Below are 105,327 nucleotides of genomic sequence, written 5' to 3'. Positions count from 1 at the left end.
AAAGGGTGCGAGGGGAGATACTGTTGCGGGTTCATTTGCAGTCTAAAGAGATAAAATTCATGTTTAAAATATACATTACACTCAAATTGCCGTAAAGGCTGAGAGGTGCCGATTGCCTTTATCGCGGCGACATCTGACAGCGGCACGTATCGGCGGAGGAGCTTTTTGATTTGGTTCATGCTAATTCGACGGCAGGGCGTCGAGCGCTATCGAAGCCGCCCTGATCCCGTGCCAACGTGTCACCTTGCCGCAGCTGTGCTCCCTCCGCCGCGCTGACAGGAGCTTCAACAATTAAAGCTGAACAAATAAATGGCTATCGCATCACGCGCGGAGGTGAAATTGGCCCACTTCGAGCATATCAATCAGAGCAGATGTGTGTTTAGATAACAGAAAGGACCGCGGCAGGGGCGCGTTTCTATCGAGTGTTTCGGAGCCGGAGCGTTCGACAGAGCGCTTTCTGGAACCGGCTGCCTCGGCGAAGTTTGAAGGTGCATTCTCAAAGAACACTTGGTCAGACTTTCCAGATGCAATACAGCAAACACTGCCAAGTCAACAATATCGGGCATGTTTTATAAATACGGGAACATCAAATGTAACACAGAAGACTGTCAGGATCTTTCTGCATCACTGGCTTAAAAACCTGGGATGGGAAAATGACTTTATACCCTTATATCTGTGATCAATATCTGTGGCTGTCTTACGCCATTTGAGGCAATATCTCAAATCCATCAGCAGGATTTCCAGATGGTGATTTATTTTATGTTCTCTTCATTTCTGCAACAAAGCACCTTGGTTTGTGGAGACCTGTGGTTATTCATACAGACACTACTGACTTGTTGTTCTATATCAAAATATATATTGGTGTTTTAAAGGGGCACTGTGGAGTTTTGGCGATGAATTTCAGACTCAGACTTTAATAGTTTATGATATATATTCCCACAAGCTGTTCTCAGAGGAAACAAGGTCCCTGAACACTTTTTGAAGCTGGAAAGGTGGCAGGGTCTGCCACATATAAACAAAGTAAAACATGAAATTGTGTTTTAAGGTCAGTTTGTTTATTCAGTTTTTTAAGCATGAACATCTTTCTCTTCTGATTAAAATGTCTTCACCAAAACTACTCTTTAAATTAGATTGAAAGGATTTTTATCCATATTTCCTACTCCTCCAATAAAAAACAGTAGTTTACTGCATAAGTTTAAAGGTCCCATGTTATAAAAATTAGATTTCCTTGTCTTATGTATTATAAAGCAGATCTGAGTGCTATTTAAATGTTGTGATTATATTAAGTCACTTAATCAAACTTAAGTTGTGATGTCACAACTATCAGCATGAGCCATGAGCCGTTAAAGAGGGTGAATAGAGGTGCTGCAGAAATTAACATTATGAGAAACATTATGTGTTTTCTGAACATAGTGAGTATAATATGGGACCTTTAAAGCGTAAAATAACCGATTTTTGGCTGGCGCAACAATTTATAACTATATACTGACATGTCATCATCTTATAAAGGAGAATGTGTTAGCAAACACATGGAAGAGACACTAAACACTCATTTGAGATCATGTTTCTGGCAATTTGATGGAACTGGATCCAATGTTCACTCCTCTTTTTGCCCCTTTTTGTTTTGCAACAACTCCTGAAGGAAATACCAGGCACTTTGCTGCTCACAGCTCCAGTGTGTTCACCAGCTTGTTGCTAATGTTATCTACTGTTTGGCATTGGGCAGGGAGGTGTACAGTGGATTGTTTTTTTGTTGACAATGGCTGCCTGCTACAGCAGGAAACAATGCCGACAAGACTGAAACAAAACAGCAAAGGAGCGGACCGTGAAAAAAAATGAAACAATGAGCTTAAAACCGCTAAAAACTGTGCTGAGTCAGCTGATATCGGTTTGCACCTCAAGTGGCGCTGGATTCAAGAGCTGCGATCGATCAGCCGACGCAATGTAGGACATGTTTTATTGATAATACCTTACCAAATGACGAAGGAGAAAAAATTCCACTGAATAATCAACATCGCTCCAGAGGAGCCGAGGTCTTGTGAGGGCAGTCTCCCATCTCTTTTATCCAGGCGTCTTGATCGTACATGCAGTTCTTACACTTTGAGCCCGAGCGCCTGCCGATTGGTGTATGCGCTGCTCTCCGCCGTGGCCGCAAAAGTCTGTTTGCCATCCAGCTTAGATAGTAAGTAGAAACAGTTTAGGCCTAAGCAGCAGCAGAAGCAGCATCTTCGAGTGCTTTGCTTTCCTGCCACAACTGCACATTCCAAATGGAGTCTCGGCTGGGTAAGAATGTGCGTGATGCTGGCCAGAAAACGAGGCGAATTAGCATAAGTGCCATGTTCGATCCATCACAGGGGGACTCAAATGGCTGCTGGTCCTCATCCCATCCCCACTTTTGGCCTTGTTTGCGGAGGAAGTCGTGAACTCGGAGAGAGGGGGGAAAGGCAGAGGCGGCCTGTTTAAGTCGATATTTGCTCTCAAAGTAATTTGGAGCAGATTTTTTGGAATCAGTGAAAGGGCTCCGCTGTAATTCCCTTTCATGCTCATCTTCTATCTCTGAAGTCACCACACGGCCTAAACAGCAGCATAAGGATGCCAGATGGATTAGAGGGATTCTGTCCTCCTCTCCCTCTCTCCATCTCTTTCAATCGCAACATGCTTTGTGTACAGGGATCCAGAAGGCAGATGACAGAAGACCAAATCACACTGGCTCTTTCTCACTGTCACTATTTTCCTTCCTCAAAGTAATTTACTCTGACGTGTCTTTTTTTCCTCCTCGAGCTCGCCGAACTGACTTCCTCCTCCACATAGTGACTTGCTTGAGCAGTCGTTGGAAAAGAATGACAAAAGACTCGGGGCTCGGGCGCTTCCATTCATTCCTATTAGATTGTTTTTTTTTCTTTTTTGTTCAATTCATGAAAAACAGAAAGTGTCTCATGCTTTTTTGTCAGAGTCACATAAGTGCTCATATGAGAATAGAAGCACAGTCAAGTCGATATCTGTGTTTGTCTCGTAAAAATGCTTCCAGTTGAGTTTTTAATTTAAAGCTTCAAGTTAAGCTCTCCTTCAGAAACAACATTGGCGTATTACTGATGAGCTGTGTCCTGCAATGGACTGCTCCACATGGTAAAACATCCTCCCCGAATGACAGCTGGAGGTAACATGTTAAGTGCTATCGTGGAAAAAAGCGGAGCGCCCCGGGTCTAGAGTCATCTGCCTGGGATCTGTTGGGCTGGTTACGAGGATCCTCATAAATATCTCTCACCAGCTCATCAGCCGCGTTGCGCACCATTTTCCGACCTGAGCCTGAGCTGTGGGCTGGCGGAGACGAGGCGTGATGGATGCGGTGTGGCGTGGTCACTCGCAGCGCCGAGGGCCACACTGATAACGCCACAGAGTGAGTGTGTGTCTGCGCATTTCTGCAGTGGTTTTGTTATATTTGGAGGAGTAGTTTGACATTACTGGCTCTTTTCAATTTCCTGCCAAGAGTTAGATGTGAAGATTGATAACACTCTCATGTTTGTATGCTAAATATAAAGCTAGAAATGGGAGAAATTCACCTTAGTTAGCATAAAGACAGAAAGGAAAAATAGAGCTATCAACCCCCTTACATTTTTAATAGTTAAAGGTGCAGTATGTAAGAATTGGCTACCTGTTGAATTCATACTCAAAACAAACATATGACCCAGAGTAACCGCTAGTTACAGCTACCATTAGCTAGTTAGCTTGATTAGCCGTGCAAGTTCAGGAGATACCTCTGCAACATAGACGACATAACATCAAAACTTTTATTTCTTCACATTGAATTTTCGTAATTCTTTTTAATGTTTCAACCAAAATTCTTAAATATTGCACCTTTCTATCCAACTTTTTATCTTCTGTGTTTAAGTCTGGCTAAATGAATAAATGTGTCTGCTATGTAACGATAGCTACAATGGAAAAACTATTACTGTACTTTCACAGTTTCATAGTAGCATGGACACAATTTCACATTGAAAATACAGTATTTTAATGTTAAATGTTGATATGTAATAAGCACACGTATTTATTGTGAATATACAGTCAGAGCAATATTACAGTGATATTACAGCAGTGTATAAGGTTGTAACATTATGCAAACATTTTGCTTGTTAGCATGTTAGCATGTTAGCTTGTGCAACTTTTAGATCGTGGTTAGCCTGTTAGCATGTCATTAGCCTTTTAGCATGCATAGCTTGTTGTAAAACTACCATATTATATTGCTGAATTGCTGTATAGTGCTGTCCCCTGATTACAGAATTTTCTTGTGGTGTATTTTTTTTACTTTAATATTCCAAAGCTTACCCATCATGCATTGCAGTTACAGTGGTTCACTGTTAGAATTGAATGTTTGTTAGCAATGTAGATTACATTAACATTTTGACACAACCACAAACAACTTCTAAGCGTACTTCAAACAACAACAACTACATCTTAATAGCCAAAGCGTTTATGCCAATAGCGCCGTGAATTCACGATCAAGTGAACTCACGCTTCATGATCACGTTTGTGTGAGAGCGAGTTAGCAGACGTGATTTTTACCTGCATACAGAGCCAGGCTTCCCCCTTCTTCCAGTCTTTAAGCTAAGCTAACCTGTTGCTGGCTCTCGCTTCATATTTAGCATACAAACATGAGCTCGGTATCCACCTTCACATCTAACTCTCCATTCAAGTGAATGAATGTTGAACTATTGTTTCTCCACGACTAAATATATTCAGGCTTTGTGTGTGCATGACACTGTTAGCAGATGGTTGAAAACAATGTCTCCAAACAAATAACAAACATCCTTGCTTGACCAAGAAGTTGATAGAAGATTGATATCGTGTGGAATTAATTAAAAAAGGATCAACATATAAAATATGCAAATTTTCAAGTCAGTGTGTCTGGCAGCAGTCACATAACGGACTGGAGGGTTGCCAGTTTGAATGTGTGCTTGGGCACTCAGGGCAGGGGTAACGAATGAGACATGCTAGTCACTCCTTGTAATGAATCACCAACATAGAGCCCTTGAGCAAGACAAGGACCCAGAAGAAGTCTCAGATTCCTGAGTGTGAGGGCGACGCAGGTATTTCCTCAAGGCTCTGAAAATTAATATCTCCTAAGCTGACTTTCCTGTTCAAATTGCGGGCTTAAAAAGACGGAGAATCTTAATGTGACAACCACTACATGCTCGTGCCAAAATGTATTTGCTGCAGAGACGTCTCCGCGGACAAACGTGAAATCCAAGAGCTGGTTGCCATCTCTCCTGTCATGCCGCTTGTAAAAGAATTATTCGCTCTCGTGTAGCTACACTCGTGACAAGGTGGCAGTATCAGGCCAATGAAATTTCCGCTGTTGTTGGGTGCAGCGGTCACACTCGGACCGAGAGGCTTTTTTGTAAGGCTTTGTGTCGAAATGGACCAAGGTCAAATGGTGGAGCATTGAAAATGTTTCTGATTAAGCCTGTAAAACAGCTTGTAAGACCAAATTGTGAATGTGAATTGCCAAAAGCTGACAGGTTGTGCCAAAGCAGCACCTGCAGCCAGCTAAGCAGCATGTTTATCAGTAAGCTGCTAGGCTTATTTTTTAGGTTTACCATGTTCATGCCAGGGGAAATAAACATCAAATCATGGAGTGACAGTAGCTTCAACTGAAAGAAAAATTGGTTAAGAGGGTTGTTGTGTTCTGCCAAGGCCTCCTCCATCATCTTAAGTCGAGCTTTTCCATGCTTCGCCTCGTCCACCACCACCTCACACCTCCCCGACTGCTCGGCCCCACCAGGTGGTTTGACTTTGCAGCCACTTTTCCACTTGAGGACTTAATGCAGACACACAGGCCCAGCTGAAACCCATTAGGCCTGTGATCCAGCCACCTAGGCTTAAAACATAACACCAGCTCAATCAGCTGGTGCAGGAGGCCTCCAACGGACAGGAAGCTAACTGGAAACCTATCGAATGTGCTTCTGGAAAGACATCCACCTTTTTAATCAAAAATGGGCCTCAGCGGGATTTAAAAATGCTTTTCATTGCTTTGTTATGAGGCTGATGCAGCAAGATTATCACCAGCAGTTAAATCAGAAAGATTAAGTAAAAGAATGTGGGTTGCTTCCCGAGAATAATTTTGCTGCTTCACCATACTCAACAGCTAGTTGCTTACAAAGTCTGTATGCAGTTGGGTTGGTGAACATATGCTGCTGCTATAAATGACCCTAATCAGAGAACAAAAACAATAAGCTTAAAGACACTAAAATGCTCCGTAAATGTTATCAAAACTTTAGGGTTGGGGGATTTTTCTAAGTGGGTTTGTCAACATGAGCGACCGCTTTCATATACAAGGAGATATTTGGTCTGTTGCAGATCTAAAAATATTGACTATAGCAGCTTTAAGTTTGCCTGGACAGCCTGTATGTGTTTCCGCTCATCGTACTCATCTGCAGAATGGTACTGGCTGGTGTTATTGTGTAAGATTGCATTATTTTAGTGTTAAATTCAACTCTTGTACCTTCTGAACCGTGCTGCCATCAATATGTGTGTTTCTAGGCAGTTATTAGAGGGTTTATTAAAGACTTTAGTTGGAATGAATAAAAAATATACTAAAAGTATCAACAGATATTTATTGTGTTGCAGCTAGCTACTGATATTAGCATGCTAACCAGCTACCCTTTCCACCGCTGGTCAAAAGTTCATGGGCTATCCGTATAAACACCAATACCCAATCCAATCCCCTAGGCGACCAGTTGCCAGTCTGAACCGCTAGCTGCACAGCTAACTGAGCAAATGAGCTAACTATCTTGGGCAGCTAGAGTTAACAGCATATGTTTTAAGTAGGTATTTGACCAATTCTCACATATTTCACCTTTAACAAGCAGCAAGCAGCTGAACAACGCTGACCGGTCACTTCAAATGTCACTGATGTAACCACATCTATTTTGGTGAAATGTTAGAGGCACCTCATGTCCCATTTCAGGACATTCATACAAACAAGTAATCTGATATTGAGTCAAAAGTCTGTCATGATGGGTCTGCTCAACTTCTGATGTGTGAAAGATCAAAGTTTGTGCAGATGGTCTGCAGGTCGCAGAGGGCAGCACTCTGTCTTTCACTCTCTCATTGCCTTTCTGCTGCGTCACACCTACAAATACAGGCTGGTCTAGCCTCTAGCTGACCTGGTCTTGGCATGTTGTCAGGTCAGATAGCATGTGGCACATACACATACTGTGAATAATTTAGATATTTTGTCATAACTTGGTGTTCGAATGCATAAAAAGTTTCAATGTCGGTCCAGTTTGGAGTTGGCTTCTTTTCGGGTGGTGTGAAGTCATACAGTCTGGTCTACGTTTTGGGATCCAGAGTCTACTCCAAGGGTCTTTAAAGGTCTGTGAGGTTGCTGAAGGCTGAGTCGGGCTGAACAGAGAGACATCTGTCCAGGCCTGGAAGGATTTCACGCTTCTGGCCGTCCAGATGATTTAGGCCCTCTAGGACTACCTGCTGGGAGAGGCTCCCGGCGGGTTAACCTGACACAGATGGATCCCCACGCCAGCTCTGAACACACACATGGCGAGACACACATACACATGCGCACGCACATATGTGAAGACAGATGCAAGTGTGGACATATAGGAGCGAAAACACACTTAGATACAGGGGAGAACAAGCGCACACACACTACAGGCCTTTAGACCAGAGGGACAACACAGATGCACAGACAGACAGACTGATGTATGTCATACCACACAGGCATTACTGAGCTAACACAAGTGGACAAGGAGGAGACCAAAACTTTGATCCGGGCCTCAAATTTGAATACAGTTATTTAATTAGGTCTGAATGCAATTAAAATTCCTGATTTGCCCTATTTGTCGGATAGTCAATTGCAGTTAAAGAATCGACCAAATCTGATAACATCCAATCAGCGATTCAATCATCGTCATTCAATCTCAATACAGTTTCAATTAGCCGCTTTCTGACAGCCCTTTCTTTTAATTTATCCTAACAGGAATGATTAACGGTGTAATGGCCACTTTTGTTTTGAAAAAGAGTGCGTTTTCTGATGAGATGATCCATACCACTCACATATGTCAGGTGAAATATAAAGTTAAAGCCAACGGAGGGTTAGCTTAGCATTAAGACTGGAAAAAAGCTAGCCTGGCTCTGTCCAATGGTAAAAATATGCTAAATAAAAATCTGCCTAATTAAGAGACCTATCTACTGTTAACAGTAGCTGTCTTAGCTAGTTAGCTCAGTTTGCCGTGCAGCTGGCAGTTTGAACTGGGACACTAGCACAAGAGCTTTGGACTGGAATGGGCCAGAGCTAGCTGGTTAGCATGCTAACCTCAGAAGGTACCCCTGCAACAGAAGACATCATGTCAAAACAGCTATTTACTCACATTCTGTTGATCATTTAAGCTGATTTTAACATTGTATGCTAAAATCCTTACACATTGCCCCTTCAACCATGTTGAAAAAATAGAAATTATTTCTTGATAAAAAATCATTTCTTTTAAAGGCCAACCATATTTGCCCGGTGGGATTGGTGCTCTTGTCCCAGTCGGCTCTCTTTATTCTGTAAAGCTGGGTATAAACTTCCCTCCGTTGAGTGGCAGGGATCAGCAACATCTGGCCAGGACATCAGGAAACGCCTCTTTCTCTCTCTAAAACTCACACACACACACACACACACACACACACACAGTCACACACACACACAGTCACACACATACACACACATTAAGGCACACTGGTACTCAGACGTGCACTCCAGTGAGCGTGAGGCTCATGAACATCTGGCTTCCCAGACTCCCCCTTCAGGGAATCAACTTTTTGTTGTTTTTAACCAACTGCCTCTCATTTCATCTCTGGTTCTTCTCCACTCAGAGTCCATATAAATTATAGACAAACTTCGAGTTGTCTTATTTAAGGGGCCTTTCTCCCACACTGCAACAGAGAATTTAACAAAAGATTTAAATGGCATCACAGGTTGTTTTGTAAATGTGTGGAAGCTTATTAATGGATGGATTATTTAAGTTATCCCACTTATATTTCATTGATTGTGGCCTGTACACTAGGACCAATTACTCGTAATCATATCTGTGTCTTTATGTATTATTATATTTAAATTATAGATAATTTGATTGCAGGTTATGTAACAATATATTCATATTTCTAACTTCAGACTTTATTACATATTAGAAAAGGAGTCTTGACCCTTGATTAATTATGCAATAATCACTCTGTCAAACAGTCACAAATTTAAATATATTAAGCATTAGTTTAATACTAGTAAAGATGTTAATTACAAAATATAAATGCTTGTTTAATGGTGGTGGTGGTGAGTAAATGACTACAACCAAAATTGTAATTATAAATTCTCACTTTCCGTACCAATCAACCAGCTGTTGTGAGGTTTTCAGTCGAGTGTGCAGAAGGTAACTCTCAGAGCGCCACCAACACATTTACCTCAAACTGCTCCCCTGCTTAATTCGTCTGCTTAATCCCATTTGGAGTCTGTCGGGGTCTATTTTGGTTTCTTTGTGAGGAAAGCGAGCCAAATAAGCAGTGGGAGCGGAGGCTGCAGCGTTGGTTTCCTGGGGGAGCGGCCCCCGCTTTACCATGGGCCCATCAGGGGCCTGTTTCTACACACATTAGTGGTTAATTATTATCAGCCCGCGGCCATAATGAGCACTGCATCGACCTGTGGCTGTATGTGTAGCAGTAATATTACTTAATGGAAAAACAATCAGCTGGCTTTTTCCCATTGAGCAGTTTAAGGAGCTTGCATAGATAATGGACGATTGATTCCAGAGAAAATAGGAGCGAGAATTTTTTGCTGTATTTGTGTGTGTGTGTGTGTGTGTGTGTTTGTGTGTGTGTGTGTGTGTGTGTGTGTGTGTGTGTGTGTGTGTGTGTGTGAGTGTGAGTGTAACACTGGAACTGGTGGGTATTTGTTCCATCCCTTTGTGGAATTAAACCCTGTTTTAATCGTTATAGTCATTTTAATAAATGTTTTAAATCTGACAATTGCAGAAGTGGATAAATAAAACATACACATTTGCAAAAATACTTAAAAATGAACTTGAAATAAAAATAAAAAAATGTTTTATCACTGTGCATATAACAAAAAATGATTATTTATTAATATTCTACATTTACCTCCTGGAAAGCATAACTGTACATCATGTGTGCTTTGCGTGAGTAGTTTGACCTCCCACTGAGTTAAATAGCTGTCAGCTCTTGTGTAATTCATGAGATTATTGAGTGAAAATTCACTTTTCACCCACTGACACTTTTATTATTCGTCACCAGTTGACGTGAGTGAAGAAAGATAATGAAATATAAGAAAAGAAATGTAAAAATGGCAATTGAAAACCCAGAAATTGCATGAAATCAACATAAGCTGAAGCTGAATATGAAAGTTGAAGTACAGCTTAAGTTAGCGATTTAAATGTAGTGTTTTTCGTCTAAATCCACGTTTCCCTGCCTGCCTCCCTGCACAGATCTGTGTCTCAGTGAGACTCCAAAGAAGGCGAAATGTGGCCTGACTTAACACTGTAATGAAAAACTGCGGCTTTTCACATCTGTCTTCAGATACAGCGCTAACCGAGAAAAGGTCTTCGCAGGAAAAGAAAACAAATGCAAATATGGCTTCAAATGTAGCCTCGCATGCTATTACTTTTTTTTTTTTTTTCTCGGTCATTTCTGAAATAAGGACAAAGTTTCCATGAGACGTTTGGCCGGCTGACTATGAACGTGACAGGGCTGCTCTCCACATGTGATGCATTACGGCTCGTCCAGTCATCAACACCTGCTGAAAAGTGCTACACAACATTATGGCTGATATCACCCTGAACGCTATTATCATGTTAAAGCACGTTCAGAGTAAATAAATAAAATTACTACAAAATTATATGATAACAATTGTTCATATTATGTTTGCTCAACCACATATATTCACTTTGAACTTTCCATTCTTATGGGCTTCCATTAATTAGAGGCACTTTAACATGAAAAGCCAACATTTGATAATGATAATTTGAAGGAGATGAGAGGGATCAGTTTTGGGATCAATGTTACATGTTTATTTATTTATTTATTTTTGCATAGTTTAAGGGACCATATGAACGAATTGTAGCTGAAAATAAAATCTATTTATTGTGTTGCAGCTTTGTATGTACTGAAGTTAGCAAGCTAACCGTTTAGCCTTGTCCCGTCCCAGTCCAACGCACTTGTGCTCGTACGTAAACAATAACACTACTCTAGTTCAAAAGCTACCAGTCCAAACCACTAGCTGCACAGCTACACACGACTACGACTCTGGTGATATGCTGCCCAGTATTTATTTTGACTATGAATTTTATAGAGGGGCCAATTCTTACATATTGCACACTTACATATCATATGTAACATCTTCACATGAAAATGTATAAAAAATACTATAAATTAAATATTTTCCTAAATTGTGTAATGACATTAACACTGAATGTGTTCCAGAAATGTTCATTTGTAAAAAGTACATTCAGGTAAAATAAGATATTAAGAATAAAGACAAATAATATGGTTTGCGCTTCATTACATTTATCAACATAGTGTTTATCTGACACTATAGTTGATAAAATAAAATAGAACTATAGAATAAAATATTACATTATAAAAACAGCGGATAAACTTAAAGAAATAGAAAACAGTACATTGTTAAACATTTAACAACACAACTTTTTGGGGGGCTTCATAAGAAAAGCAGTGTAGTTTGGCTCTTTACTACATGTTCCTGATGTCTGGAGGTTTGCAAGTAGTTCCGCTAAATAGACATTTCCCCTTCAAAATTGTCCAGTAAAATGATTAGATATTTTTTCATGAGAGAAAAAAAAAGAAAATGAGCCACATGAAACTTTTCCTGTCTCCTACCATTTAGAAGAAGGCCTAAAGGAGACACACATATCTTACTTATGTTACTTATGTGTTGATGCATCAGTATTTACAATCGAATAAACCCATACACTTATATACATATACATATATGTATATTTGTATGTATATGTGTGTGTGAATATATATATATATGTATACGTGTGAGTATATATATATATATATATATATATATATATATATATATATATATGTGTGTGTGTGTATATATCTATACATGTACACACACGTATGGATGTCTGTGTGTGTATGTATGTATTTGGTATAAAACTACATATCTATATCTATATATATATCTATATCTATATATATATATCTATATATATATATATATATATATATATATATATATATATATATATATATATATATATATATATATATATATATATATATATATATATATATGTATATAGTTTTGCTGACAATTCTTTTACTTGATAATAATCAAAATGTACTTTTAACTTAACATTTACTTTGACTTTTTTTTTTCTATTTATCAAGCATTCAGAATGGATTATGAACTAACTTGGCCATCAAAATAATGTTTATTGATGAACTACATAGTTTTTATTAACCAAAGTATTTTAAACATCAGCGGCTACCTCACAATAAACAATAAATAACAAATGAATAACAAAAACAATTTTTGACTGATTGACTTGACTGAACCTGACTAAGCTCGACTGGAACTACGAGCCTCTCGTACCCACACAGACACACTTCCTGGTATCATATGTCCTCCTCTGGCAGACTTTTCCTTTTTCCCCCCCGTTCAAGTGAAACAGGGAGTGTAAGCAGGATGCTATTCTTACACGCGGCCCGAACGAGCAGCGTAACTGCGCTCAGAAGTCTGTGTTTGTGAATTCCTGCGGAGACGTGAGAAAAATGCACACATATACATGTACACAACCTCTGACTTCCTGTCCGCCAACCGAAAAAAGAAAAAAGGCTGCCGTTTTTTGAAACGCTGACATTCGCCACACACTTGTCATAACACTTGGGTGCAGTTCCTCTGCTGGCACTGCAGTCAGCCAATAGAAAAAGCCTCTGAGTATTGTTGTCATTCTTTACTGAGACCTGTGGCTAATGCTAGCTGCGGGCCAGGCTTGTCCTTAGCGAGTGTCTGCGACGAGCAATTTAGCAATCAAATTCCAAATATAAACTACGGTCATGGCTTTTATTTTCGTGACATTTGATGTGATTTTTATAACTTGTAACAACCACAAAGAAAGAGTTTTTGTGTTGCTCAAGGGAACATCAGTAAATGTTTTGGGTTACAGTTTGGACCTAAAAAAAAAATATTTTTCCTCCTTCTGAGATGTAATTTTTTTTTCAGTGCCTCTGGTTTCTAGCATATTTCAGCATTGCAGGAGGTCATCCACGCAGTCGACTCAAATCTGATCCCTGACCAGCTGTTGGAGACGGCTGATCTCCTGTCGGTGAACATCTGCGGTTCATCGCCACAGTTTGACGGGAGAAACGCAGGACTCGAGCTCCCTCCCGCTCCTCTCTTTTTCTCCCATTCGCTCGGTCCCGCTCTCTTTCTGATGTTTGTTTTTGCTTCGCCACCATCTGCTCCCGATGATTTCTGGAATACTGAGTTCAGTAGACAGAAGCGGACGGAGGTGAGACAGAAACAAAATTCGACGTTTAAAGCAGAGCTGCGTCTTCTACTTAATGTTAAGGATAGGATTATAAGAAGTGTGTGAGCATTCTTATCCGTTGTACAACTTCTTGGATGGCACATTTGCGGCGACATATTTCACATAAACATGTCTTCCGCATCGCATGTCTGACCTTTCACCCCTTCCATTCGTCACAGCCGACACGCAGGTGTTCGGCCTCACACCTGTTGGCAAGAGGCCGAAAAGCAAAAGACAGACAGCTAACAGCACTTGCAGAAAAATCTAAATGAGCGATCCTGAGACCAAAACACTGACCGTCGGATCATTACATCTGTCTGAAAGTACCAAACCAGAGATGATTCACTACCACAGCAAAGACACTGTATAATTTGGAGTATTCGAGCCGCGGTTGTGGCGAGCATTCCGACATTACATCACAACATTATCAACATTTTAGAGTAGCCATCTGAGATCAACAGGTCCATATACTGGATAATGTCTCTTTCTGTCTATGGCATATTCTAACTTTCCACTGATACTTAATTTTGCAACAGAGACCTGTAGTGAAATTTGAAAATGTTAAAGAATTCTTCTGATACATTGCCAGAATAGATTTTTTTTTTAAATGCGTTTCTCTCGTTTGACTATGTAAAGTTATAAAGATATCTGCTGAAATTTCTACAGTTGAAATACTGACGTAATTAATTAATTCCTTGTTCATTTTAACTTCAATACACGCAAATTCTGTGAGTTTCATCATCCATATGATTTCATCAGTTATCACAGAATTTGTTGGACAATAGAAAATAAAGTGGACTGATGTTCCACGGTGGTATTTATGTCACACGACGTGATACTGAAGCCCGGCTCTGTGACTTGACAGGACACAGGAAACTGACAAGCTGAAGTTGGGGACCATGTCGACAGCTTTCTCTTTATTTCCAGAAAAGTTTTAAGTAATCTATATTTTGATATTTACCTCCTCTCTCTGAATAGTAACTTTGTTTTTCAAAGTCATGGAACATGTGGTTGAAGTTTGGGACTATCTGGAAAGTCTTCTCAAAGTGGACGAAAAAGGCTTTTTAGATTTTTTCGCCACAACATTCTCCTAAAACAATCTTTATTTTCATGTGGACTTCCTTCCTATGAAAGTGCAACTACCTAATTTTTGTACTTAAATGTGCAATATGTAGCTGAAGTTAGGGACTGTCCAAAAACATATGTGCTTATATGACAAGGAAGCTTTTCCGGTTTATTGTTAGCAACTTTCTTTTTTATTATAAACAATTCAGACTCGCTTGTCGCTTGTCATTGTACTCTCAACCTCAAGCTTGTGAAACTTAAATCATGGGATGTTCCTCCTTTTCTTTGATTTTATATGAAAAAAAAAAAAGTTACCAACAGAATGTGAGTAAATAGCAGCCGTGATAACTTTGATAACTGTAAAGCGGCCTCTTGGTTTAAATGGTGAGCGCACGCACATGACGGCAACACAGAATGACGAAGTTGAAACACATGCGCACTGAGAGGCTGACGTCAAATGCACCCACACACACACACACACACACACACACACACACACACATCCAGACAGACGGACAGACACAGAGAGTTATGCTTTGGATGGTATGTCACAGACCACACATTGTGCCGGCTGTGTGTTAAAACAGTTATTCACGGTCTCGCATTCTGCTGCCCAGATCCAGAGATGAGTTGCCCTGGTAACCTGAACTTCTGGCCTTCTTGTGTGTGTATGTTTGTGTGTGTGTGTGTGCGTGTGTGTGCGTGTGCGTGTGCGTGTGTGCATATGGAAATGTGTGAATACGTGCATATAAATGTTTTTGAGAGTACATATTTGAAAACAAGATGGTCAGACGAGCTTAAAGTCATATCATGTCATAATTGTCCACAAACTTAATCGCTCTTGACGGCAGCAAATTGGATTCACTGTCATAGGTGGAGCCGCCAGACTCACTAAATATGGGAAGCTTTACTGTCTTTTGTCAAGCGAGGCTTCATAAATAACTTAGACTTCCTCCTCTGGATGGCTGCCAGTGCCTCTTCACTATAAAACACACAAGCTCCCCGGCTCTCTGCGAGCAGCAGACTGCAAAATGGACTACCGGCTCTTGACCCCTTGAGGAGTTCAGAGCCATATTTGAGCTAATATTTCTGTAAGAAAGAGCTAAAGCAGTCGACCACCCTCCCTCCCACTTCCCTGTGTGTGTGTGTGTGTGTGTGCGTGTGTGTGCATGTGTATAAGAAGGAAGTGAAGACAAAACCTATTCATTGTTTGATAAAAAAACATATTGAATAATAATTATTTATGTACATTTGAGGCCTTCCATGCCTTTTTACTATGTTCATGCCTTTATGGTGGAGGAAGGTAATGTTGAATTTAAATTTGTGTATTGAAGTATACATTATATTGATACTGCAGCAATTTTTCTTAAATAACTGATGGAACTTAATGTCATTACCCTGTAGGTTTATGAATCTTTTGATAAGCCAACATTGTGTTTTGTACGTAGAGTTAGCTTTTTAAAGAGGTCTGCCCCTTTTATAACTAACAACATTTATGAGGACCCATCGTGCTGTTAAGTTGGTATACCACTTGAAAATAGCAGCTGACAAGCTAGGCTAAGTAGGTAGCTAGCACACCTAGGCTACTTTGAAAAAACGTGCAGTGTAGCTTTCAATGTGCTCTTAGCTGTTTATTTAGAAGGTTGCAACTCTAATGTTTAAGAGGTTAAGTTCCTATTGACTTGCACTTTGAAAGTGACACTTTGTTAAACTAGCTTCCTCCTGTAAAATGTAAGCGGTGGGCTGTTGTGGGCAGCCTAGCCTACTAACATGGCTTTTTGCTACTGTTATTTTACCACTTCATGAGTCATTGTCAGTGCTGAAGAGCATTGCGTTCAGCCTACATTATCGAGAGGAGGGTTGTCAGCTAATTATACTGTAGCACTATCTCTCTTTTATGGACGCTGCTGTCAGGATGACAAAATATCAGACTGTTGAAACTCCTTCACACAGACTAAATAGGTTAACTGCTAGTAACTCCTGTAACGTCATATATGACCCTTGCGTACCAGCGACAGCAGTACTGGACCTTCAGCATATGCTTGCAGTTTGGTTGGGTTAAAGCAAGAAAATGACTTGGGTCAGGTTCAGGAAAACATGGTTTAGGTTAGAAAAAAAATAATGTATGTGACGTAACTTATAACTGGCTGTTGGACAGAGGTGAAGGTCTTGCAACTATCCATTCCCGACCTCCAGCCTATGCAGACTTGTTGCTTTTTATACATCTTTGCTTGACTTCCTCCTTTGCTGCCGTAGCAATTACAACAACCACTAGAGGTCACAGCCTCACAAGAAATGTAAATATGAGTCGTAGCAATCCGATTAACAGTTGACCTATGTGGTTTTTCTGACGAGGGGCAATTGTTTGCTAACATGTAAAGTGTTAAAATCAGCAAGGGGACTAATATAGATATTCTATGAGTGAGCAGCGTTACCCCCCTCCTCCACATCAACTATACTAACATAATCAATGTAAATAAAACATTTTCACCAAATAATTACACTTGCTGCAGTGAAAATAAACACTAAGAATGGTTTCTTAAATAAAAATGGTTTTAATTCCAGTTCAGATGTCTGCTGTCATTTAACCCCATGCCAGTATCATTGCACTACATACAAACACAGTGAGTGCAGGTTTTTTACAGCTTATCCAAACACACACATGCACACAAACGTGCCGCCCCACATTCATCAAAGCACTTCAGCAGTGATAGAGCTCCCATCAGGGGGGAAAAGGATTCCCCCCCACCCCCCCGCGCCCGACAGCGAGAAGTCTTCCCATACGCCGGGTGGCCACAGAGGGCCCCACGCACGGATGACATCAGCGCTCAGCCCGGAGGAGCCCGTGACAGCCATATGTAAATTGAATATGACGAATCGCTTCCCCGCATCACCTCCGGGCCGCCGCGATGAGAGATGGAGAGCGAGGGGGGGGATCTCGGCAAGTGCGTAGACCTGCGTTTGAAGTGTGAGAGGAAGGTGAGGGGGTGTTCAACCAGACGAGATCAAATAAGTCAGGTATTGTTCAAGAAATTAAAACTCAGATTTTTAATATTTACGACAATAATGATGTAATAATACAAACTCAGAAATTATTTTTCTGAGTTTATATTATTTTTTTTTCCATAAGTGAATAAACAAGCTGTTCTCAGAGGAAAATAAGGTTCCCAGAACACTGTTTGAAGCTGGAAAGCTGGCAGGGTCCGCCACATCTAGACAAAGGAAAACAGTATGATGTTGTGTCGTCCTTTAAGGTCAGTTTATTTAGTTTATTCAGTCATGAAAACAGTGTTTATTTAGTCTGTTTATGCATAAAAAAATCAGTCAACGACAATCTTTCTCTTCTGATTAAAACTACATAATGCACCTTTACATTTTTAGTCTCCTATAATCATGAAAACAACAGCATTAACGCAGCAAACACTCAAGACAACTAAACACTCCACGCTAACGGGGTAGCAGTGATCGGGGCACATGGATCGTTGTGGTGTCCACGCTCTCATCACTTAACGCTTGATCCAACCAACATGACAATCTCTCAAAAACTGCGGTGTATCGCTTGAAACATAAAAATCCCTTTTTTTGAAGTGTAATACCTCTGGTTGGCGGGGGGGGGGGGGGGGGGGAATTGGAGCGGGTTAAATCACTATTCTCAGCAAGGACCATCTTCTTCTCACAGCTTTGGTTTCCTCAAGTGGAGTGGTTCACACAGACACACACACACACACACACACACACACAGCAGAAGAGGGACAGAGAGGCAGACTGAGAAAGGCAGTGGGATGATGAAGTGCTTCCACATGTGGAAGGCATGAAGAAGAGGCAGAGGTACATGTGACCACCCATACAACGGGGGAATCCCAGGTGTCCTCGCCTTTTGTTCTTGCTGTGTTTTCTCGTGTGTGTGTGTGTGTGTGTGTGTGTGTACACGCCTCCATCAGAAACTCATGAGAATTAGAGGGAGGTGTGTTTCAGTCCACAGAAAGAGGTCAGTTTCAAATTGAATCAAGGACAACACAGTTTCACAATGATTTACTTTGCTTGAATGTGGTGGACCCTGCCACCTTTCTAGCTTCAAACTGTGTTCTGGGAACATTATTTTCCTCTGAGAACAGCTTGTTTATTCACTTATGGGAAAAATAGATATTCCAGAGTTTGTATTATTACCTCATGAATATTGTAAATATTCAAATTCTGAGTTTGAATTTCTTTTCCAAAACTACAAAATGCCCCTTTAAAAAAAAGTTATGTTGTCTTTATGATTTTTTGCTTCTGCATAGATGGAATTTTGGAATAAAACCTGCTAAATGCCCCATATTTTCCTCTTTTTTATGGAAAAAGCTGCACAATTGTTATGATTTCTTTAGTATTTCTTTCCGATTAATGTGCCGCATGTGATGACTTCTTTTGACACAGATGAAGTGGATTTAAAAAACGCTCGCCGGCAGCCTGAGTCGAAGTGTTGTCTGCCACATAGCTGTGGCTGCAGACGCACTGTCATTTCCTTACGCTTCCTTTTTAATTAGAGCGGAATAACTGTCCTCAACTGTGCCGCCTTCGCAGCAGGACAGATCCTATTGGAAAATTACATCCTCACATTTTGGATCCTTTTTCTTTTTTGGAGTTCACAGCGACCAAAAAGAATCTAATTTTCGTCTTTGTGTGACATATATTTGAACATTTGATTTGTGCGATTCCAGCCTTATTTGATGTTATTATAAAACAGACCATAAACAGTCACTTCATACCAGACTCCCTAGAGAAAACCGCAGTTTTTACAGAGATGGAAAGCAGCCTTTGGATGGATTTTTGTATCCCTGACAGTGAAGCTGACGCAAAGAAGAATCCTCATATTCATACATTGTGTGTTTTTTTTTTTAATGTCATTTGTTTCGTCACACTAAAACAAACCAATGTGTTGAGAAAGTTCCCCGTTCACTTTTCACTTTTCATTATATACAGTGTGTTAGTGATGCCCCCCTCCACCCTCTCCTCAACCCACCCCCCCCCCTCAAATCACCCCCTGACGGGCAGAGTAAACAAGTGGCGCTGTGTGTATCCTCCATGTAATCTGGATTTAGCTCGGTGAGATCACGGCTGTTGGAGCAGAGAGCCCCCTGGACGCTCAGCTGCATTGTGGGAGGTTCCCTCTCAATGCCACCTTTGTCTGTTTGTGTGTGTGTGTGTGTGTGTGTGTGTGTGTGTGTGTGTGTGTATATGAGACAGTCCAGTTGACAGCTCCCAATAAGTCATGAGTAAAGTTGCCCCTGGTGAGAACCGATCTTGGCGTATGTGTACCCCTGGAACAAAAACACTCGGGGGTTAAATGGTTTGAGAATCATTCTTAGGGCTTCTTTGAAAGCTGATTGGTCTGACATGCATGTGTGCTCACACACACTCTGCTGAAAGTTGTTCCAAGACGAGTGCAAAGACGACCTGACCCCTAATTGGTTCACAGACAAACCAATAACATCAAAGTCAAATGATGAGAAAAAGTCAGCTGTTTTAATGTGTTTCATTCTGCCCAGTGTCAAAATGCAGAACTTTAACTATTAAATACTTGGTTAAAATTGAGTTAAGAGTGGAATCTGGCCTTTTGTTGACTGTTTTACAATATAAAGAAGCAAATCTTGTTTGGTAACCTGTGGTCTCTTGTAGCCGTCACACTTAACTGCACTCGTTCATACTGAGCTACCTGGTGAATCAACATGAGGAACCCTAAACTGTTCAATACTTAGGAAAACAATAAGACATTTAATTGTCACATGAGTAGATTGTGTCAAATACAATCAGTGAAATAATGACGGAAATTATAAACATAATTTTTTTATCAATGTCTAATTTCGAACATGTGTTTTTGTTTCATCCAGGCATTCCCCCAACAAAAAACAAACAAAAACAACCCTTTACATGTTTTATTTTTATAATGTCACTTTCCATTATAGTGCCGTGGTCATCACCCTCTCACCTTCCAGCCAGTCACACGCCTCCTGCCTCTTAAGCTAGCAAGCTCAAATTCTACGATTTAGCCAGTTAGCTCCTAGAGCAAAAACATTATCAAAGTCATTTACAGTCAATTATCTAGCTGCTGCTGCAAATAAACACTGTATAGAGACACGTCACTGGACCTCTTTAGCTTAAAGCCTGTATGGTTGCGTTTTAGCTGGCTCGTGATAGGTACAATATCACGTTGTCCTTCATAAGCTGAATGAATATTATAAGGTAATTTTAGCTACTGCATCTGTATACTGCGTATATGTGCAGCAGAAGTTAGCTGATTCAGAATTACACTGGCTTTGATGCTCAAGCTAACAGGTGCTAACTGGCTAAATTTGGTAACAGCTGTTAACCTGGCTGCTGCTCCACATGCAGGAGGCATGTAACAGGGAAAAGGTGGCGACAACATTGCAATCATAAAAGGTGACACGAAATAAAATGTGCCACTAATGAAAATACCAAAGCGGCATGAAATAATAGTGTTAATGGGGAAAACACTACGTATGGTTAATTTGAAAATATATATAAAAACATTCTGTTAATATAAAAAGAAAATTCATGTTTTTTATTTAAAGCTGAATTTGAATTATATTATTCATTATAATTATACAATTATATCTTTATATCAACCACTTTGGTGCTCCATAAAGGCTTAAATAAAATGATGTCATTGATTTTTGCCCATTATGATGAAGTGACATGTTGCTAACTCCTGCTAAGATAACACTTTGCACGATAGCTTAGATAGCAACAACTGTCATCTCAGCTTCCAACTCCAGTGTCAAGAGCTCGCACTAGCTTCCATTAGCTAGCCCAAGATGTTAACTGTCACCACAGGAAATGATGTGATCTGGTGTGGTTCGCTTAGCTTTAATCTTCAAATGTCAAAATTGATTTATCACCTTTTCATCATGAATACTAATAATAAATACACAGACACCTATAGCAAACTGATATAACATTTAATTCCTGTAAGCTATGAAACGTAAATAGTTAACATAAATCTTATTTTCCTAACTAACTAGTTACATTGTGTCCTTTAAGTTACCTTAACATTATCCAACGGCAGAATGAATCATCTACATGTGTACGTATTATGGAGATTCTATTACAATGTTTTCTCTTTCTCCCTTTCTTTGGTGAAATAATTTTAATAATTATTTGCTCCATAATTATTTACAGTAGTTTTCTTTGTTTGTTTTAAAATGTAAATCGTCAGATTTGGCCCAGCTGACCAATCTGTAACACAGCTCCCTTTGTCTTCCGTACACCCTGTGTGTTTGCGCTTGTCTTTCTGGTGTTTAATCAGATGGAACAATGGAAATGGAAAATGTATCAAAACAATAAAGACAAAAAAATAAAACTCGAAATGCAGGATTGATTAGCTGTTTGATCCGCTGACACGTTTGATTTATATGTGTCTTTATTCAAACTAATGAATACAGTGGTTGTGTCGTACAGCTGGATGAAGTCACTCTCATCATTTTCTAGATGTTGCTCCAAGAGGGAAGTGAATAATAACAGCTAATGTCCTTGCAGTGTGCATTACTTTGCACACGGTTTTGTGTGCAGTCTGAGTCCAAAGGTCAGACTGATGTGGGGCCGAACGGACATCTACAGCAATTTAGCAAAACAGCAGAAGAAGACTAGGAGGCATGAAGGTCCTCTCTCTTTGTCTCCCTCCCCTCCTCTCTCCTCCCATCACGGAGGCAGCAGCTGGGGAGGAATTACTCTAAACTTCTCTACTTAGCACCGCCGCCGTCACAGTGTAGTGATCTAAGAAGGCTCTCCTTTTAAATGGGCCTGTGTGTAAGCCCGGGGTCTCTTCTCCTGCCTTTTTGCACATGCTTGTATGTCTCCGCATGGGTGCGTTTCATTGTGCGTGTAGTGTGTGTGTGTGGGTGTGTGTGTGTGTGTGTGTGTGTGTGTGTGGCTTTAATTGTTTATTCCCCAGAAAAAGAAAAAAAAAAGCCTTCCTACGTCCATGTCGACACGTATTTTTCCAGCAGCGCGCATCACAAAAAATAAACATCGCTCTCAACACTTAATTTGCATGGACTGCTGAGGTCACCCCCCCCCCCCCCTGTGTGTTTGAATGACAGGTGGTTAGCCGGCGTGTTTCTGAAGGGGGGAACCCCGGTTTGTATACTGCTTACTCACAAATAACCATAACTCATAAATGACGCTGCAGCTGGGGACACAATCGTGCAACGTAGGAGGTTGTTGCAGACTTTTTCAGTGACGGTTCAATAGAAAGACAAAATTAGTTTAGCTGCAAATCACCTTATTTATAAAAAAGTGCAAATACATTTACATTATATGCATGTAATTTGTATTTCAATATCAATACAGTAGCTGCACTGCATGGATTTGAAATTGGTGGAATTATAATTGTGATAATTAAAGGGGCACTGTGTAGTTTTGGAGAGGATATTCCAACTCAGAGTTTTATATTTACAATATCAATGAGGTGATAATACAAACATAGAAATATTTATTTTTCTCCGTAAGTGAATAGACAAGCTGTTCTCAGAGGGGAAGAAATGCGTCAATGACTGCTTTAACATAAATGCTGGCGTTTTGTAGGATTTTCATTTACTGCTGATATATCTCAAGGTCAACTCTGTCATTAGATTGATTTAATTAAGAAGGCAGGTTTATCACTGTAGTAGAAGTAGAAATACAGTAATGTAGGCCAAGCTACAGACCTGCATTCAGAGTTTTACACAAGTATAAGTTGTTAAAGTGTCTCATTACGCAGACTGACCCTTTTAAAAGTGTTAATTTGTCATCATTATTGTGTTATTATATATCTGTTACTGACGTCTCGACGCATTTGAATGTTGTAGCTGGCTCATGCTGCTGAGCAGTTAGATCCACTGCATCTTATTGTGAGCTTTATAAGTGTGTGTGTGCAGTGTGTGTGTGTGTTTGCAGCCTCGTGAATGTTACTTTCCCAATAATCAAAATCATATTTAATCCCGGCTAACTTTAGGGGGGGGGTTTGCAGCGGTGGCAGTCTTTTTGCTGCAGCTCCTGGATGTTATATAACGTTTGTTCTCGCTCGATGCTGATGATGAACTCTCTGGGTTTTTTTTTTGTGTGTGAGTGTGTGTGTGCTACCTGCTCCGAATCCCACTCTCTCCCCTTTTTTTTTTAAACGGCCTGAGATTTCCAGTGTGTATTCTCCTTTTATTGCTTTCATTTGCATATAAATTAAATCCATATTGTGCCTGGGAGGCAGACTATGCTAACTATGCAAACGATCCCTGGCTTTTCTTTGTTTTACAGATAAACCCTCGGCTTCCTAAATGACAAGGTGGGAGGGGGGGGAGAGAGAGAGAGGAATCCTCTCGCTGTTTCATAATTGTATGAATTTTAAATACATTGTCACAGGATCCTCTTCCGCATTCACAGCGGGGAACAGAACTATCATTATAATATTAGAGCTGTGGGGTTAGCTGACCGTGAAGAGCCGAGGCAGCCTCTTCACCTCTGCTAACACATGCAGGCCAGATGGCAAAGATGGCTGGATTTAGGAAAAAACATTAGTGTGTTTTGTTTGAATGTTGTAGCTGTTTTTTGACTCCCGAAGACAGGAAAACACATTAAAATTAGCTGACGCAGGGAGAATCTCAAAAATGAATGCTCTCTGTGGCATCGCCACACACAAAACACCCATCTGATCAGGTTTAGATTAAAGGGGCACTGCTTAGTTTTGGAGGAAACTTGGAGGAAGAATTACAATATTTACAATATTTATAAGGTAATAACACAAACTCAGAAATAAGAATTATTACAAGCTGCTCTCAGAGGAAAAATAAGGTATCTAGAACACTGTTTGAAGCTAGAAAGGTGGCAGGGTCCGCCACATAAAAAAAAAAAAAAAAAGTAAAACAGTGAGAAGATGTGTTGTCGTCATAAAAAATGCTGCTCCTTTAAATTAGATTTTGTGCCAAACTGCAATCAAGCCCTATGAATATTCATTCATGGAATATTAAAATTAAATTATTCCTAATATTACTGTGCAGCCCCAGGAAAAAAAAACAAAAAAAAAACCCTTCAATGACCCCTGGAGGTTTCCTGCTGCAGGGAGGCCTGGCAGCCTGTGTGGGACAGTTCACCTGCACCTGCAAATTCAAAACGGAGGAAGAAGAATCCACATATGAGCTGTAAACTACTTTTTAAACAATAACTGGGTAAAATAGTGTCGTTTGACTCTACTCTTGTGCCAATTTTCGTGGTATAATGTTTATTTTTTTACCATTTCCATTTGGACCAGGCGCGGTGTTGTCCGGACGCACACTCTGAAGCGCACGACTCTTCATAAACCGGCTAAATAAATAGATACGGTGCTTTTTCTTTTTTTTTTTTTTTTTTTTAAGATGAAACGTTAATGGAATCTATAAAACTAAAGCAGCCAGTCCCCTGCCCGTCATTATTAAAATCAATTATTAACACGCTTATGCCGCGCGCTTATTAAATCTCGCCTCTATAGGCAGAGACGAGCACGAACGCGGCGGCTCTTGAAATAATTAAAAAGGCTGAAACGCGTGAGGCCGTGAACTCCTCCGCCGCAGACCTCTGCAGGCTTGTTAGCTCTTAATTAAATAATCCGATGGCGATCAGTTGTGTGTAAGCGACGTTAACAAATAAGATATGACGCAGATGACGGCCGTGCGTGTGCCGCAGAGGCGCGCATGTCGAGATGGTCCGCGCGACACGCTGCCACGTTCATCGTCCACCAAAGCTCACTCACTTTTTCCCTAAAATTACAAAAAATTCAACGTCACATCTCTCCTCCTGCGTATTGAAGTGTGTTATGAAAATATATTGTATTGTGATATCACGGCAAACACTTCGGCACACATAGAACCAGCGTTGGAATTAAATCTTGACCTCACGGGGTTGGTTTTTTTTTGGAAAGTTTCAGTCTCGTTTTACGCGCAGTGGGCCTGTTAGGAGGGATAATTTGGGTTTGGACCTTCACTCCCACTAAATACTGGTCACGATCAACGTTAAGAAGGAGCTGAGCGAGATCATGTCAGTGAACCTAAAGGTTAAAACTGTGAAAACTGTCAATGCATCTGCAGTAAGTAATTAAAACAAGCTGTTCAAAAAGACAAAAAAGAATATGGAAGAAAAAAATTGCCAAATTAGCCAAAACTTTGTTTTGTTTTTCCTGACATGAACATGTTGATTATATTTTTCTTATGAGCTCATAGAAAGTTTGAATTTGAAAAAGTTTGATAATAAGAAAAAAACCTCATCCTGCTGCATCCTGCACATCAGTTTGAGACTGAGGATATACAATATAAATATGTATCTGCTTTACCACATCACTCAGGATTACAGGGTTTCAAAGAGGCCATTTTTCACAGCTGTAAATTTAAGATAATGGACATGTTTGTCTCTTAACTGCTTTTCCGCTCAAGAGTCCCCTTTTTAAAAAAAAGTCCAAACAACAACAACAACAACAACAAATTCCTGTCCCTTTTTGAAATAATAAATAATGTGCCAAACGTTGCAAACAGCTTTTCACAAAATTCTGACAAATTTATGCGGACACCCTTCACTCTGTCTGCTCTCCCTGACCTTGACTCAAACACACACACGTCATGTCACAGAGTTCACAGCCCCGGCTCTATCAAACCTGAACCTGAGGTCAAGTCAGGCCAGAAAAGGCCTAATGTATCCCGTGTCCGGGAGAAAGTGGGGTTTCTCCCTAAAGCAGAAAACTGAGAGGACGCTGCACTCTGACTTCTCCCACCAATGTATTCATTTCATTAAAGCTCCTTGAAGAGTGAAAGTGTAGCAGAGATGTTAAAATCTCATAAATGCTCAGAATAGTTTAATAGGTGAAATGTGATCCATTAAGGAGAAACAAGCAGTGTCTGATTATACTGAAATATGAGCTGTGCAACAGCAACTGTGTGTGTGTGTGTGTGTGTGTGTGTGTGTGTGTGTGCACTTTATATTTTTCTATTTAAGTCCCTGCCCCACCAAAAATGTAAAAAAGATCCATACGGGTACAGCCACATGGAGGGAATTGAAAAGCCTGTTAATAATTTACGGGTTGCTCCTTTAAATTAGTTAATGTTAATTTTATGTCCCCATTTTTTTTTATATCCTTATTTTAATGTTCATGTGGGAATTTTAATAGGATGTTAAGAGGTCGGGTTAAAGCCCTACTCTTTGTGTGGTTTAAGTGACGAAATAGCCTAATAATAATAACAATAATAATAATAATAATAATAATAATAATAATAATAATAATAATAATTTAACAGCCTTCCTTCAAAATGTTCTTATACATTTCTATTTATTTTTTTTAAATCTCTAAAAACGTAATATTATATTTGAAGACATTACAACATATTATTTAGTGTACACTTCGTTATTTCCATGGTTCAACGCTTTTTTTTTTTTACTGCATAATCTGTGGCACCAAATGACAGAGGGAAATAAATGTAGTCCATCCATCTACCGTTCTCTTCCTTTATTTCAGACTACATGTGAACATATTAAAATCTTTGGCTTGTTTTGAGTCTGCGGACTGACGTGTTGGAGGGAAATGTGGCGCATCTATGGGGGACAAGAGGGAGGAGGGGAGGAGGGAGGGGGGGACCACAAAAACCTACCGAGCCTATTAGACATCCTAAAAACAATGAGAACGGCCTGGAAAAAGACCCGGATGAAGAGATGAGCCTGAAATTAAATATACTGTATACAACATGATAACTGTGTGGCTATATAAACTTTAATAACGATCGTTCATTTATATAATTATGTCCATATACTGTTACCATAAACAGAAATCTGTGTTTTTAAATAGCGTTTCCTCCACTTCCTGTTCAGTTTTTGTTCATTAGCTCCAAAAAGAGTCCGGCGGCCCCCCTCAGCAGGAGGCTCAGCTCATTCGCTCTCCTCCTTGTCCTCCTGCACGGTGGTCGTGGAGTGGTTGTACAGTCCTTGAGCCATGAGCTGCAGGGCCAGGCCGTTCTTGTAGCCGGTGGCCTTTTTAATCTTGGCCCTCTTATTCTGGAACCAGATTTTAATCTGGGACTCGTTCAGGTTCAGTTCCTGGGCCAGAGACTGTCTCCGCTGCTCCGTTATGTACCGGTTGGCCTGGAACTCGTTTTTCAGTCTCTGCAGCTGCTCGGCCGTGAACGCTGTCCTGGGCCGCTTGTCCTCCTTGCTGTTCTTCTTCTTTTTCAGTTTCCGTGTCCTTGGGCCTGCAGTGGAGACAACAGTGGAAATAAGAGGGTTATTCTACGATGTTACATTAGCAGCACGGCTCCTGCTCATATCGACTAAGCGTCTGGCTGATGAGCGATGATTGCGCCTTATTATCTGCTCAGTGTGATCACATGTAGGTCACCAGAGTCAGAGCCTCAGCAGCCACACTCCTCTGATGCTCCTCAGAAGACTTTAACGTGCTTTCACCGCCATGCGCTTCACTCTGCACTATAATCTGTGCGCTCAAGTCTGACTCGCACCAGAGCCACAGTGGTCCCAACACCAGGATTTAATAACAGTCACCACTCAAAGCTTCTCAGTGTAATCTTTACAATACAGCTAAACACCCCAGTATGATAATAACACACTCAGAGAAACGGAAACGGATGAATAAACCGACGGTAATTGCATTCTTTCTGTTTGGTAATATATCCCTTTGTTTTTTTCCCCTCCGCCACGGAATATAGGCCGTGGTTCAAGTCTCACCGAGGCTGCAAAGCTGCACATTAACGCGTTATTATTCATTAATATTTAATTCATATTAATTGGCTTCTTCGGGTCTCACGTGTGCGCTCATGACTTCTCTTAGTACATCCAAGAAGAAGAAACAAAGCGTCCACCAAGACATTAACATTAACTTTTTTAAATGCAGGATCTGTTGTGGGGAACTGAATGAATGTGTGTATACATTCAGTCTCACAGTTCCGCTGTGTGAATCCGGCACATTAGATCCAGACAGGCCCCTTTGTGTTAAATCTAACACAGGCCCGGGACTGACCGGTTACCTCGCCAAACCAAGCAGAGACCCGCTGACACGGCTCATCTGAAATCAGTTGCTTTTGACTGCACGCTCCGAGTCCCGCTGCAGACCTCACAGGTCCACATCAGTGCGCATTTTATCTTTTTTATTTTATTTGCAAAAACTTACAAACTCCGTTCCACAATTAATGGAATTCATCCCGGGTCGTGATTTCTTCATCATATAAACATGGCTGTGTGAGGAACACATCTGGATCAAGTAGCACAAATGCACTGGTCCCACAGCTAAACGTAGGATATGCATATATTGTACTTAGGCTGACTGGTATTGTGCAGTCAGACACTGCTGACGTTCATGACTGTTTATTTTATATGATATTATTATATTAACAGCCACCACACAATTAAAGGGAGACTGTGAAAGAAAAATACACGTCATTTTGACACCATATAGGCCAAGACAGGCAAATAAACTATGAAATAAAATACAGTATTAAAATAAATAGTAACGGGCGGGCCTTTGACTTTCATCTCTCATTACTTTAATACTATCATTACCATACAAATTAAAACCATCAGGGATATAGTGATTAACACAAAAAAGTCCTATAGCCTATTTAAAACAACCCATATGTAGCCTATATATATTATTCTTCATAATTCGGTTTAAATAGTCTCCTAAATAAAACGTAAAATCACACTCAGAGTAAGGCGCTCATCCTGTGCTCTGTGGGCCTGGTTAATATGAATCAAGCCTGTTATGATTATCATTTCAGAACACAAGCTTGTGCAATCCTTTAAAGCAATTCTAATTGTGTCACCAAACACTGAATGAATCACACTAAACTAAGTCAACAGACAGCAGGATTTGGGGTGAATAACGCGAGAACTCCTCTGATATAATTTCACTCCCACGTCTCTTTTGTTTTTTCCAATGGATCACACCAGTGGATGGAGTTCTGACCATCTCCACCAGCGCATCACTTTGTTTTTTTGTCCTTTTGAAAATCGAGGGAACATACTGAACACTGCATTTTAAGATAAAATGACGCCTAGAATAATTTATTGGGGTCGAAGAGGAGGGGGAATAAAAAAAAATCTCTGAAATAATATTCTAGTTATGTCTTTTATTTTGAAATGGCTGATGGGTGTGAGGATATGATTTTGTTTTATATCCCCTTTAATAGCCAAATCACTATAATAGCTACGTACTAGAATTACTGTATAATAACACGTGAATGGCTGATGGCCTCTTATTGTTGCAATCCTTCTACTTAGTAAAATATTAGCCCACCAAGCTGTTTTATTTGAGCCGTGCAATGTTTTTGCATCATACTTTTTTTTTTCTTCAATAATCACCTTTCATTTATAGTTCTGTGAACAAATGCTGTGACCTATTTATCGATGGAGAAAGGTCAAAACAAGTCTTTTGTTCTCACCAAACGGAAACAAACTTAGTTTGCACAAGAAATGGAGGCCGGATTGTACATTTAACAGGGAAACTTTTTCGCATAAAGTGACAAAATTGCACACTGATCTGCATTGAAAATGATGCCGATTTTTCAGAAATTAAACATAATAGCCTACAATGTGCTTTTGTATCTCAGTCTGACTGTAAATGTGCCTGTGTGAGAGAGGGAGGATTAATTTGAATTAATTATAGGTCTCCTTTCGTTTTGTGACCTCACCCTGTGCACTCGGTTTTATTTTGGAAATTCAAACTCTCTCTTTTTTAAATAAAAGTCTGTTTTTTATTGACCACAGGATTATTAAATGTTATAATTACAACGTTAAGTCCCTCTCACACCGATAAATTCGAGGCTAAAGGAGATTTTTTTTTAAGAGGTGCGACACTGTGGAGGAAGACACAGAGAATTCAACCCAACAAAGTTCCCCCGCACTCAAACACCCCAGGCGGCTTAATACGGGGACTACTAGCGCCTTACCAGATGACGGCCGGTCCGAGTACCGTGTACAGTAAACCCAAGCGGGCCACAACATCGGCTGGCTTTCTTTCGTGATGGGCGGAGAGCCTCCATTGCTGCCACTCATAACCATAATTGACGAGGGGCTGTCTGCGTATCTGCCAGTCCCGTTGCTCGCCGCTTCGCCCTGTTTCGACGAGTTCTGCTTGGACGAAGGCGACGAGGACGTGGACGACGACGACGAGGAGGAAGAGGAGGAGGGCGACGACGAGGTGCTGTCGCTGCTGCAGTTGGAGTCCAGGCAGAGGCTGCCGGCGTGCGGCGGCCTCGCTCCCAGCGGGTTCACGTTCTCCCTGCCCAGCGTCTGGCTCCGGTCGCGGTAGCTCGGCTCCTTCCTGCAGCCGAAGTCCGGCCGGAGGATGTTGTCTATGAAAAAGTTCGTGGTTCTGTGGGCCTGCTGCGCGGCCTGGTGGGGTAAAATCATGGGAGGGGATGGGAGGTTCGGCGACAGGGACATGCTCTCCTCCTCGGTCGAGTCCCGGCCGCTGTTGGGCTCCTTTTGCTCTTCCATAGCTGGGAAATGTCGGCCCTCTCCGCGCCAAACTCCACTTGTTGCTCGCTCTCCCGCCCCCCTTCGGTATCCAATTTAGACGGACGGCATGTAAAAACAAGCTTTTCGCTGGAGTAAAAACGAATAAATTACCTGTGTTGATTTTAAATAGCACCTACAGCGGCGACATGTCGTCACCTAAAAGCCTTCCGAGACCTGGCATAGCGACCAGCTCCACGTTAGAACCAGTGTCCCTGCCTCTCCCCGGTGCAGCATAATATCTGTGTATCCGCTCCTCCTAAACTCTCCTAAAAGCCGTTATCTCCCCCCGTCTGTTTTCTCTTTCTCTCTTACACCCAGCCGGAAGCACGTGTGCGCGTACACACGTGCGGCGGGCCAATAGGGAGTGGGGATCGTCCCTGTCACAATTGACGACGTCCAATTAGCGAGCGGGGATGCTCCGCGAGCGAGCGCGCGCGCGCACGGGCAGCTCCCACCGCGCGTAGTTCGATCGAAATTTTTTTGCTGGCGAGGCGCACGTGCGCACACATGTACACGGCAAAACAAAAACAACAGCGGGACGACCGCCATTGAGTAGGTTCGGCTGAGGCTGTTCATTTGATTTCATACACCTTTTTAAAGCCCATGTAGGACTTTATGAAACGTTTTTATCTTAAATTTTAAATGGAGATTAATTCATGAGTAACTTGCTAATTAAAATTAACCTTCTTAATAAGAAAATCCGGTGTTGTTCTAAGGTAACTCACAACCCACAGGCTCGTTCACGGGCAGGTGTTTTCCTCTTTTGTCGTTCACAGGCGTTGACGTATATCCTTTTATATATTTTTGACTGCCAACACAAAGAGTCAGTTAAGATAAGTAGCCTAAATACGTCTAAAATTAAGGTCGTATGTGAGGGAGGCGTTACTATTTTTGAAAAAAAGAACAACCGGAAATGGTGCGTTCAAACTCACAATTCGAATAATTTCTCGAACCCGAACGTCTCTTAAAAGCTCCGTTTGCTAATATTCATCGTTATTCATATTTTTCTGGTGTTTGTTTTTCACTCTCGTTGGCGTTTCGTTGTCTTACTGCGACACATTTAAGCCACCTTAATGGTTAATGGTGGATAAAACATTCAGTGTAAAATGAAGGGTTTTTTTTAGCTGCACAATGAGAACTAGAAAAGGAACAATGTGTCTCCATCCACATGGTGCTTTTGTAGAAAAAAAATCTCCAGAATGAGAATAAAAAATGGCCATCATCGGGCTCTAATTGGCGATATGAAATAATAATAATATTAGTGTTCATAATAGCAACAGCGTGAGATTTTAGGGGGACGTGTTGATGTTAAACATGGTGAAATCTTTATCCCACAGGCGGAGTGGGGAAGCCATGGCTACTTAATTAAATTCCAATTAGGACAGTATCAATATGCTGTTTAGCCGCAGCGCCATTGTGGGTAAATGAGCACTCAGTCTGCTCCTTATCTGGCGCCCTGCAAAGAGAGGCTCCTTGAGAGAGAGAGAGGGGGGGGGGCTGCAAAAGATAATTTATAGCTTTTAATTAGTCTTCATTCTGCCCGATCAGCCCTGCGTTCATCACGGGGGGAAAGCGGGGGCCTGAATAAAAAAAATAGAAAAAAACCCGAGTCAAAAGCGCTGTCACTGGTCCCTGGCAGGGCCCTTAATCACAGTGAGGCAGGGGCCCGCGCTACAAGCCGCGTAATTTTCCAAGGTGCTGATAAAGCTTGTTGAATAATAGCGGGGGCCCTCGGAGACACCATTTACAGAAATGGCTTTATTGACGGCTTAACGTTGGTAATTCATTTTACCTTTCACGTGGTTGGGAGCCGGATTTGTCGCCGTAATAGGATGATGAATGCACTGACGGATCGCAGCCCCGGTTTTTATTGAGTAGCCTATATACAGGAGGTGCTTCAGAGGCGGGGGCGCGCGCGCGCGCACACACACACACACACACACACACACACACACACACACACACACACACGTGTGTGTGGACCACAGCAAATAAAATCATGTCTCCACAGCTTTTAGGCTGCTCACTTACTTGATTATCTCCTTCCGGTGTGTGGAGGATTGGACGGAACAACCCCGCCGCCAAACGAAGGGAAACTATCTTCGCAAACAGCCGCACTATATTCCGCCATTGCGTTTGATTTATCAGCTCGGCTCCACCTCAGATCTGCTTGCTTGTGATTTTTTTTTTTTTTTTTGGCCCCCATTCTAGGCACAATTAGAGGCCAAAGAACAGCCTGATATGTATCTTAAATGTTCACTTGTAACACAGTGCTTCCAATTATTTTAAATTAATCGAATTACCTACTACTATAGGTGCCCCAAGAGTATTTTTATGACGCATAATAATTTGAGATTTATTTTGAAGGAGCACTGTGTAGTTTTGGAGAAGAAATTCAAACTCAGAATTGTAACATTTTCAATATTAATGAGGTAATAATACAAACTCAGAAATGTTTATTTCCCGCCATAACTGAGTAAACAAGCTGCTCTGGAAAGGTGGCGGGGTCCGCCAAACGTAAACAAAGTAAAACAGTATCAACTTGTGTTGTCCTTCAAGGTCAGTTTGTATACTTAGTTTTTTTAGTTATAGAAAGGCATCTTTCTCTTCTAAATTCTGATGATAATTTCTTTCCTGAATAAGATACTGCATCTTTAAAGTTAGGTTTTTTTGTTTTTTTTTATGAAGAAAAAAAAACCCATATAGTTTGATATGATTAAGCTGATACAAAAGCCAACACAAGTGGTAGAAATGCAAATGCATAGTGACATATAGAGGTCTGTTCCTGTGAAAAATGAGTCCACCTCTCCTTAAAATAAAAAAAAAATCCAACCAGTCTAAAAAATTACCAAAGAGTATTGTTTACTTAATGAATCAGATTTACCAATAATTTAATTTGTGTTTACCCCAGAAAGTCTATTTTAGTCACAGCCGTGTTAAACATGTTGAAACTGAATCAGCGATTTAATCATTACAGTGTAATAGAAAAATATTAAATCCCGTCTTTGGAAATATTGGATTATATTTTCTTCCCTCACCCAAATCGTTGCATTCATGGTCATCTTAGAGTCGAAATTAAGCCTTGCACCTTATTTGTGGCCACAAAACCTGACTTACATTTCCACTACTGTCCATTTCAAGAATGCTCATCTGTATAAATGTTTTTTTGTTTTTTCTTCAAATGTGTATTGATTGTTATTTACAAAAAATAAATAAATAAATAAAATCCCCCTTCACATTGTCAGACAGATTTTAAAAAAAGTTTCAGGGTTCATATGACATTTAAAAAAAAAAAAAAGGTGTAATACTCAGCAGAGTTGTATAGTTTTTGGATGGAGCTGCATGCTGGTGCTGTCACCTGGTGGAGGGAGACGGGAAATAGTGGTGCATTCACTCATGTTCATTCAGTTCAGATAGCAAAACACGGGCAGTCTCATCAGATTTCACATCAGTTTTTGTTGGCTGAACAGTCATTTGGTGTGACAGCAAACAGTGTCTGCATCCGAGGAGGCAGATTTTAATATGTATGAAGTCAGTTTACCAAATGGAGGCTTGATTCTCATCTGTCCCCAGTAAAAACAACAAGAACCTTCTTAAATTAGACAATACTTCAATGAAATCTGGTGCTGAAGGTAGATAAAGTATATCTGTTTGAAGCTGTTGTAATGAAACACAGTGTGCACCTCTGGGTTTAGATCTCCACATCTGGAGCCACAGGGAGTCAAAAGCAAGTGTAGGACTTTGGCGACATCTAGTGACTTAGATGTGTAAATGACACATTTTGTAAATGCATATTTGAACCATGTTTCACTTTGGGCATGATTTGAAGTCTATATGACAAACACAAAACACCATGAAGAGGAATAAACCAGCCAGTCTTCATGTTAGATTAATTTAAGGTCTGTTTATCCACAAAGATTCCCCTCTTACCTTGTATTTTTGATTCTTGTATAAAGAGAGATACTTTAAATAGGAATAAAAAAGGATATTGGGTAACTGCTTGTACCAGAAACGATAACAAATAATATGCAATACAAAATTCTATTCAATAAGATACAAACAACCAAAGAACAGTTTTAAGGTGCCCTGCAAATTCAACTATTAATCAAGCAAAGGCACAAGAGAACAGCAGGTTTTGATTAAGATTTCAAGTTAAAGATGCAACATTTCACATTTTTATTTAAAAACGTCCAAAAAAAAGTGCTGAACGGAGTGCAAAGAAATCAGCGTTTTTGTGTCACATCAAGTTAGCATGCTACCCAGCTAGCCCCAGCCTGTGCTTTATCAAATACCACCCAGCTGTTCACTGTATCTGGTTCTTCTAAATATCTAAGGGACCTAAGAGGGTTTATATTGTCCAAGCAGATTAGAAATGTACTGAGGCCTTTATTTTCACTTTCGCACATGAGAAATGCATTTCTTTGACATCAACATACATAATGTTAATGTTTAATTTGTGACAATGACACTCACGTCTTTAAAACAATGTAAACAGTATTTTTGTATAACTCCACTTGTTAAGTTCCTTCATTGTTTATTCTAAAAAAAAAGTCAGTGTTGGTGAAAAAGGACCATTTCCAACTGCATAGACGTAACACTTTTCAAGTACTTCAACAAATGATGCCTTGCTATACTCTGCTTGTACACTAGATGTCAGCGTAAAGCAGCTGAAAGACACTAAAGTAACATAACGAACATTCAGACTGTAACTGAGAGACACGAGCAGTTTAAGGGGGCACCATAAAAATAATTATTTAGAGGAATGAAGCGGGATGAATGGGCATCCTCAAAAGTAAATCTCTCCCTCTCTAAAAGCCAAATCGAACAACTAGGTCATTTTTCATGTAAAGCAGCCTTTCATTAAGGAAACCATGCCATAGTTTAGCATTAACGTCATTTATTTAAATTGGTAGAAGATTTGGGAAGGATAGGAAAAGTACGTATCTCCACTTGTGTAAGATTTCTAAACTGCAGCAGTGAGGCTGTGAAACCAGCCATAAACAGCAGCTTAAAGGGGCACTATGTTGTCCTCAAGACAAAATCCAAACCCTGAATTTTGATATCTACAATATTAATGAGGTAATAATACAAACTCAGTTATAATAATTTTTTCTATAGGTGAATCTCAGAGGAAAATAAGGTCCCAGAACACTGTTTGAAGCTAAAAAAGATGGCAGGGTCCGCCACATACAAGCAAAGTAGTCAGTAGGTTAGTTTGTTTATTTGCCACAGGTGTGAGATTTAAGCAGATTCGTGACCTAGGATGAATCTTCAATCTTTACACTCTCAACCCGACCACTTAACGCCATCAACGCCCTGTCAAATATTGAAACGCCAGCGATGCACAGAGACGTGTTTGCATACTAAGCGGTGATTATCATTCACTGACTTTCCGTACTCTCTTCCCTCCCATCCTTCTTTCCTTCCTTCCGTCCGTCTGTCTGTCTCTCTCTCTCTCTCTCTCTCTCCAAGGTCCAGGCTCTCTGCAGTAATAATACATGAAGGGCTCCTCTCCCTCATCCATTAATCAGGAGGGAGGCTGAGGTAAAGGAGGGCTGATCTTTGGCCTTCTCACACATACACACCCACTCACCTATCATCTATAATTGACGGGATATTAATGCAGATAAATAATTAAGCTTCGGGGGGATCTTTTTAGAGTCCTAATGAGAAGAGGGCGACAGATTGCTCCTCGGTCCTATTACGCCTCGCTGAGAAGTTTGTGAAAGCTTAAGGTGATGATAAATGGGCCCCGTTTAGTAATTGGCAAATTAAATCGATGCAGACACTTTGCTGGGCTTGTGTTAACAGAATTACCCGACTTGCTTCGCGCCGCCGCTGTGAAGAAGAAATGTAGATGTGTCTAGTGCCTTGTGCCACCGTTAGGTTGACGTTTTTTTTTCCCTTCTTTTTTTTTCAAATAACTTAAAAACATCCAGATAGATAGCCATGAAAAATTGTACGGTAACATTTTTTTGTTTAAAACATTTATAAAAATGACTGATATTATCATCAGTATTTGAAGAACTAACAGCTGTGGCGATGTGCTGTGTTGACGTTAGCACGCTATCAAGCTGGCTCCGGCCCCTCCTGTCTCACAATACTACGTTGTACCTCAAGTGTCGACAGTCTGATTGTATGATTAAGGTCTCTGGAGGTGGCTGATGACTGCCCGACCTCCTTCTCCATCCTTCTCCCTCCTCTCCTGCTCCACACCTCTCCCTGTCCCCAGCTGAACCCACCCCATCTTCGTTGTCCCCACAGTTAGATTCCTGATCGGAGCCTCAGTAAATCAGCTCACTCCAGTATTCACAGTTGTCAGACTAACTCTCGTCTGTCTGGAAGCCTGTGTTTCGATCTGTCCCGGTCTGGGCCGTGTCCACTGGGAGGCTTCTGAGCCCACTGCTTGCCCAGCTCGGTGCCCTATTCTGGCGCTGCTCCCTGACAGCATTCCTCCCTTGGGAGCATGTTAGCACTCCACAGTTATTATATAGCTCAAAGTGCCACTGTTCTCAAGTGCCATCTTAACGGAGGACAAAGTCCACTGTTTTCAGGGATTCCCTGGCATTACCAAAGGCACCGTCCCGAGCCTGACATTTTTGTTTTTATTTAAAGATATAGTATGTAAGATTTCAGCTTTACATCTCTAAAAACATTTAGACTTAACTACCTATATATATTACGTTCATGAAGTTAAGTATATTAACCCTTCAGTTCCAGTCAGCAGTTAACGTTACAATACACTTCTGCAGAGACAGCTACAGTCAGGTTAATAAACAGAAGTGAAGATAAATCAACTTTTTAATCCCAGTTTAAGGGAGTTTAAAAGTCGTCTCGGAGCTCTCCTCCTGTCTGTAAATGTCTCTGGATCAGAGCAGAAGCTGATGTGGCTGCGGGTGTTTATTCCTCCAGAAGGTCTGGATCTGCACTCGACTCTCGTGTCTAGAGCTGGCTGCAGATAGGATTGTTTTGTATTAATTACTGGCCTCACTGATGTCATTAAACTTATCATGAGTATATCTTTGATACATGATTTCCCACCCTTTTCAGATCTGTGTCGAAATACAGATAATGCAGGTTTGTATGGTCTATTTAATGGGAAACAGCAGCACCATTTGTAAGCATGACTGACGGAGTTTCAGTGTGTGTGTGTGTGTGTGTGTGTGTGTGTGTGTGTGTGTGTGTCTCCTCATCAGCCATGCTGCTTAGAGCCACTCTAACCTTTCAGTCGACTCTCGGAGGATCGTCTCTCTCATCTGGCATCCTCGGCCTGTCACTGTCATCAGCCAGAGAGGAGATGAAAGATATAGTCCTCATTGGCCTTGTTACAATAAAAATCCGCCTGCTCCGATGACTTATTTCCTTAACCTTTACTCCCCTATATTCAGAAATGACAGATTGCATGACACAGGATTACAAAAACCTCCTCGGGAGACATAGTGATAAATTAATGATATCTCGGATAAGTCATTATCAGATTTGAAAGCGGACAGATGACAGCCGTTTTACACCGTTTGAGTAATCTAAGGGAAATGATAATGAAGCTGTAGTAAATGTGAATGAATTGGCTGTTAAAGGAGACAACATTTTAAGTTAGGGCCCCAATCCCCCACTTTTCGGCTATTGCTTGGAAGTAAAGTAAAGCTCATGTAAAAAAAATAAAATAAAAAAAGGTTATGGTAAATGGATTTATATAGCACTTTTTTAATCTATATTTTGTCTTATTGACCACTCAAATAACTCAAAAACCCAAGTCGGCATTCAGCTATTCACACAGAGGCAGGACCATTAATGCTAACAGGTTAGTCTACAGCTATGCTAATGGCTCTATGAGGCTTTGCTGAGGCGCATACATCTGAGCTAAATGCTAAACTGGATGCTAACAAGCTCATAATGTCAGTGCTGGCCTTTAGCCTAGATGTATAGGGATAAATAATATTTATTATGTTTACCATCTTAGTTTAACATGTAAGCATGCTAACATTTGCTAATTAGCGCCAAACACAAAGTGCAACTGAGGCTGATGGAAATATAATACATTTTCTACATATTTCATATTTATAATATTTATATAATATAATTTAATATTATGATATTTTTGAATAAGCCACCAGTATGAGTACGTATGAGTTGGATGGTGGACCCATTTAAAAGGCTCTTAAAGTCCTGTCTGTCATGACCAGCCGAGGGAGGAGGCAGGACATAAATAATGATGATATAAATGTGTGGGAGAAAGAGGTGATGAGGAGAAGGGGGGGGGGGGCAAGAACAGGTGGGTGATCGTTGACAGGATAAGGGAGGCAGTGTCTGGGTGTATATGTGTGTGTGATTGATCTCTGCCTATTCTCTTTTAGCCTCTCATTATCACCCGGCCCCCAGAACAAGACAGAGATTGTGTTTCTGACAGTTTTGCCATTTTGCTAACTGACTGTAAACCATTTGTGTGCAAGGATGTTAGCTCTCATATATCAAAGTATTACAAGATCAAGTGTCCTCAGAAAAATAGAAATATATTTGCCCAAGTCAAAATGAAAGATTGTAATTTGAAGAAAGAATTATTTGGGATTTCGGGAAATTGTTTCATTGTCGAGTGTTAGATGAGAGGATTGATCCCACTCTCATGTTATGAAGGTTGTGGTAGCAGAGATCATTAACTTTGCTTACCATAAAGACATAGCTAGGCTAGCTGTGCCCATCTGCTTCTGATTTTTATACTAAGCTAATTATATCCTGGCTGTATGTATCCCTTTAAAATTCAGGCCATCCTCATTAGAAAAGGTCAAAGCAGAAAGGTCCTCTATGCTCCTCCGTATTTTCCATTATTCTTATTGGCTGCGACCTCTAGTGGCCTCGTACTTACACAGCAGCAAAGGAGGAAGTCAAGCAAAGTAGTATGAAGTAGGGCTGGGTATCACCAGGTACCTCGCGATACGATACTATCACGATATTTTGCCCACGATAACGATAATATCACGATACAGCGATTCTGCGATAATCGATATATTGCAAAAAAATTCATCCACGATACATCACGATATCTGTGTCACTGAAGAAATTCAGAATTTATTGACTGCACTGAATCCATTTCACAGGAATTACAAAACATTGTCAATCAATTTCACATGAATGACAGCCAAGTAAACAAAGAGTATATTGCACAGTGACTGTTGTTAACACACATACTGACTACTATCATTATCTATCATTGAATATCTATATGTGTGGGTTTCAGAGCTACTTAAACCATTTTTTAAATTTTATTTGGTTGTATACCTATGTTTGAGTAAAGATAAAGCTGTCCTCCGAAGAGGGGTTGCGGTGGTGGGCCGAAAAAAAAAAAAAATGTAAAAAATATAAAGTATATATATATATATATATATATATATATATATATATATATATATATATATTTTTTTTTTTTTTTTAACATTTTTAAATATCGATATTTGGCACCAGTGTATCGATAACGTACCTCAAGACGAAATATCGCGATATATCGTAGAATCGATATTTTGGCACACCCCTAGTATGAAGAGCAACAAAGTCTGCATAGGGATGGTCAGGTCAGTCATATAAGACTGTGTGAAAGGAAAAATCAAAGCGTAGTTATTTTAACTTTTTGACATTGCTAAGTTACATCACATACATCAACCTATACAGCTGTGCGAATGTATTGTAAAAATGCATCGGGTATTATTAACGTACAGTTGATAGAACACTAAAATAATATATTCTCATAGAACTGTAATGCAAATATTAATTTTGCATTCACACGCTCCTTGGATTGTCTAGGACAGCAAGTTACAGTTAAAAACTAAAACCATGTTGCAAATCACATGTGAGCAAAAGATTGATAGGCAGCATGTAAATTAACAAAAAGCTTACCATCAGTCAAAGATTTATTCCATCTGCTATGTTATTGCTTTTATGAAGTCTTCGCTGACTTTCCGAGTTGTTGTTCCGACTTGAAGGGGTGTTCATGTAGAATAATACAGTCTTGTTTAGAGAGGTTTAACAGGTGCAGCTAATGATTATTTTCATTATCAAATAATCTGATCATTTTCTTTAGTAGTTTCCGTGAAAAATATCTTTCACAGTCTCTCACAGCTCAAGATGACTTATTCTAATGCCTTCTAATATCATATATTCTATAGTTTATTATCATAGATAACAAATATTAGAACACATAAACCAGCATGGATTTCTTTCCGCATAGGAAATAACTTGAACCATCTGTCGGTCATTAAAACGGTTGCATTCCTCGCGTAGCTCTCACAATGATGAAACGATACAAAGGGCAGCTTTAACACTGTGTGCGGCACTGCAGATATTTAAGAGTGACAGCTCAGTGCATTTTAATGACTCTGAAGACAGTGATAGAATCTCTGCCTCTGTCATACTGTACAATGAGCTGCTCACAAGGCCAGATAGATACACATGTGCATGTATTCACAATGTCATATGCAGCTTCTGACAAAAGATGGGTCCATGAACCGTATTTTCTTTGCAAATGCAGCCACATGAAATGATTTGCCGAATGAGTTTAACCCTGAGTAGAAACCCTCCAAGGAGCGCATTAATTAGTTTTTTCTCTTCATATTCTTTTGTTTACTTCTTTGTAAAAAAATCTTTGTAATCCCCTCATGGTTTCCTCCTTCCCTCTCCCCTCTGATTCCCCTCTCCTTCCCTCGTTTTGCCGATTAAACCGCAAAAGATATGCAATTTTCAGAGTGCAGACTGACAGATGGAGTGAGTCAGTGTTTGGCCGAGTCATTATCCAGCATCTGAATCGTGATACTGAGAGGAAATTCCACTGGACCAAAAGTTCTATCAGTGTCTCGGCGTCGGTTTTGGTTTGGGTTGTTGTTTGTTTGTGTTAGTTTAGGTTGTGTTGAGATCAGGTGACTGTGCATGCTATAGCATATGATTCAAACTCATCACACTTTCTGTTTGTGGTTTGCGTTGCTGCAATTCACTAAAGTGCATATTTAACAATGCGTTACGTACACACATATTTATCTATGCGTGTATGTAATATTTGGGTAGTACACTGCAAAACATATTGTTAGCATTTCAATATGCATTAAACATATATTTTACCCTAAATGTATATAAAGTAGATGATTTTGAAACAATAAATAAATGATGTGTGGCTGCTGCTGAACAGTCGAGGAGGAAGTGTTGAGATTCTTCACTGCTGAATGCCAAAAGACTGTCACCTAACAGATAGATGAAGCCAGGACGTTTAGTACTCCATGTCTGAAAAGGGCTTTAGTTCGAATGGAATGATGAATGAGAAATAATCTAATGCTAGGATACGGTAGCACTACAATTTATTGTGTCTATTGTGGACAATATTTACGAATTTGTGTCAGAAATATTCAAAAATAAACAGAATGTGTATGAATAGCAGTTTTGACTTTATGGTGTCTATATATTGCGTCGCAGAGAACTCTGCGGGAGTCAGCATGCTAACCAGCTAGCCTTGTCCCGTCCCGTCCCAATCCAAGGCTTCTGTGCTAGCGGTATAAACACTGACACTCCCCTGGTTGCTCGAGCTTCAAACTTTCTTATCAGAATAAAGACGGGATGGTGTAATAGCGAAGTTACAAGTCTGCCAAGCAAAGTACCACCGCTCAAGACCGAAAAGCCATCTTTTCTCTGTCACTTTATGTGATGATACCAAATGTATCGCATGGGGAAGGCTGACATGAAAAACAGGGTAACTAAAACTAAGGGTAAGAAAAAATAAAAGCTCCTTTCTCCTGCTCTCCCAAAAAGTAAGACTCCCCTCTTATCAGCAAAATGAAACAATACATACATTGACCCTATGCGGACCCTGCCACTCAATCCCTACAAGCTCAATGTATTTGATATACAAATGATCGCATACAAGTGAATGTAGCAGACATTCCGACTGTCTTTGTTCCACCGTACACAGTTGCATCTTTAATGCTGCGGCTCCTCAGTTTAACCTCCTTTCTTTAGTTTTCCTGTGATGACATCCTCCCCTCCCAGCTGCGTTTTGTGTCAGGACACCAGCTTGAGACTCAGACAACAGACAAAAGAAGAAGAAGATAAGCAGAAGGTGTCAATTATAGAGTGAAAGTTCTCAGATCAGGCACCCAGCCTCTCTGCGGGTCCCTGCAGAAGTCCCTTTTTTGTATTTCGCTCATGCCGGGCTGGCATTTGCATCTGAGGCATGAACATGGATCAATCATCGCGGGGAGAAAATCAGCGGAGAGAAAGAATGAGGAGAGGTTTTTAAAAATGTCCCAATGATTGGCTGCCTGCGCGGAGAGCGTGTCGGCTGCAATTTCTCACGTCGATTCGACAATCAGGCAGGAATCATGCGAGGCGGACTGCTCTTTGCTGCCGGAGACGCACATTTTGGGAAGCAAGCTGGTATGTTTTGGCACCGCGAGCCCTATTATTACATTAGACCGGGAGTTTAATCAGAAGATCTGAGTTTACTGCCGTGTAGAACAAACAGACACGCACATAAAACCTGGCAGAGCAAACCTGGCAACACGCGCCGTCGCCACTCCAATGCGATGCCTGTTGCTCGGCTGCCTGTCAAGCCGAATTGCCCTAAACACAATATGTGTGTGTTTTTTGTTTGAGTGTGTGTGTGTGTGTGTGTGTGAGAGGGAGAGAGAGAGAGAGAGAGAGAGAGAGGCCTCGTCCCACTTATCTCATCCATCAGAGAATTTCACTACTCCGTCTGTCACTCAGCAATCCCTCACTGTCACCCAGACTAGGGGGACGGAGCAGCCTGATCATCTGTCGTGCTGTTGTGTGTGTGTGTGTGTGTGTGTGTGGATGTGTGTGAGAGAGCATCCGTCTGGCAGCCCGTGACACGTACTGCTGTTGATGTCTCAGTCGGTGTCAGCAGCTCCACTTTTCATCCTAAATGTGTCTGCGGTGGGGGCCGAGAACCTTTACAAGGCCATCAAGCTCTGATCATTAAACAGTTTGAAAGCCCGTCGCTGGTGACATCATCCCTTCACATTTTCGAAAAAAACCTCGACCGGTAACCAACCTTAGTCATCTCAGAACATTCACCGCTCCATTTGTTCTCTTGTCATGTGTTCCCAGCGATGAAACCTTTCGTCTCGTCTGCTTTGAACAAATATGATTAATTTTCTTGCTTCAGTTTTCACTGTTTCTTTCTCAGACGTGGAACGGCTGTTAGCATTTTGATGAAGGTCGGTGGACTGTGACATCACCTGAGACATTGATGGAGATGAATACAAGGTCTGTTTTGGTTATGACTCGGTATCAGTAAAAGAAGTGATGGAAAAGTATGTTTCTGAGAAACCATATATAAGTTACAACCTAACGTTTCTTTAGCTTCAGTTTTTAAATGTTTCTCTTCTCTTGTCTCTGACAATGCCGTGTTCACCCTCTGGTTAGATTAGGACACGAAAAACACTTGTTTAGAGTTGGGAAAACTGTTGATGAAGGTTCTCAGTCATCCAGCTCATTGTCAATCCAGGTTCTCAGTTCTCTTCTCCAGTTATTCAGAACTGAAGAAGCCTCTTGGATGAGAAATGAAACGTCTTCAAGAAACTCAAACAAGTCCAGCTGCCGACGATACATGTTAAACTGTTTTGGGTAAAAAGATCTGAATTGGTTGCCACAAAAACAGCTGGACACTACCCTGAGATCTGGTCAAAGATACCCAGCGGTTTGACACTTACAAATGGTGAAAAGCAGACGTTTTGTGGAGTGGTGTCTCCGGTGTTCCTCATGCTCCTGTTGTTCCTAGTGTTCCATTTGGTTCTCGTGCTCCTGGTGTTCCTGCCTGCTATCCGACGCTTCCATGATTGGTACTTTTAAGTTTTTTCTTTTTGTTCTTTGTTCTAGGGTTTACCCCTGCCTGCTCCCATCATACTATCTAAGAACAATCTAAGAATCCATCAGCTAACGACGATGATGACGATGATGAATCAACCTCTTGGGGCAACGGCCAACATTTCGGGGCTTCCGATGTAGCCAGCAGTTATCTGGATGATGGTTAACTGGCCCAATACCTCGGTTCAGTAAGTAGCTTGAGGCACGAGAATGGGTACAAGACAACATTTGGGCCAAACTCTATGAACAGATACTTGCGTGCAGCTGCGGATAAAGAGATGATTAAAAGCTAAATCATCATCAGAAGATAGTCGGTATGGGTTTTTGAGATTACTCAGCCAATAAAATGAACCTCTTTTGCTCTCTTTGGATGGTTTATGCAACCAAGGCCCACTCAAACATTACCGGACAATACCTGGACTACAAATAGAAACTACAAGGCTCTCATATTCCGGCATCTGTTATGAGATGTTGCTCTAAGAGAAATCGTGAACGTGTTCTCGAGCTTTCTCCATTTATGCACATAAACTGTACTGTTTTGATCAGGAAAATGGGGACAACTGTCTCCCTGTTCTGTTGTTCGGTTTGGTTTTTTTTCATTGAGCAGCTCTAGAATGACGCAGCCCCATCTGAGCAGGATAGAGTCAGTTTGTCGAGCGCAGCAAAATGGAGCCAGCACCTTAATGGAGGTTTATCTATCCAGACATGCTAATATTTGTTTTCCCATGATTTCCATTTAAATTGACAGGAGTGGTGTGTAAACAGCTGTTTTGTGTGTGTGTGTGTGTGTGTGTGTTCCTGAGGGGATCAGAAAAAAAAAAACACACACACAAAAAAAACAACAAATCAAAACACACACAAAAACAGCCATCATCTTAATGAAGGCTTACAGCAATATTTGAGTCTGGTACAGCGTTCGCAAATCTCAATACAAGTTAATTAAAAGTGAAACACGGAAGCTGGCAGCCACCACCTTCGGCCCGGTTTTATATGTGAGATTATCAGAAGAGACGTGTGTGGCATGTTGTTCACGTGTCCTCAACACATCTCATACATGCTAACAGTCTGTGCTCTGTCGCTATTTCGCTGTCCTTCAAAAATAAAAGCATTTAAAGGGGCACTCTGTAGTTTTGGAGAAGAAATTAAAGCTTAGAATATTAATGAGGTAATAATACAAACTCAGAAATATTTTTTTCTTTCCCTAACTGAATAAACAAGCTGTCCTCGGAAGTAATTAAGGTCCCAGAACACTGTCTGACGCTAGAGAGGTGGCAGGGTCCGCCACGTATAAACAAAGTAAAACGGTATGAAATGTAATTGTCCTGATTAAAAACTAAACAGTACACCTTTAAGTTGCAGACGTGTTGCTGAAACAATGAATGAATTAACCTATTAATTATTTCCTCGATTAACGGCTCTACTCCAGAATAAACAACATCTGATGTACTTAACACAATAAAAATGTGAGGATTTCAGTGTAACCTTTTGGAACGGGAACACAAAATGAGCAAAATGGTGTCTAGACGGAGTAAAATGTCTGCGAGCTACGGTGGAGCGAGGACATTCAGAGAGGCACCTGGAACCTGTGAGCTCTGACCGCAGTCTGTGGGCTACAGGGCAATGCAACACGTTCGGACAAGGCAGCACACGGAACCAAATGTGAACGGACAAATTGCTCGCAGAAACGCATCGCTCTGACATTAGGGTTAAACACGAAACGGAAAACAACTGACCCACCAGTTGTTCCCCGGTGAGAACTTGCTTACAGCAGCGCTTCGTCGGAATGAATCTCCTCCTGCCCTGAGGAAGGGGCAAGTGTAATGTATGTGCTAAGTTGTCGTTGCTTGGTCAGAGATTTTCCCACAAAAACAAACATTTTGTCAAACAACATTTATTCGCATATATGAGAACAAAATATAACTCAATGCAATATTGATGCAAGACATCCATTTCTATCGTTCATGTGAGGTTATTGGGCTGTGCTTGTGAAACATTGAACACTACTCAAAGCACCGCCAACTGGCTTGCCATAGCGATCAAGATGGCCCGTATCAGGTAAGATATTTAGCATCTTATCTAGACTGCGAAGTCCGTCATCTTTGGCACTTCCTACTGTCGTCGTCATTTCGGCGATTCATATCCTCTAAAGCAGGCCCAGCTCATCCAGTTAAGGTGCATGACGGCTGAATCATGGGGGAAAGATGTCCTGTATGTCTTATTGAGATGCTCCCATAATGCCGTGAATGCTGACGATGTACTTGCTTTTGGTTTAAAAAAAGAAAGAAAGACAAAACTGGGCTTTAAAGAGAGAACAAGTTATATAATGCTACAAGTGGCGGTATTTTAGATACCTCGGTAAAGGCCTGGTCGCACCAGGAAGTGGCACGTCTGCGCATATTGGCAAAACATTTGGTCATGGAAGCTTAACGATGTAGTGACTAATCTGTGAGCAGCTGTAGCTGGCGGCAAACCGCTAACCTGCTAGCCAGCCAGCAACATTCCAGCACTAGTTAGTCACATTCTTGGTTGTATTAAGGAGAAACTGGGTATAGTGTCAGAGGGTGGGCCCCCGATGAAAATAGTTGGGGTGCCAGGGTATACATTTCACCAGATCTTCTACGTAGCTTCTGCATACGAGGCCCATAGAGCATGTGCACTTCAAACCTCCGCCACCAGAGGGCTAATTTCCAGTTTAGTACTTTGCTACTTGAATGGGAATACAATTATTTAATTGTGTAGCTCGTCTAGACATTCTAAAACTTATTTGATAGAATTGATCTGATAGTGAAACTTGTCATTTTGCAAGGTTGCAACCACTTTTCCAATTAGCCTATGGGAAAATACATCAATTTGATGTTGCGCTAACAACAAGAGTCATTTCTGTGTGGACAACTGGCTGTCGAATAACAAAGCATATATGTGAAACCAGCCCACTAGTTTATTTCGGTTATCATTTTTTAAAGATATTTGTTAGACAATGACGTTTCAGCTGTGCTTATTTCAAGAACTGTGTAGCTTAGCTAGCGTCTTTGTCTACCCTACAGCAACACATTTCAAACTAAAATTAGTGTAAGTTTAGTTTTTAAAGAGATACTAAATAATCAAACATGCATTTTAGATTAATGAGATGTATTCACTTATAACATCATAAAAAAAAAAGACAACTATATTGTATGTAAGCTAGCGCGTGACGCATGGGTTTTCTACTAGGAACTTACTGTAAACAAACACTGCGATTGGTTCTATCATTCTCTAACCTCCTCTGTACTGCATATTGCTCTGGGGACTGCACATCATTTAATTCAGTTAAGAAATGCATTAAAGAGAGATGCAAGCTAGCAAGCTTACTAATGGCCAGGTACAAGCTTATTAGCTTGGTCGCTAACGTAACAATAAGGTCAAAGTTACTCAGAAGACATTCGAACAATTGGCTTCTTTCTCATAAATTTCTGCAAACCATATAATTTTTGTGGAGCAATTTATACTCAAACAGAGGAGGTTTAAGTCGACATTATAATGTTGCATGTAAACTCCCCACAAAATTGAAAATGGAATGAATTGATTTGGTCCTTTTTAAAGGGGCAGTATGTAGTTGTGGAGAAGAAATTCAAACACAGAATTTCAATATTTACAAGATTAATGAGGTAATAATACAAACTCTTTTCCATAACTGAATAAACAAGCTGTTCTCAGAGGAAAATAAGGTCCCCAGAACACTGTTTGAAGCTAGAAAGGTGGCAGGGTCCGCCACATATAAACAAAGTAAAACTGTATGAAGTTGTGTTTGTTTATTCAGTCATGAAAACAAAGATAGTGTGTTTATCTGGTTTGTTTAGGTATAAATGAGTCAATGAAGAAGATTCTGTTCTGAAAATCCCAAACTACATAGTGCACCTTTAAAATACTGCCGTGACCAGGCCTCAAGACCACACACTGCTGGCTAAGGTTTACTCTCAAACATTCATTTGACACCACCATTAAATTATTTTGCCATTTCAGCCGAATATATGAAACATCAATAACACACACAGTGCTTTGTAAGAACCTCTAAGCATGTAAAAACAGCCAGTTCCATTTCCCCAAAACATTGCTCACCTTCATCAAAGAAACATAAGAAACATCACACTTTCCCAGCTCGGTACGTTTATGGGGTGTTGTGTCTGTAATCTCTGGCATGCTCTCACCACCGGGACCATCAGCCTTCCCATCGTATTATAGTCTGATGACAGTGCTGCAGCTGAACTTAACGTAAATCAAATACATATACAAAAAGGTCTTTCACTAAACAAACACACAGTGGCGGGTAAGCCTGTGCGTCGTAGCACCTATCTTCAAAACAGGAGAGACATATTGGACCATACACTCGAATGGAAACCGTTTTTCAGTGATGATTACTGTCCATGGAGCTGCGCGTTGTTTAGTCGGGGTATAAGATGAAGCCGGAGAAGGTGCTGTACTTGTTGTTGTTGCCTCCGTGAGCTTTGCCGCCGTCCAGCTTGACGTAGATCTCGTCCCCAGAGTCTAAGTGCAGCACGGCGCTGTTGCTGGCGTAGTCATAGTTCTGGTCGGCGTCCTGGGCAATGGCGCTGGCCCTCACCTGGGGGGAGAAAAAGAGACGATGGAGGTGGAAACTGAAAAGAAAAGTTCATGTGTGCCTGAGAGGCAGAGTGAAATAGCAGTGGTGCAGCCTTAAAAATAGCATTTGGTACATGAATGGACCGAAAGTACCTACTGTGTTGATGCCCGTTCGGGAAATTAGACGTTAAAGGGGCAAGATGTAGTTTGGGCAAAATACATTTTAACTCAGAGTTATTAATGAGTTAATAATACAAACACAGGAATGTTGATTATTTCCATAACTGCATTAAACAAGCTGTTCTCAGGGGAAAATAAGGTCCCAAGAACACTGTTTGAAGCTAGAAAGGTGGCAGGGTCCGCCACATATAAACAAACAAACAAACAAACAAACAAACTGCAATGTCCTTTAAGTTCAGTTTGTTTATTAAATTTATTCAGTCATGAAAACAAGGACAGTCTATTTGTTATTTAGTCTGATTAGGTATAAATAAAAATCAATCAGTGTCTTCCCCAAAACTACATACTGCCCATTTAATCCCATAATCCCATCAATTTAGAATAGTAATAAATAATAATATATGTAAGTATAAGTATATATAAGTTAAATTTGAACAGAAAGCCTCATCCAAATATGAATTTTGCAGCTTTCATTTTGAACACTGATGCTGTTTAGTCTCATTTCTGACTCCTCGTCCAGCTGGAGCATTTGCGCACGAGCTTGACAGCCAAACAGAGCGTGCGGACATCTGGATGAGACCAAAAATATCGCTGACGTTACCTTCAAATCAATACGCAATGTATAAAATAATTACAATATGCAGTTATGTGAGAATAAACATCAAGTATCAGGCGATTTTGTGCGCTTTTTGTGCGTAAAATCTACAGTTTGGTGATGTTGGTGTGGAGAACGAGACGTTAAAGATAACAACGGCACAGTTCGCGCTCTCACGTTACCTGTCCGTTTTTGCACAGGTCGGCCCACATGCTCGTTCCGTCCCCTCCCCGCATCAACACATGGTAGGTGAAGAAATAGATCCCGGACACATGGCAGGTGAACTTCCCGGTGCTCGCGTCGTAGTGGTTGCCCAAGTTTGTAATCACGTCGTCGAACTTTAACACCTCGTATCCCTCGTGTGGGTTCTTCAGGCCGACGTAAAACGCGATCCTGAAGCCGCTGGCCGTGGAGTTCGCGCCGTCTGACTCGCCGTTCTCCCCTCCGGTAGCTCCGGTTGTGGTGGGGTAGGTGGTCTTACCGCCGCCGCCGCCGCGCTCTCCCGGTGGCCCCCTCGGACCAGGGGGTCCTGGTTCTCCCGGCGGGCCCCTGGATCCAGGTTTACCCGGTCTCCCCGGCTCCCCGCGGCTCCCTTGCGCCATCGGCGGCTGCGGATTGACACCGTTAACGTTCTGGATCACCTCCATGGCAGTGGCGCCTCCCGGTTTGGGGGTGTACGGGTCACAGACCATCCGACAGGTGCCCATCATTTCGTAGTAATGACCGGAGGTCTCAGGGGACCGGAGCAGTAGTAACGGGACAGCCACGACCAGAGCCAGCAGAACCATCGCGACGGCGGTCACCAGAAAGACCACCAGCCACTTCCTCCGCGCGGTCCGGGCGCCAAAGGACGACAGAAGACCCGTGGAGCGTCTCCGGGGGGGAATTGTGACGGAGGACAGGGGGGCTTCAGGACGACTAAAAGAAAAGAGATGGAGTTAATTAAGTGCGGATCCCTCCGTCCTGCGCTTCTGTCGCTGGCTTCCAGCCTCTGGCCAGCAGCTGTGACCGGGGAGCGACTGCGCGTCCTGCCTGGATGGATAGGTGCGCGCGGACAGCTGCGGACAGATGTCAAAGTTAGCGATGATGAGACCGGAAAACAGGGGGCATCGCCTTCAAATTAAAACAGCAGGTTACGGACGTGTTGCGTTCGGGGGAAATATGTAAAAGAATGACATAAATAAATGCCCCGTCCCCTTCGCGATTGTCCCCGCTCCCTTGGCGCTTATATCTGATATTTAACATCATGTGCCATTTATTTACAGTAAATCAATAATGAAAAGTAAATTAGATTAAGAAATACATAGCCTGTTAGTAACTTTTGACCAAAGTCATCCTCCTCCATCCTCTCTGGGCTTGCGTTTTGGTGTCCACCTGGCAATAAAGGAAGAATACATGGTTAAAACAGGATGGGGCTTAATGTTTCAAGGTATAGGTGCGGATATTGACAATGGGACAAAAACTAAATAATATGAATAGTTAAAGCATTAAAAGCCTCTACCCAAAATGACTACTACCAAAACATGAAGCTGTTAAGGTGAGCTGCAGCTTACACCTTTAACAGCCTCGTGACACAATAAGAATGCTACTCACGCCATTTTGGATAATTCAATATCACTCTTTTTGGAAGCAAAATATTTGGAGACGCTAAACATAAAAACAGAACAGCAACAAGGCTTTTATTTTTTAGACACGTAACAGGAAGACCTTTATTTCGGCTTGACTGATTTGACAAGAGGAGCAGGTACAGCCTGTGCGTAAAGTTTAAGTCTGCGCAATTGTTATTCAAAATGGCTATTTCATATGAATCAGCAAAAAGCACTTCATATTAACATGTAGAGTAATATCTCAGTCTCACACTTGGTGGCGGGGTCCGCCACATATAAACAAAGTAAAACAGGATGAAATGTTGTTGTCCTTTAAAGTCAGTTTGCTCATTCAGTCATGAAAACAACGATAGTTTGTTTAATAAGTTTAATTTAGGCATAAAAAAAAATCAGTCAATGACGAGCTTTCTCCTCTGATTCAAATGTATTCCCCAAAGCTAAGTAGTGCCCCCTTAAAAGATTATAGTAGTGTATACACAGATCCAAAAAAACAACCTTTTATTCAGCATTAATCAGTCCTCCTTGACAAAAAATAAAAGGTTAAAGTCAGTTTTACTTTAAAGTTGTGACAACGGCAGCGGAACACATGAGCAAACCCTTGACTCAGACCGTGAGGGACTTTTCAAAGTCAGGACCAATGGCTGAGGGCAGCCTGGTGACATCTAGTGACCAGCTGCATTGGTCACTGCTTCACACATGCAAGCGGACAGTTGGGGAGCACAGAGACAAACGGGGTGAGGGTGGGGGTGGGGGTGGGGGGGTGAGAGAGAGCGGGTAATGTATGCAGGAAACGGAGCGGAGTGTCTGACGGCTGTCGACGCCTTCAGCTCTGAGCTCCCCAGCTGCAGGGACATATTTGATGTCTTGTTTCACGAGGCGGGGAGCCGCGGGCCTTGCATTTTGATTCTCCGGCAAATTAAAATTCTCTGCAGTGCAAGGGCAATCATTACTCTATTGCATACAGATTTGTCTTAAATGCCTCTTTAGCCTCTTCTGTTTCCATCCCAGTGAGGCCACTTATGAGCACCTCAGCTGAATAAAGACTGTTATTAATGCCTCTCATTGGTTATTTCCAAAGTGTGCAAGCTTTTGAGACACTCAATGAAGAGAGAATCGAAAATACAAGCACCTATTGATTTTTTTCCTCAAGCTCAAAAATTCCCCCCAAAGGACCAGAAACACTTCAAAACTGCAGGTTGGGGACTAAGCACCTGGAATTGCAGCGCAGGCCCTACATCGACAACAGAGGCTTTAGAGCTCAGGGCGACGTGGGGAAATCTTCAAAGGCCTGAGACAAGGCTTAACCGAAGCCCCCACGCCACCAGCCCCCCCGAAGCAATTTCAACTTGTGCTCAGCTCAGCCTTAACTCCCCAGAACATGGCTCACTCTGAGCCGCTCGTGTCTGAAGGTGAGACAGAGTCATGAGCGCCGGGTCAAAAAACAAAATTGGGCTTGAAATCTGAGGACGCGACGGTCCTGGCCAAGGTGGAAATGTTATGTTCTGGATTTTTCATCTGCTCCTCCCTTAAATGACAACGCAATAATCAACTAAACAAAGCCCTAAAAATAAGTATGCAGGGAACATTATGCTCCCCGACTCCTGCTACATGACTGCAGAATGACCTTTACTCAGGATTAGTACAGTGAACTGTGTCTTAAGGCTATAGTGAGCCATGCACGACACGCTGTCCACATTATGCACTGCAGCTGCTGAGATTATCAGGCCCTGCGGCGCTGCCATGCTTCTAATCATGCCGCATGTTAGTGGACCGCTGCATCATACGCAGGAACCATACGGTGTGGCAAATTAATCAGTCCATCAAGAGCTAAAAAAACAATGTAAACATGCAGACCGTCCTAAGTGCTTCTGTTTAACGACACAGAGGAATATTTAAGAGGAGTAGAGTAGAAATACGTGAGGCCCAAAGAGCTCAAAGCACCGCCATGTGCAAATGAAACCGTCCTCACAAATTAAGATGACGTGCAGCACTTGGGGAGGAAATGCTTTAAAAAAAAAAACAGGCAAATCAAGAAACACATTCACCAATTTGACAACACATATGGAGCCTAATGAATCACAGCACGAATACAGAGAACAAACAAGTGCTGGAAGAAGTATTGGGACTCTGAAGTAAAATCAGTAACACTCTTCTACATGTCATAGTCCAGCATCCATGTTACTTTTCAGTATTAAATATGCAATTTTCGGTTTAAAGTATTCCAAAGGTAACAGAAATTATCAACAGAATGTGACATTAGAGACATTAACATAGTTAGCACACTAACCGGCTAGCTCCAGCCTGCCCTGTTTCGTAGTGGAATTCTGAGCTCCCAGTACGGACTGCTAGCTGCACGGCTAAGTGAGCTAACTGCTAAAGCTAGCAGCAGCTGGGGTATATCTAGTGAGAAGCTGCTGTTTGTTCTTCTGGATTGACCTTTGGTAGGAGGCCAATTGTTACATATTGTACCTTTAACAGCAAACTGCACTTAAAGATATTTTTGATCCTATTTATGGTCAGAATTATTTTCTCTAATAGCTGTTCAATCTATTTAAATTAAGCAGTTAACTCTCTGCACCTCTCTTATTTTGTTGCAAGTACTTATGCAGAATTGCCCTTTAGGAGGACTATACTATTATTATGATTACCTTTATTATTGATGCATCAATACAGTATGTAAGTAGCATTTTGATGTTGTAGCTAGATGAAAAGGAAGTCAATTTAACTACTGGATGTACTCTTGGGTCTATTAAAAGCAGCTATGCATCATATTTGATAAGATGATTGTGTGTTTTTAATGTTAAATCTATCTAACAAATATCGTGAATGTACATGTATTCCCTTTTTCTTTTGACAGATATTTGTCATACACGCAGCATCAACCAAATTCTTACCAGAATTTCCTCGAGTTGCACTTTTGCAGTAGTGTGTTCGAGCTCTCGGGGGGGCCACAGTAAAGACTGATGACAACCCTCTGATTAATCCATGACTCGCCTAAACCCACCACACAGTGACCAGAGGAAAGACTTAAATTAGTGTGATTTAAGTACGGGGTGAATCATAGGTGGGACTGTTATTACATCAATGTCAGATTAGCGACGCATACTGTAAAATGCCACAGGGGTTTGGCTGTAAATCTGTGTGGGTAACCTCGACCGAGCCGCGACAATACAGCGGAGAGATCCTGCAACCTCAGCTCCTGTCTCAACATGTGACCCTAATCCCTAATGAAGGGCACAGGGGACACCTTGAGAGCGCAGAAACAAACGTCCTCCCCCATATAACATGTTGACAGTGAAGTCCTGTCAGATGTTAACACAGCTGCACCTGTCCTCCTCGGGCTAACCCATCATGACCATGCCTATACGACTCCGCGAAGCAATCCATTTATAAACTGTAAATCATAACTAAATATGCTGTTTAACATGAAAACTCTCTAAAAGCAGAAGTGGTGATTTTTTTATGAAACGGAATTGGAATCAAAGGCCAGTCCCTTTCAATCTGCACCACAGAAATCTGTCCCCACTGGATCAGAATAACTTAAATTGATTTGACTGGTAAGATTAATGGATCACCACACTGGGAGACACCAGTATCGATACCTATGAATGAGAAATCTCAAAATCAGATATGTATGTCAAGGACTGTGACCTAAAGCGCTGGACAAACATGAGGAGCAGTAAAAGAGAGGGTGGCATGTGTGCACCGCATGTGTGTACATGTTTGCGTGTGGTGACACTGATGCAGTGCTGCGAGCCAGGGGGATTCAACCTTTTGCAAGTGGCAAAGGCAGACATGATGAAGTCGTGGTGACAGTGTGTAACCTGCGGTCGGATGTCTTTTTAACACGGTTTTGCTGTTGCATTTCTTTTTTTCTATTTTTTTTTTTTTTTTTTTCCAATCCCGAGGCCAGTTTGATCAAAAAAACATCAAATCAACAGTAGCAGATGGAGAAAAGGGGGAAAGCACAATCAACATTCATAATGCAACGATATGAAAAATTACTATGCTGTTCTTCTTTTCATTGTTAAACAGAATACAACACGGTTTGAGAAATATGACTAAATCACCAAGAATAACAAGACTTTACAGTTTTATTAGCATCAGTCAGCGACACTTTGAGCTAAATGCTAATGTTAGCACACTCACAGTGACAATGTTAACATGTTGTCGTGTCATGTTTAGAAGGTGTTATTGTTACCATAGTCACCATTTCAGTTCAGCGTTTTTGCATGCTAACAGCGGCTAACTAGCACTAAAAACAAAGCAGAGGCTGATGGGAATGTCATTTCTTTAGCAGGATTTTCATTTAAGACAAAGTAAGGGGCAATTTGAAATTTCGACTTGATGATTGATTTAGATGAGACGTTTAGGGATCATCAAAGTTTTACAGACACCGTTTTTTTTAGTAGTGGCAGAGTCCGCCATTCCTCAACATGTCTCAGCAGTGCTTCAAGCTAACTGCTAATGTCAGAATGATAACATGTAAGTTTGTCATGCATGCTTATAAGCTACAATTTGTTTTGTTTTTCACCATATTTGCCATTTCAGTTTTGTGTGTTAGCATGCTTACAGCAGCTAGCTAATTAGCAATAAACACAAATCTGAGGCTGATGGTAATGCCGTTTATTCTTTGTGTCTCCATTATCCCAATTGTCTGTGGGCCTTTTTTCAACAGTGTCGGTGAAAAACGAAACTCATTGATTCAGTCTGTTACTTCATTTTTTATGGTATTTGACCCACAGGGAATGCAATTTGTAATATTTAAACTTTTACATGAATTACATCAGCCTCTTGAACATTTTAATGTTAAATGGAAATAATTTGCCTTTTCATATGTTATAAAAAGGTTGATGTTTTTAGCTAAATATATTACAAAACACCATGCCAATGACATCAGCCGTCTACTTCCTACTGGGTTTTCGCAGTATAGTCTTGAAACTACCCAAGACCCAACACCGGTCCACAAACCAGTGGTTGGGAGCCCTTGATTTATACCTTATATTTTGTGCTACACTTTATTCTGGTTGTTGTCTGTCTGTCTTCCTCTTTCCCTTTTGCCCCATCCTTTAACTCAGTTTGTAACCTCTGTCTTGAACAGTGTGTATTAATAAGTTTTGTCCCTGCATTTGTCTTTCTTTATCTCCTGCACACACGTGGGGGCGTGACCACCAGGGCGGGGCTTCAGTTGCTGCGTCATCTTATCAGGAAGAAACGCGGCAGTTGAAGTCGAGCCGAGTCGCGAGGTGAGTACGTGACTAAATAAATCAAAAATATCGCTGTAAGCGCTGACAGAGCCGGAATTTTCCAATGTGAGCCGTCGTTTTATCAAAATGTCCGTGTGTTTTTGCCTGCCACGTCCTCTTTGCTCAGGAGAGTAACTTTATCCGGAGGTAAAGTTCCCACGAGTTCAGCCAAGGACAACAAGCAAGGTGGTCTCGAGAGGCTTTCTGTGTTTTGAAGCGAGGATCAATATGGATTTCTGTAAATTTAATGTTTCACCACAAAGCGGCCAGCTTTAGTAAAGCATACGACACGACTTGAAACTCTTTCTGAATAGTGGCGGCTCTTCGGCTAATTCGGCTTACAGCGTGATGGTTATCAGAGGAGCACTTTTATTAAAATTGCCATTTTTACTATTTGGACTGCTCGTGTAAGTCTCGCACTATACCCGCATATTGTATAATGAACTTAAACGGTGTCTGGTGGTGTCGTGATTAAGTTTTGTATGCGAGGCAGACTTATTTGTTGCGTGAAGTTGACATGACGACATCTCATTTTCCGGGACTATTTGATAGGCTAGTATCTGTTACTGTCTTCAGGCTGTGTAAAATCAATGTATGTTATTAATGGACGACCACTCATTGCTTTGACAGTGCAGAGTTACAGATCTAGGACATGTCAGTTGAGACACAGAAATAATAGGGGTCCTAGATTTGTGTTCCAAAAAAGAGCAGGCAGACAGAACTAAACGGCATATTTTCTGACTGTGAATCACTTTTGTCTCAGGTTCCATGCTGGATGAATTTCAAACCAGCCTCTACGGTGTATACCTAACAATCAGTGTCTGTAAGTAAATAACAGCTTTTCACCCCCCTTTCTATAACGTAACTGTACAATTTAGGAGCTGACTGAGGTACCGTGGATGTAAATAAACATAAACCATATCTTTAATCTGTAGATTTATCAGGTTATTATGCCTGATGAAATGGCGAGGCCTTTAATCCGAGGCAGAGGTGAACGAGGAGGCTCCAGATGTCTCGAAGCCTCCATGTCCGACCCTGGCGCTCCGGTCGTTGGCATCCTGGGCACGGGCGACTTCTCCCGCTCGCTGGCGAGGCGGCTGGTGGCCTCCGGCTACCAGGTGGTGGTGGGGAGTCGAACCCCCAAACGCTCCGCGGCTCTGTTCCCCGAAGAGGCCGAGGTGATACACACAGTGACACTGACACCCACATTCACACTCAATGTGTAATTGGTGTTTTTGTTTCACCCCCTGTGGTGATAATTATATATTTACTCTGAGTGTATCTACTAGGAATAATGGCTGTTGTTGTTAGCCTGAATAGATGCCTTAAAAAATAATCTTGTGGTATGGGAACAGAATAAAACAGTTAAACATTATTTAAAGGTTTCCCCTTTATGTCATCAGACAATCTACAAGGATTTATATAAATACTTTTTTTCAGCACGAGTCTCTATGAGAGGGAGAATATCTGATATTGACATCTTCAAAAGCTATTCATCCATTCAATCTCTGGCCATGTGAAATGAAATGTGATGAAATATGCAGTTTAATTCATATTTTAAACCTCTCAGAGCTGTATGTAGAAGCAGTTTTATGATGACAAAATCAGTTTCCTTTTAACAAGCATATAATGCTTACGATTTTGTAATGTAACTAAAAACTAATGTTTCTGATAATTTTTCCTTTGAATAAAAGCTTTGAATACGTTAAAGCTTTGTGAACCACTGGTTAAGCTTATCATAAAGATGGGAAGCAGAGGGGTAAAAGGAAACTTGGTCCAAAGGTAAATACAAGATCCCATTTACAATAATAAACACATTTATATCTTGTTTGTTTAATCTGTACAATAACCTAAGACTATAAGAATAAGGAGACAGTTAGCTTATCTTAGCATATGTACCGAAAGCACAGGGAAACAACTAGTCACCAGGCATGCTAGGTGCCTTCACATGCTTCCATGCTTTGTGCACCAACTTAAAAAGCCAGAATATAATAAACAAATAAACTGTGGCCCTCCACCCTTGTGTAACATGATTTAAGGTTCATCAGTCATTTACAGTACTGAGGAAACTACTGGTACGATAAGCAATAAAAAAGATTTAGGTTAACAAGGTAGCCATGCTCATACCATACTTATTTTGTTTGTTTGCTGTCCTCACAGAAACCATATTTAGTAAAAAGTTTTGCTCTATATTTTTCCTCCTTGTGATCCATTAATTCCTGACAGTTTGAGAACCACTGAGCAAAGCCAACTTCCTAACTTCCTGCTAGCTAAAGCTAGCACATTTAGCGCAATCTTACCATCCAGTTCTTGGCAGGAAAGCAACTGTGCATTTCCAAAAATGTCAAACTGTTCTTTTAACTCGTGACACATTATAACCTCTGGTCTAACAGATGGCTTAAAGTAGTATGAGTTTGACATATGTTCTCAATCAGTGTAAGAAGGAGTTTAATAATTGTTTCCCATGTCTGTCTTCCAGGTGACATCCCAGATGGAGGCAGCCAGCCAGGCGGACCTGGTCTTTGTCGCTGTGTTCCCTGAGCACCACTCGACGCTGGTGGAGCTGAAGCCGACACTAGCTGGGAAGACACTGGTGGATGTCAGCAATGGTCTGAGAGTCAACCTCGATGGGCCTTCGAATGCCGAACTGCTGGCAGACCTGTTTCCAGAAAGCATCATAGTGAAAGGGTTTAACACCATATCAGCCTGGTCGCTGCAGATGGGACCTCGGGATGGAAGCAGGCAGGTAGGGTTCACCTTCCGCATATTGTAGTCACTACTCACTTCATATAAATGTGTTTTGGAAGAAGATGAAGGAGAATCTCTGGACTTAACACCATCTTTGTGTCTTCTTCTCTCTCCAGGTTTTCCTGTGCAGTGACAGCAGCAAGGCCAAGAGCTCAGTGATGCAGCTCTGTCGTAGACTGGGCTTCATCCCCGTCGATATGGGCCTCCTCTCCTCTTCTCTGGAGATTGAAAACCTCCCCCTCTATCTATTCCCCTCCTGGCGTATCCCAGTCCTGTGCACTATCGCCCTGTTCATCTCCTTCTACCTGTACAACTTCCTCCGCGACATCCTGCAGCCCTTCGTCACAGCAGGGAAGAGTGTTTTCTACAAAATGCCCATTGAGACAGTTAACGTCACTCTTCCCTCAGTAGCCTTGGTGATGTTTTCGCTGGTCTACGTGCCGGGTCTGTGCGCCGCTTTCCTCCAGCTTTGGTGGGGCACCAAGTACAACCGCTTCCCTAAGTGGCTGGACGGGTGGCTAACCAGGAGGAAGCAGTTTGGGCTGTGTAGCTTCCTGTGTGCCGTTCTGCATGCGGTCTACAGTATGTGTCTTCCCTTGAGGAAGTCTTTCCGCTACAAACTGCTCAACCTTGCTGTCAAACAGGTGAGACAAAAAAATAAGCGAGCCTTTTCTATTAAGCCGTCTTTAATTTGGTATGAACTCAGTCAATGATTTTGTAAGTTATCAACCTTGTTATCAAAGTTTCTGCACTCACACTCAGTACTGGTTCCTCCACTTACACTGCATTTATGTTACGTGATACATGATACAATACTGTGGCCCTGCAAGGAGCTCAACAGTTTTAAACTTGAGAGAGTTCTGCTTCCCACTGCTCCGACGGCGACCTCCAACAGTGTCTTCCAACTTGAGAAAACTCTGGCCCCTGTTAACTGTGTGGGGAGCAGGCAGATCAACTTTCACATCCTTTGCCGGACGAGCGTCCAACATACATCCCTGTTTTGGATTTAAAGGTGTCTTTGTCCCTACACAACATGTCTGTAACCTGAAACAAAGGTTACTGAATAAGCTCAAACGACAACAGTGCAAATAACAACGCTGTTGAAAAACAACACAAAACAGCGGCACACACAGATAAAAAAAATGTTTGAAACCAAACTGGGGTCGCCCTGGTTTAAAGGGGCAGTATATACAAATTTTAGTTGAAAAATGAACTAAAATTATCAACAACATGCGAATAAACAGCAGTTTTGGCATTATGCTGTATATGTATTGTGTTGCAGAGACATCTACTGAAGTTAGCATGCTAACCAGCTAGCCCCAGCGGCATCCTGGTCCAAAGCTCCTGTGCTAGCTGCACAGCTAACTAAGCCATCTAACTAATGACAGCCATAGTTGGCTGCAGTTAGCGGTTACTCTGGTGAAATGTTGACCTTTTTTTTTTTTTTTTGTCAAATGTGAGTTTGACAGACGGCCAGTTCTTACATATTGCGCCTTTTTAATTAGAAAATAATAGATAATGTTCCATGTTTATCACACACGTCACAAATGCCGGCGACTCTAAGGGGACACACTACTTTGTTCACAGTGATAAGTGGTTGATGACTGTCCGCTGTCGGCCCGACCCTAGTGGCTACGTATCACTCAAGCTTCCTGGCACCGTCCTCATCCCCGTGAGACAAAAACTGTCACAACAGCAACAACTCCTGTAGATGAGAGAGGTCGAAGCAAGCTGGTTGTTTGCCAGACAGAAATGAAAAGTACCTCGAAGCTCCAACAAAAACAGAACATTACTCCTCACTCCCCAGCAGCGTTATCTCATAGTACGGAGAACTGAAAAACAGTTTCCTACATACCCAGCTCGCCGCTTCATGTGTAGCGCGTGCCAAAACGGAATCACTGGAGGTGGAAGTCACGTCGACGACTCTGATGTTTGTGATGTGTTGTCCAGGTGAAGGACAGGGTGGAGGACTCGTGGGACAGTGCCGAGGCGTGGAGGATGGAGCTTTACATCTCAGTGGGCATCATAGCCCTCGGGTTGCTCTCCCTGCTGGCTGTCACTTCGCTGCCCTCAGTGGCCAACACTGTCAACTGGAGGGAGTTCAGCTTCATACAGGTACGCACACACACACACACACAACAGAAGCAGTGATGTGCTGAAGAACACGTTTTTATCCCTCTCGGACAAAAGACAGGCGAGACGAACGCCGAGCGATGATTGAAGACGCCATGACAGTTGACACGTAGCCAGATGCAACGCTATGTCTCCTGCATGCTCACATGGTCTCACACGTACAGACGCTGAGACTCCAAGTGTTTGCAGCCGCCCCAGATTTGGCGTTAAACTTGGGCTGTGACGAAGCCATCAGGAGTGCTCTGACTCAGTCGTACACTTCCTCTCCTTTCCTCTTTCCTCCTCTCCTCTCCGAGTTCCCCATACCGTGGCCTCCCTTTCTCAATGACTCGCGGTCTGTCTGCGCTGCCTTTTCCCCTTTCATCTTCCCCGTTAAACTAATCCCGTGGCCGTCAGATTAGTCATAACGCCGACAGCCGGGCGATGAAAGGCAACTTTCTGCTCAGCACATTTAGACCTGCTGCAGGACAGTGTATTAATGCATTTCGTGTATTATCGGTGTGTGTGTGTGTGTGTGTGTGAGAGAGACAGAGAGACAGAGGTACACTTGTCAGCTGACCTCTTCAGAAAAAAAGCATTCAGGACAATGCTCATTATCAGTTACTTCTCGTGAGCCCTTTGTGACACCAGAGGACATAACGAGGTTCGGTGAAAGTGTCGCCTGACTCACTGTCAGTCACCAGAGTTTGATTTTCTCCATGTGGGTCCACAATATAACGATCACGCTGCACACCACCAGTCAATGAGTTACCTGTCAGTCGTTATGACTTCATATTTACAGCCTTACAAACAAGAACAGGCAGGTGCAGGTGTGAGAGCGACATAAATTGATTGCAATGATTTCATTTCTTCTGAGGACATATAGCTATATGGTCTACAGCACAAACAGTGGCCACTGCATTACACACAATACCACATATTGCAAACATGTGGCAAGTTTCAGTTTTTACGGACATGGCAAAAGTGTGCAGGGGATTAGTCTTAAGTAATGTGCAAATCTCAGCCCTTTAGAGCAAATAAGTAAGTTTAGTGTTTCAGGTTCAGACAAACAAATTCCATGACAAGTATCTATGTAACAATATTTTCCTACTCCACCCAGCCGTCTGTGGCTCTCAGCCCAAAGCTCATTTGTTTCCATTGAAGACGTAAATCTTTAGAAACAAGTCAAAAACACAGTTGTACAGTTTTGCAAAAGGGGCTTTAAACAGGAATTTGTTCACAGATGTACGCACTTTAAATAGACTTAAATCTTAAAAATAAATGGTCTTTCTTCTATATAGATGGACTTACTTTCACTCATTAAAGCATAAAAATCACAGGTGTTCTTGATAACCATGATGATGATGGTTGGCCATCTTCACACATATTTTCCCAAAAGACCTACATTTTCAAAAACATGTCTTTACACGCAAAAATGCTCCAACAAGCTAGCTTTGCCAGGAGGTGGAAATAAAGTCCATGTCAGTGACGCGTCGAACACCAGAGGACGGACATTCTGAGCAGGCGTAGTGGACTTATTCTTTATGATTAAATGATTATAAACCTTTAAAGTGTAGCTGTACAATTGTAATGAGTCCCAACAGTGCTAAGAGTGGTAGTCTGGTAAAATAGCTTACAGGGTGTCATTTTCATTATTTGGTTTTTTTTTGTCATTGTTGTGTTATGAATGTACAATTTACGTTTTTCCTTAAAAAAAAAAAAAAAAGGCTGCACTCTCAATCAGCCAGAATTGGAATCGAAAAATTTGAATTGGGCAAGAAAACTGCAATTGGTGCAATTTCGAAGTTCTCTCTGTACTCGTGGACGAGGCCTTAATGCAACAGAGCCAGCGTCGATGTAGTTCCTGCTGTGACTAGTAAAAATGTCTGCTGTGAAAGAGGTCTGTTGTTCGGGTACCACTCTCCCCCAAAAGTTCATTGCAATTCTCAAGAAAAAACAAGAAAATGATTCTTCTTTTGCTCTCAATCCATCTATCCCTCTTAAAACTCGGAGGATTTCTGCTGCTCCCCGTCAGTTATTTGAAGGCGGTTTAATAAAAACGTCATCACTCCAGCCAAGTGGAAATAATTTGCTTCCGCTTTGCTCAGCGCGGGAACGAGGAAAGACGAGGCAATTTTTAACCCCCGGCCCCTACCCAAGTCAACCTTGGGAAGTTTTTTTTTTTTTTTTTTTAATTAGTGGGCCCTTTAGGTAAATTACATGGCACATACACACACATGCATACACTTGTGTGGTTCATTCAGGTCACGAGTGGTAGGTCAGTGTGTTTCCTCGGGGTCTGCCTGTAACATTATGAGCTAATGTAGTGGACTTCTGTGAGCTAAAGAGGAGTCACTTCAAGGGAAACGATGTGGGTCATGGTATCTTTTCACCACTTCACAATTTCACCATTACCCTCCTCTCACCTCCCGCAGTCCACACTAGGTTACTGTGCCTTGTCCATGGCCACCCTCCACACGCTCCTCTATGGCTGGGACCGCGCCTTCGATCCGGCCCAGTACCGCTTCAACCTGCCTCCCACCTTCGTACTGGTCCTGATCCTCCCCGTCACGGTCCTGCTGGGCCGCCTGGCTCTCCTGGTGCCCTGTGTGGCCATGCGGCTGGGGAAGGTCCGCCGCGGCTGGGAGAAGAGCCGGCACATCCGCTTCACGCTGCCGGACGACGGCAGCCACAACGGGCTGGAGGATGTCAGCCATGTATGAGGAAAAGGCACAGAAAAGGTGTAAAGTAGAGCTCTTTTTTTGTGTGTGCGGTCCTGAATATAACACCAGACAACCACACTCGCACAGAGGATGAATGATTTATACACTCTTTGAATGTACTGATGGCTCATCTCCAAGGCTCGTTGAGAGAGTTTGGACAAATTAGCCGGTAGTTCCTCAGAGATATTTATGGTAGTCGACCGTATTGCACTATGCATCGTTAGTGAAGAGTACGTAGTTGGTAGCTTTTGATTTGTACTTTAATTTATTGTTATGTGTTGTTACTCTATTTGAAGCTTAAACCCAGAACTGAACGATATTAGCTTCTGGTTTAATATATGCAAACCAGTCTGTCACACTTTGAAATGAACCTGCTGAAGACATCAAGACTAAAACTGAAGCAGCACAACATCAGAAGTAGACTTCCTCTTGGCCTTTGCATTCCTTTTTCTCCTGCATGCACTTCAAGACTGCAGCTGATTTTTCTCAGCCAGCCTTCAACAGAGCCTATCCTCGTATTCTGTCCACGTGTTACAATAAGAACGGACGTGGTTTCATGTTATTTATATTTGTTGCGAGGTTTTTCACTAATGTGACATCAGTGTTTCCTTCTATTTCGACATTTTACTTTAACAATACTTTGAAAAAGTAGATATGCTGTCAAGTGTATTCATATGATTAGGGACTTTATTCAAATTATTGGTGCAGGAAGATGGGTTTCTCTCTTTTAACAATCTCGAATATTATTAATATCTTCTCTGAAGGAAAACAACTTTATTATACATTATCAAAATGATATACCGGTATTGAGTTTGTTCAAGTACAAGAACAAGTAATAACTTAAAGACACAAAGAGCTTAGGATGATATACCCTGATTTAACCGATTGTACGTCTGCCACGATTATGCTAATTAGACGGGAATGCAACATAGTATTACCAAAGATACATTTGTTAGAAAATACATTTATTTAACACAACATTGATAATAGTTTACCCATGATTCCTTGTGCAACCCTGCCAGCAAGCTAACAGCGAACTAGTCGAGTCTAACTGCACATTATTGAAACATAACGTGTAGGGACGTTCTTGGGAGCCATGGTGGATTGTTTTGTAACTTACTCCTCTGTTTCTTCATACACGTCCCCTCCACTAATAATTTCACTACAGTCCCTGCCTCAGGTGTTGTTTTTTAACTCTAACATGCCAACTGCAAACTGCTGCTGCTGTGGCTGCCACACTCGGCATACGTGTTGGTTTGCATCGTGTAGCACAGACGAGAGACGTATTTACAGAATTGAAAAAAAAAAACCTACCGCTGATGTTTTGCTTTTTATTGGTTACTATATTGTTTGTGGTGTACAAAAATGGCCTGCTGATAAGCAATCATTAGTACATGTCTAATTTTAGATTTAAAAAAATAGGCCGTTACAGAACTTTCTGTTTTCATTATGATCAAACACCAGTTTGCTGCTTTTTTGTGTTTGTTATAATGAGTTTGTATTCTCTCAGATTTATGCGTTCTTACCAAAGATGATTCTCTGTTAGCTGATCAATGATTTTCAGTCTGTTTAAATGTTTATAGTATGGAAAATCTCCAACAACAAACGCATCATTGTATTGATTTCAAATTGAAATTTCTAGAACATTGAATAAATCACTTTTCTACTGCATTTTGTATTTCATGTCTTGAATGTTGCGCAGATGTTTTTGTTTTTTATGTGCTAGGCTCACTGGGTTGACCAAATGTATTTATCAGCTGCATGTTGTTTAAAGATGTCCGCAGTTACTAAATCAAATCAAAGCGTAAATGCATCTTCAGCTGACCCAGAGCCTGCTACAGGATCATCTTATTAAATGTGTGGATGCTGCCATCCTGTGGTGGACGGTGATATCTACATTTGTCTCCCAGAGCCATGAATATGTGCATAGTGCATAATCAGAGACATGTTTTCTTTATGATGCTCTGTGACAGCAAACATTAACATGTAAATTCCATAAAGGTTTCAGTTTGGTCACATACTATCTTCATATTCTTAAAAAAACTGATCATTTCTCATCAAAAGTTTGAAAAAGCGCATTCAGAGTATCAGTTTTACAGTCCTGCGCTGTTGCCTGTCCTCTGCAGCCTATGTCAATGTGTGAAATTGTCTTACTTTAGCCGGAAAACATCATGTCAAATTAATCTGAGTATTATTATACTGGTTCCTCTGAACGGCACAGCCTCCTGCCGTCGAAGCTACCTCCTACTCTAGTTACCCGTCGACACAAACCTGTTGCTGCAGGACGAGTTGGACGAGGGGGGCGGCTGAAAAGTGGGAAGGGAGTTGAGCAGCAGCAGCAAGGTGTGTCTGTTTCTCACTGGCGTCATGACTGTAAGTACTGTTGAATTTCAGACTCCATTCAAACAATGTTACATCAAAGATTTATGGTACTATTGAGTTCTAATTATGTGTGTTGACATATCAGACTGTATAGAAGTTGTTACAGTGCAGGAATCTCTGCTCAGCTCCATGTGTATGTTAATGTCCTGATGCGTCTGATTGTCTGAGTCTGAGCAATGCTGGATTTTGAAGACATTTTAACACTTGGACAAGACTTCTGTATCAGCTTTTATCTTTTCATCCCGGCAGGAATCCTTTCAAAAAGCGGTAGAGGAGTCGAAGGTGCTGAAACAAAGGCCGAACAATGACGAGTTAAGCGGTTTATACGGTCTCTATAAGCAAACCACAGTGGGAGATGTTAACATAGGTGAGTTTTTTTCAAGGTGTTTTAATAATTTATTTATTTTTTTTTGTAACACTGTCGAGTTAATGAGGAAGTGATGTGTTCTGGGTTCTGTTCTGCACTGGAACAAAGAAGGAATAGTCAGTAGGGTGCGGTTGAAGCAAAAATGAGGTCCGACAGGTTTTTCCATAATGGTAATGATGTCCATACTGATAAGTTTATACACAGCTGTTCATTATTTTCCATTCAGAGAGATGGACACATTTTTTGGGGACCCTGTTGTTTGTAGGACTGTCGATGTGTGGTTTGACAATTTGAATAAGAACAAAATAACAATACTATAAATCTGTTCGGAAGCCCTAACAGTCACGGCTGCTTTTACATCCACAGATCGTCCAGGGATATTCAACATAGCAGGAAGAGCTAAATGGGATGCGTGGAATGTACAGAAAGGTAACACTCCCCATCACAATCGATGTAGCGGAACCAAAAACATCACCTTCACCGTCTTCTCTTTCAGGACCTGCTGCCCACTTTACCCACAATGCAACTCAGCCACTGGGTGACATTACTTGTGGCATGTTTTACCTGATTACATGCAGCTTTCCCCGGATCCACAACAGGCTTCCTACCACTTTCTCACATATGCAGTAGTTGTGCGACCTGTAAACGCACTTTAATGAGTTAAACATTGGTGAAGTTGAGCTTTAACGAAAATAAAACAAGCTACTAAGGACAGTTTAAAAATGAAAACTTCCAGGGCAAATTTGTCACCATGTCAAAAAGAAAAAAAGAAAGGAAAAAAGAAAGAAAAAAAGCATAAATTGATTGATTGTTTCTGGTTTGTTTGTTCCCATCTCTAAACCAACAGGATTATCCAAAGAAGAAGCGATGGCTGCCTACATTAAGTTGGTCGAGGAGCTGAAGGAAAAATATGGAATCGATTTATAGAGTTCCTCTAAATGCACTTTATTTCTTGCCAGGAGCATTGTTGTATGTTTGCTATGTTGATTTGAAGCTAGGGCCAGCAGGGGATTAGCTTTACATAGCGAAAGTGAGAGCAGGGATGTTCCTTGGCTTTTCAAAAGGGAAAACAATCTGCCAACCTTTTGTTTTATCACAGTCAGGCTTGCTGTTTCCCATTTCCACTCTACATGCTAAGCTAAGCTAAGCACCTGCTGTCTCGAGCTTCATCTGTAGCATACAGACATGAGACTGGCATGGATGTTGTCATTTAACACTGCACGAGAAAAAAAAATAAATGTGTTTTTCTAAAAAAAAAGAACAAAATGGCAAACTGTTCCTTCAAGTGCAAATACAATGTATATTTTCACACACACACAAAAAGTCAACACTGAGCCTATGTGTACAGGACGAGCTATCAAGGATATTGTTCTCTGGGCCTCAGACTTTGCTTGTTTCTGTTGTTTTCTAAGAAACAACAAAGCCAAAACCCAACAAGTTAGAAAATGAAAATACACGGAGAGCTGTCTAAAACAGTTTCACTGCTAACTGAACATTATAATCTTCGTTAATTGTAGCTAGGTGAACCTGATGAATTAAAAATTGGGTTACTTTTCTGACCATCGGGCAGGTTCTAGGCACTGATTGGGCTTTTTTTTTTAAAAGTCAGTCCAGTCTGGCAGCAGACGTTCAGGGCAGGGCGTTGACTTTACTTTGACTGAGGGTAAATGTTGAATCATGTTTGTAGCAGATTTAAGATCACAATGGTTAAATAATACACATTTTAATGGGGAATTTCACCGATTTTATGCATGAAGAGGAAAACCAGGCTTGAGACATTTATTGAGATCTATGAAAAGATGTTTTTGAGTTGCACTATGGGAAATGTAGGATCCCAAAACTTAAAGGTGGAATGTTCAAATATTGCGGTCACCCTTTAAAGGTGCACTATGTAGTTTAGACATTTTAATCACAATGTCTCATTGTTTGTGCCTAAACAATCTAAATTTAAAAAACTCTCTTTGTTTTTATGACCGAATAAACAAACTGACCTTAAATGACACATACTGTTTTTATACGTGGCGGACCCTGCCACCTTTCAAGCTTCAAACAGCGTTGTGGGGACCTTATGTTCCTCTGAGAGCAGCTTTGTAATAATAAATAATTCTGAGTTTGTATTATTACCTCACTAATATTGTAAATATAAAAATTCAGAGATTTTAATTTCTCCTTCAAAACTACACAATGCTACTTTAATTAGTAACAAAGTTCAAATTGTTAAGAGCTAGCATTTTTTGGGGGGGTCTCTACAGTATTTTACATCCTTATGTCGTCAAATAGAAACACTTCAGGATTTAGAACACTCAGGCTGCAGTTGTGGACTCGTTGTCTGTCAGCACTGAGCCAGACTCCATTACGTATCGACAAGGAGAGAGAGAGAGCAAACGAGCCAATCCCAGCTTGAATCACATCTCCACGGTATCCATCGGGAGTCCACCGGTCGCCGGGCTGCCTGGAGGGCAGGGCAGCAGGGAGACCTGCGTGTGGGGAGACCCGCTGTGGCTGATGGAGCCGTGATGCTGCCTGCGCCGACTGGGGAGGTGCCGGGTCAGTCTCCATCTCCTCCACCTCCTCAGAAGCTCGTGCTGCACCTGGAAATGTACACGTTGTTGAACCCCAACTTGATCCACACTTTCAGAACAAGATGTGACGCTCTGATTGGCTAATCGGCTCTTACCTCTCCGTTCATTAAGCAGTAGAGCACGGCCACCACGAAACCCTTAGAGATGTGAGGAGAGACAGGACGGTGAGTGTAGTTTTGTCATTCTGAGTTGACTGAGCGTTCCTGTCTCCGTCACAAGTTACCTGTGTGGATGACAGAGCCAGCTCTGCAAAGGTCCTTATCTTAAACACAGTGCTGCTCACTTCAACAGGTAAGAAGACAAACAGGATGTAATGCAGACCAAACAGAGCCACCAGGAAAAATGTGGATTTGATCAGCCTCCTGGTGAAAGCCAAGAGACAAAAAAATAAAAAAATTACAATACTCGTACTTGGATAAACAAAGCAAATAGGAACAATCTTTACTCTCTTGTGCTATGGCCAATTCCTCGAAGACTGCTTGAAAGTATGGCAGTGTGATCACTACTCACTTATACTGGTTGAATTCATTCCTCTGCGCGTCTGACATTCTGAGCTTCCCCACGAGTATCCTCAAAATGCCCAAGAAAAAGACGAGGTTCATCTGAAACGATTAAAACCTGTCAACACTACTGTTGTGAGATCGGTGTCATGGGGAAACTCGCTTATTTGCCTTATTGCCGAGCGCTAGACGAGAAGATTGATACCACTCTTGTATATGTCTGTAAGATGCAGCCAGTTAGCTTAGCTTAGCACGAAGACGGAAACGGGAAACGTTCCACCTGGCTCTGTGCAACGTTAAAAAAAATTAGTCTACCAGTACCACTAAAGTCCACAATTAACACGTAATATCTTGTTTATTTAATTCAAAACGTAACAAGCATAAAAGCGATGTCATAATTAATATAAGTGGGAGGTTACATAGCAGACTATTTCTTGACCGGGTGCAGTGACTTCCTGGAGTCCCATCCTCACCATGGCCCACTTTAGAGCATTTGAGGAGCTGGAAAGTGGATTTATTTATTCATCTTTTAACCTTCGGACAGAGCCTGACTAGCTGTTTCCAATCTTTATGCTAAGCAAAGCTAAGCACTGCTCTCTGTAGCTTCATATTTACTAGACAGACAGAAGAGTCTTATCAATCTTCTCAACTACCACCTGGCAAGAAGGCGAATAAATGTTCCCTAAAATGTCAAATACAAATTTTAATAAGGTTTAAACAAAGAAGTAGAAGAGATTTTTTTCTTTTTTACAGATATCGTCAGAAGAACTGGCACGCGAAGTATCCACCAAATCCATAGATGTCCCCTGGTTTCCCAACAGCTTTGACAATGACATAAGAAAGAATTGTAAAATCAGACACTTTGATAATCTCGTAACCGCAAATGAATGAGTGACACACATTTTTACCACCCTTACCCTTCATCTTCATAAAAAAACTTGGCACACCCCCAGCCGATAATGACAATCAACGGTACACCTGTGTGATGAAATGCATCACTGTCAAATCTGAATAGCCACAGAGTCGCCATCGCCTATACTGAGGTGTGAATATGTGAATTTCCGTTAACCGGGCCTCCTACCCCAGCTCAGGACGATGTACCAGGCGAGGTGTTTCTTCAGGGAGAAAAAGGAGCGGTTCACCAGGGTGAAGAGGAAGTGGCCCTCCACCAGCAGCCAGCTGTAGTTTGCCAGGATGGAGTAGTTGGAGAACATCAGCACGACCTTACACGCCACCTGAGCAGGGGAGAGAAGGTGAGTTAATCAGGCACGCTGAAAAAATAACATCTTTCTGTGAGCATGCAGGCAAGAGAAGCGTTTGGTTGATTCTCTAATAAAGTTAATAGGTGCCATCTTGTTTTCTACTGCATTAAGCATTCAGCCCTTTCTGGTATTATTAGCCATTCATTCCTTGTCCACCAGTTGAAATGATCCAGACTGAAATATAAACTGCAATATGTAAGATTTTAGTTGAAAACAATCAGAAAATAAACTAAAATTATCACCAAAATGTACAGAAATTCCAGTTTTGACATTATTATGATTACGTGTTGTGTTGCATAGAAATGAACTTCAGTTAGCATGCTGACCAGCTAGCACTGGCCAATCTGACCCAGCGCTAACTGTGCTAGTGGTATAAAGCTCAACTGGACCACTAGCTGCACAGCTAATTGCGCTTACTAGCTAACAGCAGCTACAGTTAGCAGCAGTTGAGTATGAATTTGACATGTTCTTACATATTCACTTTTAATGACCAAATACATGCTAAGCTACCAGCAGTTTTAGTAGCCTGAGCTGCACCTTGCGTTTAGCGTGAATTAGCAAATGTTTGCATACTGGCTGGCTGAATAAAGAGGGGGAATTTTGTAAACATGAGCATGTTAGCATGCTAAAGTTAGCATTTAGCTTAAGGAGCCTTAGCACCAAAGTACAAGCCTAGCAGAGCTGTTAGCATAGCTGTAACATGTAGTCTTGTTTTTCATCAGACACTGACGTTTTCATAGACTGATTGCAATAACACGTCAATATGTTCACCCCCCATCCATCCTGCCTTCATCTATGCCTGCACTATATGTTTAATATTTTAACAGGTGAACAGCTGCATCTTGCTCATGAGGAGTAAATGTATAAGATATGTATGAAGTAGACTAAAGTGTGCATCTAATCATCAGAGGAAGAGTAGGATGAGAAAGCTTTCCCCCATTCATACCGGGTAGTAGTCACAGTGGTAGAGCTCTTCGTCAGCAAAGAGCAGAGAGTCTCTGATGAAGATGAAGATGGCTCTCAGGATGAAGGAGATAAACACCTGGATGTGGATGTAGTTCCTTGTACAGTGCAGCTTTCTGAAGTAAAATTAACATTCACAGTCTAAGGTTTCTGCACAATTTGTCAGATTTCAGGGCAGGTTTAATGTACATCTACGATATGGAGACGTCTTTATGGCTGGAGCGAATGAGATGAGAAAAAACTGTTTCTCACCGGAACATGCAGAATATGGTGATGGCGATGGTGAGAGTGATGAGAGAGAGTGCGTATCCGGCCGTGTACATGGTCTTCACGTAGGAGAAATACAAATGGGAATCTGAGGACTAATCAAATAAAAGGATAGCATCACTTTATCACCTCGAAGACAGCACGATTTAACAACATATCTATCATTTCACCTCAATGGCAACTGTGCAGGAGCTGGATAAGCCTAAAGGAAAGTTTATTGCTCAAAGTGATTTGAAACATATGCGCCGTTTAGTTGATGCTAAGCTGCTGACAGTAATTTCTCACAATCTATGTAGTGCTTTGGTCCAGGATCTGGCTCAGACTCAAGTTTTTAAGACAGAAACTTGGCCTGAAGTGAGTGTAGCTTATGGGGGTCAGACATCTAATTTATTTCAGGGGTTTGGTAAAATGCCAAAGGTGTAATGAGCAATTAGGGGGCGAGTCTAGACTTAAAAGAATATAGCTATTTACATTGTTCCTCAATAATATCTATTAGGCTCTTTGTACAAAACAGTATTATTCATGTTTCAATGGATGGAGGAAAGAATGAATTAGAGGAGAAGACTGACACCGCTGCCACAAATAACCTGCAACATTGTAGCTAAAGCTGTCAGGTGAGTTAGCTCTTATGCTAGTCCCTGGTCTACATGGAAATGGTCTTGTTTTTATTTTTTATTTTTATTCCATTGTACCAGATTTTTTTAAAGATGACTAAGACTTTATGTAGCGTAAAGGTAGCATTGTTACGTCGATTAAAGAAAAACAAGCTCGACCTTGTTGTATGTTAGGTCGAAAGAAATGCACGTTAAAAAGCTAATGTTGGTAAGTCTTTAAAGGCTTACAGACTGCAGAAAAAATTATATATCTAGGAACATTTCTCTCTTTGTTTGTCTCTTATTTCACTTAAAGCACAGTGGATACAGTCAACCTCTCATTCTGTGAGAAATGTTGTTAGCTTAAAAAGTAGCAAGTAGCGTATTTGCTGTTAGATTTTTGTTGCTGTGTGCATGCGTCTCACATATGGGTAGCCTACTCTCTTGCCATTGGCCCAAAGACCTGAGGTCGCAAGTGATGAGGTCCACACTCAGACAATTTTGGCCTATTACCATAGCTTAGCATAAATGCTAAGAAAAGAAACATCGATCTTAGCTGAGTGCAAGGATAAAAATACATTTGACTAGTAGCTCCAAAAGAGTCACTAATTTAACATGTTGCATCTTGCTTGTTTAAAAAACACTATATTTAAAAACAGGAAGTTCCAGTTGTGTGGCCATTGGTCAGAAAGATTAAAGCCACCATTTAACTCCCAGAAAACTACAACCTGTAGTTGTTATTTTTTTTGTTTGTGTATGAATTGAACAAAGGCCACATAGCATTAGGTAGTAGCTTTTGGGGTACTGGTAGACCTTTGTGCAGAGTTATGCTAGCTGTTCCTTCTGCTACGCTATGCAAAGTTAAGCTACGCTAAGCTAAACTAAGCTAATCACTATGCTTCATATTGAGCCTACAGACACGAATTTGGTATGAATCTTGTCATTAAACTCTCAGCAAAAAAATTGAATAAGCATATTCCAGCGAATGTTGAACTAACCCTTTAAACATGCATGAAAATAACAGTAACGTGCATATAAAATTGTTTCACTTGACAACCCTGCTGGAAAAATACAGCATAGACCAGCACCAAAACACAACCAGCAAGACCAGCATATGCTTGTGTTTTGGCGCTGGTCTATGCTGTTTTTTTCCAGCAGGGAACTGCTTAGCTTCTCGGACATCTCAGAAGAAATATCTGTAATTGGACAGTATAGTTCTGAGAATGCTTGATTGGTGGAAAAACCACACACACCCAACGCTCATCAGTTAACACCAACCTCTCCAAAAAACTGAAACGTGTCATTGAAAGTGTAGCTACATGCGTCTTCATGTGGCTCGAGCGGGTCTGTCCAGCCATCAGCTGTGCAGTTGCGATGCAGTTTACCTGCAGAATAGAAAATACAATCATACGTCGGTCATCGTTCTCTGGGTGAGTTTGAGCCACACTAAACAACAATAAATGTGAATGAGCCACACTGAACAACAATAAATGTCAATGAGCCACACTGAACAATAATAAATGTCAATCTGTGTTTACAAGCTTGGATTTATTGGACAGTAAATATGCAAAAAACATTGCTCTCCCTCTTCAGGTGCTTATATAACCCTTCGGTTCTTCAGGTGAATTATTATGATATCTACCAGCCTCATCTTCGTACGCGAATTTAGCACTCCAGTGTGTTTCCTGGTGTCTCTGTGTACACAGGTTTATTATGGCTGAATGTTTGGGTAGAGAGCCTGAGAGGGAGAAGCTGTCTCAGTTCTTTAAATAAACAAATCTGTTTCCTGGCCAATAATTAACCAGTGTAATGTGTTAAAGATAATGGGTGCCTGGGTGTAAATGGGAGCGCATGTGTTGCATCTCACCCTCTGAGCTGAAAAACTCATGTTTCGGACATGGCTGAGAGACGGTTTCCCCGAGAGAGGCCGGCGGCCAGCAGTTCAGGTCATCCCACATTCCCTTACAGTGTACACTGATGTTGTTTTCTGTAAACATGGAACAAGGATGGAAGAAATGTTTTGCTTTCATTTGAGCCCATGCAAATTATAAAAGGTTAATGACTGAAAAACAAATGATCCGATGCGATGTTTTAATTCCAGAATCAATAATTGGGGAATAAACTTTATCCTTTAAATATAACATTTAAATAATTCTGTCAAATACACGTTTGTTTGTTTTTTTTATCTTCCTTTGGGTTTTAGGATGCATTATACTGTATGGCCACTAGGTGTCATTAGAACACTGTATCAAATTTGACAAGTTAAAAAGACTTTATTCACAGATTTCCTTTCACATCAGGGATCACCAACATTTGTATTTTGGCAAATGTTCACTGAGCGGATACCTTAACCTTTTCAAACTATTAAAGCGTTACATGACACAAAAGATCTAAAACTCGCTGTGTTTTTACTCACCTGTTGCTTGGTATGAATTTAAAAGCAGCAGATCTTTCATGCACTTCTCCTCCTCTCTCAGAATGTGACCATGAGGGTGACACTCCGATGACGACTTTGCCTGCAAACAAGGACACAATAATGTACTAGCACTCATGAGATTTTTCACAGATTTAAACATTTATTTCTTTTTTCTCACCTGCGATAACAGCAGCACTCCAATAAGTCCAACTTTTTTCATGGTGTCAGACTGGTTCCTGTTTTTTCCTGATCAAGATAGGTGCCTGGGTCCACACCTCGAGCAGCATATCTGATTAGAATGAAAAGCACCTGCCATCCAGCAGATATACGAGGTCTGAAAATCAAACATAGGCCCTCTCAGAGTGTCGATAATTATGTACTGTATTGTTCTGGACAATTTGATAAGGGCTTGTCAAGGTAGCTATAATAAAATTGACAGATCCTGTGGTGACTTTCAAATTAAAGTCACCGGCGAGCGTAAATACAGTGCATTGACGTGAAAACGGTGAGTACATCGAGTAATATGGTTATAGTACACAGAATTCCAATTCATATGAGTTTTCATTGTACGTTTTTAAACAAAAAAGTAGCACGGCGCAACACTAAATTAGTAGTTTGTGCTCGTATTGTGAAGGTAGAATGGTTAGCTTCCGGTCTCGTTTCGGTTGCTTTGACGCAGCTTCTCAGCTGACAAATCGTATTCGCCCAAAGCACCTTAGTCCCGCCCCCTTCAGTGTCACCATAGCAACGTCCGTGTTTGATGGCGGGGTCCTTCCCATCAACAAGACACGGTACCTAAATGAAATGCTACTGGTACGAAAATACAGGGAAAAGGGCTGTTTTTGTCTGAGCAACCAAACCCAACACATAGTCTCGAAATGTGAGTGAGTTCCGAAGTTCAGTTGTTAAAAAGGTTTTACGCGAGAAGCTGATAAAGCTCTTGCTATGAAGCCTCTTACTAAGTTAGTTAAATTAAGCTAATGAGTTAGCTAACAGCACCTGTGTTATTTGCTAATTTTAGCCTCTTTGCTAACATTTGTTACGCACCTAATAATTACAGTCCCAGGTGAAGAGGTGAAGATGTAGTCCCTTTATAGCTTTAATAGTTGGTCATATCTGTCTTTTTGTGGCCATACCTTGCTTTGATATTTTTAAAATGGAGCTAACGTGAGCTGCCTAGGTCAAAAACTGTAACATAACATAAAATAAGTCCTTTCTGTGAATTTGTTTAATCCAGGAAGCACATGTATAACAGAGGTGAAGGGAATGTGATGCCCCCACTGCACTTTTCCTGCATCTTTAATTAAAGCATGACAGCAAATATATGAAAACACATGAACACATAGCGAATTCGCTGAATCAACTCTACAGATTGCACACTTGGAAACAACCTGCTGTCCTTCTATGTCCTCCCTCTTGTTCAGATTATAAATTCATAGGTTTACAAACACGTCGTCTCCCAACATGCCGCTCTGTCCTTCACTGTCCTCCAGCCTTCTGTCATATCTCTCATGAGGAGCCAGCGCTGACCCTTTTGCCAGGATGGAGGTGGCCTTTTCTGCCCCGCGGAGCCTCTCGGAGCCTCTCAGGAGGGGGACTCCTCTGCCCCTGAGCCAGCTGGTGGAGGAGAGCAGGAGCAGGAGCAGAGACAACATTCCCAATCACCTACTGGAATCAAGTATTTAATAAACATGACCTCTGAAACCCTTTGATATGATGCTTTAATACAGTTTTCATGCTCCCAGTAATAACACCAAGTATTTAACCTTAAAGTAACAAGCACATCTCTTTCTTCTGTTTCAATTGCTGCCTCTTTTGTTTTGGTTGAGTCCCACTTTATGTACCGAGAACCTCTTTACAGGTTCGAAAAAGCCTGTGTTCCAACAGCTTCCTGCAATTACATTTACATTTATTTTTTTTTCCTTGTTTCCCTCACAGAAATTTATGCCAAACTGAAAAGCAACAGTCTGATCCAAGCTGAGCCTCCAGAGCTTCACTTCAGTGGGTTCGAGCTGGAGAAAGATTACATAAAGATCCTGGTGAGGAAAACACTGCCAAACATTTAATATTCTCTGAGTTTTTTGCCATTAACTTCCACTGTCCCATTGGCAGGCTACATTGGATAGATATTTAAAGAAACAAAAAAAACCACACAATTTTCTTTCATTACTTTATGGCCACAAGTGCTCGGTATAAAAATTGAATAAGAACAATAAAGACCAGATGATAGATTCAGACTGAGTGGCTCGTCAGAAAACATTGGCAGGCACTAGGCGTGCCTCCTGCTGCAGTCTGATGCACCTGCTGTTGGTTTAAAGGGAGATTTGCGTCACTTGAATCATCGCCTTTGTCTCTGTCGTGGTTTTGCGTTTAGTCGCTTCCTGTTTTATTTGAAGCTTTCTCTCTCATGTGTCCTCTTTAGCTTCATGCTTCCTCTCCCTGTCTTTTCCCTGCCTGTGCTCACCTGTGTTTCATTAGCTAATTAGTGCGAGTGTGTTCCCTGGCTTGTCAGTTCGTCTGCCTCTTCAGCATCTGCTCCCCGGTCCTGTTTTGCTCCTCCTGTCTCATCTGTCTTTGCTGCTTGTGTCCCTCCTGTCATCCTGGTTTATTTTATTTTTTTGCACTTGGGTTGCTACTTTTTGTTGCTTCGACCTGTCTGCCTAGATTCTTGTATTCGGGACCTTTATGGTAAACATAACAGTCTCGCTGCCACTGAGAGACATATTTGCGCCTTGGCCTGTCATACAGCTTAACGCACATATCTTATTGACTTATCAATGTATGCACATGTCAGTTTTGCTAACCCTAATATCGTTTACTTGTGGTCTTGTTACATATATTCAGAATATCACCAACATTTTACCCAACACGATGCCAGAATAACAGCAGTTTTTAAGACTCGGGGACATCACCTGAGTGTTTTTTCACATCTTATTTATTGTTTTTGTGTATTGTTTTTTTTTTATTTTGAGTATCTTAATAATTTGTTCACATTTCATTTCCAATGTCTGAATATTATGAATGAAAACAGAATTGTTCTTAAAAGGGTGTACTTGCAATTTTATGCTATTATATTATCATATCAATGACATGAAATGGTCTTAATCGCCAACAAACAGTAGTTGTTTTATCAGCATTTTACTGTTTATTATTATAGGTCTTATTTATTTTATGAATGTTTCGATTAAAATAATTTTTTTTTAGTAGTACTTCATAATTTTACAGACATTTTTTATTGCTTTTGCTATCATTGACTTTTGATCTATTTTAACCACCCATATCTTCGAGCTGTCATGATGTGCTAGAGTCTCAATCTGTCTTTATTTTTTAATATTCAATTTTCCCTTTCAGTCACATATAAAGCACATTGATTTGGTTTTGTAGGACAGGTGCTATATAAATACGGTCGAGTCATCATGACAGGCCAGCATGTACCAGTCTGTTTTATTATGGTCATTAGACAGTTACGGCACTGATCGGGGCTATTATGGCAGAAATTGATGTGAATCATCAAGACAATGGCCTGGTTCAGGAAGAGGTTAAGTTGTCTGTAAAGATACTGGTTGAGTAAGTACTTTGTGCCTGCTGCAGCTTTTTAAAGCTATTGAAGATTCAAAGTATCCATAAGGAAACATTTTCAAGGTGTCTGACAAGCCTGCCATAAACTTAAGTGTCATGTATTCATATTCCAAAGATGGTCTTTGGTCTCTTGATGGTCAGGTATATTTATAACCGTAGCTGAATGCAGCATCCCAGTGCTTTAAACAGGGAGTAGGCTTTGGCCCCTGGTTGGTTTTTGTGCTAGAAATAGCAGCTATTGCACTCATTGTTAGGCGAAGTAGTGAAGGGGCACCGGTCATATTTCTAATCCAGTTGTTGTACACGAGCACACAATCTCTTGATGCCTTGTTTAGGGAATTTCCTAGCGTAGTAAAGGCCAGACAGACACCCACCAAAAGCTGATAAACCATTTTCAGTAAAGTATTAAATATCCTTTCCCATCATAATTTCCATAACTTGATTTAATTGAATGGGCACTAATTTTCCACCCTGTTTGGGTGATGAAGCACTGTAGGCTGGGATGCAAGCATCAAGAATATGGAAATAGTTTTCTCAAGTGCACATGATTGGATTGAAATGAATTAATCTTTTCTCTCCTCTTCCTCTCCCTCAGAAACTAATCAACGTCTCAGCTGAAGTCATGAATATTCATATCATCCCCACCCAAACCAAGCACTTCCAAACATCTTACACCAAAAAGGTACTTTTAAAAAAAAAAAAAATTCTCATTACAAACTGCTGACCTGAATAAAATATCGTGAGTCCTCTTATCTGTTAGTGGAATCAGTTTTGTTTCTGAAGACTCAACCTTGTGCAATCTGTTTTTCTCTGAAGTATCGACTCATCCCAGGCCTCGCCTACGCGCTGAAGGTCAGATTCTGTCCTGACGAGTGGCGATACTTCTATGACTGCATTCGGGTTCACTGCAAGGTGAGGATCCAACGGTTTGTCCGGGGTCCCCTGCAGCGTACTAATACCGCTTGTTTAACACCTACGTCTTTAAAACATAGGCATTTAGTAAAAAGCTGTTGGATGTCACCTCTCGTAACTCTGTTATTTTCTTTCCTCTGCTCTATACTTTCTCTCCTTGTTTATTCAACCCTACTCCACTCTTTCTTCTAAGGGGGAAGAGAACCTGTTAATTCCAGTTCATGCTTACCCTGTCATCGATGACCTGCAGATCCCTCCTCACATTGACCTACCAGCCGTACCACTTGGGCAAAGGTGTGTGTGCGTAGGGCACTGCATGTGTGTGTTGGGGTCTTCAGCAGACTGTTCGCTGACCTCCCGTCTGCCTCGGGGCTCGCCTGTCTCTTTGTATTCTTCCATACAACCAAGCATGCTTCCTTTTACCCGCTGGTGTGAAATCATAAAAAAATCATCTCATCTTGTTTTTTTCCCTCCTGTCTCCAGTGTCCGCCGTGCTATTCCTCTAAGATGCAGCTGCCCCATTGACTTCGAGTTTCAGGTGTTTGTTGTTCAGCCCCATGAGGCCTTCTCCATCCAGCCCCTCACAGGTGTGAACCAGTGAAATCATATCATTTAACAACAAAAATGGTGACACATTAAGAATGCAGCAATTCAGAATTAGCCTTTTCAGCTAAAATAGTTTTTCTATTAATAGTTCTCATTTAGGCTGCCAGATTTAAAAACATGACCCCCGGGAGAGCTGCATATGCTCAAAAGCATGGACTGGTATGTTTTGTGTATTAAACAAGTCACACCAGAACTTGACGGATGCCTCCAGTTTCCAGACGCTGACACTAAGCAGTATTCATGGTCTGGGAAGCATCATAACACATGGCGGAACCAGCACTTGGGATTTGAATTACAGCTGCAGCTTTAGTTCTGTACAAACATGGAATGAGAATAAGAGATATAAATGAGTTTCTTATTTTGGAACTGCTTTTTGTGCTTTATTTTTACGTCTCCCCATGCACAATAAATCATGGCTACGTTACGAGGACTACAGCTCACAGTGTAAAAGCGTTCAGTCACACAGCTGTCAACAGTGGTAATTCGAAATCATATTATTTTTGGGGACAGAATTATAACACTTTCTCGGCCCATCGGTCATTTTAAGTGGTTTTTAATCAAATTTGTACTTCTACTACAAGCCCTGAAGGAGCAGGAGATGGATGATTTTCCATTGTATCCATTACAGTACTTTTGACTAACGTTATTGACCATTTATCCTTTTGTTTAAGCTAACTTTTCGAGTGTTTATACATCATTCCTAGCTAATTAGTTTAGCAATTTAGTCATTACTTTTAGCTAACTATTTCAAGATTTCTATTATTAACTTTTGGCTTGCAATTCTTTTCAGTATATCCATTACTTTTATACATATTTCGACCATTTATCATTTACATTTAGCCATCTATTCAATAAAATGTTTATTCAGTACTTTTTGCTAATTGTCTCACCCCTTTATCTATAACCTTTAGCTAACCATTTCAGGATTCATTTGAATAACTTTTGACTTACTATTTGAGCAGTATATCAATACTAGTGCACTAATTTTACCTTTTGCCCTTAACTTTACATAACTGTTTGAATTATTTACCTTTTAGCTTATTATTTTACTGCTTTATATGTAACTCTAAACCAACTATTTCAACAGTTACATTAAATACCTTTGGCTTAAAAGTTAAGTAGTATAGGCAGTACTTTTAGCTAACTATTTTGACCATTTATCCATTACATTTAGCTTGTTATTTCAACTGCATATATATTACTAATTAGTTCATCTCTTTATCTATAACCTTTAGTATTTCAACATTGATTTTTATTTTTCAGCTTTATGTCTATATATCCAGTACTGTAAATGACCACATTTGACCCTTTTTACAGATCTATTACAACTGTTTATATGTTTTTTTTAGTACTTTTAGCTTTCAACCACACTCTCATTAGCCACAAGTGGTGTTCAGGTGTTACAACTGATGTGGGATTGTGTTTTTTGTGCATTTAGCCAGTTGTAGTCCATATTTTACTGCAGACATAATGACGTATTTTGCCTCTGCTTGGGAATTACTGCCCTATACAAGCCAAACCCAAACACAAACACCATCTGTTGTTTTTCCCCTTTTCTCCTCCAGGTGTGATACCAGCCAATGGTGAAGTCAGGATCAATGTGACCTTTACTCCTTTCCAGTATGAGACTTCTCAGGTCACCATCCAGTTGGTCATCGCACAGTTCAATACTAAACCCTACCTCTGTACCATCACTGGGAGCTCAGCCCCTCACCTTGCCCGCAGGTAATTAGAGCTAGCGATTGCTGAACACTAAAAATTCACTACCTGTGGCAATAATGTGCACAGATACCATATATCTCCATTTAAGGTGTAATTGTTTTCCCTGTGCTGCAACACGCCATGTCGTCTCGCTCCTATGCTATCTTATCTTACAGCACCATCTCAAATGTAACTGTTGCTTTCCTCGGTCCACATGTTGATACCCGTTCTCAGAGTTTTATTGACATTCAGTAAGAAATGTTCAGCTATAGTAGAATCAGTGCACACTAACCCAACTAGGTGGTTCATTCAAGGGGGAAAAAAAATGCACCAAACTGGATGAAGTGAAAATGGCCTTGTGGTCTGATCACAGGTTCCCCATTTGTTTTTCTTTTTTTTTTTTTTCAACCGGAAACCTAATGCCTAATTCTGTTCCCATGAGAAAGAGGGGGCTATCCATCACAGAGCAGCAGCTCCATCCACTGCACTGTCTTGGTGTTATCTCGGCCGAAAGTTAATAATTCATGAAAATAGCTTGGTAGCTGGTGCAGTGATATCAAGATGGATATGCCTCCGGATGGATGTTTAGCATATAAAACATTCTCCCTCTGTTTGTTGTTCCCCGCAGTGGAACCAAATAAAAGATGAGATATGTGCAGTAATGTGAAGTAAAAGATTAAGAAATGTGTGCTCAAGCCAATGTTTTTACAGCTTGGACCAACGCCTGACGCTCGCTCGTTGCTCAGTGAGATTTTAACATCTTTGATAATCTTTTGTTGACTGTTGGAGAAGTGTCAAGTCAGCTTTATGGGCCATGACTAGCAATGCATTTTTTTTTTTTTTTTTTACTTGCTCTGACTTTGCAACCTCAAATTAGTTGAAGAAATGTTGATCTATTTTGGGCCTTGCTGTTGTACAAATCTGTCATTAATCAAACACATTTTACTCCATCAGGGTTTCAGTTTATGAACTTATTTTTCTGCATGATAGTGAGCTGGGAGATGCAGCGCCTGCAGAACACAAAAGACCCTCACCTGCAACCCAAGCGCCTGCTCGACGTAGATCCAAACCAAGGTCAACCAAGGAGGCTGACAAATCAAAGGTAGTGGATGTAATGTAAAGTGGAATGCAGGAAAATGGTAGTTGGTTGCTGCTCTATGAAGGGGTTAATTAATTCACGCTTATGCTTAAAATAGTAATGAGAAACTGTCTTGCGCCTTCATGAAAAATGCAAAGGTCTTTATATAAGTACAATGTAAGATGTGCTTATTAGTCTGTTACCTCAATTAATTCAAATTCAGGTTTTCGTTTTTGATTAACGAGATAAGAGAAGAAAGAATCTAATTTTCCTTTTAACAGCTTTTTTGACCATAAGGGGCTTTTTTCTCCTCCTACAATCTGAACACTCTTTCATTGGGGAACATTTTTTGTTTCGGTTCCCCATTTGTCACATCTCCTTTTTCTCTTGTAATGCAGATCAATTTCTTGTTTGTCCCCTAGGCGCTGAGAGACCAGGCTGGTGTTCAGACTGGACTGAAGCCTCTGGTAGACGTCTGTACCCCTGCAGGGGTGGCAAAGATGCTGATCAAAGACACCAATAAACTCAGCTCTAAAGACCTGAGGGAAGGTAGATACTGTACAGGTGGATGATTGAACTCTTTCACCCTTCATGGAGTTTTTGTGACATACATGTCAAATAGGGGTGTGCCAAAATATCGATACTACGATATATCGCGATATTTCGTCTTGAGGTACGTTATCGATACACTGGTGCCAAATATTGATATTTAAAAATGTAAAAAAAAAAAAAAAAAACTTTTTCTTTTTTTTTTTTTTTTGGCCCACCACCACCACCCCTCTTTGGAGGACAGCTTTATCTTTATTCAAACATAGGTATACAACCAAATAAAATAAAAGAAATGGTTTAAGTAGCTCTGAAACCCACACATATAGATATTTAATGATAGCTGTAGTCAGTGTGTGTGTTAAGAAGAGACACTGTGCAATATACTCTTTGTTTACTTGGCTGTCATTCATGTGAAATTGATTGACAATGTTTTGTAATTCCTGTGAAATGGATTAAGTGCAGTCAATAAATTCAGAATTTCTTCAGTGACACAGATATCGTGATGTATCGTAGATGAAATTCCTTGCAATATATCGATTATCGCAGAATCGCTGTATCGTGATATTATCGTTATCGTGGACAAAATATCATGATTGTATCGTATCGCGAGGTACCTGGTGATACCCAGCCCTAATGTCAAACCTGTTGCTATAAGCTAAAAAATATAAAAAACTGTTGTGTTATGTTCCCCCTTTAGACAGTATCCTTTCCAACTTTAATGACAAAGTATGTCTCCTGTCTATTCTTTCCTGGTATGCCCCCCACTTCAGCCATTTCCTGTGGCAGTATGGTTGGTCTACAGAACAGGCAGATGAAGGAAGCCCTGTTCATGAAAAACGTGCAACAAAACATGAAGGAGGAGCAAGCCAGCCAAGTCAGATGGTAATTTAGAATGAACTCCTTCTCCAAAACTACATATTGTCCCTTTCAATGAAAAATCATATGTACATTTCATACAGGAAAGTTCATCTTGGAAAGGACCCCGTGTCAGAGCAAACCAGGAGGCAGGTAGTGGAGGAGAGAGAGATTGCACTCCATGAATACTTGGTAAGATTTATCGGTTGGTGTGAAAATAGGGAAGCTGCCCATTGACATTCTTACAGCAATTTGTTTTACAGTCTGATGTGGGCCCCTACCTCTTATTATTATTTGTCTTACATTGATCATGCTCTAAGTCAAACTGTTTATAGGCTATGATTGGTTTAATGTCAAATTGGCACTATTAAAAGTATGCCAAATTAGCTATTGTGAGCTCCTGTTGCGGTGAATGTTCAAACAGTTATCAGCACATTCCTCTGATGCTGAAGAAAATGGAAAAACACGAGGATCCTCAGGCAAGAACTGGAGTTAAAAGGAGCGTCTTTTTCTATGATTCCTAAGCGGATTTATGTATGTTCCTTTGATATGACATCACATCACAGATAATGGTATCCACTGAACCTAAAAATATTTGTATCATGTTTGACTCTGTTGTGACTCAGTGTCATTTATTTATGCAAATTGCTGCCAGTCTGGCAGTAAAGTGTCTAAAGTACCATAATTGCCTCCGTGAGCTGTGAGTTAAAGCCACTGTTACTCCAACTGTTGACCATGTTGATGAATGAACCAAATCAGAACCTCTGATTTACTTTAAGGTTTACTGTTCTTTAGGGTCTGCTTCTATTAATAAATAGAGTTGGCGGGATTAAAAACCCTAAAAAAAAAAGGACCAGTGCTGGGTAATGATAGGAAAGTATTACCTTCTACAGGGTGTGCTGGTAAAATCCTGACTGCCATAATTATTGTTTATAGAACAGCAGACTTTTCTCGCCTTGTTATGCAGGATATTTTCATGTACAATTTGTTTTCCCATTTCATTCAACACGACATTTACTGAATGTGTTGGTAGATAATCACTAATGCCAGACAAGATGTGCATACAAATGTCCTGCCCTGATTCGGTTTAGCTTTATTAGATCCACACTGTGATTTTCATCCTTTAGAAAAAAAAAACAAAAAAAAAAACACTCTGCCTTTATGATTTATTTTATTGAGTCACAGAGGAAATTTGCAGACTCAGCCAAGGTAACATCAGTTTTGAAATATGAGTCTGTTTGTGTGTGTGTGTGTATGTGAGAGTGGTTCCTCTCAAAAAGTTATCTGAGCAGTTGACAGAACTCTCACCGACACTTAACAGCGCTTCCTCCCCCGTCGCCTCTCCACCTGCACTGCTTATAATTCACACACGCTTCCTCCTCCATAACGCTGTTCGTTTACAGCCTCGTATCTCCACAGTTTGGTATTTTATGGGAACTCTGTTGTTTTTATGATGGGAAGAGCTACTATCTTACTCTATAGGTCCTCTTTGGAAACTTTAGTACAGGCCAGAACTTGAATCACTCTACAGATAATCTGTCCTTCCCTGTTTGCATCCCATCATATCTTGTGTTGGTTGAAGATGATATAGCTGCTAGGACAAAAATTGGGGCATTGGAATTGTTGTTAATAATAGATTTTGAAAGCCATGATGTTGTGTTACCTTGATATACCACACCTATAAACAAATAAGACGTTCATTCACAGCATTTTTAGTCAATTTCGCTGTTTTGTTTTTTTTTAAACAAAATTAAGACATATAGTCCTCCATCAGCTTAATTCTTCCTGCCTCTTTAACCAAAGGATTTCAAGTTGACCTCCTATAGAGGATAAGAGGAGGAGTTTTTTGCACCGTGTGTCATTGCCAGAACTTTAAGGGGTTCAGCAAAAATAGAAACATCAGCATCCACTTTTTGCTTTTGTGCCATATGCCAATCTGCTTTCAGGCCTGTAACATTTATTCAGCAGATTCTTTGCCAATTCTGACAAGGTGACACACTGTAAAATGCTGTGCATGTGCAAGAAATGTAAATTCATAACTTTTATATGATTAAAAAAAGAAGCAGCAGGACAATCAGGCTGTAGTGGCAGTTATTGCACCTCATCTGATAGTAAGCTACTTCTTAATAATGATAATAATTAACTTCAAAGTCAAAGTGCTTTATAACACAGAAGTTAAATGAAGCAAGAGTTTCACATAGAATAGACTTATAAACGTTAATTGGCTAATGATCGATGCTAATACTGCAAAATAACATGACGATCACAGTAAACATTCACTTGTTAGCATGCTGATGTTAGCATGTTAGCTGGAAGCCCACCTGTGTCTGAGTACAGCCTCACAGAGCTGCTAACATAGCTGTAGACTGTTAGCCTTCTTTTATTTCTTTTAATTTCAGTGTTTGTCTCTTCTACAAAAAAATCTTCTTTTTACTTGACATTTTGTTTACTTGTGCTGTGCTACTACTGCTTCTGTTGTAGGTAAAAAGGGGAGATGTGAGGTCAGAGGAAGACTTCGTTGCTGGAGAAGCCAAAGTGTCCTCCAGACGAGTGCTTTGTGAAGCAGGACAGGTAAACCTCCGCTGTGGTGTGTTCAGTCATTCACCAGTATGACTCAGAACTTTCACATTTTCTCAGAACATCTGTTTTTTTTTCATCTTCTGTTTCAAATAGCTGCTGTTATAGACCTTGGTTGACTTGTCTATTGCTGAACATGATAGATTTTGGATAGTTTTATGTGGTAATTGTAAGCTTGGGTTTCATTTTGGCAAAACCTTTGGGAGTGATGACTTAAGCATCTTAAATTGAAAAGATTTGCTCTTGGGGGTAACTAAATCACCCCTTCTTTCTTTATGTGTCACACTTAATGTCTCTCCACATCAAAATCTGACTCTTATATACCTCGATTGCAAAACTACAGCGTGCACAATGTTCAGTTTGGTGAATAGATCCATATTTAGTCTTGGTAAATGTATGATTAGGTGTCTCCTGAGTCTGAACACATCTAGATGATACATTTTCTTTTATTCTTCTTTGAAGATGAAGGATTCAACTTGACAGACTGTCCCTCAGTAGTCTTACATTAAATGAATCCTTTCGCATTCAGCCCTCTCTTACAATTTAATTCAATCTAACTTTAACTGTCCTTCTATCTTTTTCAATTTAAATACTAGCTCAGCCCTCGTGAAATTTCGCTTTATGGCCCTTTTCATATTTACTCAATGTAACGAAGCCAAACGAGCATATGAAAGTCAGCTATAAATGTCTCTCTAACCTCTTCTAGGCCCACAAGGGAGCCCCATCCTTCCAGTCTTACTCCAGTTTCCAGTGGGAGCTGAGACAAAGAGCCCTCACACTGTTCCAGCAGGCAGCACGCAAGGTACACCCATCATCAAAGTACTGTAAAGTCACTGAGCTACATGTGCTAATGCACACGTGCATGAGCATCTTCCTAGCTGCAGAAATACATATATACATCACACTTTCATCTTCCCCTCAGGAGAGGACCGGTGTCCCTGCGGCCCTGTCCCTTTAGTGCAGCCATGTGTGAACTCCTCACACTAAATGTATAATATTCTTTACAGTGGATTTTCCTGGGTACAGTGCTTTCCCATGAAAGCTGAGCAAACTGACATGTTCTCTTAAAGCCACAGGAGGAGCATACTGGTGTCTTGCTCGAGGCAAGTTAAGTGACGGTAACTTTTTCTCACGGAAGAGTTGGAAAAAGTCTGCCTGACTCTACATGTCATTCTAATGGCTGTTTACATACAGCAATTACATTACAATTAGTCAATCAAGCTAAGAGAGCTGTTTTGCTGTGATATTTGACAGACATAATTTCTGAGAATGGTTCGGTCTTTTTGAAATTCTGCGCACTTGCTCAGCCTCCAACTTATTTTCACTGGTCAGAGTCGTCGATGATGTCCTTGACTTCTCTGCCTCATACTCCATTGTGGCGGGTAGTATGATTAAGATTAATTATCTTTGGCAGTTGATTGTACATTTTATACATTGTATTTTTGAATACACTTGAGAAAACAGCGCCATCCGAAGTCGATGAACTACTGGTCAATATTGCTCTTTGTGTCGATCAGCTGCATTATTAACAGCAAGCTTCCTCCACCTGCAGCTCACCTGCTGTTACGGCACTGGAACACAAGGTTTGTTTTTTAGCCAACTTTATACTGCTGATGAAAATCCAAACAACTGAATACCCTTCGCCTGATCCTCCACTTCCAAACGTGTAAGATAAACATACAGTGGTCGCTAAAAACTAAAAGGCCCTCTCTAGAGCCAGTGTTTGGTTTGTCCATTCCTGGTTGCTGTAGAAACATGGCAGTCTCCATGAAAGAGGGCCTGCTGTCTCTGTCGGTATAAAAGGCTCGTTCTAATGTCACAAAAACACAATTCTTATTTTCAGGTGATTATATGGTGATATACCAGTGAAAACATTATTATGACACATTTACACACTGGACCTTTTTAAATATATAAGACTGAGTATAGTAGTTGTGCTGAACAGTTCTTCAAATGAAAAGTGTGACATCTCACACTGACACCCCTCTTGCGAATAGAAGAGGTGGCAGTGAATGTCCAGTAACACCATGTACTCCTCTCGCCCTCCAGATGGTGATCCGATGTCGCATGAACCACAGACTGACCTGTTTGAAGAAGCTGTCAGACAGTATGAGGAACCTGCCCTCGTCAGAGAAAGGTTGTGATTATCCACTGATCTCCTCATTCAGAAGTAATCTCATTATGCCATGTCAGTAAAGCATGCTTAATTGAATTCATTCCTAGAGGGGAAATGTTGTAATGAAATCCCCTCTGGGTTATTATGAGGTTCTTAGAACATACATGCCCGCCTCAGGGGGAAGGGCTATATATGGTGCATTTAGTCATACATTTCTTATTCACCCAACAACCAACAACTTACAAATCAAGATGTCTTTATTCATGTGTGAACTGTGCCTTTTTCTTTCAGCCGAAGAGGAGGCGACATGTGATCTGAAGATCATGCCGGAACAAGTCTTTCCATTTACTTTCCCCATTTTCTCAGATGAAGATGACCCACTGGTAAGATCATTTCATAAATGACTGCACATTACAAGTTGTTAGTTATGTTTGATGCAATCAGGAGGCTTTCAGGCTTTCAATAATATAGTTCAACCACTTCCTAACTAAGCGAGTGCTTGTTTATTGTCCTGCACATGGAAAAATTTCATTCAAAATGTCCCTTAAAAAGAATCAAAGAAGAAGCCCAGTTTCAAACACTTTGATTAAATCTTCCATTTTCCTGAAGCCCCGCAGAGAAGAAGCCTCTGTTTCCAACTGAACAAAGAATGCCATTTGTCTCCTTGATATTTCCAGGCCCCTGGTAATTTGGCAATGATGCCCGTGGATCCCATTAATGTGACTGTGACAACACATATTCCTTTCTTCAAGCTTCAGGTAGGTATTTACTGCACCACCTAATCATCACGACTATAAATAAACAGATGTGTCCCTAGCAGCAGTGGTGAAAAGGAGTGCACTTGTTGATTTCAGAGAGAGATATTTAGAGCTTTTTACACATCTACATTTAGTTTTTAATTTTAAAAGCACGTCCTCCGCAGCTGCCCAGCAGTGATCCAAGAAAATGTGACAATGTAAGAAGAATACAATATAATCAGTAAATTCTGTGTATGATAGTCTACTTATTTGATTACACAATTCACACTTTGTATCTGTGAATTCTTAAATGAATGTCTGCGTGATATGAATGCAATAATGTTTTATCTCCAAGTAAAGAGAAGAGAAGCCCTGTGGCTTTACGAATCAGATATACTTCAAACTTTGTTCAAGTTATTTACTACACTCCATGCCCTAAAACAAACTTGTAATCCGAGAGCTCTGTGGGTGCCTCATCTCTCAATAAGTCAGTCTATAAGCCATTTCTCTTTTAGAACCATATTATTTTTTGGTATTGTTTTGTCATTACAGGTTCCTCAGCATTATAAGCTTATGGGCTACCAGCCTGTGTCAGCCTGGGATGCCTTTAGCTCTTGTATCCCCGCTACTTTGGCGAGACAACTTCGCACCGGAGCTCCGGTAACTATGCAGTGCAGATTTATATATATTATAAATATTAGAGCCAATTATTCATCCATGATATAAATTGTCAATCACCTTTTTTACATAGGACGAGCTGGTGTCCATTGAGGTCAGAGATGTCGGAGCCAAATTTCCCACAAGAGGGGAGCCCAAAGCGTGGGAGGAGCAAGAGCAGCTTGAAAATGAACTGGCTCTTCCTGCACACCCCCTGAGAATTTTTGTAAGGCTGTTTTTTCTGCACATACATGAAGCATATCAGTGTGATGGTGACTTTTGTCCCTGCGTTTGTCCCATGATATGCTGTAGAACCCAGCTCCAGGCTTGCAATCTTACAAACCGACCCCTAAATACATGGAGAGCGACCTGGAGTTCCACCTCAGCCCTCTGCCCAGGTAACAACAACATGTTAGTAAATACATGTTTGTGGTAATACTTTACCCAGCTACACACCAGGGGCCTCATTACAGAAACTCCCTCAATTTGAATCCTATTTGAACTTAGTTTAGGATGACATTTATGATTTTTGGTATTACAGAAACATTTTTCCTTACTGAATTAATGAGAAAAAAATCCTTTCTGAGGATTTCCAGAACCATCCTAGGACAAGTAGTTAAGAAGATTCTTCTGAAATGAGGCCCCTGATTGTTCTCTAAACAAACCCAGACACTCAAAAAAGGAAATGCTCTCCTTATGCAGGTATATAATCCCTAAGGGCAATGTGTGTGGCTTAAGGACGCACAGTCAGAAGAAGTTTCTGGACCGCAAGGTAAATTGCAGTTTGTGATTTTCTTTGGAATGCTTTTAGCCTTATCCTACAAGCACTTCAACCAAGTAACAGTATCATATTTATCATTTGAGATTTGTTTAGTTACCAGACTGAGTTTGTAATTACAGCAGGCCTTTTTGAAATATGAGTGACCCCTTCCTGTTTTATATCTGATGGGACTAATTTATATTCTTCGCCAACCACAGGGGGTGATCACAGGGCTAATGACACAGAAGAATTTTGATTGTATTACCTCCTACCGTCTGTCCAACCAGCCTGTCCTCAGCAGCGACTGTGCCATGCGCAGGTATGTCAGAAAATAACTTCATCACTGAGTAGAGTATAAAGTTGTGCCTGTTCTAACAGGATTTGTCCTCTGATTCACTGAAGAAGACTGTCAGAATGCCTTCATATTGACAGCAGCCACCTGGAAATTAAAAGAGGTTCCCATGCTCCATAATGTAAAAGCACTAGTACATGTTTACATGACTTGTTCACAAAGTGGCTTTTGTTTACTTCCGCTGTCCTGTCCATATCTTTCCAGCCCAATGGAAGAATTTGAACCCATGACACTACTGTGGCCAGATGCAATGTCATGTCATGTCATGTCATGTCGTCAGAGCTTTTCCAGCCACTCCAATATAATTAGAATGACAAGTGGGGAGTGTGTCTTACTCATTGGTCAAATCAACTATTTGACCAATGAGTCATCTTCCCCAAACACATCCAATCAGTCAGTGATTTATCTGTAGATGTAATGAGATCCTTTACAGGTTGGTTTAATGAGAAAGGTTCGTAAGACACAAGCTCATGTTATTAGTTTAACAACTGGCCATATCCTCTCCACACCGCCTGTCAAATTGCCAAGACACAGCGTGAGTGTTTAATAGCTTTTACATTCCATTCATCATCTCACACACAGTATCACAGAGACATGACGGCCTTTTAAAAAATAAATGTCTGAGCCCCGTCCACATATCTCGAAGCACTTGCCAGGTTGCAGACAGTTAAAATGTCTGCTTGGTTGTGCGTCTACAACACCTCAACTGATGATTCTGATTTAATTTAGTTTTTTATGCACTAAACTACTTTTATTTATATTCTCTTAAGGTTCGATAAAGAGGTGAGTGCAGTACAGTAGCTGTGTTCTTCCTGTATTCATCACTTCTACTTAGGTAAAAATAGTCCCTGAAGTGGAATTTCCGAAATCAATTTTGAGTGCAGAGATTAGTTTTCACCCTCAAGTTTTAAATTCTCACACAAAAAAACAACAACACATTTTCACCTGATTGCAATGCAAATAGCCACATTTTAGTAGTTCTGGATTGGAGGGATTTGCTTTGATATTCCTGCAGTGACTTGTCTTCGTTTCACGTATTTTAAGATACTATGGTTTTAGCATTATACAAAATAAAAACAGAAACATATTCTTATTAAATCCTCCGTTCCTGTAGTACTGTTGTACACCTCATGTGAGATACTGTCGGTGTGTGCTGAATCTAGGTCATATGGAGGCAAAGAGCTCTGAACACTGTTCACTTACGCTGTGAAATGATGATTTATTCAGTCTTTAGCTAAAATGGACAGTGATTAAATTATGATATGCATGGGGCTTTTTCCGTGTGATACACCTTGTCTCTGTGCACCCCGTCACAACAAATCCCCCTCCTACATGCATAAAACTCACTTTCTTACCCTTTTAAGAAAATGATCTCATGTACACTATAATCTGTCTTGCGTAATAGACATGTAAGGTTGCAGAGCTAATGAAGCGATGTTCCCCAAGAGATCTGAAACAGTTTTAAGTCCCTATCTGACAAGATGACTAAGTCATCTGGGCAACCACTGTTCGCATGATGTGTTCGCTATTGCGTGGGTTGAGTCTTACACTGCCGCGGCTCTCTCTCCTCACCTTTCTGTCTACTTCCCATTTCACCCCACCTTCCGTGTGTTACATAATCAGCCGCCTTGCAAGCCAAAGTATTCTCTTTCTGCCTGTCAGCATTGATCTGCAGGATATCTCTAGATATGTACTCCTTTTTTCATGCGAGAAATTATTTTCGCCTCCCTGCTCAGTATTATTAATTTTCGATCGCTGCCCCTCTGGTTACATTCAGTGTTTCTGGCTATTTTCAAACACAAGCAAAATGATTTGTCAGTTGGCCGTAATAGAAGATAAGACTGACACTAAATTGACAGCCGAAGAATGTGTATGTATGTGTATGTAGGGGTTTCCCCATGCACAATGCCTGAATCCAGCAACCAACAAATTTTAAAAGAGTAACTCTCTGCGACTCTATAGAGTCTGAAACCCTTTATACATGAGTGTAATTAGAATTTGTGTTTTTAATTTAGTATTGAGTTATTGATTACAGCACATTGTACTGTAATTTTTTATAGCATAGAAAATTTAAATTTCTGTGTAGCCGGTGGGAGCTGAATTATCCATAGCATCTGCAGCTCTTTCTGGCTTTATTGAGATTTATAGTGAGTTTCAGCTCATTGTTTAGCTGCGCAGTATGCAACTTTACTTTTCTGGTTCATTCTCAGTGTTTTTTGGCTGCAGCACACAGCTGCTTTCAGGGAAAATGGCTCCTAAAACCCAGTGTTCATTAATGATAATAACATGAATAATAAAAATAATATGTTTATTTATAAAGCATCTGTCAAGAACCGACTTCAAAAAGTACTTCTTAAAGGAATAAGGGAAAACAAAAAGCAAAAGCGACAGAGCAACAGACATAAAAAACAGGCAGCCAGCTATACCAAACCTACCTGCTAAGCCAGAGTTGGCTGACAGATACAGTAAGCAGCTTAAATCCAGTTATTTCTTCTGGAGATGGTTGAGACCAAAATCTGAGCTGAAAGAGCTTGAATTCCTAACAAGTTTGCCATGTCATGCATTAAAAAGCTATATAATGTCAAAGTTGTTTTGCTAAACCATAGTGGTCAAAAAAAATCTTGCACCCAGTAACTGCTAGGTGCTAAAATAGCTAACTTACAAAACTAACGTTTGCTTGGTTTTATGCAACAAATTTACATTGAGAAGTGAAAGAGAAACATAGTTCACATGGCTGACCTACGTATTTTTTTCTACATATTTTTAAAATGTTTAATTGGCATTACACAAACATGACAAACAATTGTCATGTTTTGCCAAAAACAATTGCCGAAACTTAGTGGATACACAAAAAAACTTAGTGGATATATGGATTTAGCATTAGCTGGTGCAACCTTGCCCAGGTTGTGACAAGATCATTTGCACAATGTGACTGATTCTCCATGTTTGTTACACACCGTATGCGTAGCTGACCTTATTCCCATACAGCCACCGATGTGATCTTTCTTTTCAGCCCAGGGGCTAGAACAGGGGTGCCGTCAAAAGCAAACCTGTGGCTTGTCACTGTTTTAATTCGTTTTGCCCCTAAGTTATATCAACCTTGACTTGGTAGTGCTTTTACCATTCCTGTTCAAAATGAGATACCAAACAACCCCAAGCAGTCTTTTCATCTAAGTCAGACAAAGTAGATATCTGACCATTATCTTGATTTGGTAATGTGTGGTCTGGCTCCTTAGGGGAAAAAGCAGTGTGTGTGTGTCCTCCGTAGGTCTGTGGATTACAGCACAGATATCCTTCCACTGACTGCTCCTCCACCTCTCACTGGCCCTCCTCATGATCCGCCATCACTAATGGACACACCGTAAGCACACATCCAGCACTGACATCTATTGATTATCTTGTTGGAAGCCTTTTCTGTCACGTTTCAAGTAAGATCGTTGCTTTCATGCTCAGACTTGTGTGTTTGTGCAGGTGTGAAGACTCAGGAGTCCAGCTAACACCAGAGATGATAAGAGCACAGTTCTTGGCTGGGGAATCTCTGGTCTCCAATAGCAACGTCACCAGAGAAACAACAGCCAGGTGAGTCTACTGGCATGATGTGTAGCACTTCCCATGTAATAAATAGGATGAATGCTCACATATACACACACATATGACAGATGCTGTTCTTAGGCAGAGCTATAAACATGTTGTACTTGAGTTTTAAGAGGGGAAGTCCTCAGAGTAAACCAAACATGAGGTTATTGAATGTGCAAATTGTGTACCTGGAGTGCTTCCCCACAAAGGCTTCCTGCAGAGCTGGAACACACTGCAACATAAAAAGAAAGTCTAGCTTGTTTATATCATTATCTCTGAACATTTATCAAGAATGTTTCATGGTCGAGGTCTCAGCCTTGCATAGTTACAGCAAAGAGACAGAAGTTCACTGAACTTTTATGTAAGCTAAGATGCATTTTTGTCGAATAAAGTCATCATGTGCATCATACTGTCATCATACTTTTAAACGTTGCTGTTATTCTAATGTAATTAAACTGCTAAATGCCACAACAATGCCCAGATCACTTGTTTCTGCACTGTGTAACTTCAGTGAGAGTGTAGGATCACAGCACTACATACTTTTTTACTTCAAGATACAAGTTTCAACACATAGCATTGTTTGATGTGATGAGTTTTGTTTGTAATCTTAAACATATCTTTGTCATATCTCTGATTACCACATTTGAGGGATCCGGATATCAGAATCTTTAGGACCTTAATATTGGCATTGGTTGGTCTGGCTAGATTTTAAACCCTTTTATCAGACCTTAAGATTGCTTTAATTTTTGACATTATGTGTTTTCATCATACGTTTTTTAAGGAATTTGTTAGATTTTTTTGTTGTGACATTTCATTTTTTTTTTTTTTGACAAAATGATACAGGATTTGGCTTCAATCAATCTAAAAACTGAAATGCAGAAAATGATTGCGATGATTTTAATGCTGCATTTATTCAATACTAAAAATCAACAATATTGCTCATTAGAGCTTAAATTGAATGCGGTTTGGATGCCTTATGAAGATTGACAATCAGTCCTTCGAACCCATTGTAACTCCTTTGTCCTTCCACCTGTAATGTTAAATTGCTCTGTCTCAGGCACCAGAGGGAGCTTCAGATGGAGGCGACCTACAGCTCTAAGTTCAACCAGCTGGGTCAAAGAGTGATGAGCAGGCTGAGGCAACATGGAGTCACCGAGGGAACTTCTCCTTCACCAGCGGAGGACTGCGAATAGGCAAAACACCCCCGAACACTTCTTGTAATGCAAATAGGCTCCGTACACTCACACATGAATAATCACAATTGCAGGAATACCAGTAAGCGTTATACCCATCCTACTCACCCATACAAGACTCTGCATCGCCTGCCCTGCCTCTTCTGTAAAATAAAACCTGGTTACTTTCTCGCCCACCGGTAAGCCTCCCTCCCACCCACTCAAAATTACCAGTAAGCTCTTTTCCTGTGCACTTACAAAGCCTGGAAATTCGTTATCCCTCCGCCCACGCAGATCCATGTATAAGCACAGCTACAGTTTTTTTCAAAATGCAACATTATCATACTGACAACTGCAGTCAGTTAACAATTTAAATTCTGCATTTTTTTCTGCTGTAGTTTAGAGTTTTAGAAGCAAAGTAGTTGTAGTAGTAACTGTATGTTAGTTTAGCACTATTAAACTGTGATATGTTGCAAACACTGTGTCATACTTGATCTTGGTAGCAGGTAATTATGATTACCTTTTTTTAAATTTGAAAGCTTTTGGAAGAGATTCCCACTATCAGAGATGCTAATTGGTGTCACCCAGGTCAAAAAAAGTAACACTAGTTCAACTAATTTGTGTAAATTCTTGCTGATTCGTGGGACTGGGTATTAGTTTGACATTTATTTGAAACATCAATTCAACATTTAAAGGTCCATATTTATGTGGTTGTAAAAACCGAAAGCTGCTTAGGTCAGAATTTAATTTCCAAAAGAGCTGACATCCTGTGAACTCACTGGGATGGAGTCCAGTGCAGTATGCATCCCCTCCCGACCCCTAGAGGGAGCTCCAACTCTGTGAGTTCAACAATTAGATTTGCACATTTGTTTTGTCCTTCTTCAGTGTGTGTACAGTAAGAGGACGGTGCCTTTTTTAAAACCCCCTTCTCCAGACACACACTCGTACTTTGCTGTAAAAATGAGGTCACATTGTGGGAATACTGAAGCCTATAGCCATACTGCTGTAGTGTCAGGATACACTGAGGGGACAGTAGAGGGTTTTGAAGGACAATGCTCTTGTTCAAAAAGAAGAATTGTACTGACACTCATGTAATTTCTGGGCATTTTAGGCCTGGAATATGCTTCAAAGAAAATAATACTAAAGCCACATATTTAATTAAAGCCACAGCAATGACATAAATTGAATAAGTAATAGACAGTGTAATAATAGTAACAGAAATGTGTGTGAGAGAGAGAAACAGTGTGTTTGATGTGTGTGAAGAGACAGCGAGGGATAGAGGAAATGAGGAGATGCAGTACAGTAGCACATTCGCATTACAGTCAGTTTGTATAATTCATTCCAGCAGTCAGAATCTACCATCTCCAGTAAAATGTGTCACCAGAAAATCTTTAGTACCTGCCTTTATTATTTTCTCCTTGCTGATTGAGAAATGATGTGAAAACGGAAACAGTTTGCTACAGCCAACCTAATTGGTGGGTCAGCTCATGGCAAGGAAATAGCCTCGACAGGTCAACTGTGACACCATATCTGCCTCTCTACTCCATCGGCGACCGTTTACAACTCCTGGGACAAACCGAGACTGACCTAAAGCGACGGACATTATTGCAACTTTGAAAGGCATCCCTTTTTATCTCTCTCCCATGAACCGACTGCATCCCCTCTTCCTCCTGACAGCTTTTCACTTCACACCTTTTACAGAATTACTCCCCAAAAACTTCCTTGGGTGTGAGACTGTGTGACAGTTTTGGTGGGTTTCGCCTCGGAATAATGGCCCCTCAGAGATATTCACACAGAAATTCTTTGCATGGCAACCCAGCAGCAACTTTGCTGAAAGAAATGTGGTCCGACTTTGAGCAAAGACTTCGGCGTAGTCTGTGTTTGGAATGGCTTCAAGTAGAGCTTTGAATGGCAAGATTTGCTTAGCCTCGACAAAAGGTGCTAAAAAGGGAATACAGCCTATTTCCTAATGTTTAAAATGATTTTGAATTGTGCTTGATTCACGTCTGTGTCTTCAACCAAAGAGAGCAAAGGAGGGAGTGGGTGTTTACAGGGTGGAAGGCAGAGATTACAAACACAAAATCACCTCAACCATGATGCAACATCAGTTGTTTATCCACCATTTGCTCAGAATAATAGCCCCGACATCTTTGGTGAATATTTCTGATCTTCAGCTCAGGGTCATGCAAATGTGGACTGTGCTCACATCTTGTCCTTGATGATAGAGAGGCATTATGTTCGTGGTAGTGGTGGTGTGCCCCGAACCGTTTGCAGAGCAGAATCACTGAACGACCTATCTAAATTTTCCGACGACGCACTTCTACTTATGTCAAAATTGAGTGCATTTAAGTGGGAGGAACAGTCGAGCCGGCACAACACGGACATGTCTGTGAGTCGCCCACTCAAGTCACCCACTCGAGCGGGGCTTATAATCGAAGCAGATCAGTGAAGCAACAACAGGTGAACTGAGGCTTTGGCCATGCAATTGCTGCTGCTTCTACACCCCCTCAGAATCGGAGCTCCAAAGGTGGTCAGGGGATTTCTTGTACATATAAATGGAAGTTTCTCTAAGGCAGCAATTTCAGATGCTGGATGGGTTGAGAGCGGCATAATTTAATCCAATAGGCCTATACCTAGGAACTACATTTTAAAGCGTAAACACCGACATTCAGCTGGTGCTCCCAGCTAGGCCGCTAGATGAATGCTAACAAGGTAACGGCAGCTACAGTTAGTGGTTACCCTGGTGGGTGATGCAACACCCCCTTGTTTGTTTTGGGTATGAATTCGACAGGTGACCAATTGTTAGATATTGTACCTTTAAGTAAGGTCTGATCGGCAGTCGTGTGTTGCTGTTAGGTGGGTTTGGTCTAGGACGCTAGCAAAGCCACACAGTACTTAAAATAAGCACAACAGAAATGTCAGATGGGTTGGGCAACATCTTCCCTTGTTTTTTGTGAAAGTATATTCAGTATCTAACCGGGTTAAAGGAGATAAAATATACTGTGGTGTGTAATTAAATCATTTGAAGTGACTGTGTGTTTACCTAATAGCCCCACAGTATACCAGTTCAAAGCCTGATCTGGATTCACTAATTTTGAGAGGTTGAGTCGAACTAGTCAGAATATGGTAAGGATTTTGTCTTTTTCTTGTGTGTCTTGCACATCTGTGGTTGAAAGACCTTGTAAAAAAGACTGGGTACATGTGTAGAATGATTTCATTTTGAAAATGTATCCCTGAGTTGAATGATTCTTTCATTCGTTGCATCAACCCTTTCGAATATACTTTGTTACAATGCTCAAAGAAAGCTCAAAAAAGCACTGGAAATTCAGTGGCTTCAAATTATCGGGTGGATGATCAATACCTTGTACTTTTTTTTTTAAAGTGCTACATTCAACTCCTAACCTAGATTGATTTTGTGATCTTGTGAAAATAAGGAGGCAGAATCTCAGCATCATAACTTGGACCCAGAGTGCTGTGTGATTTTCAAAAAGGCCAATTTAGAGTCTCTCTCGCTGGCACTGTGGTGCGAAAAGAGCCTTTCTTTTTGTTGTCATCCGACTACAGGCTGCAACTTTGTGTCATTATCATGTGAAAATTATGAGTCACCTGTGAGAGAGGTATCTGGAGGATCTGTATTTCAGTGTTTGACGTACTTCGGCTGAAATTATCTGTTGAATGAAAAAGTCATGTTGAATGATGTTCTGTTGTTTAGTAAGCAGACATATTTATTTGTCCTTTAAATGCCATTTACATTTTATGGAACATACCAAACCTTCTGAACCTCTATTTCAGAATAAATTGCTGCTTTGTTCTATAGGAGCTCAGTCCTGATTAGTGCACATTCCATTCATAAATTGCAGTTTAACCTTCATCACATGTTTGCAGTCTTAATACGTTGCATTTGCTAATGCCAGGGTTCCACAACCCTTGACATATCCTGGAGCAATGCAAATTTGCTCTGTTCTGAGTTATTTCTGAGTGTTGTCTTTGCAATGTTTGTGAGGCTATCAGTCTCTGTTAGCATTCTAAAGTGATTACTCCCAACCGTTAGCTTCCACTAAATGGCATCAAATATGTAAAAGCTACAAATAACTCTGCAGAAGAGAAAATGGAACAGGGATGTTTAAAGAGTTGTGGATGGATTCTGAGTTGCCTGAATAAATGAAAGCCCCGGTCTTTAACCGAATGGAATTAGCTTGAACCAGTCGCCGTGCGTTTCGTATCCACAATGGATTTGGCACATTAACAAATCTCCATCTCTCATCAAGGAAATATTTCCCCCATGCTGTCCTGGCTTCACGGCCTTAAGGCAGAGAAGCAGAGATGTGATGAAATGGATTCTCCGCTCAGTCATGCTGCCAGATGTCTTTGGGGGGAGAACACCATCAAAATGTTTAATTCAATTTCCTGAAAAGATTTAAACTAGCCTCGATTAGCCTAATCGAAGTAGTGCAGGGCCGAGGTAAGATAGAGGGGGATAGTCGCAACTGAAGGTGAACGATGACCTTCAGTGCTTTCTTCCAAATCCCACCTTTACCTGAAAGGATTTACTCCAAGAACCTGAAACACAGATCAGAGATTACAGCTGCAAGATTTTGAGGCAGAAAGCTGACTGAATAGCAGGGGGAAACAAATAAGAACATACCAACTACCGAAACACTTGACGGAGGGATTACTGCCCTGGATTCTGAGAAAAAAGGCTAAATGAAATCTGGGTATGCTTAAGTACAATTTTGCAACAAAGCCAAGGGTTTGTTCGCCTGTCTGTGTGCATGTCCTTGAGCTAGAGCTCTTTGCTTTTGTCTCAGAAGGACGCCAATAATTACTCAAGCGATGTGTACATATTGAGTGCTTATACAACTGCAGCTCTGATGTGGAGTACAATGATTCTGTGCCCAAGAAGACAGAGTAGGAGCAGCAGTTGCTTGCAAACGTATCCACCAAGTGGCACTACAGTCACCAGAGCTACCTTTGCCACACAGGTGAGGCCTGAGTCCCATTTAGACAAGAAAACATTTTTTCAGTTTTTTCTTTTTTTTCAGTGGGTCTAATTCAGGCTCTGGCGGATCGGAAAGATGATTCATATCAATATCCGAAATCGCTTTTGCCAAAGACGCACGATCCAAGAATTTGAATTTTGGTATACTCGTCAGTTTGATTGGCAGTGAACATGGCCGGCGACATAAAGAGCCGTGCTTTCATTTCAGGTATGTAAGGGCTGTGCGCTGTTGCATTAAATAGGCCACCGACACAAAACGGGGACCACATAAATCCCCCTGACATGTCTGCGGACGGAAATACAAATGTTTATTTTTGAGGGGCGAAAAAAACAAGCAGCAAATGGAATCCTTATTTTTGTAGAGGAGAGTGGGCAGGCCTTAACTTGCATGGGGTATTTCTGGAGGCTGGGTGAAAAAAACTGCGGCTGGTGTGAGTCGAGGACCGCTACAGATGCAGCAGCAAGGTTGCATCACTGGATTTCATAGTGAAACAGTACCTTATTCTACATCTAAATGATCATGACTCTGGCACGTGTGGTCAGAGTTAAGGGAGCGTACATTAATCCATTCTGCATTTCCTGATGCCAGTTGTGTATTGTGAAAGAAAAATTCCAAAGAGAAGGAAATTGGAGCTACTTTAAGCTGTTTTCCTATGAAAGTATCTTCGATTTAAGGTAGAGCTTTACCACATGTTGGGGTCAGGACCCAAATCATTATTGCTTGCAGGCATGTGCAGTAGTTCTTGCTGCCTTATTAGAGAATATCCTGCATCATGTGTGTCGGTACTCCGATGAAATTGAACGTTTGTCACAACACCTGCACCTTATGCCCCTGAGGCAATTTGCAATCTATTTCCTATACCTGGCAAATGAAGTGATTGTGATTCTGAGCGGGCCTTGTGCGATCTTGCTTAAATGTTGTATTAAGGCAGTGAAGAGGGAGAGTGGGAAGCAGAAATACACAGTTCAAAGATAAAATAAAATAATAGACTTTATCTACACGAGAACACAAGATTTACAAAGTGCTTTTATTGACAGTGAAGCACAAATAAAATACTTGGTAATCGAGGAGAAAAGCCACATACAGGCAAACTGACTTAAAATGTGTAAGATGGTCTAGTTTGCAGGTGGAAACTTTGCACCTGCCGAGCATTCAAAGCATCATGGTGTCAGCAGATACTTCAGTATTCAGCAACCTAAAGGCAACTGTAAGATCTGTGGTGCATCTTTCCTTTGAGAAAGACGTCAATATAGAAACCCGTAGGATATTTATTTCTCTAACTGAACCTTTAAGTCAAACAGTGTAAAACTGAGTCAGCAGTGAAGCAGATGAAATATAGAAGCTAGGATGTAATGAATAGAATCTAGATGTTGTTGTCTTTTATGATACAAGGCTACATTTTCTGAAGAAAAATGTGTTTGTGCTCACTGCTGAAAGTTGAGCTGAGAATAGATGAAATGCTGAAACAGTTTGGGTTGTGGTTGAAGTGGTAGGTGGAATACAAATACTGGAAGAAGTTTAATTGGTGGACAAAATGGAAGTGCTGTAATAAGATTTAGAATTAAGTTGAAGTGTCATATTAAAGCAAGATTATGTAGAAATTGGCACTGTGCAATATGTTGCCCTCTAAAGTTTGTCATACAGAACCGTCTGGGAAGTTGCCCTTAGAAATAGTTTGAAAAAAGGCTGGCCCTTTCAAAAAAAATACTTGGCAGGTGTCCATCACGGGCTAACTTAAACCAATCAGATCGATAAACCATTTGACGCAGTAGGAACGCGCATATGCTGTTCTTTTCCCTTCTTTCAATGAAATGCACCCCTCAGTTCTGTTATAACTAGTGATATATAGCAGCTACGCTAACCTATTCAGGAACTGCCATTGTTGTTCAAGCAGTGTTTTCTTGCTGTTGTGATACCTAAACTGTGGCCGTGGCTGCCAATAGTTTCTCAAAGGACACTGATTGTTTTGAACCACTGTGATTCAGCCTCAAGCTGGGTTGACAGCGTGAAGCCTGGCATGGTGGATTTGCCATATCACATTTTCTCACTTCTCATGATGATGCTTTGGGCTGCACAATATGTCTTTTCAGCATTGACATTACATTGTGCGCGTGCACAGTAGTCACATCACAGAATGTAGATAGCAAGTAATTAACTCTCTAAGCTCTTTCACATATTAGGTTTGTTTTTTTGCGTTGAAAGGTGAAGATCTGAGACCTGAAAAGGGTTTGAAGTCTCATTTTAAGCCTAAGCACTGAAGGAAGTTGAAGTGTAAATTGAAGAGAGTCAATATTTTTCATCAACTGACACTTAAACTTTATTGAACGTCAGCTGATGTGTATGTGGTGAAAGCAGTTGCATTGTCATTTGAGGAATTATAGTGTCAGCTGAAGTATTAACACTCTGAAAGCAGTTGAAGTGAGTACATGTACTTGCACTCAAAGTTGAGAGATTAGTGTAAGTACTGAAAGTAGTTGAAATGTTTGCAGGGCATTTCAGCTTTGTAGAACTAGACTTCAGCTTGGGTGTGTGTGAGAGAGGCAAAGGCTGTTGCATTGTTTGAAAAGTGAGGTGGGAAAGCTGTTAAAATATCAGTTGAGGAAGAAGAGATGAAGGAAGTTGAAATGTCAGCTGACATGTAAGGGGTAGAAGTAGTCGAAATTTAAGCTTCCCCTGTGAATGCACTAAACATTTTGAATTTTGAATGAACTTTTTGGAAAAAAAAGGAAGCAGGAACCTCCTCAAAAAGTGGCATCGTCAGTGAGCACAGTAAATTATAGTCCATGGCACAAAATAATTGTCATGTTTCTGTAATATCCTTGACGGCTCTTTTTTAACTAGGGTCATTAGGGAGACTTGAACCTGCAAGTCTTGGCATAAGGCCTGCGCCAACAGCAGGGTTAATCCTTTCAAAAGAATGTCAGGATAAGAGAAGGAAGCCCTGCTCTTATATCACACTTTATGTGAAAGTGCTGCCTTCAGT

The 105,327-nt window shown here is 40.9% G+C and overlaps 6 protein-coding genes across 16 annotated transcripts; 3 read left to right on the top strand and 3 right to left on the bottom strand.

The window, feature by feature from the left end:
- Positions 1-21,572: 21,572 nt before the first annotated feature.
- On the bottom strand, positions 21,573-31,445 carry LOC115576977 (homeobox protein engrailed-1-B-like). Of its 4 annotated transcripts, none has more exons than XM_030409712.1 (2): positions 30,572-31,445; positions 21,573-27,877 (listed from the first exon to the last, which is right to left on the bottom strand). In XM_030409712.1, exons 1-2 carry the CDS (start codon positions 31,119-31,121, stop codon positions 27,543-27,545), a joined length of 885 nt encoding a protein of 294 aa, XP_030265572.1. In that variant the 5' UTR covers positions 31,122-31,445; the 3' UTR covers positions 21,573-27,542. The 4 variants fall into 4 exon arrangements, with proteins under 4 accessions (XP_030265572.1, XP_030265573.1, XP_030265574.1 ...); XM_030409713.1 differs by having other exon boundaries at positions 21,573-27,874; XM_030409714.1 differs by having other exon boundaries at positions 21,573-27,865.
- Positions 31,446-45,172: 13,727 nt separating this feature from the next.
- Positions 45,173-66,456, top strand: LOC115576974 (metalloreductase STEAP3). Of its 3 annotated transcripts, XM_030409706.1 has the most exons (8): positions 45,173-45,187; positions 57,132-57,202; positions 57,966-58,025; positions 58,138-58,380; positions 59,682-59,948; positions 60,067-60,594; positions 61,901-62,065; positions 64,498-66,456. In XM_030409706.1, the coding sequence occupies exons 4-8, from the start codon at positions 58,153-58,155 to the stop codon at positions 64,783-64,785; spliced, it is 1,476 nt and encodes a 491-aa protein (XP_030265566.1). In that variant the 5' UTR covers positions 45,173-45,187; positions 57,132-57,202; positions 57,966-58,025; positions 58,138-58,152; the 3' UTR covers positions 64,786-66,456. The 3 variants fall into 3 exon arrangements, with proteins under 3 accessions (XP_030265566.1, XP_030265568.1, XP_030265567.1); XM_030409708.1 differs by lacking the exons at positions 45,173-45,187; positions 57,132-57,202 and adding an exon at positions 57,220-57,349; XM_030409707.1 differs by lacking the exons at positions 45,173-45,187; positions 57,132-57,202 and adding an exon at positions 57,251-57,388.
- LOC115576976 (complement C1q-like protein 2) lies at positions 48,714-61,919 on the bottom strand. The gene is made up of 3 exons (XM_030409711.1): positions 61,806-61,919; positions 50,532-51,267; positions 48,714-49,596 (listed from the first exon to the last, which is right to left on the bottom strand). The coding sequence occupies exons 1-3, from the start codon at positions 61,820-61,822 to the stop codon at positions 49,417-49,419; spliced, it is 933 nt and encodes a 310-aa protein (XP_030265571.1). The 5' UTR covers positions 61,823-61,919; the 3' UTR covers positions 48,714-49,416.
- A 579-nt stretch (positions 66,457-67,035) lies between the features above and the next one.
- LOC115576979 (acyl-CoA-binding protein-like) lies at positions 67,036-68,784 on the top strand. The gene is made up of 4 exons (XM_030409716.1): positions 67,036-67,158; positions 67,417-67,534; positions 67,901-67,963; positions 68,382-68,784. The coding sequence occupies exons 1-4, from the start codon at positions 67,153-67,155 to the stop codon at positions 68,459-68,461; spliced, it is 267 nt and encodes an 88-aa protein (XP_030265576.1). The 5' UTR covers positions 67,036-67,152; the 3' UTR covers positions 68,462-68,784.
- Positions 68,785-68,814: 30 nt separating this feature from the next.
- sctr (secretin receptor) lies at positions 68,815-76,520 on the bottom strand. Of its 2 annotated transcripts, XM_030409709.1 has the most exons (13): positions 76,296-76,520; positions 76,118-76,217; positions 75,569-75,688; positions 74,980-75,086; positions 73,094-73,203; positions 72,825-72,957; positions 71,698-71,851; positions 71,534-71,594; positions 71,368-71,437; positions 70,627-70,718; positions 70,340-70,478; positions 70,212-70,253; positions 68,815-70,125 (listed from the first exon to the last, which is right to left on the bottom strand). In XM_030409709.1, the coding sequence occupies exons 1-13, from the start codon at positions 76,335-76,337 to the stop codon at positions 69,940-69,942; spliced, it is 1,356 nt and encodes a 451-aa protein (XP_030265569.1). In that variant the 5' UTR covers positions 76,338-76,520; the 3' UTR covers positions 68,815-69,939. The 2 variants fall into 2 exon arrangements, with proteins under 2 accessions (XP_030265569.1, XP_030265570.1); XM_030409710.1 differs by lacking the exons at positions 72,825-72,957; positions 73,094-73,203.
- Positions 76,521-76,831: 311 nt separating this feature from the next.
- Positions 76,832-97,821, top strand: cfap221 (cilia and flagella associated protein 221). Of its 5 annotated transcripts, none has more exons than XM_030409370.1 (25): positions 76,832-76,930; positions 77,611-77,795; positions 78,056-78,156; positions 80,292-80,378; positions 80,513-80,608; positions 80,802-80,902; positions 81,092-81,195; positions 82,780-82,939; positions 83,906-84,017; positions 84,416-84,542; positions 85,313-85,424; positions 85,502-85,589; positions 87,879-87,968; positions 88,681-88,776; positions 90,024-90,111; positions 90,382-90,473; positions 90,768-90,848; positions 91,380-91,487; positions 91,579-91,710; positions 91,797-91,882; positions 92,187-92,256; positions 92,463-92,563; positions 95,865-95,957; positions 96,068-96,175; positions 97,230-97,821. In XM_030409370.1, exons 2-25 carry the CDS (start codon positions 77,660-77,662, stop codon positions 97,363-97,365), a joined length of 2,505 nt encoding a protein of 834 aa, XP_030265230.1. In that variant the 5' UTR covers positions 76,832-76,930; positions 77,611-77,659; the 3' UTR covers positions 97,366-97,821. The 5 variants fall into 5 exon arrangements, with proteins under 5 accessions (XP_030265230.1, XP_030265229.1, XP_030265233.1 ...); XM_030409369.1 differs by having other exon boundaries at positions 76,843-76,997; XM_030409371.1 differs by having other exon boundaries at positions 76,854-76,997; positions 77,542-77,795.
- The last annotated feature ends 7,506 nt before the right edge of the window (positions 97,822-105,327 follow it).

The sequence above is a fragment of the Sparus aurata genome, chromosome 24 (genome assembly GCF_900880675.1).
Source record: "Sparus aurata chromosome 24, fSpaAur1.1, whole genome shotgun sequence".
Lineage (NCBI taxonomy): Eukaryota > Metazoa > Chordata > Actinopteri > Spariformes > Sparidae > Sparus > Sparus aurata.
Note: the sequence above shows the minus strand (reverse complement) of the source record. Positions and strands in the feature narration are given on the sequence as shown.

Excerpts from the sequence above, each read along its gene's own strand:
- LOC115576977 (XM_030409712.1), bottom strand. The coding sequence starts at position 31,121 with ATGGAAGAGCAAAAGGAGCCCAACAGCGGCCGGGACTCGACCGAGGAG. Across the intron at positions 27,878-30,571 it reads CTCGGACCGGCCGTCATCTG|TTGTCTCCACTGCAGGCCCA; the intron begins GTAAGGCGCTAG and ends TTATTTCCACTG.
- LOC115576974 (XM_030409706.1), top strand. The coding sequence starts at position 58,153 with ATGCCTGATGAAATGGCGAGGCCTTTAATCCGAGGCAGAGGTGAACGA. Across the intron at positions 59,949-60,066 it reads CTCGGGATGGAAGCAGGCAG|GTTTTCCTGTGCAGTGACAG; the intron begins GTAGGGTTCACC and ends TTCTCTCTCCAG. Across the intron at positions 60,595-61,900 it reads TCAACCTTGCTGTCAAACAG|GTGAAGGACAGGGTGGAGGA; the intron begins GTGAGACAAAAA and ends TGTGTTGTCCAG.
- LOC115576976 (XM_030409711.1), bottom strand. Across the intron at positions 49,597-50,531 it reads ACCTGTGCAAAAACGGACAG|GTGAGGGCCAGCGCCATTGC; the intron begins GTAACGTGAGAG and ends TTCTCCCCCCAG.
- LOC115576979 (XM_030409716.1), top strand. Across the intron at positions 67,535-67,900 it reads AGTGGGAGATGTTAACATAG|ATCGTCCAGGGATATTCAAC; the intron begins GTGAGTTTTTTT and ends TTACATCCACAG. Across the intron at positions 67,964-68,381 it reads TGCGTGGAATGTACAGAAAG|GATTATCCAAAGAAGAAGCG; the intron begins GTAACACTCCCC and ends CTAAACCAACAG.
- sctr (XM_030409709.1), bottom strand. The coding sequence starts at position 76,337 with ATGAAAAAAGTTGGACTTATTGGAGTGCTGCTGTTATCGCAG. Across the intron at positions 72,958-73,093 it reads ACCATATTCTGCATGTTCCG|AAAGCTGCACTGTACAAGGA; the intron begins GTGAGAAACAGT and ends ATTTTACTTCAG. Across the intron at positions 71,852-72,824 it reads ACCACTGTGACTACTACCCG|GTGGCGTGTAAGGTCGTGCT; the intron begins GTATGAATGGGG and ends TCCCCTGCTCAG.
- cfap221 (XM_030409370.1), top strand. The coding sequence starts at position 77,660 with ATGGAGGTGGCCTTTTCTGCCCCGCGGAGCCTCTCGGAGCCTCTCAGG. Across the intron at positions 84,543-85,312 it reads CTCTAAAGACCTGAGGGAAG|CCATTTCCTGTGGCAGTATG; the intron begins GTAGATACTGTA and ends CCCCCACTTCAG. Across the intron at positions 92,564-95,864 it reads AGCGACTGTGCCATGCGCAG|GTCTGTGGATTACAGCACAG; the intron begins GTATGTCAGAAA and ends TGTCCTCCGTAG.